The sequence below is a fragment of the Cherax quadricarinatus genome, chromosome 82, assembly GCF_038502225.1.
Source record: "Cherax quadricarinatus isolate ZL_2023a chromosome 82, ASM3850222v1, whole genome shotgun sequence".
Taxonomy (NCBI): Eukaryota; Metazoa; Arthropoda; class Malacostraca; order Decapoda; family Parastacidae; genus Cherax; species Cherax quadricarinatus.
In genome coordinates this window covers 19564305-19695757 of record NC_091373.1, presented here as the reverse complement: position 1 = coordinate 19695757, position 131453 = coordinate 19564305, and the positions used below count along the sequence as shown (strand labels likewise).

General features: G+C 43.0%; 1 protein-coding gene across 1 annotated transcript; it reads right to left on the bottom strand.

Annotated features, from left to right (window-relative positions):
* Positions 1 to 11507: 11507 nt before the first annotated feature.
* Positions 11508 to 88760, bottom strand: LOC128702840 (probable imidazolonepropionase). Its single transcript, XM_070102629.1, has 10 exons — positions 88671 to 88760; positions 53449 to 53613; positions 39097 to 39268; positions 32952 to 33087; positions 31466 to 31607; positions 26565 to 26646; positions 25954 to 26097; positions 22886 to 23104; positions 22571 to 22731; positions 11508 to 11856 (listed from the first exon to the last, which is right to left on the bottom strand). The coding sequence occupies exons 2-10, from the start codon at positions 53601 to 53603 to the stop codon at positions 11742 to 11744; spliced, it is 1326 nt and encodes a 441-aa protein (XP_069958730.1). The 5' UTR covers positions 53604 to 53613; positions 88671 to 88760; the 3' UTR covers positions 11508 to 11741.
* Positions 88761 to 131453: the final 42693 nt, after the last annotated feature.

The window sequence follows — 131453 nt, the reverse complement described above, 5'->3', positions numbered from 1 at the left end:
AGGAGACAGAAGGGGCTCCAGAAAGACGGAGAGGTGGGGTACACCACCATGTGCTGGACACAGTGCACACAACCGAGGAAGAAGTGAAGAGGCTTCTGAGTGAGCTAGATACCTCAAAGGCAATGGGGCCAGACAACATCTCTCCATGGGTCCTGAGAGAGGGAGCAGAGGCGCTATGTGTACCCCTAACAACAATATTCAATACATCTATCGAAACAGGGAGATTGCCTGAGGCATGGAAGACAGCAAATGTGGTACCAATCTTTAAACAAGGAGACAGACATGAAGCACTAAACTACAGACCAGTGTCACTGACATGTATAGCATGCAAAATCATGGAAAAGATTGTCAGGAGAAGAATGGTGGAACATCTAGAAAGGAATGATCTCATCACCAGCAGACAACATGGTTTCAGAGACGGGAAATCCTGTGTCACAAACCTACTGGAGTTCTATGAAATGGTGACAGCAGTAAGACAAGAGAGAGAGGGGTGGGTGGATTGCATTTTCTTAGGCTGCAAGAAGGCGTTTGACACAGTACCACACAAGAGATTAGTGCAAAAACTGGAGGACCAAGCAGGAATAACAGGGAAGGCACTGCAATGGATCAGGGAATACTTGTCAGGAAGACAGCAGCGAGTAATGGTACGAGGCGAGGTGTCAGAGTGGGCACCTGTGACCAGCGGGGTCCCACAGGGGTCAGTCCTAGGACCAGTGCTGTTTCTGGTATTTGTGAACGACATGACGGAAGGAATAAACTCCGAGGTGTCACTGTTTGCAGATGACGTGAAGTTGATGAGAAGAGTTCATTCGATCGAAGACCAGGCACAAATACAAAGGGATCTGGACAGGCTGCAGACCTGGTCCAGCAACTGGCTCCTGGAGTTCAATCCCACCAAGTGCAAAGTCATGAGGTTTGGGGAAGGGCAAAGAAGACCGCAGATGGAGTACAGTCTAGGGGGTCAGAGACTACAAACATCACTCAAGGAAAAAGATCTTGGGGTGAGTATAACACCAGGCACATCTCCTGAAGCGCACATCAACCAAATAACTGCTGCAGCATATGGGCGCCTGGCAAACCTCAGAACAGCATTCCGACATCTTAATAAGGAATCGTTCAGGACCCTGTACACCGTGTACGTTAGGCCCATATTGGAGTATGCGGCACCAGTTTGGAACCCACACCTAGCCAAGCATGTAAAGAAACTAGACAAAGTGCAAAGGTTTGCAACAAGACTAGTCCCAGAGCTAAGAGGTATGTCCTATGAGGAGAGGTTAAGGGAAATCAACCTGACGACACTGGAGGACAGGAGAGATAGGGGGGACATGATAACGACTTACAAAATACTGAGAGGAATTGACAAGGTGGACAAAGACAGGATGTTCCAGAGACTGGACACAGTAACAAGGGGACACAGTTGGAAGTTGAAGACACAGATGAATCAAAGGGATGTTAGGAAGTATTTCTTCAGCCACAGAGTAGTCAGGAAGTGGAATAGTTTGGGAAGCGATGTAGTGGAGTCAGGATCCATACATAGCTTTAAGCAGAGGTACGATAAAGCTCATGGGTCAGGGAGAGTGACCTAGTAGCGACCAGTGAAGAGGCGGGGCCAGGAGCTTGGACTCGACCCCTGCAACCTCAACTAGGTGAGTACAACTAGGTGAGTACACACACACACACATAAAAAACAGATGGAAATTCGAGAAAATGGAAGGCATAGATGAGACGGGAGAAAGAGACTACATATTAGGTACACTTCAGTCTGGGGAACACAAAGTGGTCATTGCAGTGATGTATAATCCACCACAGAACTGCAGGAGGCCAAGAGAGGAATATGAAGAGAGCAACAGAGCAATGGTGGACACACTTGCTGAGGTGGCAAGAAGAGCTCACTCCAGCAGAGCAAAGTTGCTGGTTATGGGGGATTTCAACCACAGGGAGATTGACTGGGAAAACCTGGAGCTACATGGGGGTCCCGAAACATGGAGACCCAAGATGTTGGACGTGGTGCTGGAAAACCTCATGCACCAACATGTTAAGGACACTACCAGAGTGAGAGGGGAGGATGAACCAGCTAGATTGGACCTTGTGTTCACCCTGGGCAGTTCAGACATTGAGGACATCAATTATGAGAGTCCTCTAGGAGCTAGCGACCACGTGGTTCTGTGCTTTGCATACATAGTAGAGCTGCAAGTGGAGAGAATAACAGGAGTTGAATGGGAAAAGCCTGACTATAAAAGAGGGGACTACATAGGGTTGAAGAACTTCCTGCAGGAGGTCCAGTGGGACAGAGAACTGGCAGGAAAGCCAGTAAATGCAATGATGGAATATGTAACAACAAAATGCAAGGAGGCAGTGGAAAGGTTTATTCCCAAGGGCAACAGTAACAACGGGAAGACCAGAACGAGCCCCTGGTTTACCCGACGGTGTAAGGAGGCAAAAACAAAGTGCAATAGAGAATGGAAAAAGTACAGAAGGCAGAGAACACACGAAAATAGGGAGATCAGTCGCAGAGCCAGGAACGAGTATGCACAGGTAAGGAGGGAGGCCCAGCGACAGTATGAAAATGACATAGCATCGAAAATCAAGACTGACCCGAAACTGTTGTATAGCCACATCAGGAGGAAGAATACAGTCAAAGACCAGGTGATCAGATTGAAGACAGAAGGTGGAGAACTCACAAGAAATGATCAGGAGGTATGTGAGGAGCTAAACAGGAGATTTACGGAAGTTTTTATAGTAGAGACAGGAAGGGCTGTGGGAAGACAGCACAGAAGGGAACATCAAGAGGGAATATACCAACAAGTGTTGGAGGACATACGAACAACTGAGGAGGAGGTGCAGAAACTGCTAAGTGACCTTGATACCTCAAAGGCGATTGGACCAGACAACATCTCCCCATGGGTCCTTAGAGAAGGAGCAGAGATGCTGTGTGTGCCCCTAACCACAATCTTCAACACATCCCTTGAAACTTGGCAACTACCTGAGAAATGGAAGACAGCAAATGTAGTCCCCATATTTAAGAAAGGAAACAGAAATGAGGCACTAAACTACAGACCTATGTCTCTGACATGTATTGTGTGCAAAGTCATGGAGAAGATTATCAGGAGAGTGGTGGAACACCTGGAATGGAACAAGATTATAAACGAAAACCAGCATGGGTTCATGGAAGGCAAATCCTGTGTCACACACCTCCTGGAGTTTTATGACAAGGTAACAGAAGTAAGACACGAGAGAGAGGGGTGGGTCGACTGCATTTTCCTAGACTGCAGGAAGGCCTTTGACACAGTTCCCCACAAGAGATTAGTGCAGAAGCTGGAGGATCAGACACATATAACAGGGAGGGCACTGCAATGGATCAGGGAATACCTGACAGGGAGGCAGCAACGAGTCATGGTTCGTGAAGAGGTATCACAGTGGGCGCCTGTGACGAGCGGGGTCCCACAGGGGTCAGTTCTAGGACCAGTGCTATTTTTGATATATGCGAACGACATGATGGAAGGAATAGACTCTGAAGTGTCCCTGTTCGCAGATGATGTGAAGTTGATGAGAAGAATTAAATCGGATGAGGATGAGGCAGGACTGCAAAGAGACCTGGACAGGCTGGACATGTGGTCCAGAAATTGGCTTCTCGAATTCAATCCTGCCAAATGCAAAGTCATGAAGATTGGGGAGGGGCAAAGAAGACCGTAGACAGATATAGGCTAGGTGGACAAAGACTACAGACCTCACTCAGGGAGAAAGACCTTGGGGTGACCATAACACCGAGCACATCACCGGAGGCACACATCAACCAAATAACTGCTGCAGCATACGGGCGCCTGGCAAACCTGAGAATAGCGTTCCGATACCTTAATAAGGAATCGTTCAAGACACTGTACACTGTGTATGTTAGGCCCATACTGGAGTATGCAGCACTAGTCTGGAACCCACACCTAGTCAAGCACGTCAAGAAGTTAGAGAAAGTACAAAGGTTTGCAACAAGGCTAGTCCCAGAGCTCTGGGGAATGTCGTACGAGGAAAGCTGAGGAAAATCGGACTGACGACACTGGAGGACAGAAGGGTCAGGGGAGACATGATAACGACATACAAGATACTGCGGGGAATAGACAAGGTGGACAGAGATAGGATGTTCCAGAGAGGGGACACAGAAACAAGGGGTCACAACTGGAAGCTGAAGACTCAGACGAGTCACAGGGACGTTAGGAAGTATTTCTTCAGTCATAGAGTCGTCAGGAAGTGGAATAGCCTAGCAAGTGAAGTACTGGAGGCAGGAACCATACATAGTTTTAAGAAGAGCTATGACAAAGCTCAGGAAGCAGAGAGGGAGAGGACCTAGTAGCGATCACTGAAGAGGTGGGGCCAGAAGCTGAGTCTCGACCCCTGTAACCACAATTAGGTGCGTACAATTAGGTGAGTGCACACACACACACACACACACACACACACACACACACACACACACACACACACACACAAAGGAAGAAGAAAAAATTGATAATGCTTTATTTACTGTGAGCAAAATCAAGGTATTTTTCCAGAACGGTTTCTAACAAACCATTGTGGATAAAATACTTTGATATTTGTTGAACATATCTGAGTGAGTTGTCTCTGATTTCATTAATTTTATCGCACTCCAGTACATAATGACGCAAGGTGTGACAATAGTCCATCTGGCAAAGTTTACATTTCGTTTGGTCTACATCTGGTGGTGGTGATTTAACCTGCCAAAGATACTTGTAACGCAGCCGGAGCCGGGCGGTAGTGACATCCAAGAGTCTGCCTATTTTGTTGGATGCACCATAGACATGTGGCTCCTCCTGCATGATAGAATGATGATAGATGGACTGACTGTTGTCAATCTTACTCTCAGTCTTAAGTCAATAACGTTCACTTGAAGTTCTTTTCGTATTATTGTTCTCAAACCGCTAACTGACAGCACGAGATTGTAATCTACTCCCTCTCTGAAGGCATATAACTCAGCCAGTTCATCAGTTCTATCATGCATCTGAAGACTAATGTGAGACGGAATCCACAGCCCTTATACAATGTCATATGGATTACGCTTGCTCTTCATGGTACTCTGTCTTGACAAAAAAACTGAAAGATAGACTGCAAATCACCCAGAACAAAATCGTAAGATTCATCCTGGGGCTGGGACCAAGGAAGCATGTAGGCCAGAATGAATTACAGCAGTTAGATATGCTGAATGTTGAAGACAGAGTAAAGCAACTGAAGCTAAATCATGTTTATAACATTGCTCACAAACAGTGTCCAGAATATCTTGCTGTCAATTTTGTCAAGCTTGGGAACCAAAGCAATCATAGTACTAGGGGAAGAGAGCGCAACTTTGTAGTACCCACAGTCATTGGCCAGGCTTCAAACACCTTTTATTGTACAGCAATAAAGGAATGGAACAGACTGCTCGCACATGTCAAAGCCAGTCATAGCATGAACCAGTTCAAGAAGAGTGCCAAAAGGTGTCTGATGAATGTAGCTACAGAAAGGAAGGGGAATGATTTTCGTTTTTTTAGCTAACATACGTGTAAATTTTACCTTATTCCTAGTAATGACCCTCGTATTGTAGATAGTCTTAATGGTTAAATAAATGTTGGAAATACATAGTGCTAATAACTAAATATGTTAACCAATGTTCAATTGGTATTATGGTAGCGGGGTTCAATGATACGTCTTCGGAGGCTTCTTACTTTATTGTTAAGTTGTGGTGGGTACACAGGCTTGTGTGTTGTGCCCATGACCCAGGAAGGCCATGCCACGAGAGGAGGGAGCTACTTGTAGGCCTTGTGTCTTCCTGCTAGGCCGCTGTGTGAGAGAGAGTGTGTGGGACCAGCTTCCCACAGACCTGGACAGGCCCAGAGGGCAGCACTTTAGTGGCGCGAAATATGAACTAAGCTGGCAGACAGCATGGGCTGTCTGTGCAGACAGTACAGGCTGTCTACATACGCTCGGCCACCTACCTCGCATCGTCCTGACGCGACAATACTGGTGGTAAAAGAAACTCGGTCTCTCTCTCATAGGAACAGGGCACAGAACACAAAATAAAAACATATATATACATATGGACATGGAAAAAAAAAAACTTCCTACAGGGAGGGAAGAAAAAACATGTGGGGTGTACTAAACATCGTGGTAATGGGCAGTGAGCGTCGAAGGGCATCACTGCACACCTTCCTGCATCTGAACAGATACTGCAACACAGGAGACATCGCTGCGGCTGAGCTGTGATGTAACAGGGTACGGTCTCCTCTGGAACGGTGAAGCAGTCATCGTAGGAGTCGCTGCAGGTTTTCACTCAACCTGGGGCACGACATGCTGGTGCCCTCGAGTGAGGCGTCGACAAAACTCGACAACTGGGCAGGACTTCTGGCAAGCGACTCAGGAGGACACTTCTCGACTGGTACTGTCGCTGGGCTGTCACTGCTGGCGAGCACGGAGCGAGTTGTGGAGCGAGTCGTGGCAGAGACAACTGGGCGAAACATCTGGGAGTAGTAACATCATACACCAGACTGCAGTGAGAGAGCTAGCAGTCAAAGTGACATCTTCTTTGTGCAGGCTGCTCACCGAAGCTTGTGACACGAGGCTGATACAGCGCCTGCTGACAGGGCTAACTGTGGCTTGACGAGTGTCATTCTCTCGGCAGTTGGAATTATAGCAGAGGTTAGTCTAAGCGTCCCCAGACTTGTTTCTCTACATATAACTGCACTCTGAAGGTCTGGAGGCTAAGTGAATTATTATTATTATTATAATCAAAAGGAAGTGCTAAGCCACAAGGGCTATACAGGAGGCAAAGTGAAACAAATCTCGATGGGAATCGTAGCAGGCACGATTCTGCAGAACATCACGAGTGACGAGCATAAAAGCTTTCTGTACAAGAGGGCTCGGGCTCAGAGCTGACTGATAACAGCTGTCAAACACACTGGTCACACCGGGTGACTTAGCACAGTAGTGCTACTCAGGTCTAGCTCAGACCTCACTGGACACACGGAAACTTTACACACACCCGCTGTACATGCGGTACACTAACATGTGAGAACACTGACTGAGAGGAATTAATTAGCACACGACATATATCTTCTCTCAATCTTCTCGGCAATACTGAAATAATTACTAGAAACACTCGATGTGACATCATGTGATGTCAGGCGTGATGTCGCGAGGTGACGTCAGCAGCACTGTGACGTCAGCAGACATCTCGAGGTGACGTCAGGCAGACATTGTGACGTCATGAAGTCGGGCAGCATTGTGGGTGACGTCAATGTGATGCGGGCAGCAGACCACAGCATGTGGCCTGGGACATCTGGCTCTGTAACTGACGTGGCTTGTAGATCCACGTGACATCGCCCACACATCACATGGCTTCGGGATCCACATGGTGTCGTGATCTACGTGACTTGCTGATCCACGGAGCAGAAAACACAGCAGAGGGAGTGAGTAGTGGTGAGTGTATGGTAGACGGGTGAGCGTGAGTAGGGCGAGCATGGGCAAGGTGAGGAACGGCCACTTCCTCTCCTCCTCCCCCACCCACAAACACGTGGAGGAGCTCACACTGGACGCAGAAATTACTAAGCTGGCAGACAGCATGGGCTGTCTGTGCAGACAGTACAGGCTGTCTACAAATACCAGACTGATGGTTGATAATATTGTAATATATGAGAAAAAGTTAGTTGACAGTGTGATGATGATGACATCTTGCTGAATGATGTGAGACAATGTAATGATAATGACATCTTGCTGAATGATATAAGACAGTGTGATGATGATGACATCTTGCTGAATGATGTGAGACAATGTAATGATAATGACATCTTGCTGAATGATAAAAGACAGTGTGATGATGCTGACATCTTGCTGAATGATGTGAGACAGTGTGATGATGATGACATCTTGCTGAATGATGTGAGACAGTGTCATGATGATGACATCTTGGTGAATGATATAAGAGAAATGAGTGTGCGAACGAGAGAGAGAAAGAGAGAATAATTTCTAAAATCAGTGTAAGAATATACAGAATAAACAAGTGTGTGAACAGTCTCTAAAACAAAAATAACATTTCCAATTATTCAAATGAAGGTTTTAATTATATATTAAATTATTACACCCTTTTAATATACTTCTGACGTATTTCTTACAAAAAACAAATGCTAAAAATAATAGTATTCATGATCAATGCAGGCATCTGCAATTTAATAAAAAAATAGGGAATGATAAAAATAGTGAGCTGGATCTGATGACGCTGCTGACACCTGAGGTCTGTCTCACTCTCAGACCACATCAATCTTCCTGGTAAACAACAATTTTAAAACCCTTATATATCTCCATCCAGGTGGTGGCCAGTAGGTTGCTCCTTGGCACCAACAAACATTAACAATACTTAGGTATCTTTATTCTTAGGCTCTTTATTCTTCAGTCGAATACAGAGTGATCAGGAGGCAGTTATCATTGTGATTCAACTTGACAGTGTGATTTACCACACTGTCTTTTCTGTCTTGTACACAGATGAATTACATACTTGTACAACACTTGGTTATATTTATGTTGGAAGCATTTTGTCAACCAGTAGCTTCATCAGTCCATGCAAAGATAAGTGGAAGATGTGAAGGAGATCGAAGTAATTAGTCACTTCACTTGGAGACATGTTCAATCCGTCATTCTTCATAAGTAGAGCGAATGCAAGAAGAGGTTAATGTACACTTGGAGGCGGATTCACAAACAGACAGAATCCACCAATGGAAGCATAACATGCTTCACCTCACCTGTCTCTAGTAAATAAGCCCCTCCCATTGGAGTGGCGGGGTGAAGCTCGGTTTCTGGAGTGGTGCGGTGAAGCTCGGTTTCAGGAGTGGTGAGGTGACGCTCTCTTTCTGGAATGGTGGGGTGACGCTCAGTTTCTGGAGTGGTGCAGAGAAGCTCAGTCTCTGGAGTGGTAGAGAGCTCAGTTTCTGGAGTGGTGAAGTAAAGCTCAGTTTCTGGAGTGGAGTGAAGCTCAGTTTCTGGAGTGGTGGAGTGAAGCTCAGTTTCTGGAGTGATGGAATAAAGCTCAGTTTCTGGAGTGGAGTGAAGCTCAGTTTCTGGAATGGTTGAGTAAAGCTCAGTTTCTGGAGTGGTGGAGTGAAGCTCAGTTTCTGGAGTGGTGGAGTGAAGCTCAGTTTCTGGAGTGGAGTAAAACTCAGTTTCTGGAGTGGAATGAAGCTCAGTTTCTGGAGTGGAGTGAAGCTAAGTTTCTGGAGTGGTGGAGTGAAGCTCAGTTTCTGGAGTGGGGTGAAGCTCAGTTTCTGGAGTGGAGTGAAGCTCAGTTTCTGGAGTGGAGTGAAGCTCAGTTTCTGGAGTGGTGGAGTGAAGCTCAATTTCTGGAGTGGTGGAGTGAAGCTCAGTTTATGGAGTGGAGTGAAGCTCAGTCTCTGGAGTGGTGGAGTGAAGCTCAGTGTCTGGTATAGTGGGGTGAGGCTCGATGTCTGGTATAGTGGGGTGAGGCTCAGTGTCTGGTACAGTGGGGTGAGGCTCAGTGTCTGGTACAGTGGGGTGAGGCTCAGTGTCTGGTACAGTGGGGTGAGGCTCAGTGTCTGGTACAGTGGGGTGAGGCTCAGTGTCTGGTACAGTGGGGTGAGGCTCAGTGTCTAGTATAGTGGGGTGAGGCTCAGTGTCTGGTATAGTGGGGTGAGGTTCAGTGTCTAGTATAGTGGGGTGAGGCTCAGTGTCTGGTATAGTGGGGTGAGGCTCAGTGTCTGGTATAGTGGGGTGAAGCTCAGTGTCTGGTATAGTGAGGTGAGGCTCACAGTCTGGTATAGTGGGGTAAGGCTCAGTGTCTGGTACAGTGGGGTGAGGCTCAGTGTGTGGTACAGTGGGGTGAGGCTCAGTGTCTGGTATAGTGGGGTGAGGCTCAGTGTCTGGTGTCTGGTATAGTGGGGTGAGGCTCAGCGTCTGGTGTCTGGTATAGTGGGTGAGGCTCAGTGTCTGGTACAGTGGGGTGAGGCTCATTGTTTAGTATAGTGGGGTGAGGCTCAGTGTCTGGTACAGTGGGGTGAGGCTCAGTGTCTGGTATAGTGAGGTGAGGCTCAGTGTCTGGTACAGTGGGGTGAGGCTCAGTGTCTAGTATAGTGGGGTGAGGTTCAGTGTCTGGTATAGTGGGGTGAGGCTCAGTGTCTGGTATAGTGGGGTGAGGCTCACAGTCTGGTATAGTGGGGTGAGGCTCAGTGTCTGGTACAGTGGGGTGAGGCTCAGTGTCTGGTATAGTGGGGTGAAGCTCAGTGTCTGGTACAGTGGGGTGAGGCTCAGTGTCTGGTATAGTGGGGTGAGGCTCAGTGTCTGGTATAGTGGGGTGAGGCTCACAGTCTGGTATAGTGGGGTGAGGCTCAGTGTCTGGTACAGTGGGGTGAGGCTCAGTGTCTGGTATAGTGGGGTGAGGCTCAGTGTCTGGTATAGTGGGGTGAGGCTCAGTGTCTGGTACAGTGGGGTGAGGCTCAGTGTCTGGTATGGTGGAGTGAGGCTCAGTGTCTGGTGCCTGGTATAGTGGGGTGAGGCTCAGAGTCTGGTATAGTGGGTGAGGCTCAGTGTCTGGTATAGTGAGGTGAGGCTCAGTGTCTGGTATAGTGGGGTGAAGCTCAGTGTCTTGTATAGTGGGGTGAGGCTCAGTATCTGGTATAGTGGGGTGAGGCTCAGTGTCTGGTACAGTGGGGTGAGGGTCAGTGTCTGGTATAGTGGGGTGAGGCTCAGTGTCTCTTACAGTGGGGTGAGGCTCAGTGTCTGGTATAGTGGGGTGATGCTCGGTGTCTGGTATAGTGGGGTGAGGCTCAGTGTCTAGTATAGTGGGGTGAGGCTCAGTGTCTGGTATAATGGGGTGAGGCTCAGTGTCTGGTATAGTGGGATGAGGCTCAGAGTCTGGTATAGTGGGGTGAGGCTCAGAGTCTGGTATAGTGGGGTGAGGCTCAGAGTCTTGTATAGTGGGGTGAGGCTCAGTGTCTGATATAGTGGGGTGAGGCTCAGTGTTTGGTATAGTGGGGTGAGGCTCAGAGTCTGGTATAGTGGGGTGAGGCTCAGAGTCTGGTATAGTGGGGTGAGGCTCAGAGTCTGGTATAGTGGGGTGAGGCTCAGTGTCTGATATAGTGGGGAGAGGCTCAGAGTCTGGTATAGTGAGGTGAGGCTCAGTGTCTGATATAGTGGGATGAGGCTCAGAGTCTGGTATAGTGGGGTGAGGCTCAGAGTCTGGTATAGTGGGGTGAGGCTCAGTGTCTGATATAGTGGGGTGAGGCTCAGTCTGGTATAGTGGGGTGAGGCTCAGAGTCTGGTATAGTGGGGTGAGGCTCAGAGTCTGGTATAGTGGGGTGAGGCTCAGTGTCTGATATAGTGGGGAGAGGCTCAGAGTCTGGTATAGTGAGGTGAGGCTCAGTGTCTGATATAGTGGGATGAGGCTCAGAGTCTGGTATAGTGGGGTGAGGCTCAGAGTCTGGTATAGTGGGGTGAGGCTCAGAGTCTGGTATAGTGGGGTGAGGCTCAGTGTCTGATATAGTGGGGTGAGGCTCAGAGTCTGGTATAGTGGGGTGAGGCTCAGTGTCTGATATAGTGGGGTGAGGCTCAGTCTGGTATAGTGGGGTGAGGCTTAGTGTCTGATATATTAGGGTGAGGCTCAGTAGCTGGTGAGGTGTAATGTGGTGAACCTCAGTAGCTGAGGTTATGTAGTGTGGTGATGTGAGGTTTAATGCATATTGGAGTGGGTTATGTGGTCATCAATGATGGTGTTTGTGTGATGAAGAGAGCCTAGTATGGACAACTCTGCCAGCCTTGATGACATGGGAGATAGCTTGGTCTGCTCCTCCCAGCTGGTATACCAGGTGCTCCCACCTGAAAGATTCAACAAGCAGTCAGTCTTTTTTCACTTTTAAAGCAGAACTATAAGCTGGAAAAATATGACTGTCAGCATTAAACTAAAATTGAACAAATTATACTGTTGTCACAACTGAAAGATCTCACTTAACTATAACGAGCAAAAATCAGTATCCTTGATTTTTAAGGTAAAATGGCTTCCTTAAAGTCATTTATATTTAATTATATTTCTTTAAAATGTTACCAACGACCGAGCTGAACCTGACGTTCCTGGTAGAGAAGACTATTATACAAATAATTATTACCATTACTCATAGGAATTTATAGGGCAGATAAGAACAGACTGAGATGACCAGCTTGAGGAGGACACAGATGGAAAGTAGAAACATAAATGTGTCACAGTGAAGATATTAAGTTAGTTTCCTGCCACTTGGTAGCGGAATAAGGTGAATGTGGAAGTAGTGAAGACCAACTATAACATAACATTTAGAGCAAATGTGATAAGGCTGAAGAAATTATGCACCAGCGATGCCGGTTAATGAAGTGAGGTGGGGATAGAAATATGTGAGTAAACTTCGGTAAGTATGAATGGATGGAGGCACGCATTTGTACACGTATACGCACGTACATGCACACACGCGCACAGGCACACACGCTGTCATGCAGAAACAAAATTACGCATCTATTATTATCCATCACTATTACTTTTATGTATTATTATTATCATTATTATATATAGGATGCTCATACCACTGTCATTTCTGGTCATGACTGCAGCGTGACTAAAAGGTGACATAATGGTATGTTATATAAATACTGTACGTTATAAACCTATACACATGTTGTGTCATGTAGTTGCTATATAAACATGTAAATGAGACACTTGTGCAGCATTTGGGATTCTTTATTCTGGAAAGAGATTGAAGAAGCCTCGCAGTGTCTTCAGTCCAATACAGAGACAGGTGGAAGATGAGGAGTTTGAGTTAATCAGTCCCTCAGCCTAGAGTCGATGTGTTCCTTCCATCGATCTTGACAAAAGTACAGCATATTCGTGGAGATGGAGCTTATATACTGATGACAGGTGAGGTGGAGCAGTGGTAGGCGGCCTCACCTACCTGACAGGATGTTGCTGTGTCTGACAGGATGTTGCTGTGTCTGACAGGATGTTGCTGTGTGTGACAGGATGTTGCTGTGTCTGACAGGATGTTGCTGTGTCTCACAGGATGTTGCTGTGTCTGACAGGATGTTGCTGTGTCTGACAGGATGTTGCTGTGTCTGACAGGATGTTGCTGTGTCTGACAGGATGTTGCTGTGTCTGACAGGATGTTGCTGTGTCTGACAGGATGTTGCTGTGTCTGACAGGATGTTGCTGTGTCTGACAGGATGTTGCTGTGTCTGACAGGATGTTGCTGTGTCTGACAGGATGTTGCTGTGTCTGACAGGATGTTGCTGTGTCTGACAGCATGTTGCTGTGTCTGACAGGATGTTGCTGTGTCTGACAGGATGTTGCTGTGTCTGACAGGATGTTGCTGTGTCTGACAGGATGTTGCTGTGTCTGACAGGATGTTGCTGTGTCTGACAGGATGTTGCTGTGTCTGACAGGATGTTGCTGTGTCTGACAGGATGTTGCTGTGTCTGACAGCATGTTGCTGTGTCTGACAGCATGTTGCTGTGTCTGACAGCATGTTGCTGTGTCTGACAGGATGTTGCTGTGTCTGACAGGATGTGGATAAATAGTTTAGAAAGTCAACAAGTTGATAACTGAGACACAAGTTGCACAAGTGTCTTATTTATCAACTTGTCGGGTTTCTTAAGCATTTATGCACAACCTTGAGTATTCTTTAAAGTTTATTTTGTTTTGATAGTAAAGGATTACCTAAATTACGAATGATATTTAAATTACACTTAACATCTCTATTAAATATTATATTTATTATTCACTATATCTAGTTTCACATTCGGTCACTGAGAGATTGGATTACATTATAAATGTTTTATACTTGTGTAAAAAATATTGAGTTTGAATTACATTAATATTTTTTGCACATCAGAAACTTCTGTATCTCCATAGTAATTGTGGTCACGTGACATTGCATTCTCTGTTGTGATTGGCTGTTTGAGTTCCTATTGTGGCCGGGAGATGACTTTTGAATCAAGCTTTGCTGTGGTTAGTACGCTGGATTCCGTGTAGCCAGCAGTGACAGTCTGGTTGATCAGACCTTGATCCACCGGGAGGACTGGTCAAGGACCGAGTCGCAGGAGAAGGAGCGTCGACCCTCTGAGCCACAGACAGGCAGTAACAGTCAGGTACAGTTATTCCATCTGTCTCTCGTGATAGCGCAAAAATCAAAGTAGAATGACATTAAGATAAAATAAGATTTTGTTTGGATTTTTAACCCCGGAGGGTTAGCCACCCAGAATAATCCAAGAAAAGAAGTGCGTCATCGAGGGACTTTGTCTTATTTCTACTATATGATAGGCGTTTAGCTTTTAATTTCTAAGCTGTATATTATATTTAACTCTGGTTTGAGTGTATTTCCGTTGGCTTATTACTGTGTCATTTATAATACTGTCCTAGCTCTACATACTGACGTTATTTATGTTGGTCTATCAAGCTTTCTGATCCCTAGTGCGGTGACCCTTATTATGACACTGTACACAAATAACAAAAAAAGGCACAATACCGTGACTGGAACGATACACAAATAACCCGCATATAGAAGAGAGGAGCTTATGACGACGTTTAGGTCCGATTTGAACCATTTACAAAGTCACACTAACGAAAAGTAGAGCAAGACGGGTATATATAGGCAGGAAGAGGCAGTGGTAGTAGTATTAGTAGTAGTAGTAGTAGTAGTAGTAGTAGTAGTAGTAGTAGTAGTAGTAGTAGTAGTAGTAGTAGTAGTAGTGGTGGTGGTGGCGGAGACTACAATGGATACTTTCCGATTATTTATTTTTTTTTTTTTTTATTATCACACCGGCCGATTCCCACCAAGGCAGGGTGGCCCGAAAAAGAAAGACTTTCACCATCATTCACTCCATCACTGTCTTGCCAGAAGGGTGCTTTACACTACAGTTTTTAAACTGCAACATTAACACCCCTCCTTATTATTATTATTATTATTGCCTTGTGGTTATATTCTTTTCACTGCCTTTACTGTTCTGTCTGTGTACGGTCCAGTGTGTACTTCCATAGCTATAATATTTTAGTTTGTTCCTGGCACTTTCATATTCGTGAAATACATAGTGGATAGTTTCCTAAAATTATTCTATCAGTGATTTAAACTTATGACATTTCCCTGTCTCTCTCCCTCTCCTCGGGGTCACTGATCACTGCCGGAGTGGCAGCTGTAATTAGTTTCGATTTTCACGGACCATTGATTTATACTGATTTATTCCCCATAAAGTCGTGGACAGTTAGGAAGTGAAATATTGCACTTCCACAGTCTTGCTTCATACTGTTATACAGCCTTCAGTGTGTCTCAGGTCACTCTCCTTGTTTTCGCAATACAAGTCTTGCTGATATAAATGGGGTTGGATCTACGGAACTCTATACATAATTTATATTTAAATGGCAGTGTGCTCATTGATTATTGTATAGAATTACAATTCTATATTATATACTTTATCGTGTACACCTAACATAGCAGTACGGGGTCTGGTTGTGTGGCATAAGTACTGTGTACTTTGATACATTGTGCACAGGTGTGAGTACGGAAATTGTTAATCAATCTAAAATATTATTTGAAATCCAGTGCTTGTCGCAGAATGAGCTGAAATAACTTATCACAAGCCTTGTGCTCCGGGATATGGGCAATAATGCCTAGCTTCGGCTAAGCGACATACTTTTCTATATCTCGCTGTGTAGTGTGAGGTCGTTCTAGGGATCAACACACCCGCACCCCGGTCCTAGACCAGGCGCGGGGGCAGCACGTAGTCCAACGTACTAACCACAGCCTGGCTGATTGGGCGACGGATCTATTGGTAATTCCCGTCATGTATGACTGGAGGCTGTTGAAGTCTTGTTTTCTCAGTGTAATCATGGTACCCCTGCTTTTCATTGGGGGTTGTAGATTATGATGTATCTTTCTCGTCTGTGCTCCAGAGAGTACAGGCCAAGAGACTTCAAACATTCCCAGTAATTAAGGTCCTCGACTTAATTAATACGTGGAGTGAAGGTTCTCTGTACATTCTCTAGACCTGCAATTTCACCTGCCTTGAATAGGGGTGTTAGTAAGCAGCAGGATTCCAGCCTAGATAGAACAAGTGAATTAAAGAGAATCATCAGTGTCATAACAGAAGACCATTACCACTAATGTTGTTTTATGTCATGTTAGAGATCACAATCATCCTGTTAATTGGTCCTCTATCTTTCTTCTAGCCCTCACAGACACTGTCTTATCGAAGCATTCCTTATAAACAAATTTCCTAATATGAATCTTAGTCCTGGTTTTGTCTCTTTACATGCCTTCCTTTCTCATTACATTGTCAATGCTCCAGACTTCAGAACGCTTGTGACTTGAACTGATCTTTATCTCCTATTCTCCTTACCTCTTCACCTTTCCTACATTTTCATTGCCTTTCCTGTCTTTTCCTATGTGGGTTATGCCCTATGGGATTTTATCCAGCAGAGTTTTGTCCTACCCTCCTGCACTACTACTCTGTCCTCTTGTTCCTATAGAATACCTCCACTATTACTGCCTGTACTGCTACTACTTTCGCCATCACTCCACTCTCTGTCCTTTTTTTCACTACCACTACTGCTTTGTTATTGTCACCTGTGTTGTTGTTGCACTACTTTTACCACTGCTAACTACCACTACTGCTACAGTACCACTACTACTGCACTACTACTACTACTACTGCCACCGTACTACCACTTCCCGCCCTCCTCTCGTACATATTCTGGCTCCCTTCCTTTCGCGCCTCTCTGAGTGATTAGTTAATGGTTGATAATAAGACACGTGCAACTGTTAAGCATCTTTATTCCGAAATGCTTCTGCTGCCTCTGTACTCGATTGAACAATCCTACTTCGTAGGCGAAAGGTTTCTGAACAAAGACACCTAACTGTTGCACATGTGTCTTACTTATCAACTTGTCGGTATTATATGTTTGTTATTTTAACTTGATTGATTAACTGGTAGCGTACTTGGTAGCCCTGACATTTGGTGCGAACTTTAGGAACTAAAGATCTGAAAAAAAAAACTCCAATTCACCGACATACGGAGCAATAACCAAACTACAAGCCAACACCACCAAGATTCTACACGCCACTCTACAGACACCTTCGCCCAGCAACTCCCTCTCTCCACTCCCTGACGGTGCTCCCTCCAAGGTGCTGTACTGCATGGTGTATGCACGCATTGCAAATGCAGCAAACCCCGGCACTTTCAACACCACTATTAACGAACTATTCCGTCTGAACAACATTTCCCAGATTCCACACCTTCAGCCGACATCCTCAAGATTATTCCCAACGTCGTGAACTTCACACTCACTCAAGTTCTCTAGTTCATCAAGTCTCTACGTTTCACATTTAGTAACAAGACTAAACTATACCACCTCTCCACAAGCAGATTCAAAAAGTTTGAAAATGGCTCCACTGGAAACCTGCCTCCTCAATTACTCCAGTAACTCCCATCTGTGTGCTGCTCTCTGATATTCCTACCTGTCTACCCTCTCCTGCGACCTAGAAACTGTCAGCTTCTCAAGACCTGTTTTCTCCAAGTTGGTCCCACGAGCGCCTAGCAGCTGGGTTAATCCCTGGCTCTTTTTCTTCGACTGTGAACACTCCTCTCCACCGCTATGCTTCGCCTATCCCGTCTTCCCAGCTCACCCAACATAGGGACACCTAAACTCTCTTGATCATGAGACCTACAGCAGTGACTCAAGTTTATGAAACAAATGTGTAGACCCAGTGTCTACATATACCATTATTATATTCACACTAGTTAATGGTACAAGTCGGACCTAAACATCTTAATAAGTTTCAGTCTCGTGTGTGCGGGTTATTTATCTAAGGGAGACGGAATATGTGAGTAATGTAGGGAGGAGGATATGTGGGTGATGTAGGGAGGAGGATATGTGGGTGATGTAGGAAGGAGGATATGTGGGTGATGTATGGAGAAGGATATGTGGGTGATGTAGGGAGGAGGATATGTGGGTGATGTAGGGAGGAGGATATGTGGGTGATGTAGGAAGGAGGATATGTGGGTGATGTATGGAGGAGAATATGTGGGTGATGTAGGAAGGAGGATATGTGGGTGATGTAGGGAGGAGGATATGTGGGTGATGTAAGAAGGAGGATATGTGGGTGATGTAGGAAGGAGGATATGTGGGTGATGTAGGGAGGAGGATATGTGGGTGATGTAGGGAGGAGGATATGTGGATGATGTAGTGGGTGATGAGGAGGATATGTGGGTGATGTAGGGAGGAGGATATGTGGGTGATGTAGGGAGGAGGATATGTGTGGTGATGTAGGGAGGAGGATATGTGGGTGATGTAGGGAGGAGGATATGTGGGTGATGTAGGGAGGAGGATATGTGGGTGATGTAGGGAGGAGGATATGTGGGTGATGTAGGGAGGAGGATATGTGGGTGATGTAGGGAGGAGGATATGTGGGTGATGTAGGGAGGAGGATATGTGGGTGATGTAGGGAGGAGGATATGTGGGTGATGTAGGGAGGAGGATATGTGGGTGATGTAGGGAGGAGGATATGTGGGTGATGTAGGAAGGAGGATATGTGGGTGATGTAGGGAGGAGGATATGTGGGTGATGTAGGGAGGAGGATATGTGGATGATGTAGGGAGGAGGATATGTGGGTGATGTAGGGAGGAGGATATGTGGGTGATGTAGGGAGGAGGATATGTGGGTGATGTAGGGAGGAGGATATGTGGGTGATGTAGGGAGGAGGATATGTGGGTGATGTAGGGAGGAGGATATGTGGGTGATGTAGGGAGGAGGATATGTGGGTGATGTAGGGAGGAGGATATGTGGGTGATGTAGGGAGGAGGATATGTGGGTGATGTAAGGAGGAGGATATGTGAGTGATGTAGGGAGGAGGATATGTGGGTGATGAAGGGAGGAGGATATGTGGGTGATGTAGGGAGGAGGATATGTGAGTAATTTAGGGAGGAGGATATGTGGGTGATGTAGGGAGGAGGATATGTGGGTGATGTAGGGAGGAGGATATGTGGGTGATGTAGGGAGGAGGATATGTGGGTGATGTAGGGAGGAGGATATGTGGGTGATGTAGGGAGGAGGATATGTGGGTGATGTAGGGAGGAGGATATGTGGGTGATGTAGGGAGGAGGATATGTGGGTGATGTAGGGAGGAGGATATGTGGGTGATGTAGGGAGGAGGATATGTGGGTGATGTAGGGAGGAGGATATGTGGGTGATGTAGGAAGGAGGATATGTGGGTGATGTAGGGAGGAGGATATGTGGGTGATGTAGGGTGGAGGATATGTGGGTGATGTAGGAAGGAGGATATGTGGGTGATGTAGGGAGGAGGATATGTGGGTGATGTAGGGAGGAGGATATGTGAGTAATGTAGGGAGGAGGATATGTGGGTGATGTAGGAAGGAGGATATGTGGGTGATGTAGGGAGGAGGATATGTGGGTGATGTAGGGAGGAGGATATGTGGGTGATGTAGGGAGGAGGATATGTGGGTGATGTAGGGAGGAGGATATGTGGGTGATGTAGGGAGGAGGATATGTGGGTGATGTAGGGAGGAGGATATGTGGGTGATGTAGGGAGGAGGATATGTGGGTGATGTAGGAAGGAGGATATGTGGGTGATGTAGGGAGGAGGATATGTGGGTGATGTAGGGAGGAGGATATGTGGGTGATGTAGGGAGGAGGATATGTGGGTGATGTAGGGAGGAGGATATGTGGGTGATGTAGGGAGGAGGATATGTGGGTGATGTAGGGAGGAGGATATGTGGGTGATGTAGGGAGGAGGATATGTGGGTGATGTAGGGAGGAGGATATGTGGGTGATGTAGGGAGGAGGATATGTGGGTGATGTAGGGAGGAGGATATGTGGGTGATGTAGGGAGGAGGGTATGTGGGTGATGTAGGGAGAAGGAAGTGTGGGTGATGCAGGGAGGAGGAAGTGTTGTAGGGAGGAGGGAGTATGGGTAGTGTTGGGATGTGGGAGTGCTGGTGTCGTTGAGAGGAGGGAGTGTGGGTGGTGTTGGGAGGAGGGAATGTGGGTAGTGTTGGGAGGAGGGAATGTGGGTGGTGTTGGGAGGAGATGGTGTGGGTGGTGTTAGGAGGAGTGGGTGTGCATGGCGAAGGGATGTGGGAATGTGGGTGGTGTTTGGATGTGAGAGTGTAGGTGGTGTTTGGATGTGAGAGTGTAGGTGGTGTTTGGGATGTAAGAGTGTGGGTGGTGTTGGGATGTGGGAGTGTGGGTGGTGTTGGGATGTGGGAGTGTAAATGGTGTTGGGATGTGGGAGTGTGGGTGGTGTTGTGATGTGGGAGTGTGGGTGGTGTTGGGCTGTATGTGGGTGGTGTTTGGATGTGAGTGTAGGTGGTGTTTGGATGTGAGAGTGTAGGTGGTGTTTGGATGTGAGAGTGTATACAGGTGGTGTTGGGATGTAAGAGTGTGGGTGGTGTTGGGATGTGGGAGTGTGGGTGGTGTTGGGATGTGGGAGTGTAAATGGTGTTGGGATGTGGGAGTGTGGGTGGTGTTGGGATGTGGGAGTGTGGGTGGTGTTGGGATGTGGGAGTGTGGGTGGTGTTGGGCTGTAAGAGTGTGGGTGGTGTTTGGATGTGAGAGTGTAGGTGGTGTTTGGATGTGAGAGTGTAGGTGGTGTTTGGATGTGAGAGTGTATACAGGTGGTGTTGGGATGTAAGAGTGTGGGTGGTGTTGGGATGTGGGAGTGTGGGTGGTGTTGGGATGTGGGAGTGTAAATGGTGTTGGGATGTGGGAGTGTGGGTGGTGTTGGGATGTGGGAGTGTGGGTGGTGTTGGGATGTGGGAGTGTGGGTGGTGTTGGGCTGTAAGAGTGTGGGTGGTGTTGGGATGTGGGAATGTGGGTGGTGTTGGGATGTGGGAGTGTGGGTGGTTGGGATTTGGAGTGTGAGTGTGTATGTGGGAGTGTGGGCGGTGTTGGGATCTGGGAGTGTGGGTGGTGTTGGGATGTGGGAGTGTGGGTGGTGTTGGGATGTGGGAGTGTGGGTGGTGTTGGGATGTGGGAGTGTGGGTGGTGTTGGGATGTGGGAGTGTGGGTGGTGTTGGGATGTGGGAGTGTGGGTGGTGTTGGGAGGTATGGGTAGTGTTGGGATGTGGGAGTGGTGTCGTTGGGAGGGAGTGTGAGTGGTGTGGGAGGAGTGTATGTGGGTAGTGTTGGGATGTGGGTGTTGGGAGGAGATGGTGTGGGTGGTGTTCGGAGGAGTGGGTGTGCATGGCGAAGGGATGTGGGATTGTGGGTGGTGTTTGGATGTGAGAGTGTAGGTGGTGTTTGGGATGTAAGAGTGTGGGTGGTGTTGGGATGTGGGAGTGTGGGTGGTGTTGGGATGTGGGAGTGTAAATGGTGTTGGGATGTGGGAGTGTGGGTGGTGTTGGGATGTGGGAGTGTGGGTGGTGTTGGGATGTGGGAGTGTGGGTGGTGTTGGGCTGTAAGAGTGTGGGTGGTGTTTGGATGTGAGAGTGTAGGTGGTGTTTGGATGTGAGAGTGTAGGTGGTGTTTGGATGTGAGAGTGTGGGTGGTGTTGGGATGTGGGAGTGTGGGTGGTGTTGGGATGTGGGAGTGTAAATGGTGTTGGGATGTGGGAGTGTGGGTGGTGTTGGGATGTGGGAGTGTGGGTGGTGTTGGGATGTGGGAGTGTGGGTGGTGTTGGGCTGTAAGAGTGTGGGTGGTGTTGGGCTGTAAGAGTGTGGGTGGTGTTGGGATGTGGGAATGTGGGTGGTGTTGGGATGTGGGAGTGTGGGTGATGTTAGGATGTGGGAGTGTGGGTGGTGTTGGGATGTGGGAGTGTGGGTGATGTTGGGATGTGGGAGTGTGGGTGGTGTTGGGATGTGGGAGTGTGGGTGGTGTTGGGATATGGGAGTGTGGGTGATGTTGGGATTTGGGAGTGTAGATGGTGTTGGGATGTGGGAGTGTGGGCGGTGTTGGGATATGGGAGTGTGGGTGGTGTTGGGATATGGGAGTGTGGGTGGTGTTGGGATGTGGGAGTGTGAGTAGTGTTGGGATGTGGGAGTGTGGGTGGTATTGGGATGTGGGAGTGTGGTGGTGTTGGGATGTGGGAGTGTGGGTGGTGTTGGGAGGAGGGAGTATGGGTAGTGTTGGGATGTGGGAGTGTGGGTGGTGTTGGGATGTGGGAGTGTGGGTGGTGTTGGGATGTGGGAGTGTGGGTGGTGTTGGGATGTGGAAGTGTGGGTAGTGTTGGGATGTGGGAGTGTGGGTGGTGTTGGGATGTGGGAGTGTGGGTGGTGTTGGGATGTGGGAGTGTGGGTGGTGTTGGGATGTGGGAGTGTGGGCGATGTTGTGAGGAAATGGGTGATGTATGGGCCAACAGGCATACCGCAGTGTTCCTCCTTTCTTATATTCTTAAAGAAATACTTCCTCTTGTCCTCTGTTTCCTTACAAAAATTGAACAAAAAAATAATTCCCTCCGCCTTTTAGCATTACGTTTTAATCACATTCAACTAACCTGCTTTACCAAAAACAATTTATACATTTATCCTTCGTCACTCAGTCTTCAGAATAACACTCGAGACGTACCTGGGTTCGTCAACAATGACAAGATCAGCCACTTTGCCGGGTTCTATAGAGCCGTGGGAGTGAGCTTTGCGGAGTGCGTGAGCGGCGTGAAGGGTAGCAGCCGTGAGGGCCTCATTCAGCGACATCTTGAGTATGACACACGCTAAGTGCATCACCACCGGCTTCAACCAAGTAATAACTCTAAATTAGTCTCTAATTAGCATTTATTTATCAATCTTTTTTAACAAAATAACTAGTGGTTTGCGCTTAGTTTTGATTATAATAATTATAATTTTACGTGATAAAGTTTATAGGGAATTATCTTAGGATACGAACCATGGATAAGCAGAAGGCGTTTGGGTTAAAGTCAGTTCCTAGTGCGACAGGCACGCCCCCGTCAATCATTGCACGGGCGGGTGGGGGCTTGAGTCTAAGTATGTGGGCGGTGGTAGGCAACAGAATGCCCACTGTGCCAGCCCGAGCCATGGCAGCTATACCTTCTTCAGATATTTTCTCTAGATGGCTCATGGCTTCTGCGCCGAGGGAAGCTCCCATCTATGAAAGGTAGAAATTTAATACATAAAAAAATAATGTTTTGTATACCCAATATTACTCAAGTTAAATGGGTAACTAAATTAAAAATTATTATTATTATTATTATTATTATTATTATTATTATTATTATTATTATTATTATTATTATTATTATCATCATCATCATTATTATCATCATCCTCCCCTTGATTAAACTGATTTTTAATGCATCCCATTCACAGGCTCAATGTGAACGGCACCAATGTTCAATAGCTGATACATCGCATGAAATGGATAAAATGTTTCATGGGTTAAAGCTGCTTAGGCACAATTTTGCTGGATTCTCTGCAATAACAGGAAAATGCATCATTTGGTCAGTTTTAAACGTTTACTGCTGATGTGTTTCCCTTAAAGGAAAGAATCTCTTGATGTTATGTTGAGTAAGTTATCATGACTATTTTATTAATCAAATTGGTTTCTGTGAAATAATTTGAGAATTTTTCTTCTGGTCAGAAATAAGTCAGTAGTGGTTACTATTTACAAAGGCACTTGTCGATTGACACTTGGACTGTTGTGTGTGGTATATGTTTGACTATTTTCTTTTCCTTAGTTAAACCAGGTTAATGTTCTTTTATGTGTCCCTTCAAGACCATTCTTAAAAGCTGGTTTATCTGACTTAAAGAAAAGTTTGGAATTATTTTACCTTACTTAGGTCTCAGCTCGCTTTTCTTGGTCAAGAAATTGAAACATTTGAAATACTGATTTTCATGCGAAAATTTCTGAGTGCCGCATCTGATTACCTTCGATCTTTCTATGATCATTACTTGATAATGCGGCTTCAGGTTTAACCAGCTTGTTTATTTTAAGACTTTGGTCTTTTTTTTTCTCTGAAAGGTTTGAATTACATTTGGACAGTGTATGTCCTAATTTACATTTTTTTTAATGAAGAAATTTGGATATATGCTTTCTTATGATGACTTATGAATGCCTCTTCTGATTCCTTTCCAATCTTGAACATTAATATTTAACTGCATTATCAATTTACCTCACGCTCTACACTGTTTGACTCGAGTGCGTTGAGGTACAAGTGACCGGGATTGTGGAGTACGGGGCTACCTTCCTTGGATCGCATAGCGACCGAAATACGTCTGGTTTTATAGTGTAATGTATAACATTAACTAAATATTCCTAACTGAGATTTCATCACCTTATTCTAGATCGCTGATTTGAAGTGTCTGAAGAACTTAATATTGTTTGTATATAACCTTTGATAAATTATCTGCAAGATTTTCATGGTTATAATTATTATATGAAGATAATTTGTATAAATTTTTACACCCATAGTATTAACTTTAATTAACAAACGTAAAGTGTCGAGGTGACACTGTGCAGGAGACGCACTCAGTAGTCACTACTAACACTCAGATCCTGAGACAAATGGAAGTTTGATATACACACATCGACTGTGATACTCAGAACATGACATGGCTTCCATGTCAAGGTTGCTCAGTCAGAGCAGGGATAAAATATGAGTGTTTGTGTATTCGATGTGTAGGCGCTGTGCCATGATGCTGTTTTAGTGCACTCTAGTAGCAGTGCCACACTGCTCGATAGCCAAGTGCAGACTCGCCAAGAATGTTAATTGCACCGGCCTACTTCCCAGCCTACCCCAGAATTTTTTATGCTTTTGTTAGATGTATATACATAACTTAAAGTTTCGCAGGTCATGATTAGAATTAGCCTCGTAGTTAATAAACAATATTTGTAATTTAGCTGTCTGTCACACTGTAGAGCAGCTGCTTATCTCTTATTCCTCTTCAAAGACAAGAGATGACTGATGACTGACCTGATTCCTGGACACGCTAGTCCCCATATCTGCAGACCAGGAAGATATTTTAACTAAATATTGTATTTTGAATTTCGAAATGCACCATCCTTTTTTCACCCATACGCTACATAACTGGTTGACTTTTTTATATATACATTCCTCCAGAGCGGTATTATGTACCAGGACATTTTTATTCACTACATGATATGAGGCAGATGTTACAATGTTTTTAGCCTGGTAGTTAATATGAAATAATCATTTGAGACTTATATATGCATTATTGGCCATTACTACTGTTGGTTAAGTCCTTATTGTGTAGAGAGTGAGTATTTTGCATGGATGTCAATGACTGTGTCAAGGGTTGTTACCTCCTGAAATATAAACCTTTTTTAAGTTCCTCTTATTTCTATATTATTTAACATAAATAACTATTTCACTTTGCATTATATAAATAGTAGACTTTCTCTACACATGGATGGTTTTGGTCGAAGTAATAATACACAGCCTGAGAGATAAGTACGATCATGCGACTCCACCGTCCTGGTTAGTGAGGGAACTCAGTGTGTCTGCTGTTTGGATTGAGACACTGCCCTATCACTGCGTCAGTTGATGATATTATTGACAACCTAACCAAATATCCATCATGCCAGCTAAGTTTCAACAGACTATTTGGAAATCTTATTAATAACTTGGTATCAGGTTAAGCCAACCATCTGTAGGGCAAATTATTATTAGATATTAATAATATGATTTGTTAAAATAAAATCATCTTTAAAACTAGATATTTCATTTACCTTGATTTGTATTAATATTTTTCTATATCATATCCTTTTAAAGTACTTATGCACTATGAGGGCAATGTACCATTTTAATCTGTTTGTACAAACAATGGAGAAAATGGTGTTTGTAACAATAGATGGAGCTCTTATTTTTATTTTTAATTTTATTTTTCTATATATATATCTGGATGTGAAATTTAAAAAAAATGGTAGTTGATGACAAAACTCTGTATATGATGTAGAAAACTCATACTTGTTCATACCTCTGCTGCATTCAAACGATGGAGTTCCTCTGCATGGAAATTGATCATAAGTCCCTCACGATGTCCAGCCTCCAAAATGCGTCGTGACTGGTCTACGTCGAAAACGCCCTGCTCACAGAAAACGTCGATGCTATCAACCTGCAACTGATGAGATAACTAATGTTGGTCTATAGTTTTAGTCTCCAGAATATATGCTTTGTGATATTAATCTTAGAGGTTAATAACCCAGAATAACCCATGACAACCAGTGTGGCTTCTTTCCGTTGGAATTGAGAGTCGACTAACATCCTGGTACCTATTATCTGTTAAGTAAACAGAGGCAGCAGGTGAAAGAGAGTTCCTCATCTGTTTTTCACTCACGCATGATTCGAACCCAGGTCTTTTACACTGCGAGTCGATCACTACCACTTAACTGATGCAGCTTTATTACGGTTGGGCCTCAGAGCTAGACACATCTGTTGGGGTTAATTGAATTAGCTAACAAATGAACAAAGTCTGATTCTAAGATAGACACAAAACTCGGTTGTCACCGCCCTCTCATTGACTAACATTCTTATACTGTTTATCCTGATAAATCTAGGCAACAATGCAACAGATTTACTTAACATTACCTCTCCAGCGACTATGCCGGCTTTGACAGCTGGCAGTTGCTCTTCTATTACTAGTCTTGTTGCCTCCTCCGCCGTCAGGTCCCTGGGGATAAAATTGCCTCTTATTACTGAAGTTTTAAAGTCTTTCCATCAACATTAATTCTCATAGTGAAGCTATGTTTGTATGTGTTCATATGTGGGTGCTAATAATGATGTAGTTTATATCGCTAGGAATGGTCATGTGAGCAAGCTTTACTGCACTCACGAGGTGAAATTAGCTGTCTTATATATACAGGTAATTTAAGGTAGCTATACAAAGCATGTCGCAAAGTCTCAAGAGATGGTGTGAGAAGTGTTTGAAAGATTACTCCTGCAGCGGTATAATTTTCACTCATATTTTTACATTACCTGTGGAATTTTTTTTATAATTTTACTTAATTTAGAGTATATAAATGTAAATAGATAATGTGTGTAAAATTGTGACACTGATTTGACCTTCGAGAAATTTCGAGGAAGGGGGGAACCAGCATTGCGGAGGAATACATGGGGAGGAAAGACACTCACAATATGACGATGTAGTATTGGTTGTACAACTGTTGATTAATCGGTGTCATCGAGGCCGAAAATGGGTTTTTCGGTCGGAATCAAGAATTAGAAATTTCATTAACATCCACTGCAATGAAATATGGACAAAATTTCATATGAAGCATCTATAATATGGCTGTACAGTGAGAATTAGGGAGACGCAAATCGTCATGGATTCAGCCCACCCAAGTATGTACACCATTAGCTCTTTCGTTCAGATTTCTCGCTGGCCAGTGTAGGGTCTATTTGTTAGAAAGGTGTTAGGTTGTGATCCATCAACAATAATTATGTGGTAAGTCCTTTATGAAGGTTGTGTTTATAATATTGAAGATATGCAATCTCTTGTTATAAACTTAATACTAATGCTATGGACCCAACCCTTCTTGTTTAATTTCAGTCAAAACCCAATGATACAGTCCACATATTCTAATTTACCAGTGTTATTGATTTTAATTTTATAATTTTGTGTAATTATTATTGGTCCAACTTTGTGTGAGTGGGGTTTGGAATGTGTGGGCATCTAGGGAGGTGAAGTGTTGTGACCCTCTGTAACTGATGTCCCACCTAGCTCTGAGGTGCAACTAACCTCATTGAGCGCTATTTTAGCTGTACCTGGCCCAAATTATATGCATATGAGAATTCAGGTTAATGCCTGTGAACTGCATAATTTCTCACATATAATAAGTTGCTGGTCCTTCGAACCAGATTTGATCAGTGAAGATCTAATTAAATTAAATAAATAATTGTGACTTGACTGAAAGAAGTGGTTAGCTGGGTCTACATAAACTGAAAATAATAAATGTAATTAATGTTTCTAATAATATAAATTTGTATTTGCTAAGCCCAGATGGGGCTAGGATTATAATTATCATACACATTTTTAATATTGATGTGTAACTGCCAAATAATTGTGAATTTGCTTAGCCCAGAGCGGCTACGAATTATAGCTGTGTAATCAATAATTAATTTGCTAAGGCAGAAATATTTGACTAGCATATATTTAATATATATTGTAATAATTATATAGTGTGTCATTGTATAATTTGTGCAACCAGTGTTTTATTATTTGGTCTGATATATAAGGAACCATAGATGGATCTAATCCAGTTAATGCAAATGGTAAACCCATGGGTGTCAAAGCTATGAAAACGTCTTTAAATACTAGAAAAGGGTATATGATTAGAGCTTATGATAAATTTTTATAATTGATGTCAGGAAATTGTGAATAGGATCATTTTGGAGTTGCATTTGGATTCATTAGTGAAAAGTTGTTTTATAAAGAATATGAAGGAGATCTCCTGGTAAATTGTGCAGATGACAAAGAAAGGGAATTAATAATTGATCAAGAGTATGACCCAGAAGAGAAAATACTATCTTGTAAAAGTAGGGCATTAAATAAATTAAAATGTGTGAATGATACAGTTAACCAACCTACTAATGTAAATAAAATGTCAATGCCGAAACTACCAGAACTATGTCTACCTATATTTAATCCAGTAGACAGCTGGGAAGAATTCTGGTGTATATTTAAGGCTGCTGTACATAATAGGAATTATCTCGCAGATGTTACTAAATTATTTTACCTTGAAGGACAGGTGAAGGGCGATGCAGTTGATTTGTTAGAGGTCACCTATGGTAATTTAGAGCAAAGTAGGTTGGACCTAGTAAATGCCGTGGTTAATTTAAGAACTCCAGAGCACAATTATCCAGATTTACAACAATTTAGGGTCAAATTGGAAAGCACTCTTAAATCTTTGGGTAATAGGTTTGATATGTGTGAATCAGACTGCAGAACAAATTGGCCAGCAAGACTATAGAGTGATTATCTAATAAATACCACAAAGGTTATTTCTCTCCGGAGGAAATAAGAGTAGGCCTTCAAGAATTAATTGTCCAACTACAGACTATTCAACCAAATAATTCTAAAAATGTACCACATGATGACTCTGATGTATCTGTAAGGTCTCATAAAAGGAAAAAATATCCTAATGTTAATAATCATCATAATTCATCCCATAATAAAAGTTGTATTGGATTATATCAAGTGGCAGGAACCAGGAATATAGGTTCTCCGCATCAAATTATCAAAATCAAATCAAATCAAATCAAAGTTTATTCCCTATAAGGATTACAATGCAGGGTTTACAGATTTTGGTTATTGTGTGGTTTACATGTAGTAAAATATTAATTACAGAGGGGGCCACTAGAACACCTAGCATGGCTAGGCATTTCGGGCAAACTTAGACTAATTCTTAACCCTAAATTATAACAAATTGTGGAGTAAGTTGACTAAATACTAAGTGACTAAATACTAAGTGACAAATACTAGTTTGTGAATTTAGAAATGTGAATGCTTTTGTTTTGGCACAATACATAGTTTCTATATTGGAGTATCACAGGCAAACTTATGACTAGTTAGGAATCATTATTTTAAGATTAGGATACGTATTTCTGTGCTTATAGTCAAATGGGTGAGTGAGTGAGTGAGTGTAAGTGTGGACCACCAGGTGGTTCTTATGTAGTTAGTTGATGGGGTGTATCAGGGAGATAAGATGTTTTCTAACAGTAGTTTTGAAGGTGATGAATGTGTCTGCAGTTCTAGAGTTTTCAGGTAGGGTGTTCCAGATTTTAGGGCCTTTGACATACATTGAATTTTTGTAAAGGTTTAGTCGGACACGGGGGATGTCGTAGAGATGTTTGTGTCTGGTGTTATGCCTGTGGGTCCTGTCACAACTATCAAGAAAGCATTTTAGGTCAAGGTTAATATTGGAATTTAAGGTCCTGTAGATGTAGATTGCACAGTAGTAAGTGTGGATGTACTGAACAGGGAGTAAGTTTAGATCTATGAAGAGTGGGGGGGAGGGGTTGCCAGGGATGGAATTTAGTGATTATTCTTATTGCAGCTTTTTGTTGAGTTATTATTGGCTTTAGGTGTATTGCTGCAGTTGAACCCCAAGCACAGATAGCATAGGTGAGGTATGGATAAATGAGTGAATGGTATAGTGTGAGAAGAGCAGTTTGCGGCATTTAGTATCGTATCTTGGAGAGGATCCCAACTGTTTTGGATACTTTTTTTGATATTTGTTGGATATGGGTGCTGAAATTCAGGTTGTTGTCGAGGTATAGGCCTAGGAATTTGCCCTCATTATGTCGGGCAATTAGAGTGCTGTCGATCTTAATGTTAAGTTGCGCAGCACCTGCTCTGCTACCAAACATAATATAGTAGGTTTTGTCAGTGTTAAGTGTAAGTTTATTGGCTGTCATCCAAGTTGATATTTTGAGCAGCTCCTCATTAACAATGGTGTTGAGGGTGACAAGATTAGGGTGAGAGATGACATAAGTTGTGTCGTCAGCAAAGAGAATGGGTTTCAGGTGTTGGGATACGTTTGGAAGATCATTGATGTAAATGAGGAAGAGCAGGGGTCCAAGGACACTTCCCTGCGGAACTCCAGTATCAAGTGGCCGTGTTTATGATGCTGTGTCTTTAATGGTGACATAATGATACCTATTAGTAAGGTAGGATTTGAAATATGCAAGCGCATGGCCTCTTATACCATAATGGTCAAGTTTGTGGAGTAGGATGCCGTGGTCAACTGTGTCAAAAGCTTTTCTTAGGTCAATAAAAATTCCTAAGGGATATTCCTTATTTTCCAATGCTGTGTAAAGCAGATCTAGCATTTTTATGATTGCATCATTAGTGCTTTTATTTTTCCTGAATCCAATTTGGCAGGGGTTGAGTATGTTTTGTGCCGTTATAGATGAATACAGTCTCCTGTGCACGAGTTTCTCAAGGATTTTGGATAGCAATGGTAAGTTTGATATTGGCCTATAGTTGTTTACATCTGTAGGGTCACCACCTTTATGTATAGAGTAATAAGTACTTTAATAAGAGCGGCCTGGCTAATAATGGGCATGTGAAGCCTAAAGGAATTGTCTTTTTTAAGTCAAGGTGCTCATTTTTCAGAGAACTGTAATGCTTATGATTCTTGGGATGTTAGAGTAGAAAAATTAAAAGAACTTAACAGATGTATCAGATGTTTAGGCAGTCATAATGTGAAGGATTCCTATACTAAATTAAACAATTGCTGTCAGTGCCATAAGGTAGGAATCATATTGTAATGTGTAAGGGTTTACATAATAATAGTAATAATAATAATAATAATAATAATAATAATAATAATAATAATAATAATAATAATAATAATGATGACCCTGGCACAGCTGTTACTAATGTCAAAATAGCAGCTAATGCATTGTTGGATCAAGGTTCCCAATGTGCATTTATAAAATTACCAATAGAGTGAAATTTCAATTATTTTTAAAAGTTAAAGCTGTACCTGGGCACAGAGTGGGCACCACAGAAAGTGGAAGAGATTGTGAGGTTGGCGTGAGGGCGAGCCTTCTCTAACACTCTCAGCATCTTCACTTCAGTCTGTACGTCGAGGCCGTAGCCACTCTTACACTCCACCAAAGTCGTGCCTATACGAAGAGATAACAACATTCTTCGATAAGCAAATTATAACACTTACGAACAGTGAGATGAATGATTTTCACTCCAGTACATTTAATCAAAAGTTTACTTAAAGATTATTATAAAATTATTTCAAATGTTAAAACAGAGAAATACGAATATTAGTTGTGGAGTAACTGTCAAAATTAATTGATTTTTAAGCCACAAACTTTGTAAAAAATCTATCTAGACTGATCAAATCTTGGAATGAAGAAGAATAATACGACTTTAAACACGGTTGGAAAAATTTTAATGGTATAAATAAAACAGTGTAGTGTTTATGTTCCATTGAAAACTACATATAACAAACTTAAATAGTGGAACATGATAAATATAGTTGCCTAAGAAAGAATGAGTATTCATATTAGGCTCAAAGTAAATATAAACAAAGTAGGCGAGAAGAATACTTCCATTCTGAAGCTTAATGGTTATAATCATAACCATAATTTTTAAATTATTGGACGGGTAAGCCAGCGGAATGCTTCTGTCAGATGGCCAAAAGCTCTAGTTTTGGGTCATTATATGACTAAGACCCGGTTAGCAAACATTCTGTTTCCTGACTAACCTTAAATAACCTAACCTTCCACTAGTAGGCCACGCTCACCAATTACGTCACCTGTGGCTGCTTCATTTCTGCTCTAGTAAACAAGGTCTGGCCGCACGCTTGTGCATTAGGCTTTAGGGTCTGACCACCTCCTACCAAGGCTATGATCACGTCAAAACTGCTGCTACAGGCGAGTATAACACTCCAGTGACGTGTTCGCTTATATATGAAGAAGTCTGTGTAGTCAAGACGCACTGTACACGATCAATAATAAACAAAATTAAATGAGAAAAGAAGTTTATACTTCTTAGAGCCTATAATTATTAGTTATATATTGTAAAAACAACGAAGCAAATTTTAAATTATCTTTTAGTTAAATGAGAAACAAAAGAGTTATGTGTATTTTAATTCAATAGTAGAAAAAAATCTGAATTTATTTCGATTATTTCAATTAGTAACCCTTGAGGCTTATTAACCCCGGAGAACTCAGGATAATTCAAGAATGACAGTGTGGCTAATTTTCACTGGGAATTTTAGGATCTTCCCTAATCTGAGACCTGCAGAAGTCGACTGTAAATAAATACTAAGGCACTGATTTACTACCTCATTTTTTATGAGATTACCCATTCAGATCATGTCTGAGTCATGTTGTGAGGCTAGATTACCTGCCCGAGTTATGTAGTGGAGTGACCTAACTTGTCCAGGACATGCATTGGTCATGTGGTGGAGTGAGATTACCTGCCCTGATTATGCGGTGGAGTGACATTACCTGCCCGGGTCATGCGCTGGAGGCGAGGCAGGAGCAGCTTGAGCAGGTCGTCCTCTGTGGCAGCTCTGGTGTGTTCTACAGTGAAGTTAATGCCGCCTCCTGCGTCGTGCACCTCCATGTAACTCGCCCCAGCAAGCTTAGTCATCACAAGAGACAAGATTGTTTGTAAATAAGGTACCAAGAGAGCTTGTGATACTGTAGATCAAAGACAATAACACTAGCAGTATAATAATAGTATACAGTACCGACAAACAAATGAATAAGACACAGTGCAACACTTTGGTATCTTAATTTCCGAAAGAGCTAACAAATTACATTATTTGCCTTCATATATAACTAAAAATACTTTTTTTCATCCTTACTCACTCTACTTGCTGAATACCATGAAAAGCGAACGACGTGCATTTCAGAACTTTTACCAGGAATTTGGCACTGAATGTCCTAGTTCCTTATACGCTATTTCCGATAACACAGATGAGTAGTGAAATTCGTTACTCTACTCTACCGCATCACGAAAACGAATGTAAAATTTTTTTTTTTATTATTATCACACTGGCCTATTCCCACCAAGGCAGGGTGGCCCGAAAAAGAAAAACTTTCACCATCATTCACTCCATCACTGTCTTGCCAGAAGGTTGCTTTACACTACAGTTTTTAAACTGCAACATTAACACCCCTCCTTCAGAGTGCAGACACTGTACTTCCCATCTCCAGGACTCAAGTCCGGCCAGCCGGTTTCCCTGAACCCCTTCATAAATGTTACTTTGCTCACACTCCAACAGCACGTCAAGTATTAAAAACCATTTGTCTCCATTCACTATCAAACACGCTCACGCATGCCTGCTGGAAGTCCAAGCCCCTCGCACACAAAACCTCTTTTACCCCCTCCCTCCAACCTTTCCTAGGCCGACCCCTACCCCGCCTTCCTTCCACTACAGACTGATACACACTTGAAGTCACTCTGTTTCGCTCCATTCTCTCTACATGTCCGAACCACCTCAACAACCCTTCCTCAGCCCTCTGGACAACAGTTTTGGTAATCCCACACCTCCTCCTAACTTCCAAACAACGAATTCTCTGCATTATATTCACATCACACATTGCCCTCAGGCATGACATCTCCATGCCTCCAGCCTTCTCCTCGCTGCAACATTCATCACCCATGCTTCACACCCATATAAGAGCGTTGGTAAAACTATACTCTCATACATTCCCCTCTTTGCCTCCAAGGACAAAGTTCTTTGTCTCCACAGACTCCTAAGTGCACCACTCACCCTTTTCCCCTCATCAATTCAATAATTCACCTCATCTTTCATAGACCCATCCGCTGACACGTCCACTCCCAAATATCTGAATACATTCACCTCCTCCATACTCTCTCCCTCCAATCTGATATCCAATCTTTCATCACCTAATATTTTTGTTATCCTCATAACCTTACTCTTTCCTGTATTCACTTTTAATTTTCTTCTTTTGCACACCCTACCAAATTCATCCACCAGTCTCTGCAACTTCTCTTCAGAATCTCCCAAGAGCACAGTGTCATCAGCAAAGAGTAACTGTGACAACTCCCACTTTATGTGTGATTCTTTATCTTTTAACTCCACGCCTCTTGCCAAGACCCTCGCATTTACTTCTCTTACAACCCCATCTATAAATATATTAAACAACCATGGTGACATCACACATCCTTGTCTAAGGCCTACTTTTACTGGGAAATAATTTCCCTCTTTCCTACATACTCTAACTTGAGCCTCACTATCCTCGTAAAAACTCTTCACTGCTTTCAGTAACCTACCTCCTACACCATACACCTGCAACATCTGCCACATTGCCCCCTATCCACCCTGTAATACGCCTTTTCCAAATCCATAAATGCCACAAAGACCTTTTTAGCCTTATCTAAATACTGTTCACTTATATGTTTCACTGTAAACACCTGGTCCACACACCCCCTACCTTTCCTAAAGCCTCCTTGTTCATCTGCTATCCTATTCTCCGTCTTACTCTTAATTTTTTCAATAATAACTCTACCATACACTTTACCAGGTATACTCAACAGACTTATCCCCCTATAATTTTTGCACTCTCTTTTGTCCCCTTAGCCTTTATACAAAGGAACTATGCACGCTCTCTGCCAATCCCTAGGTACCTTACCCTCTTCCATACATTTATTAAATAATTGCACCAACCACTCCAAAACTATATCCCCACCTGCTTTTAACATTTCTATCTTCATCCCATCAATCCCGGCTGCCTTTCCCCCTTTCATTCCACCTACTGCCTCACGAACTTCCCCCACACTCACAACTGACTCTTCCTCAGTCCTAAAAGATGTTATTCCTCCTTGCCCTATACACGAAATCACAGCTTCCCTATCTTCATCAACATTTAACAATTCCTCAAAATATTCCCTCCATCTTCCCAATACCTCTAACTCTCCATTTAATAACTCTCCTCTCCTATTTTTATCTGACAAATCCATTTGTTCTCTAGGCTTCCTTAACTTGTTAATCTCACTCCAAAACTTTTTCTTATTTTCAACAAAATTTGTTGATAACATCTCACCCACTCTCTCATTTGCTCTCTTTTTACATTGCTTCACCACTCTCTTAACCTCTCTCTTTTTCTCCATATACTCTTCCCTCCTTGCATCACTTCTACTTTGTAAAAACTTCTCATATGCTAACTTTTTCTCCCTTACTACTCTCTTTACATCATCATTCCACCAATCGCTCCTCTTCCCTCCCGCACCCACTTTCCTGTAACCACAAACTTCTGCTGAACACTCTAACACTACATTTTTAAACCTACCCCATACCTCTTCGACCTCATTGCCTATGCTCTCATTAGCCCATCTATCCTCCAATAGCTGTTTATATCTTACCCTAACTGCCTCCTCTTTTAGTTTATAAACCTTCACCTCTCTCTTCCCCGATGCTTCTATTCTCCTTGTATCCCATCTACCTTTTACTCTCACTGTAGCTACAACTAGAAAGTGATCTGATATATCTGTGGCCTCTCTATAAACATGTACATCCTGAAGTCTACTCAACAGTCTTTTATCTACCAATACATAATCCAACAAACTACTGTCATTTTGCCCCACATCATATCTTGTATACTTATTTATCCTCTTTTTCTTAAAATATATATTACCTATAACTAAACCCCTTTCTATACAAAGTTCAATCAAAGGGCTCCCATTATCATTTACACCTGGCACCCCAAACTTACCTACCACACCCTCTCTAAAAGTTTCTCCTACTTTAGCATTCAGATCCCCTACCACAATTACTCTCTCACTTGGTTCAAAGGCTCCTGTACATTCACTTAACATCTCCCAAAATCTCTCTCTCTCCTCTACATTCCTCTCTTCTCCAGGTGCATACACGCTTATTATGACCCACTTTTCGCATCCAACCTTTACTTTAATCCACATAATTCTTGAATTTACACATTAATATTCTCTTTTCTCCTTCCATAACTGATCCTTCAACATTACTGCTACCCCTTCCTTTGCTCTAACTCTCTCAGATACTCCAGATTTAATCCCATTTATTTCCCCCCACCGAAACTCCCCTACCCCCTTCAGCTTTGTCTCGCTTAGGGCCAGGACATCCAACTTCTTTTCATTCATAACATCAGCAATCATCTGTTTCTTGTCATCCGCACTACATCCACGCACATTCAAGCATCCCAGTTTTATAAAGTTTTTCTTCTTTTCTTTTTTAGTAAATGTCTACAGGAGAAGGGGTTACTAGCCCATTGCTCCCGGCATTTTAGTCGCCTCATACGACACGCATGACTTACGGAGGAAAGATTCTTTTCCACTTCCCCATAGACAATAGAAGAAATAAAGAAGAACAAGAGCTATTTAGAAAAAGGAGAAAAACCTAGATGTATGTATATATATATGCATGTGCGTATCTGTGAAGTGTGACCAAAGTGTAAGTAGGAGTAGCAAGATATCCCTGTTATCTAGCGTGTTTATGAGACAGAAAAAGAAACCAGCAATCCTACCATCATGCAAAACAGTTACAGGTTTCTGTTTCACAGTCATCTGGCAGGACGGTAGTACTTCCCTGGGTGGTTGCTGTCTACCAACCTATAAGTGATTAAAAACATTTGCAGAAGATTTTACAATAGTCTGATATTACGCACACAGGTAATGAATGGCCTGTGAGACCTGGTAGTAATTGGAATATGGAGCAAGCAAAACTCAGCAGTAGACTATAATGCATATTTGCCTTCACTCACTATATACAGGTAGGTACAATATGTACAGATAGAATAATAAGTGTACACCTCAGTGACAGATGCTAAAGCAGAAACTAGAGTGCACCGTACTCTACCAGCAGGTAGGCAAATCTGCCAGTGCTTACTCTAAGTTAATCCCGTTGCTTCAGCTTTGGCGGCTTTGCCTGTGATCGATCATTAAACCCTTAGCACCCTGTTGGCTGGTTGGGAGGGAACCTACATGGGAGTGTGACATACGCCGTATAAATTGTAACGTATTCTCTGCATGTCACAGCTGACATAAAATAAATTGTAATACTTCGATGGAGCTTGAGGTGTGCAATGTTAATGTGGTTGGAGCTCATGGGAGCGTGTTGGGATGTTACCTGATTAAGAGCCATTGGTTATCCATATTAAACTTACATGTGCTAGTGGCTTTGGTGTTTCAAATTTCATTGAGTAATGATCAGGTGACATCTCAGTTTTACACTGTTAACGTGATTTTCGCCTCCAGCTGCATCTGACCCACACATACTTCTACCTCTCCTTTCAGAAATATTAATACATGTACTTTGTATGACTTGAAGGAAAATTAGAGTTTTTCCTAGAGATAAGTTCGTTCAGCATATTTGTGTCTTTCTTTAAATATTTATCTGGGTCATGCCCTTCAGTCAGGTATCGTGATGCTAAGAACTCTGTGTTGTGCTTCTAGGCGACACGCGTCTTCCTCCAGAATAAATTACAGCCTAGCATTGTTTCTCGCTCTAATGTGAGAACTGGTTACAATTAGGTACAAACGTTTTGCTATAGTTTAAGATTCTGCTAGCGTGTTTGTGATGTTTTAATTATTGTATGAATATCATGTGATGTGTATGCCACAGTAGCTACGTGTAGTGGATAGTAAAACTACAGATACATTTTAAATGGTTTCGACAATATTCTAAACCCCAAAACACTGTCAACTGATGAAAGACATTTGATCCTCGGAAAGAGTCATATTATAATAATTACTAATAATTGTTCAAATGAGTAAGTATCTTCACAATGGTTTCGACTTTCACATCCAAATATAAAATTTTCAGAAAATATCAACCTTTTCCAAAACTTTCAGACAAGTTGCATCTTAGTGAGAGCCATAAACAATTACAGTCACTTTTTGATCTCTTAAGTGAATTAAGAAAAGTGTTGAGAACCATTAATTAAATAGTCTCATCAAGGTGGATTTTAATTATATCTTATTATGGATACTAATAATACTTTTGATACTGAACCTTGGTTCAGGAAAGAGGCTTTTCCTGCCATTTATGGTAATCAATTTTATGGTGATTCATTTTCTTGGAATTCAAACCTTATTTATAGAGCTGTTATTGAATTTCTGATGCAATGTAGATAACTCATAGCTCCATAATTCTATTCTCAAAAAATATCAGAATTGCATTTATGGCTGTAATAAATATTTTATGGCTGTAATAAATATTTTAGGGGTGTATTTTTTCCAAAATTTTTGGATATTTTAATGAAAGTGATCATCAATGAGCAATATATGAATAAAGGAGCAAAAGGAGCAAATCTTAGGAACCATTTTTATTTTTCTATAAACTTACATGAAAATGGGCCAGACAAATATTTTTGGTAGTGGATTTGGGTTTGAGAAAGACCAGCCTAGTATGGACCAGTAGGCCTGATATAGTGTTCCTCCTTATGTTCTTAAATTTGCAAAATTTACGTCAGGACCATTGCTAACAAGCATGCAATTTTTCATAAAGCTGAGGCTACTGAAAGAGGAGCTTTTAATCACTGACCTGACCCCTTTTAGGACATGTCACGTGTAAGAACTGACAAGGAAACAAATGATAATGTGTTAACTGCTTAAAATGCAACCTATTAACCAGTGGGTCATACATACTTTCATGGCAAACTCATGGACACGGTCGCCAGCCCACACAGGGTGAGTGTGAGCATCCACCAGCCCAGGTACAACAGAGCGCTTACGGGCATTCACCACTGTCTCCCATACAGCGTCTGGGAACTGAGCTTCCACCTCTTTGTCCAGACCCACTGCAGCGATCAGCCCGTCCCTGGTGGTGGACAAATTGATAAAAAAAAAGATCTAGAGTTATTGCCTACTTAAAATTAACTTTGTTACAGATAGTTTCCAGATTATCAGACGTAAATCGCAAAATTTCCACTTGAATCTCTCGCGTATTATCACAGCTCACGCTATAATTCATAGACACTTAGATCTAACCTTTATTAAACATGTCTTGCTTAGCGTGAGCTTTATCGGATTATATAGAGAAGTAGCACTCCTGTTCCTTGAGGGTTAGGAGTATGGTATGGACAGGTGAATGAGATCAAGGTGGCCCATGGCCTGATAAGCAACGCTCTTGCTTCACACGCTGTGTTCGTGGTTCAATCCTCGGCAAGGGTGAAAACATTGGGCGTGTTTCCTTACGCCTGTTGTCCCGTTCATCTAGCAAGCAAGTAGGTACCTGGGTGTTAGTCGACCACCTTTCTAAGGTTATCCTGGATGGCTAACCCTCCGGGAATTAAAATCTTATCTTAGGTTAACGGTGGAGGTCGAAAAAATTATCAGTCTTTCTTATAATAACTATTGGTCATTATAAGGAAGAGTAACTTGATAAAACTCCCATTAAGCAAACCTTTGCTTTGAAAAAAGCTCTCTATGTGTTTGATTTATTACTCATCTGTTTACTGCCTATCTTTTATACAAGGCTCACACTGCCTACTAATTCAGTGTACATATCTCTTTCATAATTATTCATTCGCTCCATTAAACCCAGTCAATAGGATAACATAACTGTCTTCATAACATGCCAACCAGCACAGCTTCAGGGATGGAAAATCCTGAGTCACATACCAACCGGAGTTCTAAGACAAACAGGAGAGGAGAGAGAGAGAGAGGGGGGGGATGGGTACTTTGCATTTTCTTGGCCTGTTAGAAGGCTTTTTACGCAATACCACACGAGACTGGTGCAAAAGCTAAAGGAGAAGGAATTAGAGGAAAAGCACTATAATGGATCAGGGAATACCTCACAGGAAAGAAACAAATGATGGTCCCTGACAAGGTGTCGGAATGAGTGCTTGTTTCGAGTCGGGTTTCACAAGAATCAGTTCTAGGGCCAGTGCTGTTTCTTGAATACGCGAATAACGTGAGTTCCTGTTCACAGATGATATGCAACTAATGAGGAGAGTGCAAACGGACAAATACCAGGAAAAGCTACAATGGGATTTGGATATGCTTTTAGCCTGGTCCGACAAATGGCTCTTCGAGTTTAACCCCACCAAGTGCAGGTTATGAAGCTAGGGGAAGGACAAAGAAGATTGCACGCGGAGTACAGGCAAAAGTACAGACAAAAGCTTCGAACCTCACTCGAGAAGGATCTTGGAGCGACTGTCATACTGAGCACTTTCCCTGAGGTGCACTTCAACTAAATAGCTCCTGCAGAATATGCATGTCTGTAAACCTAAGAAAAGCATTTTGATATCCAAGATAAAAGTCATAGACGACATTGTATACTGTGTACGTCAGGCCCATACCGGAATATGCAGTATCACTATGAAACTCCCACTTGGTCAAGCATTTGGGGAAAGAGGAGAGGTTTACAACAAGACTAGTCCCAGAGCTAAGAGGTATGTCCCATGAGGAGAGGTTAGAGAACAGAAGGGTTTAGAAGAATATGATAACGTGCAACATATTAAGATGAGCTAACAAGGTGAATAGGAACAGAATGTTTGGGAGATGGGAAACTGTGACTCAGATGAGTCATGGGGATGTTAGGGTGGTCAGGAAGTGAAATATCTGGAGAGTGAAGTAGTAGACGTGGGATCCATACATAGCTTTAAGATGAGGAACAATAAGGCTGTTGAAGTCGGAAGAGAGTAGACATAGTAGTAACCAGTTAAAAGGTGGGGACAGGAGCTGTGAATTGACCCCTGCAACTATATATATATAAGTGAGAAGCACAGAAATGGCAACCCATGACAACTAGTAGAAGGGAAGTCGAGGACGAAGACTGAGGACATGAGTGACTGAGAAGGAACTGACGTTAGCAGAGCTTAAGTGTAAAATGGAACAAGAGTCGGAAAAAAAAGTTTAGGGATTTTTGCAAAACGATGGAGAAGGTAACAACCCCCCCGTCCCCGTCACCCACACAGACTCCCTTCAGTCCTTAGCCTCCCTCACCCACACACAGACTCCCGTCAATCCCTAGCCTCCCTCAGCCACACACAGACTCCCGTAAATCCCTAGCCTCCCTCACTCAGGCACAGACTCCCTTCAATTCCCAGCCTCCCTCACCCACACACAAACTCCCTTCAATACCTAGCCCCCTCACCCACACACAGACTCCCTTCAATTCCTAGCCTCCCTCACCCACACACAGACTCCCCTTAATCCATAGCCCCCCTCACCCACACACAGACTCCCCTCAATCCCTAGCCCCCCTCACCCACACAGACTTCCCTCAATCCCTAGCCCCCCTCACCCACACACACTCTCCCCTCAATCCCTAGCCCCCCTCACAAACACAGACTTCCCTCAATCCCTAGCCCCTATCATCCATACACAGACTCCCCTCAATTCCAAGCCTCCCAACCCATACACAGACTCCCCTCAATCCCTAGCCCCTCCCTCACCCAGACACTCCCTTCAATCCCAAGCCTCCCAACCCACACACAGACTCCCATCAAGCCCTAGCCCGCCTCACCCACACTCAGACTATCCTCAATCCCTAGCCCCCCTCACCCACACACAGACTCCCCTCAATCCCTAGCCCTCTCTCCCACACATAGACTCCCCTCAATCCCTAGTCCCCTTCACCCACACACAGACTCCCCTCAAGCCCTAGCTCCCCTCACCCACACACAGACTCCCCTCAAGCCCTAGCCCCCTCACCCACACACAGACTCTTCTCAATCACTAGCCCCCCTAGCCCCCCTCACACACACAGACTCCCCTCAAGCTCTAGCCCCCCTCACCCACACACAGACCCCTCTCAATCCTTAGCCCCCTCACCCACACACAGACTCCCCTCAATCCCTAGCCCCCCCTCACCCACACACAGACTCCCCTCAATCCCTAACCCCCCTCACAGACACACAGACTTCCCTCAATCCCTAGACCCCTCACCCACACACAGACTCCCTCAATCCCTACCCCCCTCACCAACACATAGACTCCTCTCAATCCCCAGCCCCCCCTCACCCACACAGGCTTCCCTCAATCCCTTGCCCCCTCACCCACACACAGACTCCCCTCAATCCCTAGCCCCCTCACCCACACAGACTTCCCTCAATCCCTAGCCCCCCTCACCCACACACAGACTCGCCTCAATCCCAAGCCTCCCAACCCATACACAGACTCCCTTCAATCTCTAGCCCCTCCCTCACCCAGAGACTAACTTCAATCCCTAGCCCCCAACCCACACACAGACTCCCCTCAATCCCTAGCCCCCCTCACCCACACACAGACTCCCTTCAAGCCCTTGGCCCCCTCACCCACACACAGACTCCCCTCAATCCCAAGCCCCTCTCACCCGCACACAGACTCCCCTCAATCCCTAGCCCCCTCACCCACACACAGACTCCCCTCAATCCCTAGCCCCCTCACCCACACACACACTCCCCTCAGTCCCTACCCACCTCACCCACACACAGACTCCTCTCAATCCCTAGCCCCCCTCACCAACACACAGACTCCCCTCAAGCCCTAGCCTCCTCACCCACACACAGACTCCCCTCAATCCCTAGCCTCCCTCACCCACACACAGATTCCTCTCAATCCCTAACCCTCCCTCACCCACTCACAGACTCCCCTCAATCCCTAGCCCCCCTCACCCACACACAGACTCCTCTCAATCCCTAGCCCTCCCTCACCCACATACAGACTCCCCTAAATCCCTAGCCCCCCTCACCCACACACAGACTCCTCTCAATCCCTAGCCCCCCTCACCAACACACAGGCTCCTCTCAATCCCTAGCCCCTCCTCACCCACACACAGACTCCCCTCAATCCCTAGCCCCCCTCACCCACACACAGACTCCCCTCAATCCCTAGCCCCTCTCACCCACACACAGACTCCCCTCAATCCCTAGCCCCCATCACCCACACACAGACTCCCCTCAATCCCAAGCCTCCCAACCCATACACAGACTCCCCTCAATCCCTAGCCCCTCCCTCACCCACAGACTCCCTTCAATCCCTAGCCCCCAACCCACACACAGCCTCCCCTCAATCCCTAGCCCCTCTCACCTGCACACAGACTCCCCTCAATCCCTAGCCCCCCTCACCCACACACAGACTCCCCTCAATCCCAAGCCCCTCTCACCCGTGCACAGACTCCCCTCAATCCCTAGCCCCCCTCACTCACACACAGACTCCCCTCAATCCCTTGCCCCATCACCTACACACAGACTCCCCTCAATGCTAGCCCCCCTAACCCACACACAGACTCCCCTCAATCCCTAGCCCCCCTCACTCACACACAGACTCCCCTCAATCCACCCTCCCTAACCCACACACAGACTCCCCTCAAGCCCTAGCCCCCCTCACCCACACACAGACACCCTTCAATCCATATCCCCCCTCACCCACACGCAGGCTCCCCTCAATCCCTAGCCCCCTCACCCACACACAGACTCCCTTCAATCCCTAGCCCCCTCACCCACACACAGACTCCCCTCAATCCCTAGCCCTTCCCTCACCTACACACAGACTCCCTTCAATCCCTAGCCCCTCTCACCCACACGCAGACTCCCCTCAATCCCTAGCCCCCCTCACCCACACACAGACTGCCCTCAATCCCTAGACCCCCTCACCCACACACAGACTCCTTTCAATCCTTAGCCCCCCACTCACCCACTCACAGACTCCCCTCAATCCCTAGTCCCCCTCACCCACACACAGACTCCCCTCAATCCCTAGCCCCCTCACCCACACACATACTCCCTTCAGTCCCTAGCCCCCTCACCCACACACAGACTCCCCTCAATCCCTTGCCCCCTTTCACCCACACAGAGACTCCCCTCAATCCCTAGCCCCCAACCCACACACAGACTCCCCTCAATCTCTAGCCCCTTCCTCACCCACGCACAGACTCCCTTCAATCCCTAGCCCCCCTCACCCTCATACAGACTCCCCTCAATCCTTAGCTCCCCTCACCCACACACAGACTCCCCTCAATCCCTTGCCCCCTTTCACCCACACAGAGACTCCCCTCAGTCCCTAGCCCCCCTCACCTACACACAGACTCCCCTCAATTCCTATCCCCCCTCACCCACACACAGACTCGACTCAATCTCTAGCACCCTCACCCACACATAGACTCTTCTCAATCCCTAGCCCCCTCACCCACACACAGACTCCCCTCAATCCCTAGCCCCCCTCACCCACACACAGACTCCTCTCAATCCTTAGCCCCCCTTCACCCACACACAGACTTTCCTAGCAATCCCTAAGCCCCCTCACCCACACACAGACTCCCCTCAATCCCTAGCCCCCCTCACCCACACACAGACTCCCCTCAATCCCTAGCCCCCCTCACCCACACACAGACTCCCCTCAAGCCCTAGCCCCCCTCACCCACACACAGACTCCCCTCAAGCCCTAGCCCCCCTCACCCACACACAGACTCCCTTCAAGCCCTAGCCCCCTCACCCACACCCAGACTCCCCTCAATCTTTAGCCCCCTCACCCACACACAGACTCCCTTCAAGCCCTAGCCCCCTCACCCACACACAGACTCCCCTCAATCCCTAGCCCCCCTCACCCACACACAGACTCCTTCAATCCTTAGCCCCCCTCACCCACATACAGACTTTCCTCAATCCCTAGCTCCCCTCAACCACACACAGAATCCCCTCAATTCCTAGCCCCCTCACGCACACACATACTCCTCTCAATCCTTAGCCCCTTTTCACCCACACACAGACTCCCCTCAATCCCTAGCCCCCTCACCCACACACAGACTCCTCTTAAGCCCTAGCCCCCTAACCCATACACAGACTCCCTTCAAGCCCTAGCCCCCCTCACCCACACCCAGACTCCCCTCAATCTTTAGCCCCCTCACCCACACACAGACTCCCCTCAATCCCAGCACCCAGACTCACCCACACACAGACTTCCCTCAATCCCTAGCCCCCTCAACCACACACAGACTCCCCTGAATCCCTATCCCCCCTCACCCACACACAGACTCCTCTCAATCCTTAGCCCCCCTTCACCCACACACAGACTTTCCTCAATCCCTAGCCCCCTCACCCACACACAGACTCTTCTCAAGCCCTAGCTCCTCCTCACCCACACACAGACTCCCCTCAATCCCTAGCCCCCCTCACCCACACACAGACTCCCCTCAATCCCTAGCCCCCCTCACGCTCACACAGAATCCCCTCAAGCCCTAGCCCCCCTCACCCACACACAGACTCCCCTTAATCTCTAGCCCCCCTCACCCACACACAGACTCCCTTCAAGCCCTAGCCCCACTCACCCACACCCAGACTTTCCTCAATCCCTAGCTCCACTCATCCACACACAGACTCCCTTCAAGCCCTAGCCCCCCTCACCCACACACAGACTCCCCTCAATTTCTCGCCCCCGTCACCCACACACAGACTCCCTTCAAGCCCTAGCCCCCCTCACCCACACCCAGACTCCCCTCAATCCCTAGCTCCCCTCATCCCCTCAAGCCCTAGCCCCTCTCACCCACACACAGACTCCCCTCAAGCCTTAGCCCCCCTCACCCACACACAAACTCCCTTCAATACCTCGATCCCCCTCACCCACACACAGACTTCCCTCAATCCCTAGCCCCCCCACACCCACACACAGACTCCCTTGAAGTCCTGGCCCCCCTCACCCACACACAGACTCCCTTGAAGTCCTGGCCCCCTCACCCACACACAGACTCCCTTGAAGTTCTGGCCCCCCTCACCCACACACAGACTTCCCTCAATCCCTAGCCCCCCCCTCACCCACACACAGACTCCCTTGAAGTCCTGGCCCCCCTCACCCACACACAGACTCCCTTGAAGTCCTGGCCCCCCCCTCACCCACACACAGACTCCCCTCAATACCTAGACCCCCTCACCCACACACAGACTCCCTTGAATCCCTGGCCCCCCTCACCCACACACAGACTCCCTTGAACTCCTAGCCCCCCTCACCCACACACAGACTCCCCTCAAGCCCTAGCCTCCTTCACCCACACACAGACTCCCCTCAATCCCTAGCAACCAAGAAGAAATGGTTATACTTATAACAATTTATTTTAAATGGTTGGACCGGTAAGCTATCGGAAGGTCTTGGTCAGATGACCAAAAGCTCTCCTATGGCGGGTCATCATCTGACTAAGACCAGCGTCAGGAAAACTTGCCCTGCTTCTTGACAAACCTTACCTAACTTAACCTAACTCTAGCAACCCCCTCACCCACACAATCTTTCCTCAAGCTTGCCCCCTCTTCAACCCAAACGCAATATCTCATAACAAGCCTTACCCCACCCTCCTTCTCACACCTACATTCTTCTCCCCCATCCCTCCCTCAATGCTAGTTTCTTCTTCACAACTGTCCTTCACTCCAATCCCCAGATTGTATTCCCACCTTCATCTCAACCTCATCATTCAACCCTGTCTTCATCCAAGATCCTGGCCCTTCCACTACAAAAAAAAAACACCGCCTCACCTTTGCTCCTAACTCACACAAATCCTTCCCACCCCCAACCCATATGCCAGGAATTCAGAAACTTCAGAACCAGAACATAGTAAAAGAAAGGAGGCTGAAAGTATGGTACACTAATGCAGATGGAATAACAAATAAAAGTGATGAATGAAACAAACGAATAGTGAAGGCATCCCCAGACAATATAGCACTCACAGAGATAACAGTGCAATGGGAGCCAGAATAACCCACATGAGTAGGGTAAAGATGCTGATCATGGGTGACTTAACTATATTGAGGACCAGAAACATGAAGGGCTAAGATGCTGGATATGATAATGGAGAATTTCTTGCACTAGCATGTTAGGGACACAACCAGAAAGAGAGAAGGTAAATGCAAAGCTGGGAGTTGTATTTACACTGAGTGAATTTGACAAAGGGAATACTACATTTGAAAGGCCCCTCGGTGCCACTGACTGCATGATTCTGAGTTTTGAATATCTTTTGGAAGTAAATTTGGAGAGAGAAGCTACACAAGGACAATGTGAGAAGCCAGACTTCAAAAAAGGTGACTAAACAGGCATGAGACAATTCCTGAATGAGGTTAAGTGAGAAAGAGGACTAGAAGGAAGGAAATTAAAGAACAAAAAGGCACAATTCTGTGACTGGAACAAGTCACAAATAACCCGCACATAGTGAGAATCTTACTACGACGTTTAGGTCCGGCTTGGACCATTTACAAAGTCACACTAATGTCCCAAACGGACCGTAAACGTCGTCGTAAGTTCCTCTCTCTCTCCTATGTGTGGGTTATTTGTATAGGAAAGAAATTAAATGAGATGATTCATTATATGGCCGAAAAGTGCAGGGAGGCAGAGAAGAGATTCATACACAGGAGCAAAGGAAGCAACGGTAACAACAGCATGACTCCAAGGTTCACCCGGAGGTACGGGAAGGTATAGAAGTATAGGAAACAATGAACTAAGGAAAACAAGGAATTGAGCCAGATACAAGTATACATGGGTAAGAAGAGAGTTCCACTGGCAATTTGAGAATGATATAGCATCGAAAGCCAAATCCAGCCCATAGTTGTTGTACAGCCGATTCAGGAGGAAGACAACGGTAAAGGACCAGGTAGTCAGTCTGAAGAAGGAAGGAAGAGAGATCACAAGGGATGACCAAGAAGTCTAGAAGTAGCTAAGTACGAAATTTAGGGAAGTATACTCAGAGGAAACAGATAGACTACCAGTAAACTGTAGCAGTAGAGTGCACCAGTGAGCGCTGGACACAATCATACAATAAGGGAGGAGGTGAAGAAGCTATTGTCTGGGCTAGATACCTCGAAGGCGTTGGGACCAGACAATATCTCTCTATGGGTCCTCAGAGACAACGCAGAGGCACTGAGTGTACTACTAGCAACAATCTTCAACAAGACTATTGACACATGTTAACTACAGGAGGTGTAGGAAATAGCAAATGTAGTCCCAGTTTCTAAGAAAGAAAATGACACGTAGCACTGAACTATTCAAGCATGGTCTCCGGGGATTTCATTTTCCTGTATGTTATGGCCTCACGAGTGATACTATATTCTGCCCATCGCTGAAACAAATGGGGTGAATAGTGACCAACGTGGTTTCGAATCCTGCTGGCTGCGATATTTCTTTGTATATACTTTCGCTTCTTTCTGTGATGGGCATTGAGTACAGTATCGCTAGTGAGGTCAGAACATACATTAAAAGAATGAAATAGCTGGAGACCATGTTTGAGGCTTACTGGTGTGGCCGGCGCTAGGGAGGAAACAAGTGATATCACTATACAAATAACCTGCACATAGGAGAGAGGAGCTTACGACAACGTTTAGGTCCAACTTGGACCATTTACAAAGCCACACTAACACAGAAGAGTGAGGGAGCCAATATAAATAGGCGAGGAGTACAAGGACAGGAACAAGAAAGGAAAAAAAGGAAGTAGTGGTAATGGTAAGGTTGGTAGCAGAAGTAGTAGAGAGAGTAATTCAGTGGCACAAGAGAGAAAGGGAAGTGAAGGGAAGCAATTGCAAAAGTAGATGAATGGACGAGAAGACGTATTAGAAGTAGAATTGGAGTCAGTATGAAAAAGGAGCACTGCAGGAGCCTATAATGGGTAGGACCAAAATTGACCTACAGAACACACTTAGGCAGAAGAAAGGAAAATAAAGAAAACGGAAAGAATTAGGAGATTTAGATTTTGCCACCGAAGTTGCTAGTTTATTGTGCACCCCATATCCATCCTGTGGACGGCAGCGCAAGAGCATATGGATACACAAAAGGCCTAGGAACTAGGCCCCAAAAGGGTTAACAGGTGTACATATGCGTTATTATTTATCTACATATCTACAGTTCACATCTGTTACATGCAAATTTAGGAAATTTGCTTAGTATATCTGGTATCTTATTTTCATTAATAACATATATTGACATGTCACATAGGTTATTATACTGTCTGTCTATGTATGCCTCAATAAGCGGACAATTAAGCACATAGTGTTCAAGACAGTGACCATATGCCTGACCACATAATTTACATTTAGTTTGATCATCATCTGTGTGTCTCCCAGACTGCCAGAAATACTTGTAACCAAGCCTAAGCCTGGCCACTACAATATCAGTCAGTCTGTTCACATTGCAAGTTGCTCCATAAACATACTTATCTACGTTCATGTTATCATAGTGGGTTATAGATCTACTCAGGCTTCTAACTGCATTCCTATAACAATCATTTTCATTATTTACTTCTCTCCTAATATTAGTCCTAATGCTAGACACAGATATACCAAAGTTATATTCTACATTCTCCTTCTGGGTACTCTTCTTGGCTAACATATCAACTTTATCATGAAAGAGTAATCCAATGTGTGATGGGATTCATAGTAATTGTACATTAATTCCTTGTCCCTGATTTTTGAGTATCTATACCTGGCTTCCCCAGTGAGTATGTTGTTGGAGTCATTATATGAGTCAAGAGCCTTTAATGATGACATAGAATCAGTAATGATGATAGAGTCAAGCTCAGTGTCATAGGTTAGCTTTAGCGCCATTAGGATTACAAACAATTCAGTTTGCAGTGTAGACGCCCAGTTGTTAATTCTTATGCCTAACTCAACAAATTTATTATCGTTCTTAACTAGGGAGGTGGCAACAAGAGCAGATGCAGCCCTGCCAGAAGAGTCCTGTTTAGATCCATCAGTGTATATAACTTGTGATAATTGAATTAGGAGAAGTTGGGAAAAGAAGAGAAGAAAGGATTAGGTCAAGTTACGGGTGTTCTGAAGTTTGGAGCATTTTACAATGTAATGCGAAAGGAAGGCATCTACAGAGACAAAGCCAGAACTAAGATTCATACAAGGAAAGTTGTGTATACGAGATGCTTCAATAAGACAGTAACTGTGAAAGCTAGAAGTAGGAAAGACAGTTTTAGCAGATGACCAGTCAATAGGACGACTGTGATCTCTAACATGACAGAAAAGAGCAGTAATATAGTTCATACCTCTCCTCCTGCTATTAATGCTTTCCGTGTCTACTCTATCTCATGCTTCTCTTGTCCTCTCCAATACCTTGGAGAGACTGGTCTCTCTCTTTCTGAAAGACTTAAAGAACACAAAATAAGTGTAAAACTTGCCAACACCAATAATACTCTTTTCTGTCATGTTAGAGATCACAGTCATCCTATTAGCTGGTCATCTGCTAAAACTGTCTTTCCTACTTCTAGCCTTTACAGTTGCTGTCTTATTGAATCCTCCCTTATACACAACTTTCCTTATATGAATCTTAGTCCTGGCTTTGTTTCTGTAGATGCATTCCTCTCCCATTACATTGTCAAATGCTTTAAACTTCAGAACACTCGTGACTTGACCTAATCCTTTCTTCTCTTCCTTTCCCTACCACCTCTTCGTTCCAGTTTTTTTTTTCATTTTCTTTCTTTGTTTTCCTTTCTTCTGCTTAAGTGTGTTCTGTCCGTCAATTCCCCCCTTCCTGCGTTTTTGATCCTACCCCATGTGAGCTGAGCTCTGCTGTTGTGCTCTTTTTTCAGACTGACCCCTCTTCTACTACTGCGTCTTTTCCTCCATTCCTCTACTAATGCTTCTACCTTTACCATTGCCTCCCTTCACCTTTCACTCCCCTTTCTCTCTTGTACCACTAAACTACTCTCCCTACTGTCTACTACCACTATTACTTTTACTACCACTTCCACTACCAACCTTACCACTACAACTACTTCCTTTCCTTCCTCTCTTGTGCTTGTCCTTGTCCCCCTCGCCTTTATATACTGGGTCCTTCACTCTGTTGTGTTAGTGTGACATTGTAAATGGTCCAAGTCGCACTGAAACATCGTAGTAAGCTCCTCTCTCCAATGTACTGGTTATTTGTGTATTGTTCCAGTCAAGGTATTGTGCCTTTTTGTTCTTTCAGATGATCTCACAATATGCCAAATATTTGCTGTGAAAAAATAGTGAATTTCCAAGCGTTTCGTGTATTTCTCACATTATCAAGGAATTGCAAAACTAACAGGACAGCAGAAGGCATATAATGCTTATATGTCACCTCACGTCATGATAGTTAAACTTTCTGTATTCTCATCCAAGGTTTTGAGAGCTCTACATATTTGCTGTCTAGAATTTATAAATGAAGAAATTTTGAAGATTTATGAAAGAGTTAATCAACAAAAAATACCCAAAAACCATAAATGATAATGTATATAATATTACCAGAAATACATTTTACAATTCGAAAAAGGACAAACATATTCAACTAAGAATATGTTGGATCTCTCTTACCATGAAAACCTTCTTGACATGCCTTCTTTACTTCAGAATTTTTAAATAAAAAATGTATTTAAAATCTTAAGAATTCCTCATAAAATGCTGTAAAAAAACAATAAAGTTTATTATGAACAGATTGGAAAAAGTCTTGAACTAAGATTACAACATAAATATAGCATTCATATGAGATTTAAACCCCTTAATCGATTTTCAAAAAGCCGAGAAACTTGTATCAAACAGGTATGTGATTGACAGGAATATAATCAAGTTCCATAAAAATAATATTGATTTTAATATGAATATTAGTTCAGGGTTTTATATATATTAGATTCTTTTATAATTGATAGAATTTGTGAGGAATTTAAGCAAAGTCTGACATGTCACTCAGACTGTACTTGTCATGTGACCTGTCAGAATCTTCGGCACACTCCTATTACAACCCAGGAGTCCCAAAGGCCTGATATCCTGGGTGTAAAGGGAGCAAAATAAACACGGCATAAAAACTTTTGACTTGTATTATCCTTCACCAAGTAAGAACAGAATTATGTACACTATATACACTAATTACAACAATAGGTATTAGTGCACTCCACGGTAAGCAAGGCAGAACAGAAGCCACTAGAGAGCAGACCGTGCTTCAACCAGCTCTAGAATGGGAATGACAAGGGCAGACAGGTGTGTGGTACCCACAACACATCTGTGATTGCCAAAGCCATCTTCTCATTGGCTGGAACCTGGGTACTGATTGAACTATAGGGCCCCATCATCAACCCTTAGTACCTGGTTCGCTGGTTGGGGGAGATAGCCTTTCAATGAGAGTCTGCACACGCGCCGAATAAAGGTTACGCACACTTTCCATGCCACAACTCCTATGCTCAGCGTGCTGAGTCAGGTGTCAGGTGTCAGGTCATGAGTCAGGTGTCAGGTCATATGTCAGGTGATATATCAGACTTATAAGTTCTGCTCTTTTATTATTTTTACAATTCCTTGATAATATGAGAAATCACGAAAGCGGTTGGAAACTCACTATTTTTCGCAGTGGTTATTTTGCATATATATATGTTCACGTATAACTTACTTTAGCTTTTTATGAATAGTTTATCTCTGGCTTCTAAAAAAAACAATTAATTTACTAGCCCTATTACTGACTCCTTTTTTTCAATAATATAATTGATATTCCCTGATTACTAGATTTTATTAATTGCATCTGATATTTGACGTTTGATGACGTTCTTTATTACGACCAACTCAACTTTATTAACCCGAGTAATAAATGGGAACTTAAACCTTATCAAACATTAATATTAATCTTATTATTCTTTGATACTTGAAAATTAAAATATTCTCTGCTGTTTAGGTTGGTTTTAATTCGCCATGTTTCAATATATGGCGCAAACTAAAAAAGTCTAACTTCAACATATAAACTTTAATATTAGTAAAGTCATAATGAATTCAATTTAATAGAGGTGTATTCTGTTGTTCTTCATGCTCCAAAACATAGGTAAAGAAGGACCTTCACTATTGAACTCAGCAGACAGCACAGAAAAAATCAGCTTTCCGTATTTTTTCCTGTAGAGCTCTCTTAACCTGTCTCAAGTGAGCTTTATTCTCATTCTTCGAGAAGTTGTTGGTGTAGTTCCTTATTAACTTGTTAAACACAGCTTTAACGCAGCTTAACTGATGACTCTGCAGTTCATGTTGCTCTGCAAGTGAATTACATCGCGCTTGTTATAAATATGCTTTCCTGGAGTATAGATTATTAATTAGGTGAGGCGTTACTCACTTATCAACAGCGATAGAGACTCCCTGGTCTTTTGTTGCATTGATGATGGCAAGGTGGTTCATGGCAGCCTTCAGCTTGACCTTCTCACCAGCTGCTGCGACTCGCACCACCTGCGAGGCGCCGCGCACCAGCAGCCGCATCTCACGTCCGCTCATTTTGCGCACTCTGCAGCAAGATGGAAATATTACACACAAACACACACACATATTCATGATCATGGACATATGAACAGGAAGATCACCTGATTAAGTGAAAAAAAAAAAAGTTTGTACCACTTGATGATGTTAACTCTGTCTGACTTTTTTGGGTTATCCCAGGTTCTCTACACACATGCTGCTATGTATGATAATTCTATGTAACTGTATTTGTGTATACCTGAATAAACTTGCTTACTTACTTACTTACTTAACTTTGCCAGTGGCACTTGTGTCATAATGCATCATTATGTGCGTAAATGTGAAAAGAAAATCATGAATTTAGATGATTTGCTCTCAGATGTTCATGGAATGTGTAAGTATTTTATTCACTGTGGCACAGTATCAGTTTTTCTTAAAATAAATATCCGATCTTTGTCTATTATAAATAACTTTTTGTTGTTATAACTTGCTTAAATACATTGATAACATGCCAATTAATTAAATAATAACTGCAAATAAATAATTAGATCATAATCACAAATGAGATGATAGGAGAAAGCTTAAACCAACAAGTAACACAACACAACGTTGCAAGAAAGCCTGTATTTGTTGCTTTAACAAAGGTTACCTTGTCCCGTAGCTTCGACGCTAGCGCACTCGCCTCACACACAGTGAGGGCCTTAGTTCGAATCCCCGGTACGGCTGGAAAACATTAGGACGTGTTTCCATAAGACATCTGCTTTCTATGTTCACCCATCAGTATAAAATTGATACATGGGTGTTAGTTGACTGGTGTGGGTCGCATCCCGGGACAAAATTAACCTAATTTGCCTGAAATGCTCTGCATAACAAGCGGCTTTCTATGTTGCGGTATGTCATTGATGTCAGCTAAGCCTGTATACCTTGTACATGTACTTGTAGAAATAAGGATATTATTATAAAAAAAGTCGTCTAATATATATCTTAATAATATAAATAATAATATAATTAACTTAAGAGCTAAACCCGAAGGTATCATAAATATCTTAAATCAGAAAATCTGTGCTCTACACTCACTTTCCTGACAGGAAGAGCAAGTACCACATTAACAGTCTTACTTTATGTCCTGGTGAGGACACAGAATTTGCTCCTGGTAGCCCTCTTGGTGGACATCTTGGTATGAAAAAAAAGGGCTCTCGGCAAGCTGGCTAGAAAATTGACATGGTTCAAAATGAGAGTAAGGGTGGCCTCTCATGTTAGGAACTGCAGTACATGTCAGTTAAAAGGCAACTTAAATCAGTCTCCAAAACCGGCTTCTCTTGTGCCCATTCCAGCTTTATGAGGGCCTTTTTCCTGACTCTTTATTGATTGTGTTGGCCCACTGCCAAGGACAATGCTTGGTAATCAATATTTACTATCATGAATTGTTCGTACCACTATCCTGAAGCAATTTCTAAGATGATGAACGTACCAATGTTCGAACATTGGTACGTTCCTTCTCCCAGGCTCGACTTACTAGAGAAAATCAGCCAGATTTGATTTTTCGGGAATCTTTGTCACACCTGGAAATCAATATGTGTTTTCAACAGTTATAATTCTTAGTTCCTAAGAGCACTGAAATGCTTCCTACATCCATTGGAATTTATGATGCCAGCATTCTGCACCGAGTATTCAAGAGGCTGGTAGAATGAACAAGAAAATTTTGATTATAGTTTGTTTGAAATCATATATGGACATAGAGTTAGAGGACCTGTATCCATTTTGAAGAAGGTCTGGCTAGGTAAGCAGACTTCTTCAGTCAGTACAATACCCGCGTTGATGCAACAACATGCCCTGTTACAAGCAAGTTTATTCTAGGACTTGTCTTACAAGCCTCATTTGTTGTCCCACTAGTTAAAAAAAAGTGATGTGAGCTACTTACATGGTACACCTGGCAAAAGAAGATCAGAACATATATATCACATCAATCAACTTGAAGCTTATCATAGTGACTCTTCTGTCGACTTCAGTTCTTCTTCTACAAACTGAAGATCAGGGTGAAGTTCCTGATGTTATTAGAGGAATAGAAGCCTGAAAAACTCTTACCCTTCAGTCTCCAGACCAGTTTTTTTAGAAAACCTGTCAGCTGATAAAGCTGCTGACATTAAATCCTTACTACCAGAGTTCACCTGCCTCTTGCGAGATGTTCCTCAGCACAGTACTCTCTGCGTTGCAAGATGCTCCTCAGCACAGTGCTCTCTGGGTTGCAAGATGTTTCTCAGCACAGTACTCTCTAAGTTGCAAGATGTTTCTCAGCACAGTACTCTCTGCGTTGCAAGATGTTTCTCAGCACAGTACTCTCTAGGTTGCAAGATGTTTCTCAGCACAGTACTCTCTGGGTTGCAAGATGTTTCTCAGCACATTACTCTCTGCGTTGCAAGATGTTCCTCAGCACAGTACTCTTTGGGTTGCAAGATGTTCCTCAGCATAGTACTCTCTGGGTTGAAAGATGTTCCTCAGCACAGTACACACTGGGTTGCAAGATGTTCCTCAGCACAGTACTCTCTGGATTGAAAGATGTTCCTCAGCACAGTACTCTGAGTTGCAAGATATTCCTCAGCAGAGTACCCTCTGGGTTGCAAGATGTTCCTCAGCATAGTACTCTCTGGGTTGCAAGATGTTCCTCAGCACAGTACTCTTTGGGTTGCAAGATGTTCCACAGCACAGTACTCTCTACGTTGCTAGATGTTTCTCAGCACAGTACTGAGTTGCTAGATGTTTCTCAGCACAGTACTGAGTTGCTAGATGTTTCTCAGCACAGTACTGAGTTGCTAGATGTTTCTCAGCACAGTACTGAGTTGCTAGATGTTTCTCAGCACAGTACTGAGTTGCTAGATGTTTCTCAGCACAGTACTGAGTTGCTAGATGTTTCTCAGCATAGTACTGAGTTGCTAGATATTTCTCAGCACAGTACTGAGTTGCTAGATGTTTCTCAGCACAGTACTGAGTTGCTAGATGTTTCTCAGCACAGTACTCTCTGGGAACACGATGTTCAAAGTGCCGTACCTTTCAAGCCCTACATAGGATGAGCCCAGTTAACAAAAGGCCGTACAAGAAAAAAAAATCTGAAACATGGTCTCATCAAAAAAAAAAAAAAACTTCATGGGCATCGCCCTATATAATAGTACCTAAAAATAATGGTACTTATAGAATGTGTACGGATTATCGAGATAGGTTATTTTCTACTTCAGACAAATATAATGTACAGAGTCTCAGGACTCACTTATGTTAGTCACCTGGGCCTGTTTTTTGGGTACTATCATGTACCACTAAATGCGCAAGAGAATTATCTCCATCCATCATGCATAAGGACCTCTACAATTACCTCATGACCCTCCTTTGGAATAAAGAATTCACCTGCCTCATTCCAACACCCAATGCTGGCAGAAGACACGGGTGTAAAAGCTTGCCTAGATGATTTGGTAGTCTACAGCGGCTACTGTTCCGTCCCTGTCCTACGAGAGTAAGACACGGACGGAACAAAAAATGTAGGAAGGAGTGGAAGCAGTAGGGGGTAAGTAGCTACTACTATTACTTCCACTATCAGCATTACCTATGTCACTATCCACTGCCTTGTTTCTTCCTTTTGTCTTTGTCTCGTCCCTGTCCTCCTCAGGTATGTATACTGGTTCCTCACCTTCGTGTATTAGAGTGTAACTAGTTAATGATCCAAGTCGGACCGCCACGTCGTCATAAGTGTCTTTCTCCTGTGTGCGGGTTGTGTACAGCATCTAATTAGCTTGCGTGCAGTGTTTAGCAAACTGGCCAAAAACATTTTATGGTAAAACTGGCCAAGAGTTCTCTTGCTTTAGCCAGAATTAGGTAGCAAGAATTTGTAATAGGCCAGGGCCAGGTAGCACCTGTAGAAGCAATGATACCTGCCATAGTGCAGTTTCCAGTTCATAGGGACAAGAAACAAGAGTGCACTGCTGTTTACGTATAGCAGGTTATCGACCATTTTGTCCCATTTTTTTATAAAATAGCAGCCCCTTGGACGGAGTTAACTAATAGTGAGGGTAATTTTAATTTGGTCAGACGCCTGTGAACTTGTTTCATTGTCTTAAATGGTTGCTCATCTCGGCTCCTTTACTTCAGAATAATAATAATAAAAATAATAATAATAATAATAATAATAATAATAATAATAATAATAATAATAATAATAATAATAATAATAATAATAATAATAATAATAATGTAATCATAACTAAGCACTAAATCCATGTCATACAGCTCTGCTCCTGTACCTCAGAGCACTATTTTCTCCACCACCCACTAGACTAGGGCCCCTCCACCTGATATCTTTACGGACATCTCTACTTCTATACTTATCATTCCTTAAACTGCCTGACTTAAAAGCACTTAGCACCTCGAGAGTGCTAGGAGAGATTTTCCTTTTCTTCACATTCTTCACGCAAACAAGGGCATGCCACTGCATCTCTAGAGTATGAGGCATGAGGAGTCTGCCTTGGGAATAAGTACAAGGGATCACACACTCAGAATAGAAAATAAAAAAAATTCCTCTTGGTAACTGGGTGAGAGAAACTTATGGTGGGGATGTTATATAGATTTTTTATTATTATAACCTCATATACAGATACATGACGATACAGAGGACTATGTTGGGAGTGTACAAATTATATACCAGATAACATGCCCAGTTATAATTACTGTCATTAGTATTATTAATATTAGCATTACTTTTATTATGTAATACTTAAAATAGAGTTTTCTGTACATAGGAAAAAATATGTTCAATGTGTCACATGGTAATATTATGATGTGAGAGGTTATGTGATGTTAGATCATTATAGGACACAGGTATGTGGTCATGCAACACATAAGGTTAACTAACCATACCCCCGGCCGGGATTGAACCCGCGGTCATAGAGTCTCAAAACTCCAGCCCGTCGCGTTAGCCACTAGACCAGCTAGCCACAATAAGATTCATCCAACTAGGTATATTTCTACACCATAGGAAGGTTAGCACAGGCACCTCTGTGACCACAAATGCAAGTTTTTGCAGACGAATCTCCAGCTAGCGTGGCCGTGACGAACTCTAGCTCAAGTCCCTTCACTGCCGTCAACATGACTTAAGAAATCATAATGGGGGTATGGTTTGTTTGCAATCGTGTCATTACGATTTCTTGAGTCATAAGGTTAACTAGTTGCCGGGTGTCTCACTACAGCACACACAGCAGAGGTTAATATACTCAGGTGCTCAGGGTTGAATTTTCCTTGTGAATGCTTTATTTTTTGTAATATTTCAGACATGTGACAAGAGTGTCATCCCTGACCACTGACCGATATAAATGAGCTTTCTCGATCACTTCAGGTAAATTCCGTATGTAATCAACCCACCTTGGATGTCACTCATTTCTCTCTCTGAAATCATTTTGTTCTGTTTATAGTGTAAACAGTCTTGCATTGCACTCCATAGATTCACAGTTGTGGCAGACATATAAATACTCTCATGGCTTTTCCTGAATACCTTAAATTGCTTATAGCTTCCGTTGATAATCGACTGTGCTCTCATCTCGGTAGCTGTAACTGCTTGTATATTGGTGAAACACAGAAGTGTATTTGTTGTTACTGTATGTCTCTGTGGTATCTTCTATGTATAATGGACAATAGTGAAAAAATGTTAAAAAAAATTCTATATTCATTGGCTTGTCTACTGTTAACATTATAGCACTATGCGATATACGTATACAAGGCATATAATGTAAGTAGTCTCATTATATTGGTTCTTATTCCTGACAGCTCCATAGCAAAAATATATTCACAGTTGCTTTATTAATATTCTCTTTTTATTAACACATCGGCCATTTCCCACCAAGGCAGGGTGGCCAGAAAAAGAAAGAAAAGCTTTGATCATTCACTCCATCACTGTCTTGCCAGAGGTGTGCTGACACTACAGTTGAAAAACTGCAATATGAGCACCTCTCCTTCAGAGTGCAGACACTGTGCTTCCCACCTCCAGAACTTAAGTCAGGCTAACCGGTTTCCCTTAATCCCTTCATACATGTTACTTTGCTCACACCCTAACAACACATCAAGTCATAAAAATCATTTACTTTCACTCGCTCTTAACACGCTCCGGCACGCTTGCTGGAAGTCTAAGCCCCTCGCACACAAAACTCCCTTACCCCTTCCATCCAACCTTTCCAAGGACAACCCCTACCCCGTCTTCCTTCCACTACAGATTTACAAACCCTTTAAGTCATTCTGTTATGTCCGATCCTCTCTAAATGTCCGAACCATCTCAACAACCCCTCGTCAGCCCTCTTCCTCCATACTTCTTCCCTTCAATCTGATAACCAGTCTTTCATTACCTATTTTTTTTTATCCTCATCACCTTGTACAGTGGTGGTAGTGATTGTTGTACAGGCTCTGGTAGTGGTGTTGGCTGTACAGGGTGAGGTAGTAGTGGTAGTTTATTCATCTCTCAACCTGCGGGCTGGGAGGACACACTCTGAGCTTCCTCCAGCTTACACCTGGTGGTGGCCTGTGTACTACATTCCACAAGATGGCGGACCGTCAAGGTCGGAGAGTAAACACGGTCTATGTTGAATTCACCCGAGGCTCCCTCAGTGGTTCTACAATGCATGCATTAATGCCGTGCATCATACGTGACGTCTACGGCATCCCCATTGAAGAATTATATGGCGTAGTTCTAAATGGGATGTCGAGGATATTTGTGAAATTCGTGAATGCCGGCTTTTACACCAAGATTGTGCAAACTTTTCAAGAAAGGAGAATGGTGGTAAATTCAACTGTGGAGGTTTGTCTACATGACGCATCTACGTATGTCACCTGGGTCAGGGTGAGAAACGTGCCTTTCGAGGCTGAGGAGTACGATCTGCGGGATGTTTTTGGCAGATACGGAACGGTGCATGCAGCGACCAAGGGAGTGTGGAGAGAGGGCCCATACGAGGGGCTCCCGGAGGGCTCCTTCACCATCAAGATGACGCTATGCCAGCCGATTCCCTCTTACGTACGTCTGGAGAAATATAGGACCCAGGTATTTGTTCATTGCGCTGGCCAATGGAAGACATGCAGACTATGCAACTCTTATGAGCATATGGCTGCCCAGTGCTCCCGTCGACTGGTTGTCCACTCCCGGGACCCTTCACCTGTGGGCCTACAGGCTGAGGCCTTCGTGCCTGGGCAAGGTTCCAAGCTTTGGAGTGAAGAAATACAACAATGTGTGCCACCTTGTCAGTGGATGTTACGACCGTGCCCACGCTTTCTGTGGATCCTGTGAGGCCTGGGGATTTGACACAGGATAGGCTGCTGGAGGATGTGCTGCATGACCTCCTGGGTGGAACAGAGCGTGGTCCTGTTGTTTCACGGGTGTGTTGTGAGTTAACGACAGAGGAATCGCCTAACGTAGTGGTGCAGGACACATCCACGTTTGTACAGACACATGGGGTGGTGGTGGAGGTCCACCAGGAAGCTTTGTCTGGCGAGGAGATGTATGTGGATAGCAGCTCCCGCAAATGATCGGCAGAAGCGTCGGGCATAGACGAGGTCTTGACACCAGGACAGCGCCTGGGGAAGAAATCATGGGCGAAAGTGGCTGAGGCGCCTCTCACAGAAGGGGTAGTTGCAAGGTCCCAGCATACGGGTAGAGCTCGGAGGGAGGGGGGTCTCGAGAAGCCGAATGCCAAAGAAGGACAGTCTAAAGTACGTGTGGGAATGGGAAAGACCCACAAACACAGAGGAAAACCACCTTTTTTTTAAATTCAAGTGTGTCATCATCAATGCCAGTGGCCTGAGGACGGAAGTTAAAAAAGTGTGGATGGAGTGGTTTTTGCGACGTTACGATGTGGATGTATGTTTTATGCAGGAACACAATTACAAGTTTGGTAGAGAGTTACGGTTGAAAGGCTACCGCATGTGAGTTATTCTTTAGATTCAAGAGTGGGGTGGCTATAGCGGTGAAGGAGTCCAGCCCTTAGTGTGTCTTGGGATGGGAGGAGGGGGGAGGTGGAAGGGTGGTAAGGGTGGATGGGTATTGGGGTGGGGTTAGAGTTTGTTTTATTGGAGTTTATATGCCTGCAGACAGTAACTCTAAAGTTAAAATAGATTTTGTGAGGGAGGTTTTAACGTATCACACTCGGGGTTTGCCTTTATTTTCGGTCTTGGGTGAGGATTGGAATTGCGTAATCCACCATGGTGATGTTGAGCCGAGGGAAGGCGGGGTGCGTTTTACCCATCCTAAGAAATTTGCTGGGGGATGCAGGGGTTTTTGATGTGGTGGGGCAGGGTGGGTGGGGGGTGGAGCACACGTTTGTCCACGGAGGCTGCGTGGCCCAACTGGATAGACTTTATGCAACACAAGGAATTCGAGTTGGGCGCATACAGACCTTTGATATAGGGTTTTCAGACCACCATGCAGTGCTAGCAGATTTGGACTGGGATGGATTGGTACAGATTTATCCAGGTTATTGGAAACTAAACATACAGCTTTTGAAGGGTCTACTTTTCAGGCTTGGTGGAAGAATCTCTGGTAAATTCGGAATGAAGGTGAATGTTGTTGGAATGGTGGGAAACGTGCGCCAAACCCGGGATAGCGAGTTATTATAGGCATCGGAGTAAGGAAGAAGCGAGGTGGAGGTATGGGCTACAAAATTACCTGGAGGGGCAACTGAACGATTATTATGTTGGGAGCGGAAGTAGTAGGTATGGAAACATCGAACATCTTTGCAATCAACTGGCTGAAATCCACAATGAGTGTTTCAATGCGGTTAGAATCAGTGCGGTCATGGGAGAGGTGCTATGGGGTGACAAACCTTCAGATTGTGTCCTGCAGAAATTTAGGGTTAGACAACAAGCAACATCCCTCCTGCGTTTGGAAGTATGCACCTGTTTGGGTGGATACCTGCCTGGTCAATTTCTCTCTAATACAGACAGCATGAGTTTTTACACTGACCTTTGGTTTGAGGAAAAGCTCCGACGAAGAGCAGGGGGGGTTCATGAGGGTGGTCTGCTGGGGGGGTATTCAGAAAGGTCATAAGTGAAAGGGATTGGAGGGTACTAGAGGGTAGGATTCGTGTGGAGGAGGTCGTAGAGGCGAATTTTAGGATGAGTAAAGAGAAAGCACCAGGCATAGATGGCATATCAAATGAATTTTATAGGACGCATTGGCGAAACATTAAACAATGCTTAGTTGAGGTATTGAATTGCATGCTTACGGAGGGGAGGTTGGGTACGTCACAGATTACAGGGGTAGTGGTGTTGGTGCCCAAAAAGGGAGGGGGGAGAGGTCTGAGTGCATATAGGGCTATCTCTCTAATGTGTTCAGACTATAAAATATTTGCAAAGGTCCTAGGTAACAGGATGAGAAAAGTCATGGAATCCGTTATTCATAGGGGACAGCTAGGCATGCCAGGTAGGAGTATGAGGGAAGGACATGGGCATATTAGGGAGTTTTGGGGGGAATATCAAGGGGTGGTGTCCTCAGGCTTGACTGGCAAAATGCTTAAGACTGTGTTGACAGAGATTTATTAAGGCTTATTTTATTGAAGCAGGGTTTTGGGGAGGGAACAGTACGATGGGTTGACACTTTGTATGCCTCTGCAATGGTAAGAGTACAGGTGAATGGTAAGTTAGGGCAGCCTGTACGCATGGAACGGGGTTTGAGGCAAGGATGCCCCCTCTCTCAGCTGCTTTTTGCCTGTGTGCAAAATCCATTTTATGAACTGGTGGATGGCGGTTTGGGATGTGGGGTACTGGATAATCGTGCAGCGTGCATAGTCGGTTACGTTGATGACACCACGATTTTGTTAAATGGGGAGGACTTGCAGATCGTAGGCAGGGTTGTTGAGTTTTTTGGGACAGCAACTGGTATGTGTCAACAGAGCAAAATCAAAATTATTGGAGGTGGGTACGTGGGTGGGGGGGGTTTGGGCGAAAGGTATGGGTGGTCAGTTGTGGAGCAACTTAAAATATGTGGGATCGTGTGTACTTGGAGGAAGAGATGGAGGGTAGAAGGGTAAATTCTGAATTGGTGGTAAAAAAGGCTTTAGACCGTCTCAGGGGTTTAAGAGCTGGGGATGTCTCCTTGCAACAAAGGGCAGTGGTGGTTAACTCTCTTGTTTACAGCAAGGTATGGGGAGTGGCTGAGGTATACCCATTATGGGATGTGGATATTCAGGAGCTGCAGAGAATGGTCTTACGGTATGTATGGAGTTTTGAGTAGGGAGGTTGTCATGACACACGTACGTCTTGGGGGGTTTAGGTCTCTTGGCATTGGGGCCATGGGCGAAGGCTCTATATGTAAAGCAGAGGTTCCTTAGGGAGGGTGCGGAGAAAGGAGCCAGGGTGGGTCGGGTAATGGTAGATATACGCAAATGGTGGAGTGGCAGAGGATTAATTGAGTGTGAGGACATGTTGCGTCTGTTGTTGAAGTTGAAAAATGTTCAAAGGATTAGGGCGGGGCAGATGGTGCAGAGATGTTGTTATAGGGAAATTGTGCAGGGGGTGTCTGTTTTTCCGCTGTATAATTGGGGGGGACATATGGGACGGTTTTTGTAAGCTTAAGTTAGCACCGAGGGTTTGCAAATTAGTGTACAGATTCATCATGGCTATTTTAGCTTCGAATTCAGTTTTAAGCAGGATGGGTTTGGTAAGGGATGCGAATTGTTTAAGTTGTGGTCTGGAAGAAACTGCGTTGTTTCATGCGGTTTATTTTTGTGAAACACTGAAAGAAGTTCGTACGTGGTTGGGTAGGGTTTTAGGGTTTCTCAGTGGGAGAAGTATCTCAACTCTATGGGCATTAACCTTGGAAGTTAGCGGAGTGCCAAGGGAGGTAAGAAGGGCAATACTGTATGTGGTGGCTGACTTCCTATATATCTCATGGGGTATGAGGGAAACCGAGGGAGCAGTTAGGGTTAGGGCGATTGCAGCGGGTATTTATAGAACATCTTGTAGGAAGAGACTCCTTTACGGTGGGAGGTGGGGTACCGTCTTCCCTGCAAGCTATAGGAGTCTTACAGTACAGCCGTTACTGCAACTGAGAGGGGGGTAAGGCAGCGAGGGGTTGGACTCATCCTGTGGTAACACCCTAAGGTATGTTAGGATATTTGGGGTGGAAGCAGGAGTTACTGAGTTGCGTGTTTGTAGTTATGGTAAGTTATGTGTGCTTGAGGGTGTATGGATGTGATGCGATGTGCGACTCAGATCTTGATTTTTTCTACTTTCTGGCCATTACGTCTAGCAAGACGGACAAAACGTTTTTGTTCGGTAAATGCTTTTTTCTTTTGTGAAACTGGACCAGTTCCCGGCCATGGCCGAGTTTGTATTTTTTTGCTAATGTTTTTTGGTGACATAGCAAAGTCTGTGTGGGTCTTTCCCAGTGCCATCGTAGGTATTGTTCCTGACATGTAGCACACAGTCGTTGTGCTGATGTCAGCATCATTAGTATAGTGTTTTAATTGTCTTTTTATGGGTTAATTTAAGCATCCTAATTGGTGTGCAAGAGAAATATTGTCTTTTGGGTCTCCTTTCGTGAAACGACCACCCCACAATTGACCTCATCGCTCTAGGGCCGTGAAGTTGTGCTGCGCCTTGCTCCTGCATTCGTCACTCAGCCTTGGTGGAGGACGGACATTGGCGGTTGAGCTAGCACCTGTTGATAGCACTGAGTGATTTTCACAAAATGGCGCAGGCTATCAGGCGGAGAATCAACACTGTGTGTATTGAGGTGTTGAAAGGAGCGGTTTATCAAACCAATGCTTCTGTTATGCTGCCTGCTATACTACAGGATACCTACTGCATCAACAAAGACGATCTGTATGGTATTGCCTTAAATGGAGCAACAAGGATATTTGTGAAATTTGTGACGGCTGTGACATATGACAAGATGGTGGAAAAATACCAAGACGTGTGTATGAAGGTTAATCCTGGTTTGGAAGTACGAATGAGGGACGTATCCAAGTATTATACTTGGGTAAAGTTACGGAATGTCCCATTTGAAGCGGATGAAGAAGATATAATAGCAACATTCAACGAGTATGGTGTTATACATCAGGCATCAGTTGGAAGGCGGTCTGATGATATGTATGCTGGACTGCGTGAGGGCTCCTTTACCCTCAAAATGTCTTTGCGCAAATCTATACCATCATATGTGACTCTGAGTGACTTTAGAATAAGACGAACCTGTAGACTGTGTGGAGCCTTTGATCATATGGCAGCAATGTGTCCTCGTCGATCGACACCTGAGAAATATGGAGAGGGAAAAGGTGTGTGGAAGGAGAGAGAGGTGACGACCCAGTCTACAGGGGAGCATCTTCAAGATCATAGACCATGGAGTAAAATCGTGGAGGACAATCCGGAAGAATGTGTAACATTACCGGAGGTCTCTCAGGTTATTGAGAATATGCGTTTGGAGGATGAGGTGAGATGAGTGGAATTGGGTAGTCAGGTTACGGCTACAATAGATAATGTTATTCAAGAATTCTTAGGTAATCAGAATGAGGACGAGACACTAAGCATGGTGTCAGATGGGAAACTTATAGGTGAGGAAGGAATTCAAGAGGTGAGTAATGTGGGTGATGGGGATAGGCAATCAAACAGGATTAGTGAGGTTGTGGTTGAAGTACACAACGTAGAATGTGGAGATGAGGGAACGCACATAGTAGAGGCATCACATAAGAGAGAGGCAGGGGCTTCTGATAGTGATGATGTCCTCACACCAGCGCAACGAACTGGTAAGAAACTATCAGTGGATGTGCAAAAAAAAGTAACAGGGGGGGGAAAGGGGCAGAGGAAAGGTGAGGCAAATTATTATTATTATTATTATAATCAAAAAGAAGCGCTAAGCCACAAGGGCTATACAGCGCTGCAGGGGAGGGAAGGAAGCGAGGGTATTGGATGGCAGAAGGGAGGAGGGATGATCAGCCGGTTACAGAAAACAGCGGGGCAGGGGATAGTACGGGGGTAGAGGGTAGCAAGAGATTGAAGTAGAAAGGGCTGAAGGTACCAGAATTTGTGAAGTAAGTCAGTTGTTGTCAAAAAGTCAATGAGAGAGTCCAGATGAAAGGTGGGTCCATCAGCTAGAAGGGAAGGTAAAGAGAGAGCAGCGGAGCGAAGATGACGACAGAGGTAAATTCTGCGTGCTCGTTGATAAAGTGGGCAGTCCAACAGAATGTGGCTGACTGATAATGGAGCTTGGCAATTCTCACAGAGAGGAGCAAGACGCCTCTCCATGAGATATCCATGAGTAAAACGAGTATGGCCAATGCGAAGACGGGAGAGAGTAGTCTCCCAACCTCGTCACTGGTGATAAGAAGACGGCCAGTAACCTATACTCGGTTTAATAGATTGAAGTTTGTTGCCGAGCATAGTAGACCAACGTTGTTGCCAACGGGTGTGAAGGTGGGAAGATATTGCAGCAAAATAGTCTGTAAATGGAATACCTCTATAAGAAACTGGTAGGTCATGTACTGCTGACCGCGCAGCAGTGTCTGCCTGTTCATTGCCCTGTACGTCAACATGACCAGGGACCCAACAAAAAACAATATCTTTATGCTTGGTAAAGATGCGGCATAGGCAAAGTTGGATACGGAGGACTAAGGGGTGAGGTGTATCAAATTTTTGTATAGCCTGTAAAGCACTAAGGGAGTCTGAGACAACCACAAATGATGACACAGGCATAGATGCAATACGGATAAGTGCTATAAGGATGGCATATAATTCAGCAGTAAAAATACTAGCCGAAGATAGTAAATGCCCTTGTACGATGCTGTCCGGAAACACTGCTGCGAATCCTATGCCGTCAGAAGACTTAGAGCCATCTGTGTACACAGCAATGGCATGAGAATGAAAGTGAAAGTGGTCAAGAAAAAGAGAGCGGGAAGCGACCGTAGACAGTTGGGCTTTCGAGCAAGGGAGGGAGAAAGAACAGACTCGAACAGCTGGAACTTCCCAGGGGGGTAGGGAAAAGTGAGATGCTACATGTACATAGAAAGGTGGTAGTTGAAGAGAAGACAAGAGCGAATGAAGGCGAAGAGAGAAGGGACGGAGTAAACAGGGGTGGCGAACAAATAAAGAATGTCTACTAATATCAGTGACCATTCTATAAATGGAAGGATTGCGGAGATCATGAGAGCGTACATAGTAGCGCAGGCAATGGGCATCACGGCGATCGGATAAGGATGGAACGTTCGCTTCTGCATAGAGGCTCTCGACAGGGGAAGAGCGAAAAGCACCAAGGCATAAACATAATCCTTGGTGATGAATGGGGTTAAGGCTAGAGAGAGTAGCAGGAGATGCCACTGAATAGATCTGGTCACCATAATCAAGTTTCGATAAAATAAGGGTGGAATGTAGGCGAAGGAGGGTTCGACGATCAGCTCCCCATGAAAGATGAGAAAGGGTTTTAAGAAGGTTCAGCCGGCTGTGACAAGTTGCCTTCAGAGAGGTAATGTGAGGTTTCCAGGATAACCTACGATCAAAGAGGAGGCCCAGAAACTTGACTGTATCACGTTCAGGGATACAGGAGCCATAGAGGTACAAAGGATGATCGGAGATGACAGAGCGTCTAGTGAAAGTAATTTGGTGGGTTTTAGTGCTGGAAAATTTAAACCCACATGTGGTGGCCCAATTGGAAACACGGTCGACTGCATGTTGGAGAGAAACTGTAATGAGGTGACAGTCAGCGCCTGCACAGGCAATAGCGAAGTCATCAACATAGAGTGATGACCAAATATTTGATGGAAGACTAGAGGCCAAATCATTAATAGCAAGGAGAAAAAGTGTTGTGCTCAGAACACATCCCTGGTGGACACCTTCAGCTTGGATAAAGTCCGGGGAGAGCACATTATTAACCCGAACACGGAAATGCCTGTCAGTTAAAAAGTTCTTAAGGAAGGATGGTAGATTGCCTCGAAGGCTTAAGGAGTGGGCTTGGGCTAAAATATTATACCTCCAAGTTGTGTCATATGCCTTCTCAAGGTCAAAAAATATGGCAATAACTGAGTGGTTATTCGCAAAGGCATTACGAACATACGTATCCAAGCGTAGTAAGGGGTCTATGGTAGAACGTCCCTTACGAAAGCCATATTGATGAGTGGAGAGACTGTTGTGCGTCTCTAAATACCACACTAAGCATCTATTTACTAGGCGTTCCATTACTTTGCAAACTGCACTGGTAAGAGCAATCGGACGATAGTGGGAGGTTTCATGTCCCGTAGTGCCTGGTTTGCAGAAAGGGAGAACAATGGCAGATTTCCACAGCTCCTTGTGACCAAATAAGATTGTAAAGGCGTAATAGGACTGCAAGGGCTGACCGATGTAAATGTTGTAGCATACGAATATGAATGTCGTAGGGCCCAGCTGCCGATGATCGACAAGCTGAGAGTGTTGCCTCCAGTTCTTGAAGTGTAAAAGGCACATTATACTGTTCTTCTCTGAGAGAAGAAAAGTCCAAGGGTGCTAACTCTCTGGCAGACTTTGAGGAAAGAAATGAGGGGCATAGATGGAGTCCCTGAGAAATACGGACCAGATGATTGCCAATTTTATTGGCAACATTTAGTGGGTTTGCTATATCAACACCGGCAACCCGCAGAACAGGAGCCGGGTCAGGAGAATATTTACCACTCAGTTTTCGTACTTTTTTCCAGACTGCACTCATAGAGGAAGCAGAGGTGATGGTGGAGACATAATCTCGCCAGCAAGTGCGTTTAGCGTCACGGATGACATGGCGAGCGATCGCACGCTTCTGTTTAAAATCAAGGAGTCTCTCTGTGGTTCTATTGTACCGATACCTGCCCCATGCAGTGCGTTTCAAACGTACTGCACGAGCACAAGCAGGAGACCACCAAGGCACGCATTTCTGAGAATGCCTGCCCGAAGTTTGGGGTATAGAATGAGAAGCTGCGGTGAAAACAGAGGACGAGAAGAGGTGTAAAAGCTCATCGATGAAGGACGAAGAAGGAACCTCTTTAAAAACAGTTAGGTGTGAGTAAAGGTTCCAATTTGCCCGATCAAATTGCCAGCGTGGGGTGCGAAGAGGTGGCGAATATGAAGGGGAAGTAAGAATGATTGGGAAATGATCGCTGTCATGTAAGTCCGGGAGAACAGACCAAGTGAAGTCTAATGCGGCGGAGGAAGAGCAGACTGAGAGATCGATGCAAGAGAGAGTATGAGTCCGAGGATCAAAATGGGTGTGAGTACCTGTATTTAAAACATGGAGGGGGTGGGTGGTAAGAAAAGCCTCTAACTGAATTCCACGGGAATCACAGTGAGACCCCCCCAGAGGAAATGGTGGGCATTAAAATCACCAAGTAACAGAATCGGTGGCGGTAATGACGAAACAAGAAAGGCAATATCCGGAATAGATAATGCCCGAGAAGGAGAGAGATATAAAGAACAGAGCGTATACCACCTATGTAAGTGGATACGGGCTGCTGTGTAATGCAGCGAAGTATGAACAAATAGCTGATGGCACGGAATATCAGTGCGTAGAAGAAGGGCACTTTCATTAAAGGTCCCATCAGGAAAAGGGTCTGAAGAATACAATAAATTATAGCCTGAGATGGGAAAAATAACAGCAAAGTGTAATTTTGGTTCCTGTAAGCAAACACCAACAGGGGCAAACTGGGAGAGTAACATCTGAAGCTCACCCCGATTACCCCTGAGGCCGCGTATATTCCACTGTAAATAGGCCATGATTGGCAATGATAAAGATACTTGAAATCCGCAGGTGAGGGTTCCTACGGACTAGAGGGGTTAGAAAAGTCCACATGCGGAGGCAGTGGAAAACGTTCAAGCAGCGAAGGAACGGTGCGCTGTGAAGAAAGGAGTTGCGCAGATGGAGCAGAGGAGAGAGAAAGAGCGGAAGGTGGATCAGTGTCCATTGATGGTTTGGTCTCTGCAATATATTCAGAGATTGCTTCAAGTGTTTCGGAATTCAGAGACTTCGTATGGGAGACAATAATGGAAATGGTAGGGGGAGGATGAGTAAAGATTGGAACTGTATTGGACTGTACCAAGGTAGGGGGGGGCGAAAGGGTGGAGGGAACTGGAGAAGCATGGCAGGGGACAGAAGAGGCAGAAACCTGGGAGGTGGCAGAAGAGGAAGAAACTTGGGAGGGAACAGGGGAGGAAGATACAGTACGAGGAGGAGGGTGAACCTCTACACTTGTAACTGAGGCAGTGAGAGGGAGAGAACCAGGGGCAGAGACAGGGATGGTAAAATGAGGAGGTGGAAGATGGGTAGGAGGTGTTAACGGACCTTTTTTTGACTTTTGAGAAGTAGAGGGACGATTGGGAGGAGGTGTCGTACGAGGTCTCGTCGATACTGAGGCTTGTGAGAGAGAACACGAAGAAGTGAGATCAGACTGAGGCGTTGAAGTAGGGACGTCTGAGCCGAGGACAGCAAAAGGATTAGATACAGGAGCGACTATGGGAGAGGTAACCACAGAGGTGGGTGTAGAAGATGGGATACCAGAAGTGGGGGGACGTTTTGAAACACGGAAATAAGAAACACGTGGGAGTCTCCCTTGGAGGCGGAGATGAGAAACTGCCATGGCATAAGGGAGACCTTCTGTCTCTTTGAGGTAACGGATTTCCCGCTCGTTTAAATAGACTTGACAACGGCGAGAGTACAGTCATGACAGTTAAGGCAAGAGGGAGATCGATTGCAAGACGTAGTAGAGTGGTCATCGGCACCACAGACTGGGCATTCGGCGATAGATCTGCAATATTTCACTGGATGGCCAAATCGCCAGCAATTTCTACACTGTTGTAGTGTAGGGATCACCTTTCGAACTTGTAACCGATGTCCTGCTATATAAACTGAGGATGGGAGTTCTCGGCTGTCAAAAGTTAAACGAGCCACATTGCTAGGGTATCGTCTCCGCCCGCGGGCAGGAAGAACGTAAGTGTCTACCTTGAGGATTGGGAGATCTTGGAGTTCCAGCTGTTCTAGAATGTCAGTGCCACATGTCTGGAAATTTTGTTGAACTATGGTATGGGGCAGAATGACGGTACCACTACAAGAATTGAGGGAATGATGTTTTTCAAGAGTGACAGGAACAGTATCGATATGGGAAAGACAAGAGAGCTAATGAGGCTGGGTAGCATTCTGTACGGTGATGATGCACGTACCGCTCTTAAGAGCATGAAAAGAAATATCTTTACCAACATGGCGTAGGAGTGCCTTGCCAATACTGTGGTCAGAAAGATAGGCAGTAGAGGAAGTCAGTCGTAAAGTGAAGAATTTAGTCCATTGTTCAGTCTGAAACTGAGCGTGGAAAGGTAGTGAAGGACGTGTCGATCGTTTCTGAGAAGAACGAGAAGGTGGAGAAGTATCATCAGCAGGTAATTGTCGTTGTCGTTTAGGCGTGGGACCGGAGTTGGTCCGACGTGGAACGGGTCGGCGATTTGAAAATTGCTGCACCGTAGAGGGAGAGGCCGGAAGCATAGTCAGAGGAGAGCGAAGGTCCGATAAATCGAAGGAGTCAGTCGAGGCCTCAGTACCTGAAGCGGGTGGGTGAGAAAACAGCACCCGCAAGAGGCACAGAGGCATGAGGAGTGTCTGAAGAGTGGTCCAAAGATGAGGCGGGGTCAGAACAGGGTGCGGTATCAAGAAGGGGCCCGGGGGTAGTAGGTTCATGGACTAGGGCTGCCATGGTTAGGTTACTTCTTTCTTTTTGTTTTTAAGAAAAAAAAAGAAAGAAGAAAAGAAAATAAAAATAAAAAAAAGAATAAAAAAAGGGGGGACCGGGGAGGGATAGTTCCTAGGAGGAATGAAAGGGCCAGAAATCTCCCTCCGCGCCCAAGAGGACCTCAGCACTGCAAGTAGCGCAGATGCAGCATGGAACCCGTGCCATACCCTACCCATCATGCTAGTAAACTAACAATCCGGGATAGCAACCTCACATCTGCCGAGCTACCTCGGTGGACAAAAGAGAGGGCGGCCGGATATCCGCCACAAAGCATACCTCCTTCGGCCACCACCCCTGGAATCCGAAAGGTGGCTTCCAGAGATACACCCGTCGCCCGAAAGACACCCAAAGCTACTCCGGGATACCGGAGAGGGATCGGGACATCCCCAGGCGATCCAGATTCCACGGCAAACTACGCCACCGCCAAGAACCTCAATGGAATGGGATGGACCCCAGTATCCTTTCCCCTACCTAGGAACTAGCGCGCATGTGGGAGAAATCCCAAAGGCCAAAAGGAGGAAGGGCAAAAGGGAGGGGTGGGGAGGAGGAGGAGGAAAGGAAAAAGGAGAGGATGGGGAGGATGGGATAGGGGAGGGGAGATTGGGGGGTAATTAGGTTCGGTCTGAGGAAGAAGACCGACAGGTCTAATTCCTCAGACCAAGAGCCTCTTCACCACGCCAAGGAGCCCCCCTTGAAGAGGAGGTGAGGCAAAGAAAGGACAATGCGAAAAGAATGTTCAGCAAAAACGTAAGGAAACGTAAGGATATCGGTCGATTGGTAAGCCCTCGATAGCATTTTTAAGTGTCTAACCTTAAATGTTAATGGCCTAAGGGCTGATGTAAAGCGTAAGATATTTAGTGATTTTTTAAAGAGACTTGGCGTACAAGTAGTATTTTTACAAGAGCATAATTTTAGGTATGGAAGGGATTTGTTGGTAGATGGATATAAAGTTTATGCTGGGTATACTGGGAAGCTTAAGGGAGGTGCTGCTGTTTTAATAGCTGAGACCAGTCCTTTCCAATTGTTACATTGGGAAGAAGGGGGAGATGGGAGAGTAGCGAGGGTGGATTGGACATGGGGTGGGGTACGTGTGTGTTTTGTGAGTGTATACATGCCGGCGGACAGTAATAGACGTGTTAAAGAGGAATTTGTAAGGGACACACTAATTTATCATATGCGGGGTTTACCTGTTTATTCATTATTTGGAGATGTGGAGCCGAGGGATGCAGGGTGTGTTTTGGGGGTCCTACGAGATGTTTTAGGGGGAGCTGGCTTAGCGGATGTTGTGAGGGGGAGGGGTGGAACGTGGAGCATACTTATGTGAGGAGAGGATATGCAGCACGACTAGATCGTATTTATGCTTCTCCCGGGTTACAGGTGGCTACTACAGAAACTATAAATGTAGTGTTTTCAGATCATAGAGGAGTGGTCGTGGATGTGGGATGGGGAGGTTTACCAAAGCGTTACATGAGTTATTGGAAACTTAATGTGAGATTGTTAGATGAGATGGAGGATGGTGATAGTTATGTTGAGTGGTGGATAAAGGAGTGGACCAAGGGGAAAAAAGGAGGTGATATACTACGATGGTGGGAGGAATATGCCAAACCAGGAATCAAAAATTTTTATATGAGGAAAGGAAAGGAGGTAAGTCAATGGAAATATGGCTTACAGAGATATTTGGAAGGGCAGCTGAAACAGTGCTATGAAGGTTTTAGTGGGGTTTATCCAGTACAAGAGATTGAGGGCATCAAAGCGCAATTAATGGAAATGCAGAATGCAAGATTTGATGGTGAGAGAATGAGAGGTGGATTGGAAGATGTTTTATGGGGAGATAAGCCATCCGCCTGTGTATTGTGGCGATTAAAGACGCTACAGAAGACAATGACTATGATGAAGTTGGACGTACATACGGATGTGGGAGGGTATACGATGGGACAGAGTTTAGTAACTACGGAAAGTATGAGTGGTTATGCTGATAAGTGGTTTGAGATATATATGAGAGGGGGAAACAGGAAGATAGATATGAAGATTTTAGAGAAGGGGATACAGAGAAACCTAGAGTCAGCAGATAGAGCGATGATAGAAGGGCCTATAGATGAAGAGGAAGTGTGGACGGCTTTAAAAGGGATGAGTGTTGGGAAAGCACCTGGGATAGATGGAATCCCAAATGAATTTTATTTGAGCAACTGGGATGTCATGAAGGAATTCTTGGTGCAGTTGATGAATGTAATGAAGGATAAGGGAAGCATGAGTCTAACACAAAGGACAGGTGTAGTAGTTATGGTTCCAAAGGGGGAAGTACAGAATAGCATCCTAGATTATAGAGGTTTATCATTAATGTGTGGGGATTATAAATTGTTTGCCAGGGTGTTAGGTAATAGATTGCGTAAAGTAATTGGGAAGGATATAGATGGGGGACAGATGGGTGTGCCAGGGAGAACAATGTTTAGTGGGCATGGGAGGATAAAAGGTTATATAGAGGAGCGTAGGATGGATGGTGGAGGTGTTCTTGCGTTGGATTGGAAGGCGGCTTATGATTGTGTAGAGAGAGAGACATTATGGATGATCATGAGGAAGATTGGGTTCGGTGAGGAAATTGTGCAGTGGGCGGAAACTTTATATAGAGGTGCAGAAATACGAGTGCAAATTAATGGAAGGGTGAGGAAGATGGTTAGTATGGGTAGGGGGCTGAGGCAGGGATGCCCCATGTCTCAGATCCTATTTGCATGTTTGCAAGACCCATTATATAGGTTGATAAATGTAGGAGTAAGTGAGGGGGAGGTAAGACTTAGGGGTGCTACGGGTATAGTTGGTTATGTGGATGACACTACGGTCTTAGTGGGGGAAGAGGAGGGGTTAAAGAATGTAAGTAGAATTGTTGAAATATTTAGTGGAGCAACAGGTATGAATCTTAATAGTGAGAAGTCGAAATTACTGGAGGTGGGGTCATGGGTGGGAGGGGAACTGGGAAAAAAGTATGGATGGCAGGTAGTAGAGCAGATAAAAATTTGTGGAGTATTGTACAGAGGGGCAGCGCAGGGGGCTAGAGAGGCAAATTCTAAAAGGGTAGTGCAAAGAGTATTGCTTAGGTTAGGGGGAATAAGTCCGAGTGGTTTGACTATACAACAGAGAGTCATTGTAGTTAATACACTCATTTATCCTAAATTGTGGCACATGGCTGTGGTGTACCCATTGATGGCGAAAGACGTGCGGCAAGTGCAAAGGAAAGTACTGAATTTTATATGGGGATATGGTTGTCATTGGCTGAGGCAAACGGTTGTAATGACACTGCTGGCAAAGGGGGGTTTAGGTTTAATTCCTTTGGATAGCAGACTGAAGAGCATGTACGTGAAGCATTGTTATCTGAGATTGGGTGGGGAACGTGGTGTCAGAGTGAGGGATGTGATGGAAGATGTGAGGCGATGGTGGGGGGGTAGGGACTTAGAGGAGTGTATGAGTATGTTGAGATACTTATTACAAATAAGAAATCCGGAAAATGTAACGGCGTGTGTTTTGGGGAGGTTGGTAAGGGTTCAAGAGGTGTTGGAAGGGGAGACTGTTTTTCCATTATATAATTGGACATGAATCTGGGGAGACTTCAGTAAGTTACGGGTGAAGTCAAGGGTGAAGGAAACTATGTATAGGTTTTTACATGGGATTTTGCCAACTAAAGTACGACTGTATCTGATGGGAATTTTGCAGTCTCAATGTTGTGTTTTGTGTGGGGGGGGAGGAAACAGCATATCACGTGGTGTATTTCTGTGAGCATATCGAGAGGGCACGTCTATGGTTTCGCAGAGTGTTGGATATGGTGGGTGGGAGTAGGTTAGTGGTATTAAGGGCACTGAGTTTGGATATAGAGGGAGTGGGAGATAGTGTGAGGAGGGCCGTCATGTATTTAGTGGCAGATTATGTCTATATATCGTGGGCGATGAGGGAGGTGGTGGGGGGGAGGAACGAACAAGGGCTTTAGCAGGACATTTCTATAAAACAAAGTGTATAAATGAGGTAGTGTATGGACGTAGATGGGCTATAGATTTTCCGGTATCGTATAGAGGTATGACTGTGAGAGGGTTGAGCGATTTAGTGTTGTAATGGCTGGGTGGACTGGTCTCTGTAAAAGGGGGGAGGGAAAAATGAATTACATGGATATAGAATATTTTTTTTTTATATTTTATTTAAAACCAATATAGTTTAACATAAAAATAAAAATACAGTATTGCTCCTAATCAAATTAACTTACAAACGGATTGTACCTACATGCTCGCAAGATCTTGCTGCCAAAAATACAACAATAACTTACAGCAAGAACATAGCTAAAAAAGATTCCATGTCACAGGGTCATGAATTGACATATATACAAAACCTTGCATATATATAAATTGTACATATAAATGACATCTGACAAAGGTTCAATACACTTGAACATGAAATATACAAAGAAGCTGTATCAGTTAAATCCCCTCCTTCGCATTAATCAAAAACCAAAACCTAACGTCATAATGTTACTAGAAAATCTACATACGTATCCCTAACAATACAGCTTTACATATACCAACATACGAATAAACAGAAAAATAATACAGCTTAGAACACAATAACTGAAGCGCCATACTGTTACAATAAACTCATATACATCCCAGACACAAATGGACTACGTCACTAAACTGTCTAGATATGTCTGTATACCATACAGACTAAACTGTCTAGATATGTCTGTATACCATACAGACTAAACTGTCTAGATATGTCTGTATACCATACAGACTAAAACTTAACATCAAGAACTTAGCATCGACACCAAACCGGTATCAGGGTACAGACCATAATTATAAACTTTAAAAAGAATCAATCATGCATACATAAAGTATTACATAACGTCTGACCCATGACAAAGGCTCAATACAATAGAAAGGGATATAGATTTATATATATACACACACACACCCACACCCACACACCCACATCCACACACACACACCCACACGTACACACAAAAATTTTCCACAAAATCACATTAATCAGATGCACTGTATGCACAAAGCAAAACAGTATATAAGTATATCTCATCGTGCAAAAACCCAGCACGTACCAAATACATACGAAAACACACATCATGTCGCAAAGAACTTATTACTCAAGAAACGTGTTATACAAGACTGATACACATCAAATTATACATAAAAAATCAACTATATTATACCTACATTCTGAAAAGTGTTATATCTAACATAACGAGACCTTGAGCTCTACATCCACACTTGGATGCCATAAAGTCTCAATGAAAACCAGGAAACCATTCCAAACCCACATTCACAACACTCTCACGATCCCCCCCAGGGAGGCGAGCCCGCTGTGACCCCCTGACTCCCTCCAACCTATGAAAACCCCTTCACTCACTCATTATCAATCACAGATTTACGAGTATCCCTAACGTTAGCATTCTATACCCCTCTGAGAAAGCCTGATCCCACCTCCTCCCATACAAATCTCTGTTACGACACATCGTACGATAGAACGTTACTGCAAGAACCTTCCTTCGCTCTTCACTATCCCCTCTCCCCCTCATCACCCACGACATATATATATAATCTACCATGATATAATCTAAAGCTCTTATGACACCCTCGTCTAACCCACCCATATCTAAACTTAAAGCACGCAAAACCGACACCCCACGGCCCCCCACCCTCTGTACCAACCTACTTAACCAGCACCTAACCTCCTCTAGCCCTTCACAAAAGTAAACTACATGGAACGCTGTCTCATCCCCTCCACAGATACCACACCCCCCACCCTCTACAACCTGTCTGTTTCGTAATGTCTCACCAGACGGAAGGATCCCATGCAGAAAACGAAACATCACCTCATGCGCCCGAGGGTTTAACTTCATTTTACTAAATCTAAACCAAATACTCTTCCACGCATACATGGGGAACAAACCCTCAACTGGGACAACGCACCTACCTACAAGTAACCTACACAAAACCCTTATACGAACCTTTCTCAGTTCCCTAACCAACATCACAGCCCTCAAAACTATTTCACATTCCCTCAACTCCATTCCTCGATACCACATACCCAGCCTGTCATGTATCCTTCCCAAACGCCCCGCGTTCACACCCTCACGCAACACTTCCCATTTAATAAACACACATTTAGCCCTCCATCTCAAATCCATCAACCCCAACCCACCCCGACTTACAGGTAACATTACAACTTCCCTCCGTAACCAATCACAACGTGAACCCCACAAAAATTTGTACACCCGTCTTAGAATTCCCGCAATCGCTGTCCCTGTACATAATTGGGAACACAGCTGCAACATGCCAAACCTTACTATACAATAAAATATTCACGACTATCACTCGCTGTATAAGAGTTAGGTGCTGGGGCCTCATAACACCTAGACGCCCCACGATCCTTTCCAATAACCTATCCGGGTTTTCCTCCCGCGCTGCAACCATGTCATCCTTATAAATAATACCACAAATCTTTAAAGACACCGCCCATTCTTTAACAACATTACATCTCCCCCCCACACCCCCCACCCAAGAACCCAACCCCATGCACCTTGACTTCGCACTATTTACCTGCATACCCGTGGCACTTCCAAATAATTGCACCACCTCTTCCAACACCCCCATTGACATCCCTTCACGAACGAGAACAGTGGTGTCGTCGACATATCCAATTAACCCCGGCCAGGCCCTCCCACCCCCCACACTTCCCTCACAAGGCGTACATAAGCTACGGTCAACCATTCTATAAAACGGGTCTTGGAAACACGCAAACAATATTTGGGACATGGGGCATCCCTGTCTAAGGCCTCTACCCATTGCAATTTCCCTCCCCATACACCCATTAATCTGTATCCTCATTCTCGCCCCCTTGTACAACGTATTTACCCACTCGACTATTTCCTCCCCAAAACCCTGTCTCCTAAGTATAACCTGCAAAGCTCCCCTTTCCACTCTATCATATGCTCCCTGCCAATCTAGAGCCAACAAAGCCGCCCCTCCACTCCCACCCTTAGCTTCCACAAAACTTCTCAGTATCCCATGTCCTTCAATCATCGACCTTCCCGGCAACCCAAACTGAGATTTTGACACCACCCTCCCCACAACACATTTGAACCTATTACCTAAAATTTTTGCAAACACCTTATAGTCTGCACACATCAGTGATATGGCTCGGTACTCCCGAAGGGTGGGCTGCCCCTTGACCTTCGGGACCAACACTACAATTGCTGTTACCTGCTTCTCCCCCAACTTACCCTTCTCCTTCATATGATTAAATAACCTAACTATAAATTCCTTTATCAACTTCCAATGTTGTAAATAAAAATCTACCAGGAGACCGTCAATACCGGGAGCTTTCCCCTTCCTCATTCCCCTTAACGCATTCTCTTTCCTCTGCCGTAATAGTCCCACCTAAAGCCTTTCGATCACTATTTCCTAAATTACACATCACATATGTACACACCTTGTCCAACGCCACGTCACCCACCCCCCCACTGTTCCAGTACTTCTCGTACCAAGCCTCCGCATACGCACACATCCCCTTCGTGGTTCGTATCTCCTGCCCTACTCTATAATTCCCAACCATCTCTGTTACCTCTAAACATGGTATAGCTGTCACCGCCTGCCTTTGCTTTTGATTCCGCAAAACACACGCTGACGGCTTGTCACCCCAAAGCACTTCCTCCACCCCTGCCTGCACCCTTACAGCTTGAAACCTTTCATTTTGCAACACCCTAAACCTTCCCTTTATTTCAGCTATTTCATCCATAGGAAAATTAATTCCACCTAACCCCCTCCCATAGCAACCTCTTAACCTAGCCTCTAAATAGTTAGCCAGTCCATATTTTAAATTATTAATACGTTTTCCCTCTCTCACATAAAACTTTCTAATCCTTTCCTTTGCGACACTATCCCACCATGTCACAATGTCTTCCACTCCCTGTTCTTCCACACTAAGCTCCCTCCATAGGACTGAAAACCCCTCCAACCCCTCCTCATCACCTAACACACTTATATTTAATTTCCAATAACTTCTATATATATCCACGAGCATCCCCCACCCAACCTCCACCACCACTGCCCTATGATCTGACATTGTAGCCTCAACAGTACTGAAAGATTTCACATCCACTCCCTGAGAAAGGTACACTATCTAGTCTCGCAGCATAACCACTCCTAACAAACGTATATTCAGTCTCCCACACCGCCCCCCAAAGGCATCACGTAACCTAACATCCCTTAATAAATCCCTAAGAGCCACAGACATATATCCAGCCCCTCTTGGGTCCACATCAGCCACCCTGATTACACTATTCCAGTCCCCACCAACTATCGCCACCTCTGGCAGTGCACTCAAGAAAAACACAAGATCCTCACACACAAAATCATTCTTTACCTTTATGTTATTTTCAGCCGGCGCATACACATTCACAAAAGACACACGCTTACCCATCCACCACCCATCCACACGCAACACCCTCCCTCCCCCTCCTCCCTCGCTTCTCTGCAAAACAAACGGGCTCGTCTCCCTTATTAAAATTCCCACACCACCTTTTAGACGGGGCGATGGCAGGGTAACTACTCGAAATCCTGCCACCTCCAACACCCTACCCTCTTTGAAATTGTGCTCCTGCAGGAACACAACATCCACTCTAGATTTATTCAGAAAATTACGAAACCAATCTCTCTTCATACCGCTACATAACCCATTAACATTTACATACACCTAAGGCCTATTAAAGTTTCCACCCCTGCTTCCTCTCATCACTCTTTACAACTACAGAGATTGAATTTATGTTCGACACCTTCAGAGTGCTCTCTTTCCCTCCCCCCTTCTTCCGGTGCCTCCTATCATGGCTACCACCACCTACACCACCACCTTCACACTTCACCTCAGTCTGTTTCCCAGGCCTTTATGCAGGCGTAAGGACCTCATCAGAATCTGATGTAGCCGCCCTCTTTCTCGTGACAGTCATGTTACACATGTCGCGGTCAGATGTTACCTCTCGATGAACCTCCACCTCCACCTGAGAATGGTTTAATGATTCAATGGACTACTCCAAACCACCATCACGTCCCAAATTATCATGTCTCAGACTTTCTGGAAGCGCCGATTCTCCGATGACACCACACTCAGATGTAACGTCCCTCTCTGGCGGTGACAAAGTCTTCAACACATCCACCAATTCCTCCTCAATCTCAAGAACCTTCTCCTGAACTTGCTGCTCCTCCTTATCCACAGGAGACGACACCTGATCAGGCAGCTGGGGGCGGGACTCCAACTCACCGCCAGTCCTGTGTGCCCGATCCACTATCTCGCTCCACAAAACACCACGCCCTCCATCCGATGTTTGTTCCTCACCTGCCACCTTTGAAGCAGGGCCTGCGACGTCCACCACAGGTCCAGGCACATGTCTTCGCTTGTCACAGGTCGCCGCTATGTGATCATACTCACCACATAGGCGGCACGTACGTCGTTGTCCTGGGTACATTACCATTACCTGCGTCCTGAAATCTTGTAGATACACATAGGATGGTATTGGGTGCCTCAAAGTCATTTTGAAGTTGAAAGAACCCTCTGGAAAACCGCCCACGTACCATGTTGTGCATAATGCACCGTCCCATACTTCTCAAAAACTTTCCTTATATCCGCCTCGTCCACCTCAAATGGAACGTTGCGTAACTTGATCCACGTATAATGCCGTGAAACATCTATCATTCTTACACTGACAGCTGGTGTGACGTTAAGACTCACGTCCTGAAACCTGGTGACTAACGATTCATAAACCGTTGCTGATAGTAGTTTGACGAAAATTCGTTGTCCTCCGTTCAATGCTACACCATACAAGTCACTATCTTGTACGCCATATGTCTCCCGGATGATCTTTGGCAATAAGACTTGCGCAGAACTGGGCGTTATCGTTCCTTTAAGTAGCTCAATGCCTACAATATTTATCCTTCGTCTCAGACTAACCGCCATCTTGACAATCACAGTGCACCTAAGTTGTTACCCGAGGTGTGACAGCACCACTTCACACCACTGCAGCCAGGTAACTGACAAGGGAGCTCGCCTACAAACAGCAAAGGGGTGCAGAGCACAACCGCACTCTACCGTGGTCAGGCAGCGAATGTATAGAATATCATGATTATTAAGCATTGTTTCCTGAGAAGCAAGAGGCGGCTTATCAATTCGATTAGGGGCTATAATGTTGTATTATTAACCATGGTGCGTGAAAGAGCAAGTCTAAAATTGCTCTGAAACATGTCAATAAACATCTAGAATTTGTTGAACAAGACAATACGTGTTTAATAATATACATTCTTGGTATATGTAATACAAGTGTGTATTTCAATATCCAGTGTACAGTTATCATATTGTTTGATATTGTTCACTATAGTAAAGTAGTGTTATTATACATATATTGTCATAAAGTATAATAGTTGTCAGTATTTTAAAAGTTCTTTGAATAGTTTTAAGATGTTGTGGAGTCTATATTTCATGTCAGCTCATAGATAAACGTGTAAGTGTATTGCAAATATGTAATTTCATTTATTTCTGTGGAGGACCTGCTAAGGCGTCTTTTATTTATTAATGCATTGTAATGTTTTAAACTAAAAATGAGAATGTATGGAGTATATAAAACAGTTAAAGTACATGTTCACCATTGTGGTTTAGCGCAACTTTTTGAGTATAATAATAACAATAACGTAAATGTTGGGGGGTGAGTCACTAGTATTGTAAGTGCTTTGTGTCATTTTACATTATGAAAAAAAAACAGTAATGGAAGCACTGTGTATTTTGCAGCAGTGTGTTAGTTATGTATTTAGGTGTATATCAGAATCATTATGAATATTGTTACTTAGTGGACCGGAACAGAGCCACTGATAATGCCTCTTTTTATATATATTTATATCACATTTATATACGTAACTATCTGTGTATATTGTATGAACTGCTTTAAATAAAATATAAAAAAAAAAATCTGAAGGATGACACAATGTTTCAACTACTTACGATTTTATCATGTTTAGTAGTTATCTCTAGACTCGTATTTAAAGTTTTCAATGGATTTGATGATAGGTAACATGTGTATGGTGTGAAGGTGAACAGTATTTCGACAGGGGGGGAGGTAAGTCGAAGTAATCCCACATTCAACCTTATGGCCCATAAACATATGGGTGTTAATACTGATTGTACGTGGCAGTTAGCGCTTCCTTTTGATTATAATAATAATTACACTTGATTCCATGTCATAAATATGTACCTACCTCTTGGACTGTAAATTGAAAACTTTTGCATTACTCGTGGAGTAATTATGATTTCTGTACCTGTTCTTTTGTCACATGAAGTTTTTACATAATATATATATAAAAAAGAAAGAAAAAAATATACGTACAACTGATTGTTATACGATGCTTATGATACAGTTGTAGGTAAATCATGTGCATTCGTTTTTTTTCAGGGTTTTTCCATATATTTGTATATCATTTATATTATCACTTATGTTATTATTTGCATTTCCAGTAATGCACTGGATAACTAGTTTTGGACATTGTAGTGTTTTGTTCAGTTTTAATTTTGGGGTTTTTGAGTTGTATATAAGCGGTGAGTGGTTAAGTTAGTTCAGGATATTGGTCTAATACTATTTTGATATGAAAGTTTTGATTGTGTTTATCCTTTATATAACCTGATTGTTAATCGCTGATGTATGTTCTCAGTGTATGTAAATTGTATGTATACTGTTTTTTTAAATAAAATATAAAAAAAAAAGTAGTGGTGGTGGTTCAGGGTCTAGTGGTGCTGGTTGTTTGTACCGCGTCTGGTGTTAGTGGTTAGTGTTGTGCAGGGTCTGGTAGTGGTTGTTGTACAGGCTCCGGTGGTACATGTACATATTCTTGTGGTGGTGGTTTTATTAGTTTTACTGATGGTGGTTTAATTGGTTATAGTGGTGGTGGTTTTATTGATTATAGTGGTGGTGGTTTTACAGGGATTGTAATAGCTAATGTTGTACAGAGCTTGATAATGGTTGTGATGGTGGTGGTGGTAATAGTGGTGGTGGTGGTAGTAGTGGTGGTGGTAGTGGTGGTGGTGGTGGTAGTAGTGGTGGTGGTGGTGGTGGTGGTAGTAGTGGTGGTGGTAGTGGTGGTGGTGGTAGTGGTGGTGGTAATGGTGCTGGTGGTAGTGGTGCTGATGGTGGTAGTGGTGATGGTGGTAGTGGTGGTAGTAGTGGTGGTGGAAGTAGTGGTAGTGGTGGTGGTAGTGGTGGTGGTGGTGGTATTGGTGGTGGTAATGGTGGTAGTGGTATTGGTGGTAGTAGTGATGGTGGTAATAGTGGTGGTGGTAGTGGTAGTGGTGAGGATGGTGGTGGTGGCAGTGATGGTGGTGGTAGTAGTGGTGATGGTAATGGTGGTAGTGGTGGTGGTGGTTGTTGCAACCCCTGAATGGGTTGCAATGATTATTATGTATATATATAATTATTACCTTTTCATTTAATTTTATATTGCTTATATTTGCGATAATAGCTAAATCGTAAATGTATTACTTTATATTGTTATTTGATGTAGTTATGTTATTAGGTAGGATGTTACATATTATGTGCTCACGACATGATCACTGGGAGTGATCATGTCGGAGGATCTCACCTTCAAGGACCATAACATTGTATCAATCGCATCTGCTAGAAAAATGACAGGATGGATAATGAGAACCTTCAAAACTAGGGAAGCCAAGCCAATGATGACACTCTTCAGGTCACTTGTTCTATCTAGGCTGGAATATTGCTGCACACAAACAGCACCTTTCAAGGCAGGTGAAATTGCCGACCTAGAAAATGTACAGATAACTTTCACGGCGCGCATAACGGAGATAAAACACCTCAATTATTGGGAGCGCTTGAGGTTCCTAAACCTGTATTCCCTGGAACGCAGGAGGGAGAGATACATGATTATATACACCTGGAAAATCCTAGAGGGACTAGTACCGAACTTGCACACGAAAATCACTCACTACGAAAGCAAAAGACTTGGCAGACGATGCACCATCCCCCCAATGAAAAGCAGGGGTGTCACTAGCACGTTAAGAGACCATACAATAAGTGTCAGGGGCCCGAGACTGTTCAACTGCCTCCCAGCACACATAAGGGGGATTACCAACAGACCCCTGGCAGTCTTCAAGCTGGCACTGGACAAGCACCTAAAGTCAGTTCCGGATCAGCCGGGCTGTGGCTCGTATGTTGGTTTGCGTGCAGCCAGCAGCAACAGCCTGGTTGATCAGGCTCTGAACCACCAGGAGGCCTGGTCTCAGACTGGGCCGCGGGGGCGTTGACCCCCGGAACTCTCTCCAGGTAAACTCCAGGTAAACTTCAAGTCTTGATTGTCTAACTACTGTAATTATCGCTCTTTGCTTGTTTCCCTGCCGGCTTTTTGCTGGGCAGCGACCCACGGAGCTATCACGTGATCGAGGGGAGGGTGTCCTCACCTCGCCTGAAGTATTCAGTCTGGTCTAGACTCTCTTGTTGGTTGGACAGATTGTCTGTCTCATTATTCTTGTTAGTTCTGTAGAAATCTGTTCACAGAACATTGTATAGACTTAGTGATTTTCGACGTTGTACTGAGGTTGTGTGTCGCATAGACACTCTGAGTAACTCAGGTCCTGAGCTATAACTTCGGACCTACTTGTACTGGTATCTGTGTATTATCACAGTCGGTGATTTTCTTATGCTGAACTTAGATTCAGTAGTATGGGAGTTTTGTGACTTTTGTGGAGGATCTGCAGATGGTCCCTACCTAGTGTCGTTATATTATCTCCTTGTTCCTGATTCTGTGTCGCAGTTGTTTATGTTGCTATTGGGCTTAGCATTCTTTTTATTGTTCAAGCAGACTGTTCTGGTTGCCATTCGGTCAAGAAGTTAGTTTATTTGAGGACTTTGTCAGTCACTTGTTGAAGTCTAGTCGAGTCGTGAGACATAACGAACTACTTAGAGCACTTACACACATACACAAACTTACTTGTACATATTTGTAATATCTTATTAAATGTTAATGTACCAGACAGTACTTAAGAATTATAAATGTGATATGTGCTTTCAGCACAATAATACTGTAAACGAGAGATGTGATATTATTTTGATTACTGTGATTAATTTAATTTAATTTAATTTGATAATATACTTCTAGACTTAATATATTTATTAAATTTAAATTTCTCTAGTTAGTAGCCAACCAGTTGTAATCCTGAAGCACTATTGAATAATACTGAATTTTAATGGATAATTGGACAAGGATACTGACTACTTGTTACGAAAACCCAGTAACAGGCTGGATGCTAGAAGGGAAGTCCTTTCTAGTATTCACTGGAGATCTCTAAGCTTTTAGAATCGCGTTTTTTGTAAAAGTGGTAATGGTGGTAGTGGTAGTAGTGGTGGTGGTATTAGTGGTAGTGGTGGTGGTATTAGTGGTAGTGGTGGTGGTAGTGGTGGTGGTAGTAGTGTTGGTGGTGGTGGTTGTAATGGTGGGGTGGTGGTGGTGGTAGTGGTGGTGGTTGTGGTTGTAGTAGTGGTGGTGGTAGTGGTAGTGGCGAGGATGGTGGTGGTGGTAGTGATGGTGGTGGTGGTGGTAGTGGTGGTGATGGTAATGGTGGTAGTGGTGGTGGTGGTAATGGTGGTAGTGGTAGTAGTGGTGGTGGTAGTAGTGGTAATGGTGGTGTTAGTGGTAGTGGTGGTGGTAGTTGTGGTAGGAGTTTTGGTGGTAGTAGTGGTGGTAGTTTTGATGGTAGTAGTGGTGGTAGTGGTGGTGGTAGTGGTGGAAGTGGTGGTAGTAGTGTTGGTGGTGGTGGTTGTAGTAATGGTGGGGTGGTGGTGGTGGTAGTGGTGGTGGTGGTGGTGGTGGTAGTTGTGGTGGCGGTGGTAGTAGTGGTAGTGGTAGTAGTGGTGGCAGTAGTGATAGTATTGGTGGTAGTAGTGGTGGTGGCGGTGATAGCGGTAGTGGTGGTGGTAGTGGTGGTAGTAGTGGTAGTGGTGATAGTAGTGGTAGTGGTAGTAGTGGTGGTAGTAGTGGTAGTAGTCGTGGTAGTGGTGGTAGTAGTGGTAGTGGTGATAGTAGTGGTAGTGGTAGTAGTGGTGGTAGTAGTGGTAGTAGTCGTGGTAGTGGTGGTAGTAGTGGTCGTAGTGGTGGTAGTGGTGGTAGTAGTGGTAGTGGTGGCAGTAGTGGTAGAAGTGATAGTAGTGGTGGCAGTAGTGGTAGTGGTGGTAGTAGTGGTGGCAGTAGTGGTAGAAATGGTGGTAGTGGTAGTAGTGGTAGTGGTGGTAGTAATGGTAGTAGTGGTGGTAGTAGTGGTAGTGGTGGTAATAGTGGTAGTGGTGGTAGTAGTGGTGGTGGTGGTAGAAGTGGTAGTAGTAGTAGTAGTAGTAGTGGTGGTGGTAGAAGTGGTAGTAGTAGTAGTAGTAGTGGTAGTAGTAGTAGTGGTGGCGGTAGTAGTGGTGGTAGTAGTAGTAGTAGTGGTGGTAGTAGTGGTGGTAGTAGTGGTACTAGTGGTGGTAGTAGTGGTAGTGGTGATAGTAGTGGTAGTAGTGGTGGTAGTGGTAGTGGTAATAGTGGTGGTAGTAGTGGTGGTAGTGGTAGTAGTAGTGGTAGTAGTAGTAGTAGTAGTAGTGGTGGTAGCAGTAGTAGTAGTGGTGGTAGTGGTGGTAGTGGTGGTAGTGGTGGTAGTAGTAGTAGTGGTAGTAGTGGTGATAGTAGTGGTAATAGTGGTGGTAGTAGAAGTAGTAGTGGTAGTGGTAGTGGTGATAGTAGTGGTAGTAGAAGTAGAAGTGGTAGTAGTGGTAGAAGTGGTAGTAGTAGTAGTGGTGGTGGTAGTAGTAGTAGCAGTGGTGGTAGTAGTGGTATTATTATTATAATCAAAAAGAAGCGCTAAGCCACAAGGGCTATACAGGGTAGTAGTGGTAGTAAGGGGGTAGTAGTGGTGGTTGTACCTCACACTATCACTGCTGATCCTACATCACACCGCTCGAGTATTCAACAACGCTTTTCTTCCTTACGTAATTTTATTCATCATTCACTAACTTGACTTTGTAAACAAGCAACAAAGATCTTTAGAAAGACTAGACTTTAAAATGACATTAAAATGAAAGTCTGTCTTTGTTGAAAGTAATGTTGAGAAATTTCTATGGTGACTTCAATGTTTTTTTTTAACGTAGTTTAGCTGACTTGAGGTTTAATGTCACCTGCGCACCAGCAGTCAAGGACACTGCAGTCCCTCACAGATTAAGATAAACTCTCAGTGTTAATACACTGAGAGTTATACTCCTCTGTGTGTAATTAAACCTTAGAGTAGTTCTAGGATTAAACTGAGTTTATGTATAACAACTTACCTTGCAGGGAGACTGTTGAGACTGACTCCAGTATCCTGTGTAGCCCCGGACACTGCCAGCCAGGCAGCTAATCATGAGCCAGTGTCCACTGCCACGCCTCCCTAGTAACCAATCAGCGTCTAGTGTCTATAAACCTGCTTCCACAAAGTTCAATTATTTCCCAGACAAGTTTGTTCGGAGGATTTATTATATATTTATATATTAATTGAATGATTTATTTTTTCAATATGTGAGTTAAGAATTTGAAGATGAAGTCATTTATAACTAAAGATAAACACAGCTAACTAGCAATAATAAGTAAACACGCATAAATAAATGGATATAGTAATGTATTTTTATGCCTATATCACTTATATAAATGCTTTACTTAAAAGAACATTCCAGCATCTGTAACCTATAAACCCTTTAATCTAAATTCTGAAACTGCTTCTTGGAGTTGAGTTCTCACTACAGATGTGTTGGCCTTCAATTTTATTTTGAGATAATTAACAACTGATGGAGTTATTTTCTGCATAAATAACAAAAAAAAAAAAGGCACAATACCGTGACTGGAACGATACCCAAATAACCTGCACATAGAAGAGAGGAGCTTACGACGATGTTTCGGTCCGACATGGACCATTTACAAAGTCACACTTTGTGACTTTGTAAATGGTCCAAGTCGGACCGAAACGTCGCCGTAAGCTCCTCTCTTCTACGTGTGGGTTATTTGTATTTCTGCATAACTATGGGCTTTCTGCATGACCAACTAAATGTCACCCATCTCTGTGAAAGCATTGTATCATGCCGAATAAAATATTATTATTGTTTTATTATTATTTTGACTATTATGATTATTATTATTATTATAACCCAGTATAATTCATAAGAGTCAAGCAATGCTACTAACTTCTGTTGAGGTTCACAGATCCTCCCTAAAATGAGGTTCAAAATATTGGACTCGTGTGACTATATTAATGTAATGTGAAGAGCAGCAGCAGGTGTTTGGATTCTCATTTGTCTCACCCACCCAAGGTAAAATTTAGGTTCTTTTAGTTGTTTCTAGAATGCTCTAACACTTGACTTTATATGATGACTTGTTGATACTTGTGTTAAAACATCAGAGTGAAGTGGAAACTTGTTGATATTGAAGAAATATATAAAGACAAAAAGATAAGGTAAAAACAGCCTATTTTGATCTCAATCTGAAGATCTCAGATGGAGATTGAAGCACAGTCCTTGTTTGTTTACACTGTTTCTGTGTCCGTGTGGATTACGTCAGTTCTCATTGTCTTTAACCTTGTAAATTACATAACCAATCTGGCGGTGGTGGAGTGCAGCTGTTCCTGGATGTTACCTTTGTGTCGGCTGTTCGTCCTTACTCTGGTTGGATGAGGGTGTTTGGGGTGTGGTTATAGCTATAGAATCATGGTAGTGTCATGAATACGTCACCATGATTGTGTTGGAATAGCGTTATGAAAGATGATCCGTCCAGTGAAGTGACAGAGGTAGGTGTTACCGGCCTTGCTAACAACGTTATTGGGCATTACGGATGAGGAAGTAGCATTTCATCAACCACCATTATGCTGGTCAACAACCACCATTATGCAGATCATCAGCCACCATTATGCTGGTCAACAACCACCATTATGCTGGACAACAACCACCATTATGCAGATCATCAGCCACCATTATGCTGGTCAACAACCACCATTATGCTGGACAACAACCACCATTATGCAGATCAACCACCATAAGTTGGTCAACAACCACCATTATGCTGGCGAACAACCAGCATTATGCTGGTCAACAACCACCATTATGCTGATCAACAACCACCATTATGATGGTCAACAACCACCATTATGCAGGTTAGCAAACACAGGTTGATTGTAAATTTTATTAGTTTCTGTCTATCAAGATTTCCTGGCAAAGTTTCACAGTCAGGATGTAGTGGTGTCGGTTACGATATCTACTCGAATGATGGATATTTTGGACTACCATACGACTGTCACGATGCGAAATGTGCCTTTTGAATCGGAGCTCGAAGACTTACTGTGTGTATTAAAACACTATGGGAGGCAGCATATCCTTAGCTTTTTCCGGTGTGGCAGGGAAAGGAATGCAAATTTTAATTATGGTGGTAGGGAGGTGTAGATGTTGTCCAGACACATACCATCATCCTAGCTGTATTGATCGTCCATTGATATTATTCTGTACAGGTTCGTACGTGGTGTGTGGTCGAAATGAGCATTTTACTAGCTCCTTTTAGGTCAGGGATGGTCACAAGGTTAACAATCTCTGATGAGGACTTTCCGATACTACCAGGGAATCTAAAGGAAGTCCGTGCGGGGAGGGGAGAGAGGGACGTTGGTGCTAGTTGTTTGTCTCCTAGTAGGGATGGGGTTGCCTCGAGAGTATTTTGGGGTCAACGTCCCCGCGTGCCCGTCCTAGACCAGACCTCCCAGTGGATGGCCTCATCAACAAGGCACGTTATTTAATAATTAATAATAATAATATCTTGGAGTGAGATTAACAAGTTAAGAAAGCCTAGAGAACAAATGGATTTGTCAGTTAAAAATAGGAGAGGAGAGTTATTAAATGGAGAGTTAGAGGTATTGGGAAGATGGAAGGAATATTTTGAGGAATTGTTAAATGTTGATGAAGATAGGGAAGCTGTGATTTCGTGTATAGGGCAAGGAGGAATAACATCTTGTAGGAGTGAGGAAGAGCCAGTTGTGAGTGTGGGGGAAGTTCGTGAGGCAGTAGGTAAAATGAAAGGGGGTAAGGCAGCCGGGATTGATGGGATAAAGATAGAAATGTTAAAAGCAGGTGGGGATATAGTTTTGGAGTGGTTGGTGCAATTATTTAATAAATGTATGGAAGAGGGTAAGGTACCTAGGGATTGGCAGAGAGCATGCATAGTTCCTTTGTATAAAGGCAAAGGGGATAAAAGAGAGTGCAAAAATTATAGGGGGATAAGTCTGTTGAGTGTACCTGGTAAAGTGTATGGTAGAGTTATAATTGAAAGAATTAAGAGTAAGACGGAGAATAGGATAGCAGATGAACAAGGAGGCTTTAGGAAAGGTAGGGGGTGTGTGGACCAGGTGTTTACAGTGAAACATATAAGTGAACAGTATTTAGATAAGGCTAAAGAGGTCTTTGTGGCATTTATGGATTTGGAAAAGGCGTATGACAGGGTGGATAGGGGGGCAATGTGGCAGATGTTGCAAGTGTATGGTGTAGGAGGTAGGTTACTGAAAGCAGTGAAGAGTTTTTACGAGGATAGTGAGGCTCAAGTTAGAGTATGTAGGAAAGAGGGAAATTTTTTCCCAGTAAAAGTAGGCCTTAGACAAGGATGTGTGATGTCACCGTGGTTGTTTAATATATTTATAGATGGGGTTGTAAGAGAAGTAAATGCGAGGGTCTTGGCAAGAGGCGTGGAGTTAAAAGATAAAGAATCACACACAAAGTGGGAGTTGTCACAGCTGCTCTTTGCTGATGACACTGTGCTCTTGGGAGATTCTAAAGAGAAGTTGCAGAGATTGGTGGATGAATTTGGTAGGGTGTGCAAAAGAAGAAAATTAAAGGTGAATACAGGAAAGAGTAAGGTTATGAGGATAACAAAAAGATTAGGTGATGAAAGATTGAATATCAGATTGGAGGGAGAGAGTATGGAGGAGGTGAACGTATTCAGATATTTGGGAGTGGACGTGTCAGCGGATGGGTCTATGAAAGATGAGGTGAATCATAGAATTGATGAGGGAAAAAGAGTGAGTGGTGCACTTAGGAGTCTGTGGAGACAAAGAACTTTGTCCTTGGAGGCAAAGAGGGGAATGTATGAGAGTATAGTTTTACCAACGCTCTTATATGGGTGAGAAGCGTGGGTGATGAATGTTGCAGCGAGGAGAAGGCTGGAGGCAGTGGAGATGTCATGTCTGAGGGCAATGTGTGGTGTGAATATAATGCAGAGAATTCGTAGTTTGGAAGTTAGGAGGAGGTGCGGGATTACCAAAACTGTTGTCCAGAGGGCTGAGGAAGGGTTGTTGAGGTGGTTCGGACATGTAGAGAGAATGGAGCGAAACAGAATGACTTCAAGAGTGTATCAGTCTGTAGTGGAAGGAAGGCGGGGTAGGGGTCGGCCTAGGAAGGGTTGGAGGGAGGGGGTAAAGGAGGTTTTGTGTGCGAGGGGCTTGGACTTCCAGCAGGCATGCGTGAGCATGTTTGATAGGAGTGAATGGAGACAAATGGTTTTTAATACTTGACGTGCTGTTGGAGTGTGAGCAAAGTAACATTTATGAAGGGATTCAGGGAAACCGGCAGGCCGGACTTGAGTCCTGGAGATGGGAAGTACAGTGCCTGCACTCTGAAGGAGGGGTGTTAATGTTGCAGTTTAAAAACTGTAGTGTAAAGCACCCTTCTGGCAAGACAGTGATGGAGTGAATGATGGTGAAAGTTTTTCTTTTTCGGGCCACCCTGCCTTGGTGGGAATCGGCCGGTGTGATAATAAAAAAAAAAATAAAAATAAATATCTTTATTTCTACAAGTACATGTACAAGGTATACAGGCCTAGCTGACATTAATGACATACTACTATACAAAAAGCCGCTTGTTTTACAGAGCATATCGGATAAATTAGGTCAGTTTTGTCCCAGGATGCGACCCACACCGGTCGAGTAACACCCAGGTACCCATTTTTACTGATGGGTGAACATGGACAACCGGTGTAAGGAAACGCCCAGTGTTTTCACCCTTTGCTGGGAATCGAACCCGGACCCTCACCGTGTGAAGCGAGAGCTTTCGCCACTAGGCCACGAGCTACCGGTTCGTCCCACAGTCTGGCTGATCAGAAACTGACTTAAAGAACTTAAAGAAAGGATGTTCAAAAATCTCGGTCCCTTTACACTTACTGAGTTATCTCTTAGTGTACTCGTGGAACCACTGCTTTTCAGTGGGGTATTGTGATTTGTGTGTGAAGATTACCAACCAGCGCCTCTAAAATTTACCAGGTGTAAGTCACATCTTTCTTCCCTGCGTCCGTAGGGGTATACATCGAAGGACTTCAAGCGTTCCCAATAATTTAGGTGCCTGACAGATTTATGTGAGCAGAAAGGTTCTCGGTTCATTCTCCAGATTTGCAATTTCACTTCCCTTGAACGGCACTGCTACAGTACAGCAGTAGTCCAGCCTAATCCAACTATCATTTTCTTTATAGCTGAGATAACAACACTATCGTGATCCTTCTGACATTATCAGTCCTTAGTCCCTCTGTTGCAACCCCTGAATGGGTTGCAATGATTATTATGTATATATATAATTATTATCTTTTCATATAATTTTATATTGCTTGTATTTGCGATAATAGCTAAATCGTAAATGTATTGCTTTATATTGTTATTTGACTTGTTAGGTAGGATGTAACATAATATGTGCTCAGTTCAAGTCTTGATTGTCAAACTACTGTAATTATCGCTCCTTGCTCGTTATATTGCCGGCTTCTTGCTGGGCGGCTGCAGTTGTCCATGGAGCTATCACGTGATCGAGGGGGGGGGGGTGTCCTCACCTCGCCTAAAGTATTCAGTCTGGTCTAGACTCTCTTGGTGGTTGGACAGATTGTCTGTCTCATTATTCTTGTTAGTTCTGTAGAACTCTGTTCACAGAACATTGTATCGACTTAGTGATTTTCGATGTTGTACTGAGGTTGTGTGTCACATAGACACTCGAAACATCTCAGGTCCTGAGCTGTAACTTCTCACTTAATTTGTACTGGTATCTGTGTATTATCACAGTCGGGGATTTTCTTATGCTGAACTTAGGTTCAGTAGTATGGGAGTTTTGTGACTTTTGTGGAGGATCTGCAGATGGTCCCTACTTAGTGTAATATTATCTCCTTGTTCCTGATTCTGTGTCGCAGTTGTTTGTTATATTGCTATTGGGCTTAGCATTCTTTTTATTGTTCAAGCAGACTGTTCTGGTTGCCAGTCGGTCAAGAAGTTAGTTTATTTGAGGACTGTCAGTCACTTGTTTAAGTCTAGTCGAGTCTTGAGACATAACGAACTACTTAGAGCACTTACACACATACACACAAACTTGTACATATTTGTAATATCTTATTAAATGTTAATGTACAATACGGTACTTAAGAATTATAAATGTGATATGTGCTTTCAGCTCAATAATACTGTACTCGAGAGAAGTGATATTATTTTAATTACTGTGAATAATTTAATTTAATTTGATATACGCCTAGACAACTAAATGACTAATAAATTTATTAAATTTTAATTTCTCTGGTTAGTAGCCTACCGGTTGTAATCCTGAAACACTATTGAATCATAAAGGGGTCGAAGTAGACCCCTTTATAATCGATAATAGTGGCTCTGTGAATGGGATGATTCTACAAACAGGAGTGGTTCTACAAACTAGTATACTTGGAGGGGGGGGTTCAGGGGTCAACACCCCCGAGGCCCGGTCCGTGACCTGGCCCTGCGGTGGACCAGGGCCTGATTAACCAAGCTGTTACTGTTGTCCGCACGCAGACTGACGTACGAACCACAGCCCGGCTGATCAGGTACTGACTTTAGGTGCCTGTCCAGTGCTTTTTTGAAGACACCCAGAAGTCTATTGGTAACCCCCTTATGTATGCTGGGAGGCAGTTGAACAGTCTAGGACCCCGACACTGTGTTGTCTCTTAGTGTACTTGTAGCGCCACTGCTTTTCATTGGGGAATGGGGGTTGTTGCATCTACTGCCCATTCTTATCCTTTTGTAGGGAGTGATTTTCGCGTACAAATTAGTCCCTCTAGGGTATACTATCATGTATCTTTCTCGCCTGCATTCCAGGGAGGACAAATCAAGGGACATCAACTGCTCCCAGTAGCTTAGGTGCTTTATCGTACTTATGCGTTCCGTGAAAGTTCTCTGTACTTTCTCCAGGTCTGCAGTTTCGCCTGCCTTGAAAGGGGCCGTTAGAGTACAGCAGTATTCCAGCCTAGAGAGAACAAGCGATTTAAAGAGAATCATCATGGGCTTGGCATCTCTAGTTTTGAAGGTTCTCAGTATCCATCCTAACATTTCCCTAGCAGATGTGGTAGACACATTGTTGTGATATTTGAAAGTGAAATTCTGTGACATTATCACTCCCAGGTCCTTCACGTTAGTTTTTCGCTCTTTTGTGTGGTTGAACTGTCCTATATACTCCGATACAGTTTTTATTTCCTCGAGTTTTCCACAGCGGAGTAATTGAAATTTGTCTTCATTGAGCTTCATATCGTTTTCTACTCACCATTTGAAGATTTGATTGATGTCCGTTTGGAGATCTGCAGTGTCTTCGATGGATGACACCGCCATGTAAATTCGGATGTCATCCGCAAAGCAACACGGTGCTGTGGCTTACATCTCTGTCTATGTCAGATATGAGGATAAAGAACAGGATGGGAGCGAGTACTGTGCCTTGTGGAACAGAGCTTTTCACTGTAGCCGCCTCAGACTTTACTCTGTTTACTAGTACTCTTTGTGTTCTATTTGTTAGGAAATTATAGATCCGTCTACTAACTTTTCCTGTTATTCCTTTATCACACATTTTGTGCACTACACCATGGTCACACTTGTCGAAGGCTTTGTATACTACATCTTCATTTTGTGTGTCTTCCAGTGCATCTAAGACCTTGTCACAGTGGTCCAGAAGTTGGGACAGGCAGGAGCGGCCTGCTCTGAACCCATGCTACCCTGGGTTGTGTAACTGATGGACATCTAGGTGGTTGGCGATCTTGCTTCTTAGGACCCTTTCAAAGATTTTTATGATATGGGACGTTAGTTTTATCGGTCTGTAATTCTTTGCTATTGCTTTACTGCCACCTTTGTGGAGTGGGGCATGTCTGTTGTTTTTAGTTAAGTGACATGTTGCTTACCCATAAAGTACAGTAGTTTTGCACTGGCCATCGTAAATACTAGCTGTAGTGGTAGCATTAGGGTGTGTTTCCAAAAACAAAATGATAATTGTGATCCAGTAATTAAATGGTAAGTGGTAATATGAATATCGTTTCTAATAATACTATTATAATTTATGTGCAATAATTATATTGTGTGTGTCCAGCAAGTCTAATCATGGAAATAAATGGTATAAAATACCGACACAATGGAAATATAAACACTTCTGCAGTATAATGTGATCCTTTATTGACAACGTTTCGCCCACACAGTGGGCTTTTTCAAGTCACAAACCGATCTGTTTGCGACTTGAAAAAAGCCCACTGTGTGGGCGAAACGTTGTCAATAAAGGATCACATTATACTGCATATGTGTTTATATTTCCAATAATTTAATGTCAGGTCTAGCTTTTTGTGAGAGTGGTAGGGAGTGGGCATCGAGGGAGTGACAGTTCAGCGACCTACTGTGACTAAGTCCCACTTACCCTACCCAAATAACTTGAATGAAATAATTCAGCTAATACCCTACAGACCTCGTGCAGATAATTTGCTCACATAACAATAATAATTCAAAAAACAATTACTGGAAAATGCATTCTTTGCTCAGCTTCAAACTTTTAGTGCTGATGTGTTTTCCACAGGGCAAACAATCTCTTAATGTTAGGTTGAGTAAATTATGTGTCAGTTTTTATTAAGTTATGTGCCAGTTTTTATTAAGTTATGTGCCAGTTTTTATTAAGTTATGTGCCAGTTTTTATTAAGTTATGTGCCAGTTTTTTTTTAAGTTATGTACCAGTTTTTATTAAGTTATGTGCCAGTTTTCATTATGTTATGTGCCAGTTTCTGTAAAATAATTGAAGAATGTCTTTTCTGATCAGAAATAAGGCACAATATTTGACTTTATTTGGTTATCCTAAGTTAACCTAACATCTTATTGTTAAAAATTAGTCAGTCCTACTTAGAGAAAAGTTGGGATTGATTTTAACCTAAGTAGGTCTCAATTCATTTTTTTCTCGGAAGAAATTGAAAAAATTTAATTACTGTAACAGCCTGGTTGATCAGGCTCTGATCCACCAGGAGGTCTGGTCACAGACTGGGCCGCGGGGGCGTTGACCCCCGGAACTCTCTCCAGGTAAACTCCAGGTAAACTGTTTTCATACAATAAATTTAAGCGCCGCATCTGATGCCTTCAAGCCTTACCGACTCATAACGGATAATGCAGCCTCAGAGCGTCTTCAAAGTTAACGTACTTGTGTATTTTAGGATATTGGTCTCTTTGAAAGGTTTGAAATAGATTTCGACCATACATGTCCTAATTTACTATTTTTATTAAAAAATATTGGATATTAGTTTCCATAAAATGGCCTATGATTCAGATTCCCTTCGCATCTTCAAACTAATATTTAACTGCATTATCAACTTATGCTGCACTCTGCACTATTCCAGTCGCATGCATTAAGGCGACGGATTATGGAATACGGGGGTCGCACAGTCATTGCACAGAGTGTTCAGAGCCTCTTTTCTAAGATACAACACACGACATACATTTAATTAACGGATAAATATGGAATCAAAAGCTATTTTTCACACCTGTGGTTATGGCTCAGTTGGTAGCAGTTTCAGCTTATACACTGATGGACTGGAGCTCCATCCTTAGATAAGTAGAAACGATGATCAGGTTTCCTGACACTTGTTGCTTCTGTTCATCTGCCTGTATGTGGAATTTTTTTACATAATTTCTTAAATGTAGAACATATAAATGAATAATATGATAATTGCGTATTAAAATGTGACTCCAGGGGAGAGACGATATTTGTAATGTGTGAACACTGGTTATCGTGGGAAATTCTGCTAATAATCCGGCGTCTTCCGAGCCAAATTGGGGTTTTTCGGCCTGAATTTATAATTAGGAACCCATGTTAATGTCCCCTGCTGAAGAATTGGGACAGGAAATTTATGGGACCTCAAGAACTGCATGTGAAGGACAGAAAAATGGAGGACTTCAATGAATCCCTCCCAACAACACACCTTAGCTAAGTGATGCTTACCCATAATGTACAGTAGTTTTTGAGTTGGCCATCGTAAATCCTGTCTGCTAGGGTGTGTTCTACTAGGAAACGTAATCCTATACAGTCTACATAATTTCAGTTTACTAGAGTAGCTTGTTTTGATATTATAACTATTAATTTAATGTCAGGTCTAGCCTTTTGTGAGAGTGGTAGGAAGTGGGCATCGAACGAGACACAGCTCAGTGACCTGCTGTGACTTGAGTCCCACTTACCTCACTCAAATTACTTGCAGGTAATAATTCAGGTTATACCCTGTAATAATAACAATAATAATAATAATAATAATAATAATAATAATAATAATAATAATAATAATAATAATAATAATAATAATTTTCACACTGTAAGTCAGTACCTGGGTTTTAACTGGTGGGTGTGGATCGCACCCTGGGGGAGTGGCTTAACGGAACCCAGCTAAAAAAAAAAAAAAGCCGTACAGGGTGATGACGTGACCTTTTTTCTTTTATTGTTGTCCTTGGTTACTAACTCTCCGGATTGATTATAATTCTAACAAAATCATCTTTTTCAACACTGCTGCCCCTGTAAGTTTATTCACGTTAACACAAATGCAGTTACGTAGATTATCATACATAGCAGCATATGTGTCAAGAACCTGGGATAACCCAAAAAAAAGTCAGAGTGACTTGTTTCCATTCGGGTCCTTTTACCTTATTATTATAATATAAAGGAAATAATATCTTATTATTACACCATAAAGGAGATATACTAGGAATAAGGGAAGATTACATGTGTGTTAGTCCAAAATATAAAAAAATAATTCTCCTGCCTTTCTGTCGCTACATTCATTAGGTACCTTTTGGCTCTCTTCTTGAACTGGTTCATGCTATGACTGGCAGTCTGTTCCATTCCTTTATTACTGTACAATAAAAGGTGTCTGAAGCCTGGCTACTGACTGTGGGTACTACAAAGTTGTGTTCTCTCCCCCTAGTACTATGATTGCTTTGGCTCCCAGTCTTGACAAAGTTGGCAGCAAGATATTCTGGACATTGTGAGCAATTTTATAAACTTGATATAACTTCAACAGTCAGCATATCCAATTGCTGTAACTCATCCTGGTCTACATGTTCTCTCGGACCCAGGTCCAGGATGAATCTTACCATTTTGTTCTGGGTGATTTGCAGTCTATCTTTCAGTTTTTTGTCAAGACAGAGTACCATGAAGAGCAAGCGTAGTTCATATGACATTGTATAAGTGCCAAAGAGGATGGCTTCAGTTTTCCCGAGGTGTAACGATAGTTTGTTGTCTACTAACCATTTGCTGCAAGACTCCAATTCCTGTGTTAACACATTAGCTGTATCTTGTGGGCCTTTACCTGACACTAACATCTGTCATCTGCATACAGTTGGAGTTTGCACTTAACACTCATGGTAGATTAGATTTTGCCGCCGAAGTGGCTAGTTTATTGTGCACCCCATATCCATCCTGTGGACGGTAGCGCGAGAGCATATGGATACACAAAAGGCCTAGGAACTAGGCCCCAAAGGGTTAACAGGAATACATATGGAGTAATATTTACATATCTATAGTTCACTTATCTGTTACAAGCAAATTTAGGAAATTTGCTTAGTATATCTGGTATCTTATTTTCATTAATAAGATATCTTGACATGTCACATAGGTTATTATACTGTCTGTCTCTGTATTCCTCAATAAGTGGACAATTAAGCCTGATCACATAATTTACATTTAGTTTGATCATAATCTGTGTGTCTCCCAAACTGCCAGAAGTACTTGTAACCAAGCCTAAGCCTGGCCACTACAACATCAGTCAGTCTTCACATTGCACGTTGCTCCATAAACATGCTTATCTACGTTCATGTTATCATAGTGGGTTATAGATCTACTCAGGCTTCTAACTGCATTCCTATAACAATCATTTTAATTATTTACTTCTCTCCTAATATTATTCCTAATGCTAGACACAGTTATACCAAAGTTATATTCTACATTCTCCTTCTGGGTACTCTTCTTGGCTAACATATCAACTTTATCATGAAGGAATAATCCAATGTGTGATGGGATCCATAGCAATTGTACATTAATTCCTTTGTCCCTAATTTTTGAGTATCTATACCTGGCTTCTCCAACGAGCATGTTGTTGGAGTCATTATATGAGTCAAGAGCCTTCAATGATGACATAGCACTCATGGACATGTCATTAACATAACAAAGGAATAATAAGGGACCCAGAATACTACCTTGGGGAACTCCACATGCTATCGGCAGGGGGTTCTGATTCTGTTTTGTTGATTTTGACAATTTGTTTCCTGTTGCTGGGGTAGGACTTAAACCAGTCTACAGAACCTATGCCGATATCTTGAAGTTTCTTACATAATATGTTGTGATTGACAGTATCGAAGGCCTTTTGCAAGTCTAAGGTTACCATTCCTATGAGGTTCCCGATCGACATTTCAGCTCTCATGCAATCCTTCAGATTAATTAGGGAGGTGTCGGTTGAGTATGATCTCCTAAAACCTGATTGATAACTATGGAAAATGTTGTTGTCATTAAGGCACTTAACTACTTGACAGTACACCGCCCTCTCTAGAATTTTGGATATTAAACTGAGTATACTAACAGACCGATAGTTGCTTACATCAGACCTACTATTTTTTTGAAGATAGGAGTAACTCTGACCTCCTTGAACCCCTCCGGTACGGTATTAGTGGTGATGGAGAAATATATTATGTGAGCAATATGGATTGACAATTCAGAGGCACCATCGTTTAGGAACTTAGACGGGATGTTATTTGGGCCGGTGTTCTTAGTTGGGTTTAACCTGCTTAGTTCTTTTTGAACGAAGTCATGAGATACACTTGCTAGTTGACAACTGTTTGGGGTTACCCCTTTATTGATATAGTATGTTTTAAACTTATCAGAGTCTGTGTTAAAGGTATTTGATGCAACTGGTAGTTTACTTACTAGTGTTGATGCAACAGATGTGTAGTAGGAATTAAAACAATTTGCCACTTTAGTTGTTTCGTGGCATACCTCGTTATCGATATTTAGTACTATGTTAGATCTATCTACGGGTTTATGGCTATACCCCACCTGTTTTATTTGTTGCCAGAGCTTTCTGGGGTTATTATTGTACTCTTCAATTTTTGAGCAATAGTGCCTTGCCTTTGCTCCTTTTATAAGTCTCTGAACTCTCTTCCTGACCCTTTAGAATTCATTTAGTGCTGCAATATCCTGTCTGTTTGCCCTAAAGCTTTTTAGCAGCTGGTCTCTGAATTTCATATTATCTAATATCTCAGTAGTCATCCAGGGTTCGGTTCTCCGCTTAATCTTAACCTCTTCAACTGGTGCAATATTATCAAGGATGGTAGTGAACATTGTTTTGAATTTTTCTCAGGCATCATTGACGCCCGTGCAGCTTGTTATTTCTGTCCAATCACTATTGTGTATCATATTTACCAGTGTTTCTTTACTGTAGTTTCTAGTTGACCTCATTTTTATTGGCCTGTGTAGGCCTATCCTATCCCTAGTGATTTTCCTTTTGCAGTAAATGATGAAATGATCACTAAGGTCTGTGGTAATGACGCCTGACTGACTAATGTTCTCAGAGCAGTTACAAAGTATGTGGTCAATTATGGTGGCTGAGAAATTAAGACACATGTGCAACATCTGGGTATCTTTATTGTAGACGTTTCGCCATCCAGTGGCTTTATCAATACAAATTCTAGGACATAGCTTGAAGACAGTAGGACTATATACAGAAGATGAGGTAATCAGTCCCTCAACCTAGGAGTAGGTGCGAAGAGCACCATAGTCGTGGAGATTCTGAAGCAGAAGCAAGGAGCCTGGCGCTTATATTGTAACGTCAGGTGTTTTTTTTTTATATTTTATTTAAAACCATACAAATAGACAATAGACAAAAGGAAAAACCATAAGGATGACAATATATGAACAATAACTGAAAAAACGTTACATTAGATATTGAAACAATAACAAATAACAATATAACAAATATGACCACTATAACCTACTATAAAATCAGATACCGAAGCTTAAAACTGTCCTATACTAGATACATGTGGATAAGTTAACTTTCGTAAAAACATGCAAACCTATATTAACTCTTCCTCAAATTAATCATCCTTGCTCTTAATTTACACTAGAATAATAAAATACAAGTATATTTTCATTATTTCGTTACAGACTAAATTCCTTCTGCTCTGAACACGGAAAGAAATATGGATAATAATTGAACCAATGATGTCAAGAACACATCCCAGCGAAACCTACACCGACCATACAGGTCCATGAGAACTGCACGGTCCGCGCAGCTGCTCGCCCAGGTGTGCACATGTACATTACACATCGTACTTACAAATTAGATTTAGCTCAACATTTTTCAATAATGCCATACGTAGAACCATTCTACCCAATTTGCCTAATAAAGAGCCGTTTGAATCAAGGAACATTCCACAAATTATCATAAATTTACCCTAACCTAAGCCTAGTATTCCATCTGTATTATAAATGTCTAATCAACACGAAAATTTACCATATACCCCTAACCATATTCGTTGGTGTACATGATACAACCTTGTATTACCATAAAGAAAAATAAGAACAATAAAAAAGGAAAACCCACTCTTCACCTTTAAAAATCAGACTTCAATTTACCATTCATGTACATACATATAAATAATTATATAAAGTATATTGTCACATTGAACACAATCACTTCCAACGTCAGTTATAATATTACGTCGACTCAACCACGAATAATTCATTCATTCTTACAACTTCAAGGGTTCGTAATTATCTTAACTACATACATAGTATACCCACCATCTAGACAAATTAAAAAGAAAAACAATACTCAAATATATCAAAACACACTATGCTTCTATTGGCACCAAATCAATTGTGCTTACAAAAATACATTGTAAATTAAACTGAAACATAAAAAGCCATTTTGACATTTACGCATAGAAAATATGTATTGAATCATTGAAAATGTTCATGAGAAAAACCATTAATGGTATATACAAGAATATATATATATATATATATATATATATATATATATATATATATATATATATATATATATATATATATATATATATATACATTATATATATATATATATACATACATATATACACATATATACACATATACGCATATATACATATACACATACACACATATATATACATATATATATATATATATATATATATATATATATATATATATATATATATATATATATATATATATATATATATATATATATATACGTATACATACATATATACATATACACATATACATACATATACATATATATATACATACACATACACACATTCATACATATATATATATATATATATATATATATATATATATATATATATATATATATATATATATATATATATATATATATATATATATATATATATATAGTTATAAATCGACAATTCCAAAATATAACTGTATTGTACTTGAAGCACTCAGAACAAATAATGTTAAAATTGCACCCCAGACATACCTCATAACATTCATAAACAAACTCATCACGCTACCGCCCATTCTAGGAAACCAGCCCATTTCATCCCCCTTACCTGCCTTTCAACTTCCGTAAATCCAGTAATGTGAAATTCCTATAACCCTCACTTAAATCCCTCTCCCATCTCCCCCCATACACCTCCTTATTCCTACACTTTGTCCTATAAAAAGTTGCTGTTAACGCATTAATTCTTTCACACACGTTCGCTCCTCTCATAGCCCAAGACATATAAATATAATCCGTAATTATATACCCTACCGCATTCTCTACCATTTGATTCACCCCACCTATGTCTAAGCTTAAAACCCTCAACACCTGCAAACCCCCCCCCTCCCACTAACCTTATTACCATACCCAACCAAACCCTTATTAGTTCAATGCATTCGCAAAAATACACCATATGGAAAACAGTCTCCAATCCGCCACAAGCCTTGCATATCCCATCCTCCCGTATTCTCTTATGGAATAAAACCATTCCAGACGGTAAGATCCCATGTAAAAATCTATACATAACTTCTCGTACTTTAGGTTTTAAACGCAATTTGTTCAAACGCCCCCAAATATTACGCCAATCATACATCGGATAAACCTTTTCTACCACCGCTACCACTGCCTTACCATCCACCCCTTCAAGGTTTCCCAATTTAATATGTGAAGGATCTCTCATGTTTATGTTGACCCGTAACATTGCCTCACCTATTATGAACTCCCTACCCACCCACCACCGTTGCATACGTTTCAAATACACACTCATAATCCTCTTTTCAACAGCTATAAGACCCAGCCCTCCTCGGCCAACCGGGAGCGTGACAACCGCTCTACCTAACCATTCGCTTCCAGTACCCCAAATGAATCTAAAAACGCCCTTTTGTAACCTTTGTATCTCGCTACGAAGTATCGGATATATTACTGCTACAAGCCAAAGTTTACTATATAATAGGACATTCGTTGTAATCACTCTTTGATGCAAAGTTAAGTGTGCAGCTCGTAAACCACTAAGGCGCCTCAGTACACCATCTACAATACGCACTGAATTTATTTGTTGTGCTAACTTAATATCACTTACATAAACGATTCCACATATCAGTAATTGGTCCACCTTTTTCCACCTTTCAACTACTTCACATTCCTCACTTAACCCATCCCCAAGATCCATATACTTCGTTTTCTCCTTATTAATTGACATACCAGAAGCCTTTTCAAATACGTTTACTAACTTTTCCACCCGAGGCAAATCCCTGTTACCACTTACTAAAATCGTTGTGTCATCAACATATCCAACAATGCCAGCCCCCCCACCCCTTTCGTCACCAACCCCATTTGCTGCCAATAAGACCCTAATTCCTCTATAAAAGGGATCCTGTAAACACGCAAAAAATATTTGTGAAAGGGGACAACCTTGACGTAGACCCCTTCTCATCTGAATTTGTTCTCCTAACCTTCCATTTACCTGCACCCGCAAGGAAGCATCTTGATACATTAATTTGGCCCATGATATAATTTCCTCTCCAAACCCCTGCCATCTCATAATCTTCCATAACGCTTCCCTTTCTACACTATCATATGCCGCCTCCCAATCTATAGCCAACACCCCCCCCCCTCCCAATTTTACTCTTTCTTCAATAAAACTTCTAATCAACCCATGCCCGTCATACATAGATCTTCCCGGCACCCCATGTTGTCCCTTATCAATCACTTTACCCAGGACCTTTTTTATTCTGTTAGCTAAAATTCTTGCAAAAATCTTATAATCACCACACAATAACGAAATAGCACGATAGCCTTTGACTGTTAATGGCTCACCTTTAGGCACTAGAACGACCACAGCCATCCTTTGCTGTTCCCCTAAAACCCGATCCCGCTTAAGGATATTGAATAATCTTACCAAAAACCCTTTTAAAACACTTCAATTTTGAAGATAAAAGTCACTGGGCAACCTATCAATTCCTGGTGCCTTTCCTAATTGCGCCCTGGATAAAGCTTCCCATGTCTCACACTCCGTTATTGGCCATTCCAAAACGAATCGATCATGCTCTGTTAACTCACACTGCACAAACCTTCCAATTGACTGTAATGCTATTTCGCTTATTCCCACACTTTGCGTTTTCAACTTAACCCAAGCATCAATATACCCACTCATACCCTCAGTCGTCAACACCTGATCCACTTTATACCCTTGCATACCTACCTGAACATTCAACCCCATTAACTCCATTGCCTTGCGACGTCTGTGTTGACTCCGCAACACACACGCCGACGGCCGATCTCCCCACAAAACCTCCTCAATCCCGCCCTTAAGCCTTTCCCCATCAAACCTCTCATTTTGTAAATTCCGGATATTTTCCTTCAAACTTTCAATTTCAATAACAGGATAATGAGCATTAATTTGTGCATAACATTCGCGCAACTGCCCCTCTAAATATTTTTGAAAACCGTATTATAACTGATTATATCTCGTCCTTCGATTAACATAATATTCCTTAATGCGTTTTTTAGCTATCGTTTCCCACCAATTAACCATGGCAACATCCCCTGGTGCTTCTACCACTAAACGATCCCACATATGTCCAAAAGACAAAAGACTATCCTCTTTCTTTAATAACTTTACATTCAATTTCCAAAATGATGGACCCCTCCGAGGCACACCCTCAATATCCACATCTATTACAACTCCTCTATGATCCGAAAAAACCACATCTATCACATTCACCCTCCGCACAGTAACCGCACAAGGCACGTACATTCGGTCCAACCTCGCCGCATAACCTCGTTTAATGAAGGTATGCTCAACCATCCCTCCCCCCCACACACATCCTTTAACCCCACCCCGGTCAATACATCCCCCAATATACCCAAACAACACCCCGCACCTCTAGACTCCACATCTTTACGACGTATCACGCAATTCCAATCTCCGCCTATTATTGCAACATTCGGTAAACCACGTAAAAAATAGACCAGTAAGTCCTGAACAAATTTAGTTTTAATACTCACGTCACCCTCAGCCGGACCATATACACATACTAAACTAATGGGAACCCTACCCCAGGTTCCATCCACTCTAATTACCCTCCCCTCCCCCCCTTCACTACGCCTTACTATAAACGGGCTAGTTTCCTTTACCAAAATGGCAGCCCCACCTTTCAAACGTGTCGCATGTTCCATGTACACATTATAACCATTCATATCCAACTCATAACCAGGCCTAAAATTATGTTCCTGTAAGAATACCACATCCACACCAAGTCGCATCAAATACTCATTAAACCACTTAAGCTTCCTCTCAGCTCTCAACCCTTTAATATTTATAGTAAAACACTTGAATTCAACAAATGGGTTTTCCTTTTGTCCCCAGCATTGACTTTACCCCAGTTCGTTTTGCCACACCTCTGTCCCTCCCCCCTTTATTGGGAATCACCTTTGCAATCCCTTGATCCTTGGGTTCACCATTCCCTCTCTGCTGTACCTCCACCCAAGACTTTTTCCCAGGGCGTTGGGCAGGAGTGAGCACATCATCAGAATCCAATGAAGCTGCAGTCCTCTTTCGTGTCCCGCCCTCCACCTGCATTTTGACATCTGAAGCACCGTCCTGATGCACCTCCACCTCTACTGCATGCACCTTCAATCCTTTAGACTCCCTCGTCGACAAACCGTCATCTCCTGCCATACCATCATTCACAGCCGTCCCCAGAACTAAGCCTGGGTCTCCCACCTGATCTAGGACCGATTCCTCGTCTAACAAGACATCCAACGCCTTTACCAAAGACGCCGCCACTTCTTCACCCATATTAGGTAGTCTCTCCTCAAAAACCTGATGTATGTCCAAAGACTGAGATTCTCCTTGTAGCGTTACAACTGGCGATTCGAGCTCCTTTTCTTTGTCCACCTCCTCATTCCATGACAAACATTGTTGGGGTGGCGTAGCAAGAGACTGTTCTTGCTCATCGCCTACCTCGCCCACTGGCTGCTGTTGTCATTGCTGTTGTGCCGGGTACCCACTTCGTTTCCCACACTGCGCCGCGATATGGTCATATGACCCACATAGCCGACACGTACGTTGTTGCCCCGCATACGTTACATAAACTTGAGTCCATAATTCCTTCAACACAACATATGAAGGAATAGGGTGTCGAAGAGTCATTTTAACAGTATATGTACCCTCCAGTGCACCTGCATATGGTCCAGTTGCCCATCTCCCTGCTGTGGCTACATGAACCGTCCCATAAGTACGCAGTTCACTGCTAATATCAAAATCAGTCACCTCAAAAGGCACATTCCTGATTTTCACCCAAGTGTAGTGTCGAGATACATCATGGAGTCGCAGCGACACAGCTGTATTAACCGGTATGATGGTCTCCTGATACTTGTCGACCACCGCCTCGTAGACTCGTGCAGACGTCATTTTAACGAAGATTCTAGTCGTTCTGTTGAGTGCAACACCACTTATCTCTTCATTTGCTATACCATAGGTATCGCAAATGATCGCTGGTAACAATAAATCCATGTTGGATCCCGTGACAGCCCCACGGATCATCTCAATGCAGACAGTATTGATTCTTCTTCTGCTATTTAGCGCCATGTTGGAGAAAATAAAGTTTCCACCAACCAACGCTAGGGGCAGCTCAATCAGGTAAACTGCGCAAGAACAAACTCAAACAGAAGTGACTGTGCAGCACGTCTGCACGGCCCAATAGCGCTGCGAACAATACCGTCAGGTGTAGCAGACGAGGGCATAGTCACTGGTAGGCGGGATTCCCCAGTGGAAGTAGGTCCTTCCCAAAGAGATGGGTTAGTTGTAGTAGTAGTTGTCGTAGTCGTGAAGGTTATGTACATGTCCTCAGAATCAAGATTCCATGATGTTGCAGTGTCTGACAAGTTGTGCAAGAATGGTATATGTTACAAAAAACTCGATTCTAAAAGCTTAGAGATCTCCAGTGAATACTAGAAAGGACTGCCCTTCTAGCATCCAGCCTGTTACTGGGTTTTCGTAACAAGTAGTCAGTATCCTTGTCCAATTATCCATTAGAATTCAGTATGATTCAATAGTGTTTCAGGATTACAACCGGTAGGCTACTAACTAGAGAAATTAAAATTTAATAAATTTTTTAGTCATTTAGTTGTCTAGGCGTATATCAAATTAAATTAAATTATTCACAGTAATTAAAATAATATCACTTCTCTCGAGTACAGAATTATTGAGCTGAAAGCACATATCACATTTATAATTCTTAAGTACTGTGTATGAGTGTAAGTGCTCTAAGTAGTTCGCTATGTCTCACGACTCGATTAGACTTAAACAAGTGACTGACAAAGTCCTCACAAACTAACTTCTTAACCAACTGGCAATCAGAACAGTCTGCTTGAACAATAAAAAGAATGCTAAGCCCAATAGCAATATAACAAGCAACTGCGACACAGAATCAGGAACAAGGAGATAATATAATGACACTAAGTAGGGACCATCTGCAGATCCTCCACAAGAGTCACAAAACTCTCATACTACTGAATCTAAGTTCAGCATAAGAAAATCCCCAACTGTGATAATACACAGATACCAGTACAAATTAGGTCAGAAGCTACAGCTCAGGACCTAAGTTGCTCAGAGTGTCTAAGCCATACACAACCTCAGTACAACGTCGAAAATCACTAAGTCTATACAATGTTCTGTGAACAGAGTTCTACAGAACTAACAAGAATAATGAGACACAATCTGTCCAACCACCAAGCGAATCTAGACCAGACTGAATACTTCAGGCGAGGTGAGGACACCCCCCCTCGATCACGTGATAGCTCCGTGGACAGCAGCAGCTCAGAAACAGAAGCCGGCAGTCTAACGAGCAAAGAGCGATAATTACAGTAGTTAGACAATCAAGACTTGAAGTGAGCACATAATATGTTACATCCTACCAAACCAAAGGAAGCTAAGTCAAATAACAATATAAAGCAATACATTTACGATTTAGCTATTATCGCAAATACAAGCAATATAAAATTATATGAAAAGGTAATAATTATATATATATATATATATATATATATATATATATATATATATATATATATATATATATATATATATATATATATATATATATATACATAATCATTGCAACCCATTCAGGGGTTGCAACCCCCCCCAACACGACAAACGGTCGCACTAGGAGTTGCATTAATGTCTTTCACATTATTACTGATTACTCATATCAATACAAATTAATATAAACATTAATCAGAGTCACTCTTGTGCCAAGCACTTCTATAATTTAACAATGTCTGTTTCACTATAAGTTATGCCCCTAGTACTAGGGCAGTACACATTATCGTATCTCTGCATACTCGTGGTTATGTACATCAGTGTAGAGACAGGATAGCATAGACGAGCCTGACACGATGAGGCTCGATCATAATAGAGGAGAATGCATTCCACTCTTAAGTAGTGGTTGTGGTATGCTATGCAGTATGGACATCTGAGTATGAAACAGCTTAAGGTGTGTAGTGAAGGGGGGGGGGTCTGCGGCTGGACAGTGTTCTGTCAGGCAGTACATCGCCCACACCACACTACCCACTCAACACTCAGCTTGTCTCCTCACACACATCATTAATGTGAATATATAAATATAATAATTAGACATGAGTATACATAGTTAATATTACCTGTAGTGATACTGGTCCTGTGGGGAGCAGCAGCAGGATAATACTGCACCACCTCTAGGGGCCCTTAACAACAACAACAGTTTGGTGTGTGTCATGGGCACTAACACATGGTGTGTGATTCTCTCCTACTTTATCCATTTATCAACGATGCAGATTACATGGTGAGTTTAAATATGTGGCCTGTAGTTATAACTTTTCTCTTGACATATGCAAGACATCACCATCCCTGTAGAAGCCATTATTAGATGTACTAGTCATTATATTTTGTTGTTGCAGAAGTACTATGAAGATTCTATGTTCAATAAAGCCTAGAGATAAGGCCTGTGTTTCTATCACAACAATTTATTGAACATAGAATCCTGGGCTACCTGGTGGTGATCCTGCGCTAGACTACATCACAACATGGAGCGTTTACTGAAACCTGAGAGGCTAGACTGTGACCCCAGCTTATCAACGGCTGCTCAGGAATGGAAGCACTGGTTTAAGACTTTCGAAAACTTCTTGGGAGCCCTTCCTAAAGAAGATCTAGATAAACTAAGTCTGCTCATCAATTTTGTGTCACCTAAGATATATGAGGCTATTTCTGAGTGTAATACCTACGAAGATGCTATCAAAACCCTCAAGTCTCAGTATATTAAACCTACAAATGAAATCTTTGCACGCTATCGCCTTGCAACTCGCCGCCAGCAGATTGATGAGTCCTTAGAGGAATACTTTCAAGCACTGAAAATTTTAGGTAAGGACTGTCACTTCCAAGCAGTGACAGCTGCTCAGTATTGTGAAGAGTCCATCAGGGATGCTTTTATCAGTGGCCTGCAATCACCAATAATAAGGCAGCGTTTATTGGAGAATAAAACTCTCGACTTAGCCGCTGCCTTTGACCAGGCAAGAGCTCTAGATTCAGCCCAGAAGAATTCTGAAATATACAGTACCACTCAGCCTTCTCGAGTGGTAAGTGCTGCAATTCCTGACCAAGACTCTTGCAATGAAGTTACTGGGGAACCTGCCTCAGTGACAGCAGCAGCAGGTACGGTGTGTTTCTTTTGTGGTTTTTCAAGACATCCACGTCCAAAGTGTCCTGCTCGTGAAGCAATGTGCCATAAATGCCACAAGAAAGGTCACTTTGCTAAAGTATGTCGTGCTAATGCATCAACAAGAGCTAGTGCCTCCACACATTCCAGTGATCATGCGACTCTAGCAACAGTGACTTCTGCGGCTACTCCAAATTCACTGTCAAAGGCAGTTGTGAAAGTATTCATCAAAGGAACAGAAGTAGATGGTCTTATTGATAGTGGCAGCTCAGAGAGTTTCATCAACCTTGACTTAGTTAAACGGCTCTCCTTGACTCTACATCACTCATCAGGTACCGTTTCCATGGCATCAACATCTCTCTCTATTCAGACCTTAGGGTTTTGTAAGGTAAATCTCAGAGTTAATGGAAAGGATTATCAAGATGTACATTTAGCTATTCTGCCACAACTGTGCTCTGATGTTATCCTTGGTCAGGACTTTCAGAAGCTGCATGGTAGTGTCACCTTAACATATGGAGGTGAACTGCCTCCTCTTGTTGTCTGTGGACTTAGCACTTTAAGGGTAGACCCACCAAAGCTGTTTGCAAATCTTACCGCGGATTGCCATCCTATATCAGCTAAGTCACGCCGCTATTCTTATGAGGATCGGATGTTCATTGAGAAAGAAACTCAGAGGCTGCTGAAGGAGGGTATTATAGAACCGAGTGATTCCCCTTGGCGTGCACAGGTTGTTGTTGTTAAAGATGGTTATAGGAAACGGAGACTGGCTATCGATTACTCTGAGACAATCAACAAATTTACACTTCTTGATGGGTACCCTCTACCTCGAATTGACGATACAGTGAACAAAATTGCTCAGTACTACGTGTTTAGCACAATTGATCTGCAGAGTGCCTATCATCAAGTCCCTATAAGGAATGAAGAAAAACCATACACAGCGTTTCAGGCTAGTGATGGCCTGTATCAGTTTACCAGAGTCCCTTTTGGAGTCACCAATGGGGTAGCCTGCTTCCAACGAATTATGGATTCACTCATTCAGGAAGAGCAACTCATGGGAACCTACGCGTATTTAGATAATGTTACCATTTGTGGCAAGACCCAGGAGGAACATGATGCAAACCTTGATAAGTTTTTGGAAGCCGCCAAGAAGAAAAATATCAGTTACAATGAGGAAAAGTGCACTTTTTCAACTAAAAGGCTTAGCATCCTTGGTTATGTAGTGGAAGGAGGTTCAATATTCCCAGACCCTGAACGACTACGACCTCTACGGGAACTTCCAATGCCTCAAGACAAAAAGTCACTCCGAAGAACTCTTGGTCTCTTTGCTTATTACTCACAATGGATCTACAACTATTCAAGTAAAGTCCGCCCATTGAGTGCTACCACATTTCCTGTGACAAAGGAAGCAGAAGCCGCTTTCCATACTCTCAAACAGGACATTGAAAACTCAGTAGTTCAAGCCATTGATGAGTCCCTACCATTCGAAGTGGAAACGGATGCATCTGACATTGCCATTGCTGCAGTCTTATCTCAGGCAGGACGACCAGTAGCCTTCTTTTCGAGAACTTTTCAAGGATCAGAGAAATGTTATGCTGCTGTAGAAAAGGAAGCCCAGGCCATCATAGAAGCAGTTCGCCACTGGAGGCATTATTTAACTGGTAGACATTTCACCATAAGGACTGACTAACGGTCCGTGATGTATATGTTCGACAAGAGGCACAAAAGTAGGATAAAGAATGACAAGATATTACGCTGGAGGATGGAACTATCGTGTTATGACTTTGATATTCTGTACCGACCGGGTCAAGAGAACATCTCACCTGATGCATTCTCTAGGTCCCACTGTGGAGCAGCATGTCATGATTTGCAATCACTCTCAGCTCTCCACAAGGCTTTGTGTCACCCAGGAGTTACACGCTTGTACCATTTTGTCAAATCAAAGAACATGCCCTACTCAGTGGAAGATGTGCGACAAGTGATCAGAGCATGCAGAGTATGTGCAGAGTGCAAGCCAAACTTTCATCAGCCAGAGAAGACTCATCTCATAAAATCCACCCAGCCTTTCGAAAGATTGAATATAGATTTCAAAGGACCTCTACCAAGCACAAATCAGAATAGGTATTTCCTTAACATAGTAGATGAATATTCAAGGTTTCCCTTTGTATTCCCCTGTGCAAATATGGCTGCTTCAACTGTTATTAGTTGTCTTTCACAGTTGTTCTCTATTTTTGGTATGCCAGCTTATATCCATTCAGACAGGGGATCCTCGTTCATGAGTAACGAACTTCAGGAGTTTTTGGCTAGCAAAGGTATTGCCTGCAGCAGAACAACAAGCTACAACCCTCAAGGCAATGGTCAAGTGGAGCGGTTCAATGGTACTATATGGAAGGCAGTTACAATGACATTAAAGTCGCGCAATCTACCTGTTCAACACTGGCAAACTGTCCTACCTGATGCTCTTCACTCTATTAGATCACTGCTGTGCACAGCTACTAATGCAACCCCTCATGAAAGACTCCTCAACTATTCACGTCGTTCCTCTACGGGAGCCTCCGTGCCCACTTGGTTATGTCATCCTGGACCCGTTCTCCTGAAGAGTCACCGTAGGATGAACAAGACGGATCCTTTAGTGGAAGAGGTAGAGCTCCTGCAAGCTAATCCACATTACGCCCACATTCGCTACCAAAATGGTGAAGAGACTACAGTATCTACAAGACATTTAGCCCCAGTTGAAATCCCTATTAGTGTGGAATCTCAAGATACACCAATAGATGTGAAAGATGCTTCGTTTTCTCCTGGAAAGCCCCTTGAGACTACCCCTATGGAAATAGAGGATTCTGCTCCAGCAGTTAATCAAACCCCGCTGGAAAATATCGAACCTGGTGAAGAGGCTCAAGGGCTACGAAGGTCGGGACGTGTACGTCGCCCACCTAACAGTTTGGGAGATTACTGTCTCTGATATTTTAGAAGGGGGAGATTGTAGTGATACTGGTCATGTGGGGAGCAGCAGCAGGATAATACTGCACCACCTCTAGGGGCCCTTAACAACAACAACAGTTTGGTGTGTGTCATGGGCACTAACACATGGTGTGTGATTCTCTCCTACTTTATCCATTTATCACCGATGCAGATTACATGGTGAGTTTAAATATGTGGCCTGTAGTTATAACTTTTCTCTTGACATATGCAAGACATCACCATCCCTGTAGAAGCCATTATTAGATGTACTAGTCATTATATTTTGTTGTTGCAGAAGTACTATGAAGATTCAATGTTCAATAAAGCCTAGAGATAAGGCCTGTGTTTCTATCACAACAACGATGCTGTGAACACTAACTCCAAGGCTGAGGGACTGATTACCTCATCTTTTATATATAGATCTACTGTCTTCTAATTATGTCCTAGAATCTGTATTGATAAAGCCACTGGATGGCGAAACGTCTACAATGAAGATATCCAGATGTTTCACTTGTGTCTAAACTTTCATAGTGTCGGTATTTTATACCTTTCTTGCACAAGCTTTTTTTGGTTTTCTATGTTATTAACGATCGGGGTTAAAACAAATAAAATCTTCTGCTAGCATCACAAATAAATTCTTTAATATTTACGGAATAGTTCACGTTCAATACTACAAATCAAATCCATTTTCTTTCATACAAAATTCTAAAGAAAATTACATGTTATGATAAACATTTATATTATTATTCTTATACCTTTTATTTATTTATTTATTTTATTTATTTATTTATTTATTATTTGAGCATACATACAGAGGTACAAAAAAATACAGATAAGAGCAGCATGCCAAAGCCACTTATACTATGCATAGCATTTCGGGCTGGCTTAAAATTAACTAAGCAATGATGAAATCAGTGATAAAACACTATTGTAAACAGATAACTATAAAGCACAAATGAGTATTACAAAGACAGGTCATATGGTTGCATGCATTGTTGTACATTCAGCCGTATGGAGTATTCTGTTAGGTAGTGTATTTAAAAAATAATAAAGTTAGATTGGGTTTTAGGTTTAACATTTATGTGATATAATTGTGAGAAACATTTAAGATATACAATTTATAAGGTTCAGTTATTCAGTATTTATTTGGTTTTGGGTGAGTAAGTGATCTTTGAGAAGAGACTTGAATTTATAAACAGGTAGTGTTTCTTTAATATTTACAGGTAATGAATTCCAGATTTTAGGGCCTTTTATGTGCATTGAGTTTTTGCATAGTGTGAGATGGACACGAGGAACATCAAAGAGTGATCTGTGCCTTGTGTTATGGTCATGTGTTCTGTTGAGGTTGGCAAGATGTTTGAGGGGAGGGTTAATATCAGAATTAAGTGTTCTATGTATGTAATAGGTGCAGTAATAAGTATGGATGTTTTGTATGGTGAGTAGGTTTAGTGTATTGAATATGTAGTGTATTGAAAGCCAAAGTATTCACCTTGTGGTGTATACCAAAAGGTGTATTTTTCTCGACGTATACAATAAAGCTAATTTTTAAAGGGGTGGACCGGTAAGCCAGTGGAAGACATTGGTCAGATGACCAAAAAGCTCCAGCGGCGGGTCATCATATGAACCATACCCCGGCCGGGATTGAACCCGCGGTCAGAGAGTCTCAAAACTCCAGCCCGTCGCGTTAGCCACTAGACCAGCTAGCCACAATAAGATTCGTCGAACTAGGTATATTTCTACACCATAGGAAGGTTAGCACAGGCACTACTGTGACCACAAATGCAAGTTTTTACAGACGAATCTCCAGCTAGCGTGGAATCGTGTCATTACGATTTCGTGAGTCATGTTGACGGCAGTGAAGGGACTTGAGCTAGAGTTCGTCACGGCCACGCTAGCTGGAGATTCGTCTGTAAAAACTTGCATTTGTGGTCACAGTGGTGCCTGTTCTAACCTTCCTATGGTGTAGAAATATACCTAGTTCGACGAATCTTATTGTGGCTAGCTGGTCTAGTGGCTAACACAACGGGCTGGAGTTTTGAGACTCTGACCGCGGGTTCAATCCCGGCCGGGGTATGGTTTGTTTGCAATCGTGTCATTACGATTTCGTGAGTCATCATATGACTAAGATCAGCGTCATGAAACACTTTTCCTGTTTCCTGATAAACCTTACCTAACCTAACCTAACCTCTCGACATATATATGTTGAGAGTCTATTGTGATACCTGTGTTAGGGATTAAAATATTCTTTTGGATTGTTGACAATGTTAGGGGCAGCCTTAACACCTCTATTGTAGTCGATAGGCTTTAAACCCCATCAACGAACCAACCAAGAAGGAAAAGAATAAGAAGAGGATATGAACAATGGGACACTGCAGTAGGCCTACCGGCCCATGCTAGGCACATAAGGTTTTATTCAGAATTTTAACTCGGAGGGCTAAAATTAGCCACCTAGGATAATCAAATCAAATCAGATCAAGTTTATTCTCTATAAGGGTTACAATGTGGGGTTTACAGGATTTGGATATTGTGTGGTTTACATGTTATAAAATACTAATTACAGAGGAGGCCACTAGGACACCTAGCATGGCTAGGCATTTCGGGCAGACTTAGATTGATTCTTAACATTAAATCCTTACAGATTATGGTATTAAGGCTAGGTGACTACATAATAATTTGTGAATTTAACAATGTGAATGCTTTTGTTTTAGCACAATACAAAGTGTCTATATTGTAGTATCTTAGGCAAACTTATGACTAGTTAGGATTCATTATTTTAAGATTAAGATTAGTATTTCTGTGTTTATAGTCAGTGGGTGAGTGAGTGTAATTAATTATCATGTAGTTAGTTGTCGGGTTGTATCAGGGAGATAAGATGTTTTCTAACTGTAATTTTGAAAGTGATGAGTGTGACTGCAGTTCTAGAGTTTTCAGGTAGGATATTCCAGATTTTAGGTCCTTTGAAATACATTGAATTTTTGTAAAGGTTTAGTCGGACACGGGGAATGTCATAGAAATGTTTGTGTCTGGTGTTATGCCTGTGGGTCCTGGAGTTTACCTGGAGAGAGTTCCGGGGGGCAACGCCCCCTCAGCCCGGTCTGTGACCAGGCCTCCTGGTGAATCAGAGCCTTATCAACCAGGCTGTTGCTGCTGGCTGCACGCAAACCAACGTACGAGCCACAGCCCGGCTGGTCAGGAACCGACTTTAGGTGCTTGTCCAGTGCCAGCTTGAAGACTGCCAGGGGTCTGTTGGTAATCCCCCTTATGTATGCTGGGAGGCAGTTGAACAGTCTCGGGCCCCTGACACTTATTGTATGGTCTCTTAACGTGCTAGTGACACCCCTGCTTTTCATTGGGGGGATGTTGCATCGTCTGCCAAGTCTTTTGCTTTCGTAGTGAGTGATTTTCGTGTGCAAGTTCGGTACTAGTCCCTCTAGGATTTTCCAGGTGTATATAATCATGTATCTCTCCCGCCTGCATTCCAGGGAATACAGGTTTAGGAACCTCAAGCGCTCCCAGTAATTGAGGTGTTTTATCTCCGTTATGCGTGCCGTGAAGGTTCTCTGTACATTTTCTAGGTCAGCAATTTCACCTGCCTTGAAAGGTGCTGTTAGTGTGCAGCAATATTCCAGTCAAGATAGAACAAGTGACCTGAAGAGTGTCATCATGGGCTTGGCCTCCCTAGTTTTGAAGGTTCTCATTATCCATCCTGTCATTTTTCTAGCAGATGCGATTGATACAATGTTATGGTCCTTGAAGGTGAGATCCTCCGACATGATCACTCCCAGGTCTTTGACGTTGGTGTTTCGCTCTATTTTGTGGCCAGAATTTGTTTTGTACTCTGATGAAGATTTAATTTCCTCGTGTTTACCATATCTGAGTAATTGAAATTTCTCATCGTTGAACTTCATATTGTTTTCTGCAGCCCACTGAAAGATTTGGTTGATGTCCGCCTCGAGCCTTGCAGTGTCTGCAATGGAAGACACTGTCATGCAGATTCGGGTGTCATCTGCAAAGGAAGACACGGTGCTGTGGTTGACATCCTCGTCTATGTCGGATATGAGGATGAGAAACAATATGGGAGCGAGTACTGTGCCTTGTGGAACAGAGCTTTTCACCGTAGCTGCCTCGGACTTTACTCTGTTGACGACTACTCTCTGTGTTCTGTTAGTGAGGAAATTATAGATCCATCGACCGACTTTTCCTGTTATTCCTTTAGCACGCATTTTGTGCGCTATTACGTCATGGTCACACTTGTCGAGGGCTTTTGCAAAGTCTGTATATATTACATCTGCATTCTTTTTATCTTCTAGTGCATTTAGGACCTTGTCGTAGTGATCCAATAGTTGAGACAGACAGGAGCGACCTGTTCTAAACCCACGTTGCCCTGGGTTGTGTAACTGATGGGTTTCTAGATGGGTGGTAATCTTGCTTCTTAGGACCCTTTCAAAGATTTTTATGATATGGGATGTTAGTGCTATCGGTCTGTAGTTCTTTGCTGTTGCTTTACTGCCCCCTTTGTGGAGTGGGGCTATGTCTGTTGTTTTTAGTAACTGTGGGACGACCCCCGTGTCCATGCTCCCTCTCCATAGGATGGAAAAGGCTCGTGATAGGGGCTTCTTGCAGTTCTTGATGAACACGGAGTTCCATGAGTCTGGCCCTGGGGCAGAGTGCATGGGCATGTAATTTATCGCCTGTTCGAAGTCATTTGGCGTCAGGATAACATCGGATAGGCTTGTGTTAACCAAATTTTGTGGCTCTCTCATAAAAAAATCATTTTGATCTTCGACTCTCAGTCTGGTTAGTGGCTTGCTAAAAACTGAGTCATATTGGGACTTGAGTAGCTCACTCATTTCCTTGCTGTCATCTGTGTAGGACCCATCTTGTTTAAGTAGGGGCCCAATACTGGACGTTGTTCTCGACTTTGATTTGGCATAGGAGAAGAAATACTTTGGGTTTCTTCCGATTTCATTTATGGCTTTTAGTTCTTCCCGCGATTCCTGACTCCTATAAGATTCCTTTAGCTTAAGTTCGATGCTTGCTATTTCTCTGACCAGTGTCTCCCTACGCATTTCAGATATATTGACCTCTTTTAGCCGCTCTGTTATTCTTTTCCGTCGCCTGTAAAGGGAGCGCCTGTCTCTTTCTATTTTACATCTACCCTCCTTTTTCTTAGAGGAATAAGCCTTGTGCATACATCGAGTGCCACCAAGTTAATCTGTTCTAGGCATAAGTTGGGGTCTGTGTTGCTTAGTATATCTTCCCAACTTATATCGGTTAGGACTTGGTTTACTTGGTCCCAGCTTATATCGGTTAGGACTTGGTTTACTTGGTCCCACTTTATGTTTTTGTTATTGAAGTTGAATTTGGTGAATGCTCCCTCGTGACTAGTCTCATTATGTCGGTCTGGGGCTCCACGCATACATGTCTGAACCTCAATTATGTTGTGATCTGAGTATATTGTTTTTGATATGGTGACATTTCTTATCAGATCATCATTGTTAGTGAAGATGAGGTCTAGTGTATTCTCCAGTCTAGTAGGCTCTATTATTTGCTGGTTTAAATTGAATTTTGTGCAGAGATTTAAAAGCTCGTGTGAGTGTGAGTTTTCATCAGAGCTGCCTCCTGGTGTTATTACTGCAACAATATTATTTGCTATATTCCTCCATTTTAGGTGCCTTAAGTTGAAATCCCCCAGGAGCAAGATGTTGGGGGCAGGAGCTGGAAGATTTTCCAGACAGTGGTCAATTTTTAGCAGCTGTTCCTGGAATTGCTGGGTTGTTGCATCCGGAGGCTTGTAGACTACCACAATGACTAGGTTTTGCTTCTCGACCTTTACTGCTAAAACTTCCACTACATCATTTGAGGTATTATGCAGTTCTGTGCAAACAAGTGACTGCAATGTACAGGCCACCCCCCCCCCCTTTTGCCTGTTCACTCTGTCACATCTGTATAGGTTGTAACCTGGGATCCATATTTCGTTGTCCAAGTGATCCTTTATGTGGGTCTCAGTGAAAGCCGCGAACATTGCCTTTGCCTTTGCCTCTGCAAGCAGTCCACGGATGAAAGATATTTTGTTGTTTGTTGCTGGCTTTAGACCCTGTGTATTTGCAAAGAAGAATGTCATCGGACTGGTGGTATTGTTGGTACTGGGGGGGGATTTTTTTCCGGCATTAGTATCTGTATCTGTTGGTTTGGAGTGGAGGCCATCGGCTATGGTTCCACTCCAGGAATGACTGGATTTGGTGTACGATTTCTGCCATTTCCTGCCATTTTTTTTCCTTCCTGGCACTAAAACCCTCTCCCTCTTGAGTGGCTGTGGCTACCCAGGTTTTCCCATGGCCTGGATGTTTTGTATCTTTTTGTCCCCTTTAGATGGTGTGCCTGGCAATTTAAGTTATAGCATAGTCTTTCCTGTACTGAAGAGGTACACAGTTCAGGGTGAAAAAGCTTACAGGAAGGGAGTTTGCATTTTCCTGTTGTCATATGGGCATGGCATTTTCTAGGGTGGTCATAGTTGCACGTCCCGTCTGTTTTTCCAGATTTCCCATGTCTGCAGATACCAAGTGCATAGTATGTGCACAGGCTTGGTTTCCGTTTGCCTTGGGTTTCTGTGACTGTATTCCCTGGCAATATAAACACAAATGCAGTATAATGTGATCCTTTATTGACTACGTTTCGCCCACACAGTGGGCGAAACGCAGTCAATAAAGGATCACATTATACTGCATTTGTGTTTATATTGCCATTGTGTCGGTATTTTATACCATTTATTTCGACTGTATTCCCTGTTGGTGCATGTTTCCCTGTCTTATTCCTATCCTCCCTAGCACCAACAATGGAGCTCCCACCAGTTGTTTTTGGTAATATATCCTCACTATTGCTAGTGGAGTCCTCTTGTTTGCTATTTCCTGTGGTATTTCTAGTTTGCAATATTGGTTTTATCTTATCTTTGACTACACTTGTTTCCCTACTACGGTTCCTGTCCCCTATGAGGTCATTTATATGTATTCCTTCATGCTTATAATTCCCGACTACCTGGACAAAATCTCCAGCTTCACCATTACTGTCTCCCAGGACAGCACCTCCAGCTTCACCATTACTGTCTCCCAGGACAGCACCTCCAGCTTCACCATTACTGTCTCCCAGGACAGCACCTCCAGCTTCACCATTACTGTCTCCCAGGACAGCACTATCAGCCCCACATTTACTGACTACCAGGACATCACCTCCAGCCTTACAGTTTCTGACTACATGGCCAGTATCAAGGGCAGTACCATTCAGCCCAGACTTTTTATGTTCCCATCTGTTGTAGAAAGCTTCCAGGTTGTCTATGAAAGCAGCTTTGATGTTATCCTCTTTTAATACCCTTGTGATTTTAGTCCACAGATTTATCTCATTTGGGCATACCCAAAAACACTTCCCTGTTTTAATACTGCTTGTAGCTAGTTCTTGGATATCTGCAAAAGGGGCGTGACACCAATTTCCACACAACTCTACAACCACGGTGCTCTGAACACCACCTCCAAGGCTAAGGGACTGATTACCTCATCTTTTGTATATAGTTCTTCTGATTTCTTATTATGTCCAAGAATCTGTATTGATAAAGCCACTGGATGGCGAAACGTCTACAATAAAGATAACCAGATGTTGCACAGGTGTCTTAACTTTCATCAATTCTAGGAGACTTTAACTTTAGTCATATTGATTGGAATTTCTTGACTGGGAATTTAGAATCATACGACTTCTTAGAAGTAGTTCAGGATTGTTTTTTGAAGCAGTTTGTGGCAGAACCTACAAGGGGTAATAACCTGCTTGACTTAGTTCTGGCAAACAATGAATCCCTTGTTAATAATTTAGAAATTTCAGAGGAACTGGGTGCTAGCGACCACAAATCAATTACATTTAGCATTGATTGGAAGTATGATAGTAGGGATAACTCAGTAACAGTCCCAGATTTTCTCTTAGCAGATTACGATGGGCTTAGAGAACACTTATCATCTGTTGACTGAGGTAACGAAGAGAGCTATTAATATGACAGCTTTCTGAACACTATACATGCTGCTCAAAGAACGTTTATCCCGTATAAAGAAATTAGATCAAATAGAAATGACGTAAAATGGATGAATAATAGGCTGAAATATCTACTAGGGCATAAGAAAGGAATTTATAGGCATATCAAAAGAGGTGAGAGTCATCTTATGAATCAGTATATTGACATTAAGAGAGATATTAAAAAGGGGATAAGAAAAGCTAAAAGGGACTATGAAATTAAAGTTGCTAGAGATTCTAAAACTAACCCAAAAAGTTTTTTCCAGGTCTATAGAACAAAAGTTAGAGATAAGATAGGTCCCCTTAAAAATAACTATGGGCATCTTACTGCCAAAGAGAATGAAATGTGCTCGTTTTTAAATAATTATTTTCTCCCAGTTTTTACACAGGAAGACACTAATAATATTCCAGTAATTAATTTTTATAGTGGGCCAGAAGAAGATAAATTATGTAACATCACAATCACTAGTGAAATGGTTGTGAAGCAGATAGACCGACTGAAGCTAAATAAGTCTCCGGGTCCTGATGAGGTTTTTTCAAGGGTTCTTAAGGAATGCAAAATGGAACTCTGTGAACCATTAACTAATATTTTTAATTTATCTCTTCAAACAGGTGTAGTGTCTGATATGTGGAAGACGGCTAATGTAATTCCTATTTTTAAAACAGGGGACAAGTCGTTACCATCAAATTACCGCCCAATAAGCCTGACTTCAATTGTAGGCAAATTATTAGAATCAATTATAGCTGAGATTATAAGAAGCCATCTCTATAAGCATAGCTTGATTAATGATACTCAGCATGGATTCACAAGAGCCCGGTCTTGTCTAACTAATTTATTAACTTTCTTCAGTAAAGCTTGTGAGGCTGTTGATCACGATAAAGAATTTGATATTATTTACTTAGATTTTAGTAAGGCTTTTGATAGAGTTCCGCACCAAAGACTGTTAAAGAAAGTGGCAGCTCATGGCATTGGGGGAAAAGATCTTAATACTTGGGAATTCTTCGCTTGCCAATTCTTGGGCACGACCTACTTCCACATTGAACAAATGTGACACCACCTATGACTGCTGCACCTCTCCTACCAACGGTTTATAAGCTCCTTCTCCACACGTATGCCGTATTCTATTCAAGATTGATGGACTGACCACATCTACTCAAGGTTGAGGGACTGATTACCTCATTCTCCTCCTGTTCTTCAAGATTCTCCTTTGTATGGACTGATGAAGCCACTGTGTGGCGAAACGTTTCCTCAATAAAGATACCCAAGAGTTGCACATGTGTCTAATTTATCAACATGTCGGTTCTCTAAACCATTCATCTACTTCTCTGCTTTCTATTGGTAAGCCATGCCTCAATCCATGCTAGAACTTTACCTCCTATACCATGAGCTGCCACTTTTCTTAAGAGTCTCTTGTGAGGTACTCTGTCGAAGGCTTTACTAAAATCCAAATAAACAATATCATATTCCTTATCACTGTCAACTAGTATTAGGCACAAGGAAAGCCAGTGGCACTAATTGACAAGGACAGTAATAGGTTTAGCGGAATAACAGAATGAAGCAGGAAGGGTAAAGAGAAAGGAGGGTCCTTAAATATATATTACACAAATACTCGTAGTGCTAGGAATAAGATGGACGAGTTGAGACTAGTTGCTAGTGCAGGTAACATTGATGTATATGCCTTAACTGAGACGTGGTTCAACATGAAAACTCGGGACATGCCTGCAGAATGTCACATTCAGTGTTTTAAATTGTTCCAAGTCGATAGAAGTATCGGGAAGGAGGGTGGGGTGGCATTGTATGTCTGAGATCGCTTGAACTGTTGCATAAAAACGGGTATTAAGTCTGAAGTAAAACATACAGAGTCTGTTGGGATAGAATTTTCAGAGGGGCATGAAAAATTGATTTTAGGTGTGATATACCGTCCCCCAAACTTAGATAGGGACCAGGGGAGACTACTATGGGAGGAAATTGTTAGAGCCACGATGCACGATATGTAGTAATTCTACGAGACTTTAACTTTAGTCATATTGACTGGAATTTCTTGACTGGGAATTTAGAATCATACGACTTCTTAGAAGTAGTTCAGGATTGTTTTTTGAAGCAGTTTGTGACAGAACCTACAAGGGGTAATAACCTGCTTGGCTTAGTTCTGGCAAATAATGAATCCCTTGTTAATAATTTAGAAATTTCAGAGGAACTGGGTGCTAGCGACCACAAATCAATTACATTTAGCATTGAATGGAAGTACGATAGTAGGGATAACTCAGTAACAGTCCCAAATTTTCGCTTAGCAGATTACGATGGGCTTAGAGAACACTAATCATCTGTTGACTGGGGTAACGAAGAGAGCTATCAATATGACAGTTTTCTGAACACTATACATGCTACTCCAAGAACGTTTATCCGTATAAAGAAATTAGATCAAATAGAAATGACCCAAAATGAATGAATAATAGGCTGAAATATCTACTAGGGCATAAGAAAGGAATTTATAGGCGTATCAAAAGTGGTGACCTGTACTTAACTCAGTGGTGACTTGTACTTAACTCTGTGAAGAAGTGTCTTGTGTGCTCCCGTGGACTGAACCAACATGCCCTCCATCGAGCAACTTTACCAGCAACTTAAGGAAGAACTGAGGGTAGCGAAGATGGAGATACGGCGATTGACCGAGGAAAACAAGAGGATTCGTAGTAGTCCTCCTGTTTCGAGTCCTCAGGTAAAGAAGGGATCGTGGTCAGTGGCTGAACAGCAGGGGACGACGAAGTTGACGATCAAGAAGACGAATGGAAAGCCAGAAACGATGAAGAAGAAATAGACTGCTGTGGAAACTCCTGTGGAAACCTCCAACGCATTCTCGGTGCTACCCGATGAATGTGAGTCGACTACTGGGATCGTCACGACGAACGACAACAAGGAAGGTAAGAATATTGTTGTTGTTGGGGATAGCCAGGTTAGATACATGGATAGGGCATTCTGCTTGAAGGAGAGGAGTAGGAGACAGAGGCTTTGCTTTCCTGAAGCTGGGATGGAGGACATTGTTAGCCGGCTTGACAACATCATGAACGGTAATGGGATCAATCCTATTATTTGCCTCAGTGCTGGAGGCAATGATGTAGGCAAGCGTAGAAGTGAGGATTTAGTTAGAAAGTTCAGGACAGCTATAGACATGATTAGGAAGAAGGGGGGGCACCCTGTTATATGTGGCATTTTGCCAAGAAGAGGTGTTGGTAATGAATGGTTGTCCAGAGCAATTGGTATTAATTGTTTCCTGGATAAACACTGTAAGGATAATGCAGTACCATTCATTGACAACTGGGACAACTTCTATGGCCGAAATGACATGTATGCCAGGGATGGGGTTCACTTATCCAGGGCAGGTGTGGGTTTTCTTGCTAACTCAGTTGAGGGGGTTGTTAGGACTTTAAACTAGGATTAGTTAGAGGTATGGGTTTAGAAATGATAAATAATGAGTATGGATATATTGACTTATCCTCTGATATTAAGAATCTTAATAGTAACTGTCATGGAGTAACTCTGGGTAATGATAATTTCAGAAATTGTGTAAAAACGAAGATGAATAGGAAAAATGTGCAGAAGAAAAAACATATGATGGGTCATACACAGATGACAGCAAGGAAATGAGTGAGCTACTCAAGTCCGAATATGACTCAGTTTTTAGCAAGCCGCTAACCAGACTGAGAGTCGAAGATCAAAATGAATTTTTTATGAGAGAGCCACAAAATTTAATTAACACAAGCCTATCCGATGTTATCCTGACGCCAAATGACTTCGAACAGGCGATAAATGACATGCCCATGCACTCTGCCCCAGGGCCAGACTCATGGAACTGTGTTCATCAAGAACTGCAAGAAGCCCCTATCACGAGCCTTTTCCATCCTATGGAGAGGGAGCATGGACACGGGGGTCGTCCCACAATTACTAAAAACAACAGACATAGCCCCACTCCACAAAGGGGGCAGTAAAGCAACAGCAAAGAACTACAGACCAATAGCACTAACATCCCATATCATAAAAATCTTTGAAAGGGTCCTAAGAAGCAAGATCACCACCCATCTAGAAACCCATCAGTTACACAACCCAGGGCAACGTGGGTTTAGAACAGGTCGCTCCTGTCTGTCTCAGCTACTGGATCACTACGACAAGGTCCTAAATGCACTAGAAGACAAAAAGAATGCAGATGTAATATATACAGACTTTGCAAAAGCCTTCGACAAGTGTGACCATGGCGTAATAGCGCGCAAAATGCGTGCTAAAGGAATAACAGGAAAAGTCGGTCGATGGATCTATAATTTCCTCACTAACAGAACACAGAGAGTAGTCGTCAACAGAGTAAAGTCCGAGGCAGCTACGGTGAAAAGCTCTGTTCCACAAGGCACAGTACTCGCTCCCATCTTGTTCCACATCCTCATATCCGATATAGACAAGGATGTCAGCCACAGCACCGTGTCTTCCTTTGCAGATGACACCCGAATCTGCATGACAGTGTCTTCCATTGCAGACACTGCAAGGCTCCAGGCGGACATCAACCAAATCTTTCAGTGGGCTGCAGAAAACAATATGAAGTTCAACGATGAGAAATTTCAATTACTCAGATATGGTAAACATGAGGAAATTAAATCTTCATCAGAGTACAAAACAAATTCTGGCCACAAAATAGAGCGAAACACCAACGTCAAAGACCTGGGAGTGATCATGTCGGAGGATCTCACCTTCAAGGACCATAACATTGTATCAATCGCATCTGCTAGAAAAATGACAGGATGGATAATGAGAACCTTCAAAACTAGGGAGGCCAAGCCCATGATGACACTCTTCAGGTCACTTGTTCTATCTAGGCTGGAATATTGCTGCACACTAACAGCACCTTTCAAGGCAGGTGAAATTGCTGACCTAGAAAATGTACAGAGAACCTTCACGGCGCGCATAACGGAGATAAAACACCTCAATTACTGGGAGCGCTTGAGGTTCCTAAACCTGTATTCCCTGGAACGCAGGAGGGAGAGATACATGATTATATACACCTGAAAAATCCTAGAGGGACTAGTACCGAACTTGCACACGAAAATCACTCACTACGAAAGCAAAAGACTTGGCAGACGATGCAACGTCCCCCCAATGAAAAGCAGGGGTGTCACTAGCACGTTAAGAGACCATACAATAAGTGTCAGGGACCCGAGACTGTTCAACTGCCTCCCAGCACACATAAGGGGGATTACCAACAGACCCCTGGCAGTCTTCAAGCTGGCACTGGACAAGCACCTAAAGTCAGTTCCTGATCAGCCGGGCTGTGGCTCGTACGTTGGTTTGCGTGCAGCCAGCAGCAACAGCCTGGTTGATCAGGCTCTGATCCACCAGGAGGCCTGGTCACAGACCGGGCCGCGGGGGCGTTGACCCCCGGAACTCTCTCCAGGTAAACTCTAGGTATGATGGTATTTTATGCTAACAGTCGAAGTGCAAGAAATAAAATTAATGAACTACGTTTGGTAGTATGCGCTGGGAACTTTGATATCATTGCATTAACTAAAACGTGGTATGATTTAAAGAGTCGGGATATGACTGCTGAGTGTAATATTCAGAGATTTAAGTTGTTCAATGTGGATAGATGTAATGGGAAGGGGGGAGGAGTTGCATTGTATGTTCGAGAAAATATTAATTGTTGCATAAAAACAGGTATAAAAATAGATGGAGCAGTAACAGAGTCTGTTTGGGTAGAGCTCGTGGAGGGTCAAGAAAAACTAATTCTAGGTGTAATATACCGACCTCCAGGCTTGGATCACGATAGAGGGAGACTTCTTTGGGACGAAATTGTTAGGGCTTCTGGACACAGTAACATAGTCATAGTAGGGGACTTTAACTTTAGTCAAATTGACTGGAATTCTCTGACAGGTAATCTAGAGTCCAGTGACTTTATGGAAACAGTTCAGGACTGTTTTCTGAAGCAGAGCGTAACAGAGCCTACCAGGGGTAATAATTTGCTAGACCTAGTCTTGTCAAATAAGGAAACACTCGTGAATAATCTGGAGACCACTGAAGAGCTTGGCGCAAGTGATCACAAATCCATCACTTTTAGCATTAATTGGGAATGCAAGAATAATGATAATACAGTAAAAATCCCTGATTTTCGTTCTGCCGATTATAATGGACTTAGGGAACATCTGTCTAATCTTGACTGGGGTTATCTAGCTAATGATTTTATTGACGATAATCATACTTATGAATATGAAGGGATCTGCTTTTATGATTGTTTTCTTAATAATGTACACAGTGCCCAGAGTATATACATTCCCCAGAGAGAAACTAGGTCTAATAATAACGATCCCAGATGGGTTTACAGGAGGCTAAAGCATCTATTAGGGGAGAAAAGGGGAATTTATAGGCGCATCAGAAGAGGAGAGGTTAACCTTACTGACCAATATGTTCAGCTTAAAAGAGAAGTAAAAAAGGCGATTAGAAAGGCTAAACGTGACTATGAAATTAGAGTTGCTAATGAATCAAAGACTAATCCAAAGGGGTTCTTTCAAGTGTATAGGACGAAGGTGAAGGAAAAAGTAGGACCTCTGAAATCTGGGAATGGACAGCTGACGGATAATGAACTGGAAATGTGTTCCTTATTTAATGACTATTTTTTGTCATTTTTACACAGGAAGATGTAAATGAGATTCCAGTAATTAACAATTCTTTAGTTCCTGATGAATTTAAGTTAACTAATATTACTGTCACGAGGGACATGGTTATTAAACAGATAGACAAACTGAAACAAAATAAGTCCCCGGGACCCGATGAGTTGTTTTCAAGGGTACTTAAGGAATGCAAGATGGAGCTTAGTCAGCCATTAACGAGTGTATTCAATGCGTCCATCCTTGGCAATATAAACACAAATGCAGTATAATGTGATCCTTTATTGACTACGTTTCGCCCACACAGTGGGCTTTTTCAAGTCACAAACAGAACAGAGTTCTGTTTGTGACTTGAAAAAGCCCACTGTGTGGGTGAAACGTAGTCAATAAAGGATCACATTATACTGCATTTGTGATTATATTTCCATTGTGTAGGTATTTTATACCATTTATTTCCAGCGTCCATCCTTACCAGTGTTGTGCCAGAGTTGTGGAAAATGGCTAATGTGGTTCCTATATTCAAATCAGGGGATAAGTCCACTCCTTCAAATTACCGTCCAATAAGCCTGACATCTATAATGGGCAAGTTATTAGAATCAATTATAGCTGACATTATCAGAAGTCACCTTGAAGAGCATAACTTGATAAATGAATCTCAGCATGGATTCACGAGAGGTCGTTCCTGCCTGACAAACTTACTGACGTTCTTCATAGAACATTTGAGGCAGTTGACAGTGATAAGGAATATGATATTGTTTATTTGGATTTTAGTAAAGCCTTCGATAGAGTACATAAGAACATAAGAACATAAGAAAGGAGGAACACTGCAGCAGGCCTGTTGGCCCATACTAGGCAGGTCCTTTACAATTCATCCCACTAACAAACATTTGACCAACCCAATTTTCAATGCTACCCAAGAAATAAGCTCTGATGTCCAAGTCCCACTCAAATCCAACCCCTCCCACTCATATAATTATCCAACCTAAATTTGAAGCTACCCAAAGTCCTAGCCTCAATAACCCAACTAGGTAGACTGTTCCACTCATCAACTACCCTATTTCCAAACCAATACTTTCCTATGTCCTTTCTAAATCTAAACTTATCTAGTTTAAATCCATTACTGCGGGTTCTCTCTTGGAGAGATATCCTCAAGACCTTGTTAATATCCCCTTCATTAATACCTATCTTCCACTTATACACTTCGATCAGGTCTCCCCTCATTCTTCGTCTAACAAGTGAATGTAACTCAAGAGTCTTCAATCTTTCCTCATAAGGAAGATTTCTAATGCTATGTATTAATTTAGTCATCCTACGCTGAATGTTTTCTAACGAATTTATGTCCATCCTGTAATATGGAGACCAGAATTGAGCTGCATAATCTAGGTGAGGCCTTACTAATGATGTATAAAGCTGCAGTATAACCTCTGGACTTCTGTTGCTTACACTTCTTGATATAAATCCCAGTAATCTATTTGCCTTATTATGTACGCTTAGGCATTGCTTTCTTGGTTTAAGGTTGCTGCTCACCATAACCCCCAAGTCCTTTTCGCAATCTGTATGGCTAAGTTCTACATTATTTAACTTATAAGTGCTAGGGTTATGGACACTCCCGAGCTTCAGAACCTTGCATTTATCTACATTGAACTGCATCTGCCACTTTTCTGACCAAGAGTAGAGTTTGTCTAAATCTTCCTGAAGTTCCCTAACATCTACGTTTGAATCAATTATCCTACCTATCTTCGTGTCATCGGCGAATTTGCTCATATCACTAGTAATTCCTTCATCAAGATCATTGATATATATTATAAACAACAACTGGCCCAAGACTGATCCCTGTGGAACGCCACTTGTTACAGATCCCCACTCGGATTTAACCCCATTTATGGACACTCTCTGCTTCCTGTCTGTGAGCCATGACTCGAC

Excerpts from the sequence above, each read along its gene's own strand:
- LOC128702840 (XM_070102629.1), bottom strand. The coding sequence starts at position 53,603 with ATGAGCGGACGTGAGATGCGGCTGCTGGTGCGCGGCGCCTCGCAGGTG. Across the intron at positions 33,088-39,096 it reads TCCATGAGTTTGCCATGAAA|CTTGCTGGGGCGAGTTACAT; the intron begins GTATGTATGACC and ends GTGATGACTAAG. Across the intron at positions 26,647-31,465 it reads GGTGCCCACTCTGTGCCCAG|GGACCTGACGGCGGAGGAGG; the intron begins GTACAGCTTTAA and ends TTTTATCCCCAG.